The 121,896-nt window shown below is 41.7% G+C and overlaps 5 protein-coding genes and 3 non-coding genes across 11 annotated transcripts; 6 read left to right on the top strand and 2 right to left on the bottom strand.

The window, feature by feature from the left end:
- Positions 1-203: 203 nt before the first annotated feature.
- Positions 204-4,083, top strand: rps3a (ribosomal protein S3A). The gene is made up of 6 exons (XM_006796064.3): positions 204-332; positions 908-1,011; positions 1,364-1,551; positions 3,171-3,379; positions 3,522-3,631; positions 3,910-4,083. The coding sequence occupies exons 1-6, from the start codon at positions 271-273 to the stop codon at positions 4,035-4,037; spliced, it is 801 nt and encodes a 266-aa protein (XP_006796127.1). The 5' UTR covers positions 204-270; the 3' UTR covers positions 4,038-4,083.
- LOC118454600 (small nucleolar RNA SNORD73) lies at positions 1,208-1,281 on the top strand. Its single transcript, XR_004843806.1, has one exon. It is a non-coding gene; the product is annotated as a small nucleolar RNA SNORD73 (small nucleolar RNA).
- On the top strand, positions 3,682-3,748 carry LOC118454601 (small nucleolar RNA SNORD73). Its single transcript, XR_004843807.1, has one exon. It is a non-coding gene; the product is annotated as a small nucleolar RNA SNORD73 (small nucleolar RNA).
- A 436-nt stretch (positions 4,084-4,519) lies between the features above and the next one.
- sh3d19 (SH3 domain containing 19) lies at positions 4,520-20,394 on the bottom strand. Its single transcript, XM_087841690.1, has 21 exons — positions 20,199-20,394; positions 13,871-13,913; positions 12,101-12,141; positions 11,830-11,866; positions 11,484-11,589; positions 10,941-11,091; positions 9,820-10,857; positions 9,131-9,244; positions 8,847-8,953; positions 8,667-8,707; positions 8,367-8,577; positions 8,209-8,277; positions 7,975-8,112; positions 7,804-7,855; positions 6,712-6,842; positions 6,562-6,626; positions 6,252-6,475; positions 5,653-5,705; positions 5,309-5,495; positions 4,902-5,005; positions 4,520-4,818 (listed from the first exon to the last, which is right to left on the bottom strand). Exons 1-21 carry the CDS (start codon positions 20,260-20,262, stop codon positions 4,708-4,710), a joined length of 3,087 nt encoding a protein of 1,028 aa, XP_087697816.1. The 5' UTR covers positions 20,263-20,394; the 3' UTR covers positions 4,520-4,707.
- A 1,496-nt stretch (positions 20,395-21,890) lies between these two features.
- Positions 21,891-60,937, top strand: fhip1aa (FHF complex subunit HOOK interacting protein 1Aa). Of its 4 annotated transcripts, XM_087841689.1 has the most exons (14): positions 21,891-22,105; positions 29,260-29,364; positions 43,790-43,850; positions 45,672-45,892; positions 51,343-52,023; positions 53,580-53,738; positions 53,867-53,953; positions 54,528-54,695; positions 54,944-55,023; positions 55,211-55,413; positions 56,711-57,715; positions 57,811-57,989; positions 58,131-58,251; positions 58,937-60,937. In XM_087841689.1, exons 4-14 carry the CDS (start codon positions 45,788-45,790, stop codon positions 59,134-59,136), a joined length of 2,988 nt encoding a protein of 995 aa, XP_087697815.1. In that variant the 5' UTR covers positions 21,891-22,105; positions 29,260-29,364; positions 43,790-43,850; positions 45,672-45,787; the 3' UTR covers positions 59,137-60,937. The 4 variants fall into 4 exon arrangements, with proteins under 4 accessions (XP_087697815.1, XP_006796128.2, XP_087697814.1 ...); XM_006796065.3 differs by lacking the exon at positions 29,260-29,364; XM_087841688.1 differs by lacking the exons at positions 21,891-22,105; positions 29,260-29,364 and having other exon boundaries at positions 41,732-43,850.
- A 675-nt stretch (positions 60,938-61,612) lies between these two features.
- On the bottom strand, positions 61,613-84,898 carry gatb (glutamyl-tRNA(Gln) amidotransferase, subunit B). The gene is made up of 13 exons (XM_006796068.3): positions 84,717-84,898; positions 81,140-81,293; positions 80,941-81,054; positions 76,240-76,438; positions 75,552-75,674; positions 75,327-75,440; positions 72,348-72,432; positions 71,807-71,851; positions 71,331-71,523; positions 71,015-71,148; positions 62,278-62,356; positions 62,017-62,151; positions 61,613-61,932 (listed from the first exon to the last, which is right to left on the bottom strand). Exons 1-13 carry the CDS (start codon positions 84,860-84,862, stop codon positions 61,807-61,809), a joined length of 1,647 nt encoding a protein of 548 aa, XP_006796131.2. The 5' UTR covers positions 84,863-84,898; the 3' UTR covers positions 61,613-61,806.
- trnam-cau (transfer RNA methionine (anticodon CAU)) lies at positions 84,294-84,365 on the top strand. The gene has a single exon. It is a non-coding gene; the product is annotated as a tRNA-Met (tRNA).
- A 93-nt stretch (positions 84,899-84,991) lies between the features above and the next one.
- On the top strand, positions 84,992-86,278 carry dctpp1 (dCTP pyrophosphatase 1). The gene has a single exon (XM_006796069.3). The coding sequence runs from the start codon at positions 85,096-85,098 to the stop codon at positions 85,579-85,581; it is 486 nt and encodes a 161-aa protein (XP_006796132.1). The 5' UTR covers positions 84,992-85,095; the 3' UTR covers positions 85,582-86,278.
- The last annotated feature ends 35,618 nt before the right edge of the window (positions 86,279-121,896 follow it).

The following is a 121,896-nucleotide window of genomic DNA, read 5'->3' as shown; positions in this document are numbered from 1 at the left end:
GGAGAAGGGCACAGGGGATAAAAATGCTGCGCAGTGCCACATAAAGCGGAACGTCTGCTCACCTTATCGTTGCTGATTTCAAAACTCTATTTTTTAATGTAGTTTGTTAGTTTTTTCACGAGCGGGTTAGACTGTGCTTTCACCAACAGAGGGAGACAAATGAAACTGCAAAAACCCTCGCGAGATGAGACAAATCTCACGAACCCCGAGCCGTCTCTTTAATTCTCGCGGGATTTCCGAGTTCCTCCTCTTTCACTCCCTGTAGCCAACATGGCAGTCGGCAAGAATAAGAGGCTGACCAAAGGCGGCAAAAAGGGTGCCAAAAAGAAGATGTAAGTTGGACATTCAGACATTGTTGTGTGAACAACACTTCGCTTTTTTCGTTGGTGTCGTTTTGGTGTGAAATGGGTGAAGGATGAAGCCGATTTTAAGTGGATGTTAAGCGGCCAGTGCTAGTGTCGGCACCGCCGGCCCCAGTGGCGCTGAGCTGTAGCATGATGTCTCCTTTCATGCTCTTAGACTTTCTGTAGTTAAATTGGTTTTATTATGTGCGAGCAGCTCATTTGGAGTATCACTAGCACAGTAAGGGAAAGCTCAAGTAATTTGGTTGCCAGCTAGCGCCTGCAATCTTATATGCTAAAGGCTACTGAATGTTAGCTTAACTGTAGGCGAGCTTGTCTGGCAACATGGCAGTCGGATCCTACGGCTAAGAGTTAATGTATCTAACTTATAACACCATGTGGTGCAGACAATCAGTACGACCGAGCTAGTCCGTTAGGAAATAATGAAAGCGATTAAAGTAGTGGTTATTCCACGGTGTTTGCTAATCCGAGCAGTGTCCTTTCTCGTACTGGTATTCAAGCATGGCTGAGATGATTGTGAATTAATACTTTCTACTCTTCTGCAGTGTGGACCCTTTCTCCAAGAAGGACTGGTATGATGTCAAGGCACCAGCCATGTTCAACATCCGCAATCTTGGCAAGACCTTGGTCACCAGGACTCAGGGAACCAGTAAGTCTGCATTGTGTGAAGGCTGTTGTGTGTGTTGTATGCTAATGTTGCTTTCTGTAAAGTACAGAAGTGTCATTCTTTGATTCAGTGAAACTCTGGCAGTAGTAGTAAAGATCAGCTTTAGAGTTGTGTAGGTGATGCATAGTTTTCTAGTGCTGTCCATTATTATCTGAGAGTGTCCTTGGCTTACAGTGGGAATGTGTGATGACAAACTGTTTCGGTCCCAAATGATGGTCCTGATTACTTACGAGACCAACTGCCTTTCCCATTATCAGTACTTACTTCAGCTTCCAGAGACTTCTCGTTACTTTTCAACCATTTAACTTTTTTTCGTACCTCTTGTGTCACACAGGAATCGCCTCAGATGGTCTGAAGGGACGTGTGTTTGAAGTGAGCCTCGCCGATCTCCAGAATGATGAGGTGGCCTTCCGCAAGTTCAAGCTCATCACTGAGGATGTTCAGGGCAAGAACTGCCTCACCAACTTCCACGGCATGGACCTGACCCGTGACAAGATGTGCTCCATGGTCAAGAAGTGGCAGGTGATGGTCACATTTTTCACCAGTGGTGCCAGATAGCTGATGATGTCACTTATGCCAATGTGTTTGTTGAGATTTGAGATTCTACAGGGCTACACTATGTATGGTCTTGGTGTGAACATTCAGGTTTGTATATGGTATATTTACACTGGAGTGTAAATGTTGGGACTCAACACATTAGAAGGAAATGAAAGACTTATGAGAAATGTCTTCCATGACCAGTATAAAGGGGGAAGTAATCCAATGTAATTTGGTATGGTTTAAAGGTTTTTAGATATACTTCTTTAATATACTGTCTTAAAAAAACATAATTGCAAAACAGGAGCTTTGAGAAGTCAATATAATCACCAATGCTGCTTGGCGATGGAGAATTCTGAGTACTGGCATCCTCACAGGGCTTTTTGTCAGTGCCCCTCATTCTCTGCTGGGAGAGTGCACAGTTGATGTTTGTGCGAAGCTCTTTCACACATGCAATATGGGTTGCTGAGGATACTGGGAGCTTATTTTTGCAATAAGCCTCCACCTTTCCACAGCATTGTGTGTGCTGTTCGTGCTGTACTTGTGTCAGAAGTGAGTGAAGCTTGTGCTGATGGATCCCTTCATTGTTCGTTAATGACATGAAGTTAATTCTGGTCATTAGCTTAAATGTTGGGCCTGTGAAATGTGTCGGCAGTTAAAAGTATCTGAAGTGGTCAACCACTTCAGTAGTTGCCAACAGTAGTAAGCTGGTGAGTGCAAGCAATGGGCCATCGCTAGTTAAGTCCATTCACAAAACCCTGTTTGCGTAAACATAAATTCAGGTTCACAGCGGGGTTTCATACATTCCCAGAGGCAGAGTGCACTCTAGAACTCCAGTCTATCAAAGGACTAACATGTTGTTTGACTTTTGCTTGCAAGAATTTAAAATGATAAATCATGTTAAGACGCAAGTGCGTACAGTCATCTGATCTGTAAATTGTATTTATTTTTTGGCCCAAGACAGCGGTTATGAAAGTGTTAGGTCTTCTCAGCAGGCGCTGGTAAAATATTTTGGATTTGAGTGTGTTGGTCATATATTCATAATTTTGTAGTGTTGTTTACAGCAATGGTAGCAGCAAAGTCTGAGTGCATCAATGCTCTTTGAAACGCAAGCAACAAAGTGTCATTTCATGTTGGCTCTTCCCATTCAAAAATCAAAGGCCACTTTATTAGATATACCTGGGATATCTAGTGTGTTCAGCAGCTGTGCTATTCGTTATACTTTAAAGCTTGTCAATGTTGTATATTGGACTATTACATCTGAGATTTCTCAACATTACATGTGGACAGCGAGCAGTAGAATCATAAACTGTTGTAGAACAAAACTGGAAATATAGAAGCTTTCTAAATGCAGAGTATGTGGCAGAGTTGTTGCATTAGACTTCACAGCTATACCTAGTGCCCTGGGTGACAAGTGTACACCTCAAACCATTTACTAGTGACTCCAGATTAACAACACTTTCAAGTTGGGTTTTAATGCATTTTGGTTCTGAAAAGGAAACGTGAGCAGCACATTGAAGGAACACGAGCAGAAAAAGTTTGTTACAGACCGATGCGTTTTAAGGCGGCACTGTTAATGTAATAATCATTATTTTTCTGCTCAGACCATGATTGAGGCCCATGTGGATGTGAAGACCACCGATGGCTACCTTCTGCGTCTTTTCTGTGTGGGTTTCACAAAGAAGCGTGCTAATCAGATCAGAAAGACCTCCTACGCCCAGCACCAACAGGTCCGCCAAATCCGCAAGAAGATGATGGAGATCATGACACGTGAGGTTCAGACCAATGACCTGAAGGAAGTGGTCAACAAGTTGTAAGTCATATTTGTTTCTGACTAAAGCACAGATGGCATTATTAATTTAAGATTGAGCTAATTATGTCTCTGAGTGCACTCAGGTTTTTGTGTGTCGCAATTGATGGTTTTAAATGAATGCGTTTGCTTTTTCGTATTCCAGGATCCCTGACAGTGTTGGCAAGGACATCGAGAAGGCCTGCCAGTCCATTTACCCTCTGCACGATGTGTACGTTCGCAAGGTCAAGATGCTTAAGAAGCCCAAGTTTGAGTGTAAGTAATGCACGGTAGTATTTACAGAGAGTGTTTCTTTTGTTTGTGGGAACAAAAGATGACAATGTTTCGGTCCCATATGATCACCTGATTACCTTATTGAGATCAGCTGATGTTCCCTTGCAACATGCTAGTTGACAAGCAGACATTCTTGGTTTAATTGAATGAAATGTTACAACTGTAATATCTTTGTCATTTCATATGTATGACAAACTGTCATTTGCAAGTTGTCAGTAATGGTTTGATCAGTCAGTTAAATTCCCTGTCCTCCCTTGCAGTGGGCAAGCTGATGGAGCTCCATGGTGAGGGTGGTGCTGCTGGTGCTGCAAAGGCTTCTGGTGATGACACTGGAGCCAAGGTGGAGAGGGCTGATGGCTATGAGCCCCCCATTCAGGAGACAGTGTAAAAACACCCTGATTTGAATAAAAAAAAAAATGTAAATGACCAACAAACTGTTGTTTCTCTTTGTCAGTAAAGTAATGCAGTCATTCAGTCAGTGCATGTGAGGGGATAAAATGCTACAAAATCCAGCACCCTCGAAGGAACTAGTCACCAGATAAAAGGCGGATGCTGCAGAATTAGCAGTGCATTAGGTCTTGTTTGTATAAAAGGTAACTGACCTGAATTCTATTTATTCTTCAGTGTAGAAGATGCCTGTGTTCCCAGTATCTGTGGTAAAACTGGGTCTGCACAGGTCCTGCTAAATCACATTACTGAAGCTTACTAAAATTATAGCAGTAATCTTCCCCCCCCAAAACTGTGTGATTTAATTTAATCTCAGTAAAGAACATTTTTGAAAGTGAAATTCATTTGTAATGGGAAGAAAATAAAACCACTAGATGGTGCTAGTGTACATCTGGTTAAATCTAAAATGCTTACCAAAAAAAACAAACATTGTCCACCATCTGTAATATTTTTATTGATTCTGTAAACATTTTTCAAGTGGACTTAAAGTTGGATTACTTGTAGATAAAATACTGCATTCAACTTAAAGTCAGTTCACGCTTCTGCTGTAAACAGGGTCACTGGAGCTTCAGGTCATCCAGCTGTGCTTTGCACCAACAGTCCGTGTGGCTTTAATCCAGTACTTGCACGTAGTTTTTAGGAACCAAGGCCCGTTTGCCTCTCAGGTCCCCTAAAAACCATTCATCATCTATGGACTCGAGATTGGTTATAATATCCCCAACCTGTAAAAGAGGAGGAAATGTGGTTTTACATGTAATGAGGAATTTATTTTGTTTACTCGTGTAAGACTGAATCGCATCACTACCCGCAGGGAGAGCTCCTCATCACAGGTTGATGCGAAGCTGTACAGAGCCCTGGCTCTCCCGCCTCCAGCAGCTCCATTCTCCTGGTTATTAAACGGCTGCTGGCCTGTAAAGGGCAAGATTTGAAGGAACACTTGCAAATCATATCAGATCTCATTGAACATGATCCTATACTCTTGTGTTTCTTGAACTTTTAGAACAGTGTATTTAGTGCATGTATGTGATAAACCGTGAAGCTTTGGGGGCAAACTTTGCTTCTCACTGTCATGCTACAGAGCAGCAAGACAAAAGAGGGAGGTCTTTGTCCATCTTCTCACACCTGATTTTCTCTACCAAAAACGCACAGTATAAAGACACAGGCGTTTCAAAACAAAACTCTTCAGCTCAAATGTTAATGACATCATCACACCTGTGGTGCTTTCCACATAATTCCTGGGGAAGAGGCCCTCCCTGCCGTTGAGCCTGCCAGAGCTCCACTCAGCATCGATGTGCTTGGTGACGAGGATACAGTCGCCCTGTTGAAAGGACAGCTCTTCCTCCGTCCTCCCTGGATAATCATACAGAGCCACCACCCACTCCACGTCAGAGTGAGACGCCTACAAAAAACAAGGAGCAAAATACACAAATGTTCAGTGCACCTGCGGAAAACTTAACTATAACAAAACTATTATATATTTTGCTCAACACACAGGGTCAAATTGCATGACCAACATTGTCTGGATTTATTATCGTGCTTGTATCAGTGTTGGTTACCTGAGCAGGTTTGCCAGCCTCAGGGTGTATGCTGGGAGAAGCGGCAGCCATCCCTGTGTAAATATGAACAAAATTAAATCAAGGAACAAACAGAAAATTCTGTGGCCACATTTTGTGACAGTCCTCAATAATGTATTGGTGTGCTATTAATAATTCAATATTGCTGCCATTGAGGAGACTGGTGTCAGGCTTTTTGTATTATTTCTTTTACTGAGCAGGAGTTTGCATTATTCATGTGAATGCTTTAACTTTTTAAAGGCCAATTTCAACTTTTTTCCTCAATTTATAGTATTTAAAGAGTATTTGTAGGACAACAATGCACTACTCGTAACCTCTGATCTGTAATTCTAAACTCCTGCCTATGGCTGGGCTTTTGTAAACAATTATTTAATTAAAGTCAAACACAAGTGCAAATTCTTGACATGCCACAGAGAGTATGTACCAGCCAGCATAAAGTAAAGACGCTCATAAAGGCTCTTCAGTGAAAGATACAAAACATCTGCATGTTGTAGTGTGGATATTCACACAGATAAATGTATGTATGTACAGTTTAAAAGTCAGCACATAGTGAACGTCTGAGTGTCTTCAGAAAATCTTACCGGGCAGTGCGACCTTCTTACTGGGTTTCTGACTCGGGGGTGGAGGCAGATCTTCAATGACGTCTACAAAGTTAAGGGGGAAGATGCCAGTGTGGCCGCCGATCTGTCCTCGTGCCCAGTCCTGTCCCATATACTCCTTCAGCTGGATCACATCACCCTCAGAGAACGACAGCTCATCACTGTGCTCCCCTTCAAAGTCGAACCTCGCCATACACCTGGGACCACTTTAAGGGTATATTAAACAGCCAGTTAGCCCATCATGCTAGTTTGTAAAGGCTGATCCAAACATTTTAAGCTGCAAAGACAGTACCTGACTTTTGCGGGTGTTGGTGGCGGCTTTGGTTTCCTTTCTGGGAGGGGTTTTGGTGAATCCAACTAATCAAAAAGAAAACAAAAGTTAAAAGCATTTGCCTTGCTTTTTGATTGTCACTAAATAGGTGAAGGATGCACTGAAACCTACCAGGACTTTGACATGATTGATGGGAAAGAAACCAGTAGATCCCCTACAGGTGCCTCTGTACCACTCGCTGTCCACTTTCTCCACCATGGTCACAATATCTCCCGCTCTCAGACTCAGCTCTCCGGGGCCCTCTGAGAACCAAACACTTCACAATCAATCATTCAGTGCAAACAAACAAATACATCTACACTTACAGGCCACTTCATTAGGTACACCTGTTCAACTGTTTGTTAATGCTGATGGCTGACCAGCTGATCACATGGTGGTAACCCAGTGAATTTAAGTATATAGACATGGTCATGCTTAAGTTTAAAGCATGGCACATTGGCACACTTTGGGCACCTTAGTGCCATCAAAGATATTTGATGGTTTCTTGAATCTGAATTAGTTCACTGTACTCAAATGACCTCCACCTGTGATATGTGGTATAGCAGGAATTCTGCATCGTGGATGTGCAAATCTGCAGCCGTCTCTCAGGAATGTTTCTGGCACCGTGTTGAATCTATGCCATGAATAATTAATACAGGCCAAACTGGTACTAGCAAGGTATACCCAATAAAGTGGGTCTTTTCAGAAAATATGCATTTTATCAGCAGGAGAGGTTGCTGTTTAGTGTTCACTGTGGCACGGACACAAAGAGGCCAGCAGAAATAAGAAACTATTTGTTATTTAGGGAGCATTAGAGGTAGATCTAGGCATGGTTGTCAATTTTGGACTGACCTCCTTTCTATTGCATTTCTTTTCTGGAAAACAAGCTAGTCTTGGTCAAAGTTAACGCTAATTCTTACTAGTTAGGCCCCCATTATCTTGTGCCATATAAACCATCACCATGACTTCACCAGAAAGAGTTGTCTCCAAAGATTAAAAGAAAAAAAAAAAAAAAGCATATGGATTTCTAAATTTAGTGGGAGGCCCTTGGGTTAGTCCCCTGTCTACAGAGATTACACTATACTAACCTCCCTCCCCTCTTGACTGGAAACCTATAATTGTGTTTGTCCTCTAATTAAAATGCCACAACAAATCCAGACAAAGAACAGCCTGAAATGTCAAAAATATTCTATTAAACAGTTATTCAAGAAACCGATGTGTCACCTGGATCGAAGTCATGTACGACCTGCACCTTTAGCCCAGTTTGGTCAGAATCCTGCACAAAAAGGAACAAAGACTTTAAAGTGTAACACATCAGGACAGACTGGTAACAACAGCATCAACGGATCAGGTGGCAAAAAACATACACTGACTCATAATAAAAGGCTGAGTCACCTGTGGTGAAGATTCATCCGAGGAAAGGGGAGTTATAATCTTCATGCAGGACTTGTGGACTTTTCCTCTAGTTTGTCCAACTTGGCACTCCAATTCATTGTGATTAATTTCTCTGAGCAGCAGCAGCACTTCGTTTTTCTATCGAAAGGCCAACAGTACACAAAGGACTTAACTATGTGCTTAACAATGATGAGCTGCAGGCCACGTATGTGCTGGTAAAACTAGTTTGGTCACCTGGAATGACAGCTCTCTCGAACTACTCCCTTTGTAGTCAAAGCTTGCAATCCCATGGGGAAGCTGCAACTAGTAGGAGAAAGAAAAAAAATATTATCAAGCCCTCACTAAGCCGTTGTAGAAACAAGCCTGGAGTTTTAATGCGTGCAGTTTCTCACAGTGTATTTGTTGTAGAGGTGGTGGCCTGGGTTGGGCCTTGGGGGTAAGACGAGTTCTTTCCTCTGGGGCTTCTCTGGCTGGAGTTTAGGTGAAGCGTCCCATGACAGCGACTGAGAGCGACCTGTGGCTTTGAAGCTTTGGGGAGGCCTTCCCGGGGCTATTTTGGCAGCAGGTGGGCGAGGTGGGAGGCTTTTGTTCACACTTGGCTTCCTGAAGTGCAAAATTGTGCACAACTTGAGCGGGACATACTCAAAGTGTCCTACAGTTTGATATTTGATCGTTTTCCCCCCTGCACTTACCGAGGTGGCAGAGATGGCATTGGCATAGCACTGAAAGGCTCCTGGAAAAAGAATCAGGGCAAAAGATGTGAAGCACAACTAGCTGAAGCTCAACAGCAGGCAGCGGGTTTAGGAGGCAAGAGTTTCTTCAGAAGATGCACTTTAATGAGGTTTGAGCCTTTCTTGTGATCCAAATCATACCTGGAGGGACAAGCTGGACTGCAGGCTTTTTTTGTGGTTCATTGAGTTGTTTAGTGAGCCCACGGGGTTCTGAATTGGAAGAGGAGGAGGATCATCCCAGGAGGAATCTGACATTAAAAAAGGCATACTGAGCAGCTGTGCTTCATGTGTACAGGATAAATAAAGTGAAGGTAGGTAAGAGTTCAGTGCCCAGTTACCACATGCTGCATACATGTCAGATAAACACATCAGTGTTTTGACATAAATAAAACATCAGTCAATCGCTTAAGGCTTACTGAACCTACCTAAACTGGTTTTGCTGGGGACCCTGATGGTGGTTGGTCGTTTCGGCAGGCTTGGCACGGTGACGGAGCCTCCATTGATGTTAGAGTTACGCGGCGGTTTAAATGGCATTGGATCTGAGCAATGAGACACCTCATGAGTGTACAGCTTTGCGTTTGTGTTGCACCAACCTAACTCAGGACCTCCGGTGTACAATAATCTCACAAAAGTCAAGCAGAACGTTGTTGTTATTTGCAATCGAGAAGAGAAGAGCTTAAGGTTTACTTAAAGGGAGCATTTGGCATTGTAGGAAATAAGGCTGGGGGGAAACTGTGCATTCGCATTCCTTAGCCATTCCTCCAGCCACTACATAGTTTTGTGCAGCATCTCTGACCACGATGTAACCAAACAATATTCATTAGGTTTCTTTAAATGTCAAATATCTGCCAGTGACACCAATCAAAGATTCTGCTCTCTTTTCTCAGCTTCTTATGGTTGTCACTTAAACACCAGTAAGATCTTTGCAGGCAAGATAACCTTCTTAACCACAATTTATAGGATTTCTTCTTACATTAATAAAGTCAAATAAAGGATTTTTATATCAAAGCAGATTGAAAAACCCAAAACAAAACAGTAGGTTGATTAACAGAGAAGCTGGAGATGAAAAACGTAAACACGTGCTTTTGGAGCAGTGCCTTTTATTTGCACTTACTTATTGGAGTCTCCACATACTCATTCTCTCTGACCACGGAGGCCGAGTTGTGGTTGTTTATATTCAGATTGGGTTTGAGTGGTTCCTTCACCGGAGGTGTAGGTGGAAAAGGTGAATATTCAGGTGGAAAAGGTGAAGATTCTTCCTCATACGCCGGACTGATTCTGGTCAGCGGAGGGCGTGATATTTGTGACATGGCCCCCTTGCTGTGTAAAGCCTCCAGCTCCTCCTTTATTGATCGACCTGCGGGTTTCTCAGGAGGCTGAGGTCTGGGGGCTGTCGTAGGGTTTTTAAAGAGGTTTGCCCCCGATATGTTTTGACTGTCATCGTCTATACTCGGGGTAAACGGAGGTTTGAGAGCTACAAAAGGTTTAGCAGCAACCGGAGGTCTAATGGATGGCTTCCTGGCAGGAAGCTGCGGTTTGCTAGATTCATTCCCATTTCCGTCCTCGCCGGTAGCCTGGCTCTCAAAGGCCTGGATCTTGGCCCGGATGCTACGTTGATTGTTGCTGCCGCTCATCTCGTCAGGAGCATCTTCACTTTGCGAGGATTTGTCAGCTTGATCAGTGATGCCACCGCCCTGCTCGCACTCGTTATCTGCACCCAAAACCTCCAACAAGTCCTTTAAATACTTATTTGAGTGGAACTCCTGGTTATCAGATTGAATATCCTCAAAACTTTCACCGATTTCAACCAAAGTCTGAACTTTAGCCTCCTTTTCAGTTGCTTGCTTAAGGGATTTCGTGCGAGGGCGTGGAACGGGACGTTGGCTGCGATTGGAGTTTGAAGGTGAAAGAGTGGCGTCACCAGGTTCAGGGGCAACAGAAGGATGGTTTACGGGAATGTTCCAGTGGACAGTTACAGATCGGACGCACGTGCGCGTGGAGTCTTGCTGTCGAAGTTGCTTTCCATCAGAGTCAGGATCACTTTGGTCCTCAGTGTTCGTGAGCGCTGCAGTATTTGTCGCAACCTTCTCTGCTGCTGTTCTGTCTGCTTGTTTCGGCAGCGAGGGCCTGGGTGGCTTTTGTGGCTTTGTACCTGGAAACATGAAGAACCACGGTGTTTAGAGTCAAACCTGCTATGAATGCTCAGCGGACAGCAATGATCCTTTTATGCCTCACCAGCAGGTCTTTTCTCCGCTAACGGTGGAGTGTCACCACGCTGTGTGACGGCAGTGGCAGGGTGTGTGGCGCTTGTGGCTGTGCAGCTGCTCCGGCGGGGGGCTGCAGTGGGCTTTACAGTGTGTTCCTCCTCAGTCTTCTCTTTGATCACCTGGTCATTGGATGGTGGGAGTGGAGTCATTAAAAGAGAGATTTTCCCCACATTTTCTCAGTTACTATGACATTTCTGTGTTGTGTATCTAGAATAATAGAAATATTGAACTTTCTACTATTGTTATTATGACTCTTTTCATTAGGCATGCTTTCAAAGGTTGATCCAGGCATGTTTGGACCCAACATTTGAACCTTTCAGTCAAAGCATTTGAGTCTGCGTGCCTGTTTTTTTTTTTTAAATATATATTTTTTATTTATTTATTTTTTCACAGCACACACCCTTGGCTATGACACACTTTGATCATTTTAAAATACTTGTTGCTAGGATTGACAGTGATCAGTGATTATTAACAGGTAACACTGAGACACTGTGGCTCAGGTCAAACCTACCTGGGAAACAGAGCCCGGCTGAGGAGGAGGGGAAACCACTGAGGATCCTGTGAACCAGGTGTTACTTGTCAGAGGCTCTGCTGCTACAAAGGTGATCTGTGGTCGCCTGGAAGACAAACCACCATAGCACCATGAGGACCCCCCCGACAAAAACACATCTACACACCCACTTGTCATTTATCTTTAATGCAATTTATTTACTGATGATTACTTTTTAGATTTGTTAGCAAAAGCACAGTTCTCTGAATCACATGGCACAAATCAGATATTTGGTTTCATTAAGCTTTTAAGAAGCAAACAATACAGGCGAGATGTAGAGTAGGAGGATGGGAACATTTTACAGTACCTCCTGTCTCTGTTGTTGCTCTGAGAGTTTGTTCTCGCTAAAGGAAGAAAGAAAAAAAAAAGTAACATGAACTTTGTCCCCATTGCACTATAAGATGTCTGTTCAAGTTAATCATACTACAGATATATTTCTCTCTTAAAAAAAAAAAAAATCCTGCTGAAACCAAAGATTAGAAAGAAGACTCATTACACTTCCACATGAAAAACATGTGAAGAAACACACCGTAAAAGGCTCTAAACGTTTCTCAGAAGGCCGGTTTAGGTAAACTTACTTCGTTTGATAGCAGCTCGTATTGAGGAGAGAGGTCCTGGACTGAAAAGAGAGCAGAACAAGAGTCTTGTTTATCATCAACAGCAGGTTCATACTTTTGCGGTGACACCATGGTTAAACAGAAATCTTGTCACTCTTCATTTTAACAAGCCTTGCAGTGTAACTCCATGCAGCTCCTCCTTATTGTTGATGATCCAAAAATAGATTGACAATAAGGCAGAGATGAATTGCTTAAATATTTTATAGATATAAATGATAAAAATATAAGCGAAAAATGGCAGACTATATTGGATTATTAGGGTTAAGGGAAGAGTAAGGTGGTTTACATCAGGTAAAAAGACAAAAATATATAAAGCAGAAAAATACATTGAAATAAGTTCTTAGAAATTTCTTAGAGTCCAGAGTTTATTATGCAATTCACATTTCTTAGACTGGGCTGTCTGAAACGAGTCGTTTTATTTCCTTACTTCTGATTGGCTACCTCTCTCAAACGGACGGTTTAAGCAGCAGGTGGGCAGCAATTCTGCTTAAATACAGACTTATTTGCCTCAGACAGCAGCATTAAATGACATCATAGAGATCCAACAGTAGAAAAAAAAAACACTGCTGAATGCAAGTGCTACTTCTCAGCCTCCAATAGACACTACACATCATGGTATCAAAGTCAATGTCGCCTTGAGTTATTAGATTCAAAAGGTATTTGGAATACTTGACCTCTGACCTTGAGGTCAAGGCCACTGGGATTCAAACTTGTCTGAGATTTTTAGTAGATGAAAATCCAAGGTGACTTCCTTCTTGAGTTATCGCATTCACAAGATTTTCAAAAACTTGACCTCTGACTTTGACATCGTGATCAAAGTCACTGGGATTCAAAATTGTCCACTTATGATATCCTGCTGGTGTCTTACTCCATCAGTATTTTATGGCTGAGGGGTAAAAACTGTCTGAATCCAAATGTTCAGCACGGGTTGAAGCTTTTAAAAACACTGACCATATTTATGAAACTTTATATGCTTAAAAAATGCGTCCACTTTTATAACCACACACAAATAAAGGCAAAGAATGATAGGTTTCTGCTTTATAGGACAAGAGTAGTATCCCAACAAACACCGTTCATTAATCTGTTTGAAATCATCGGGCTTACAAAACCAGGAATCCCAATAAACAGGACAATTTCCTCTTTTGTAACTCTTTTACAAAATACAGGAGGCGAATGTATTGACATCTTCCGTTTGTTTCGCTTTCAAACATTCTTTCCTTTTGATCGCAGCACTCTTTGTGCTGGTTAAAAACTATAGAGGTTGAACTAACGTGACAGGGATTTTTTCCTGCTCGTTAAGACCCGAGTCCTGGATCTAAACTATCTGACAAAATCCCAACAATCCTCCTTTCCTTGTGCTGGGCGGATAATTTAATTGACTGCTTGAGTTGGAACCACGTGGACTTAATAGGTCACAAACAAATCCACGATGTATGAAAGCTTTAAATAACGTGACAGATTTTCAGCTCTACACACATTTGTCTTCTTAACATGTGTAAACACCAAGTGAAAAAAAGCAGCACGGTGTCCACTCATCATTGTGTTGACCTTCTGTCTGTCAGTGAGGATAGATCACCGCATTGTTTGGTCCATTCACAACCTCACCATCAGCAGATCTGGCTGTTAAAGGGGACAGAGCCCTGCTTCCAGCTACAGCTGAAGTTTTGTGAAACTGAACAGCTGCTGCTGGATTGAACATACAAAACTTCAGCTCGGCATGAAATCAAATACCTGGAATGCGAATGTTCTTGGTTCTTGGTTCTTTCAGCACCATCTGCAAAGGAAAACAGAGAGAAACGGGTTTTATAAGTGACAAGAGCAACAAAAACAACACACTTGTGAACATTAATGCAATGAAGATGTATGAGAAAAGTTAGATGTATCATGATTGATCATTTTTAGTGCAGTGACTGAGATACTACAGGTCAAGTAACCAGAAGCAATGGCTGCTTTCACTGAATCCAGAAACAAGCTATGTTAACGTGACCTTCTGATCGATCATGTCCAATTAACTTAAATCTTTCGGAAAAAACTTGTTATAATGATTGTTATGAAATTTCAACCTTATACGTCAGATTTGTTTTTCAAGAGATATTTTTGAAAAATGGTCCATTGGCTCACTACCAGCATGAGTCAGTGTTTGGACATGAATATTTCAAACATTATTAAAGATAAGATTCTGTCTTGGAAGGTGCTATATAAATAAAAATTTATTTATTTATTATTATTATAAAAGCCTGAGAATTTCACTGGCCTTTCTTATCATCAAAAGGAATCAGGATCTAAAATTTAGTACAGATACATCAAAAAATGTCTTAGTATTGGTCAGTTAAAATATTTAAAAAAAAAAAACCAAATAAATCAAGCAGTTGTGTAAAGTCACATTTGAGCGCTCACTTAGAAAAAAGCTTCACATATCAAAAGAAACCAGTGATAATTTCTGAATGGTACAAAGTTGAATTTTACAATAATGCAATTAAACCTGTAGAATACTTTAAGTTCAATTCATAGTCACAACTATGATAAAAATGTTATTTATCAGATAGGTCTTGAAAATGAAAAAATATGCATATAATTAACAAAATTAGTTTCTCATTTATAATTAGAGTACCATCTGGAAACTATCTACTGATATTTTTGTTTTTGTGGTGCAACTTGTTATACTTGCTCAATCCAACTTGAAGTTTGAATGAAAATTTTTGTTTTGTTTTTGTGACCAAAAATTTGACATTGAAAAGTATTCTGCACATTTTATTTTGTATTATTGCAAAATACAACTATATTCATTCAGAAATCTTTTACAATATCAGTTTGAAAACAACAACAACAAAAAAACATCCCAAACTTTTAGTGTGAGTTCAAATACAAGACGTCACAGGACTGCTTGATTATTTTTCTTCAAATTTTAGCTAGTCAATAATTGGACATTTTTAGACGTTGCTCTCCCAAGTTACAGATCCTTATTGACTCTGATGGCAAGGAAGGCCAGAGAAAATCTCATCTTTAATAGCCTTTGAGTTTCTTTTTTTTTTTCTTTCTTCCCCCCTTTCTCACCATCTCTTCTCCCCTCTGGTTTTCTTTCTCTCCCTCTCTTTCTTTCATTCTTTCTCCCTGTCCTATCCCCCAGTCATGTCTGTCCCGTTTGTAGCAACCGAAAATAAAATAAATTCATAATTATAATAAAGATCAATCAAATGGACCAATATGGCAAGGCCACTTGGTAAAATAAATCCGCTTGGCATCTTTCTTGGCCTTAAGACAACAATTCTGATGGCTAAAGATCCAAATGGGACACAAAAAAGAAAAAAAAAAAGCCTTTGAGTCATCCATATGTAAACATTGAAGTTTGGAAAAAAAAGTATTTGATAGATAAAATTTCACAGCAACGATTAAATGTCCAAACCATAAAATCTGTAAGCGAATCAGAGACGGTTGAGCTGTAGGTGCAGGTTTATTTGAGATAGAATGATCTTTCTAAAACATGAGCTGGTCCTACTGGTAAAGCAACTTACTGAGGATCAGAATGAGGATAAAAATGCACAAAAGAAGCAGCAGGTGAAGATAGTAGTTTTTAAAAAGGCAATTAAATATGACATCACGGTGCACGCCAAAGGTCTGAGCCATTGTTTTATAAGAAACAAACCCCAGACTCTCCCACAGTGCTGTGTGAACTAGAAATACAAGAACTGAAACCATACCAGCAGGGTGGACAGAAACATGTTGATGAACCAGTTTGGCTTAAATGAACTGGTTTCCTTCAGGAAACACCATAAACATACGTATAGTTATTTCCTGGACTAATGTGGTCCATGACCTGATCTCTAGGTTTTTACAAACCTAAAGCAGATTTCCAGCATTTATCAGCACAAGCTAAAGAGTAAATTCAGTCATTTAAACTGAAGTCATTTGTCCTTGAAGTTTAATGAAGGCAAGCAGGCAGAGACAGAGGAGGCATTGTTTTTAATGCCTCAAACCTGACGCCCTGACCTAGTTGTTCATGACATGCACCTGTCACACCTGTTACTTGTTATCTGCTTAAGCTATAGTGCTGCTTCCTCAATTTACACAGCATGTGAGAACACAGCTTCTGTACTTTCACTTGATGACACAGACATTTTTAAGTGGCTACATGATGAATTCCCAGGAGCTTTGACACTTTTACACTTAATAAAATGTCAACACTTCATAACAGAAGTCACATAAGTGACACAAAAGCACACCTGCCTGGTCATCTGTAATAGAAGTGATGACACCATGTGCTGACAGCCTTACCTGAGAGAAATTAAAGGAATAGACATCAAGCGTTCAGCATCAAAAAGGTTATTTCCAATCAATATTTCCCTCCTGGTCCACCGAGCGTCCCTCTGAACGTGCCAACGAAGCTGAAGCAAGCAGTCGCACACCCACAGGCAACAGCAAAAAAAGAGGGACGGCCGATAATGTCTCAGTGTTTACTCGGCCAATCTGATGAAGTGGAATGTGGTCAATCAGGAAGTGGAGGTTTTCAGTGTAACACTGCACCGTATTAATCTTTTACTTGTGAAGTCACAGAAATGTTCACGCGACTCTCTGTCATCCATACTGTAGCTGGCGCGGGTCTACAGTTGTTAAATAATGAACTTCAGCAGCTTTGAATTTACATTTACTCTGTCACGAGGTCAGCATTTATTTCAGGCTTAAACAGTTAACTGTTATATTTCCAGTGCAATATAGAACCTGGCTCTTGAGTATTTGCTTAAAATGTTGAATTAACTAAAGGATTTTAAAAAGAAAATTAAAAATATGATGATAAATGGAAGATCTATTTAAAAAAAAAAAAAGATTTCTCAGAGCACCTGAAGAGCACTCATTCAAAGCACTTCAAATATGAGTCATTGAGTAAATCCAAGTAAGCTAAACGGACTGGTACTTATATATTGCACCTTTCTACTCAGGTGAGCACTCAAAGCACTTTCTACTACTAATCTCATTCATCCAGTCATACGCACACACAAACACACTCATTCAGCACTTTTATCTAGGCCTAAGTACTTTCTAGCGTTCACACCCTCACACAGATTTATCATGTGGCAACTCAGGGCAGCTGGAGGAGTCAGGGATGAGTTCACTGGCCTTCTGATTGATAGACCTGCTGGTCTACTACCTGAGCTACCAAAAACCCATAGCTCTAATATAAAGATAAAGTAACCAGCAGTGCTGTGTGATACTGCACGATTTGGCATTGATCTGATATCAAGTCAATGCAGGGCCAGTGTTGCCAATACTGATATGAAAATTTCTTTATATATTTTAAAACTGGGCTTTTCTGGAGACCTGGAATGTAAATGTGCCTTTTCTCTAGAGCACAGTCAGCTTCTGTTGTTTAAATCTCTTATAGGCTATAAATAAAATAGACATGACAGTCAAAACTAAAAGATTCAGATATTTTCTGAGTTTGCAGGTTTGAGATGTGTTTTTTCATTTAATTTTTTTTTAATACAAATCATTGGGCTTTGTTTCTATCCTCTAAGATAGAAACAAAGTATCTGGTTACACTTTAAGTAACCATGTAAGCCAGCTGTTTGTGTTCACAGATTCAGGCTTATAGGAATGCAAACAGTACATGTTTTCAAGTTCTTTGAAAGAAAAAGTGAGTTTGAAATATCTGAAAAGTACCAAAGTGAATCCATTTCTCTGTCTGTTGGTGTGAAAAAGAAAGTGATGCAGGCTGATACATTTCACATGGTTTAAAGTATAAACTCTAAAGCTGAATGCACTTCTAAATGTACTGAATGTACTTCTGGTTTAATGGATGTCAAAAACCTCCCTATTAGTCATAATCGGCCTCTGCACCAATAACAGCACTGCAGTTTTGTCTTGGTTGTCTTGGCTCACCTGTGCGTGAGACGTTAGGCATGAATACCTCACACACACAGAGGTGTGACAAATTAACTGAAACTCTTGACTGATTATGCCTCCCCGTCGCACAGAGATGGACTGATTGTCTGAAAACAACGTGAATCACATGAGTCACCAGATCTCAGTCCAACAGAATGGCTGTGGGAAGTTTGAGACAGACAGAGCTCTCCACTATCATGTTCAAAACTTCAAATAAGGGAATGAATGAATTAGGTTTCATCCCTCTAGTAGAACTGCAGTGATATAGGGAATCAACAAGGCATAAATGAGATTTTTCCAGAGTCCTGTGGAAGTTTTGCAAAGTGAACACTGATTTTTGATCCCACTATAACCAGCAGCAAATGCCAGAAACGACAGATTATATCAGCTGATGAAGGCACACCACTTTGAATAAGCTTCAGTCAATCTTGTATCATACTTAAACATCATGAAGGTGACTTCAGGCCAAGAACTACCTCATTGTGGTAGGTGAGGAGGACAACAGCAATTAAGCTTATAAAGAGATAACATTTATTTTAAGCAGAATTGGGTTCAGTTTATTCTAAAGCAGTCCCTATTTCTCGTGTGGCACCCTGGGAAAATGGATTGACCACATATGCATCAGATGGCTGTTAAGGTATATTAATAAGGGCCAAAGTGGTAGAATAACCAACACACTGACCAATGAAGCAACAGGATCATCCCAAATAAAGAAACTGAAGCATGTGTTGCACCTGTATGTAACAATAGTGGCTCTCTTTAAGAGAATTATTTACCATTAGAGATTCACTGACATCAGAAAGCAGCTAAAGTCAGCAGGAAAGGTTTCCCCTTCACAGCCATACTCTCCCTCGAGCACATGCTGACGTTACTCAGCACAAGTGGCAGCAGTCACAGAGCAGCTGGTGAAACGAGCACCAAATGGAGAACAATCTGCCTTCAAGTGTCACGCTTCACCAGCATGAACTCCGTATGAGTTAAGAGAGCAGTCAATTCGATAAGCAAATTTGCTCCCTATCCTGTACAGGTCATCAAGAACATGCTGAAGCACCTTTGGGAGGGAAAAGATTCTAAAGTGTGACTCAGGTCAAAATCCAGGAAGTGCTGCTGCTAACTGTTGAAAACAGATTTGCCCTCACTCTAAAAACAAGACGGCTTAAAGCTGCCAAATGACGATGTCACGAGTGAATAACACAATGTCAGCAGCAGTGTCCGGGAAGATTAGATGGTGTCGATGCAAATGAGTGATTCACGGTGCAAACTGCCCGAAGTAGTATCTGAAGTGGGTCAGACGATTTTCTGTTATTATCACAAGTTCTATCAATTACATACCACAACGTGTTCATCACACAGCAGCCTGCCTGTTCAGACACTGACAGGAATTTCCATGCAAACAGCTGGTGGAGTCAGGTTGTGGTATGAGAGGGTGTGTTGGGGTCTGACACTGCTGGGCTTGACATGGGGTGGGGTTGCTTGCTAGGAAAAACAAAGATTATTTGGGGTAAAACTATCTTGGTACTTAACTGTTGTGGGCAAGCCGGGGCTAAAATGAAGAGCAGCAAATTATGAGTAGAGAAGCGGGTGGGAATTTTCTATAATCACAAACTGGATGATTAAAATCCACAGCTCTGTGTGATTATAAGAAACGGAGAAACTGATGTAAATGGCACTTCAGTCAGAGCGTTATTAAATAAAGTACTGGTTTGCTTCCACACAGAAAATCAGAACATCACAACAGCCTGTAACTGCTTTATACTGTGTTCAGATTTCTGAAGCAACTTCAAAACATAGTTATTAAAAATCCTTCTGCATTTGCCCAAATTAACCCTAACACCGGTCTCTCAATCCTGCCAGATGGCAAGATCCTGCAGGTCCACGAGAGGTTTGCGCACCTTTTATACATTTCTAGGATTTCTAGGGATCATTCCTCTCTCTCGGTTTCTGTGTTTATATTAGAATAAAACGCTGACTCCTGAATTGTGAGCTTTAAGCAACAGGTTTTATGAATGGAGCATCTTCCCCCGCTTAACAACGAATATTTTTCACATTATTTGCTGTTCACATTGCGTTTCTACACAAATTATTTCGTCAATGTTGCAAGTGTTCACACTTGAACCAAGATTTAGCTTTTTCCTAAAGTGCGCGCTCTGCAGATAAATCAAAGCCTGATACACCACCATACCCGATGCCTGGCTTGTGCGCTCCCCTTCGTTCTCCTCCTCCTCCTCACGCCTGGATTCTGCCATATTGGTATGAAACGATGTGGAAATTAAAAAAACAGATAAAAAAGAAAAAAAAAGTTAGATCTTGTGAGCAGCTGGCTCCTCAGTCATCTGCGAGCATAACACGACGACGCAGTCGGCTGTTGTCCTGTCCACTAGAAGTTTCACCGAGTCCTGCCCCGCTGTGGACAGACAGAGGTGACGACATCCAGTGACCGGACCCCCCGGCAGGAGTCGTTACTGTCGATGTTTGTATGCAGCTTTTTTTTTTTTTTTTTTAAACATTATAATTTTATGTCTAATATCTACGTTTATATTGATAAATACCAAGCCGTCAACAGTCATCTTTAGCCTATATTCTGACTTCATATCACTAATGATAGATATGTGTCACATTTATGGGTCAACAAGTCAACAATGTGATCAATTAGAAAAAGAAAAAAGAGAAAAAAAAGAAAAAACCCTGAAAAAACAAACAAACAGAACTTCAGATGATAAAATAGATACCACCACAACAACTTCATCCAAGGCTCTTGTTGATGGATCCATCCTCCTCGGATATTTTGTATTCCTGAGACAGATTTTTATTTTTTCGTTTCAAATTTGTATAAAACTTTATTTAGAAAATGTCACCGTCAACCAATGAGATTTATGTAAGCTGTAAGTTCCGGGTGTGTCGACAGTCACATGTATCCCGATCCTTTTCACATTCATCATTAATCTTCACCATTAATAAGCCTGTATTAATTTACATAGCTTTAATATTCATACGAACCTCCAGTAAGTCAGAACTAGACCTACGACCTGCTGCTATAATAACTCTTGACGGTCGTTGACACGTTTCCTTTGAAAGGCTACTCTGGGGAGATGTAATTCATCTGTCTTGCCACCAGATGCCGCTACAGGCTTGCTCATCTTTATAACCATAAACTAAAAAAAACAAAAACGTCTCTCACTGTCATGGCCAAATCTGTCAAAATATGCCCGATAAAAGACTCCGTGTAACTACCGGAAATGATGGACTATAGATACGTTTGCATCTAACTTCTTAAATTACGACTTAGGCTAAATATATCTTTCAATCAAGCATAAATGGAGGTTGTGTCTCTTCTATAACTCTACAGTATAATTTCATGCTGGAAATCACAATGATTATGATCCCGCTGGAGATATGGGTGGAGTTAGACATGCTGAGGCCCAGATTTATACACAACTTGGAAAGTCGGGGAAGAGTATAGGGCAAGCCGTTGTACAGCACCTATTCTTAGCCTGCTTGATCTCAAACCCACATTCTAATCTCGACTTCAGATCTAAATTCTCAAATATAAATAAGGCGAACTTTTCTCAGATCAGCTCGATTTGGCAGATCTTCTTATGCAGGACGAAAATGATCGAGAGGTTGTGTGGGTCCGGGTGGGACAGTTCAGAAAAAAGTAATAGTTAAAAAAGTATTTACATCTGACACCATTAATTTACAGACTATTATGGCTCCCTGCTTTACAGGGTTTACAGGGTGCTAAACGCCGCTAATCATATTGTCACGTGGTTATTTCCCAAAAGGTATTACAAAAAAAATGAGAAACACCTCTTCAGTGGACATGACCACTTGGTATTGTGGGAGGAGCGATCAGAAGAGGATCAGTGTGGGCTCACCTCCACTGCGTGCGCCGCGGACCAGGTTAAGGATCTGGGTTACGTTTAGGCTGTCTCCATGTACTATTTCTAAAGTGGGACGTTGTGAAGCTGTGGAAAACGCGGACATTTATTGCGGGGGCTCAGAGAGCGAGTGCGTGTCTGTGGTTGGAAACCTGCCGCTGATCGTCACTGTGCGCTCCTAACCAAGGTGGGGATCTTTACGAGTCCGACGGTAAGAAAAAAGACGGGAAAGGCCAGCTCGACAGGCAACACTTGGTCTAATTTGTAGCAGTGGTAGTTTGACTTGTATGTTAAGTTTTGCTTGTTTGTTTTTACAGCTCCAGACTCTGTGACTAACATGTGCGGGTGGAAGGGTTGGGTATCTCCAAACTGCGGGGTGTTTTCTGTTGGGTTTACCGGGGGTAGATACCCAGGATCACGGCGACAAGTTTGCATCCCTGTGATGTTAGAGAAGTGAAAACCTAAACTCTGTTTTGCCTCGTTTCCTCTTTGACTACTTCTGCCCGACCGTAGAAAACAAAGTAGACCCACCCTATGTCTAATCTTAGTTCAGTACACCAATAAAAAAAACAGCCAATGCTTCATAAAAATATTCGCGGATCTGGTTACATAATGACGCAGAATCTTCAGCACGAGACAAATATTGTATCCACGTGCTGCTGTTGTTATTGTCATTGTTATAAACTTTATGTTATGCTCTCTATCGCCTTTCAGCCTGCTCTTTTCTGAGCTTTGAACTCAGGTATCCACTCCCAGGCAGGACGCAGTGTGTGGGTGTTGAGTTACCTGCAAACATCATGAATTTTTCATGTGTGTCATTCCTGTGCAGGGGTCCTATTCTACCCGCTAAATCACTGTTTTGTTGGGGGGGGGGGGGGGTTCCACAATCACCTGATGCAAACTGAGCTTCTGAGCGTCGATTTAGGCAAAAACAGATGGCGGTCATGAGGTACTACAACCTCTGTAGTTTATTAGTTGACGTTTTATCTCAAGGTAGAGGTCACCATATTTTAGTGCTGCTTATCAAATCATTAATAAATATTTGAAACAACGTGACAGCGAGACTAGATCTCTTGATCTGAGCTGAGGGATTCACTACGACTTTCAACCAAAGTCATGGTTTTCTCACTTGTGTGTTGAAATGTTTTGGATCAGAGGTCGGCAGCCTTTAAGCTACTACCAAAGAAGACATTTTTTAAAGGAATTTATGACGGGACAAAATGCACGGAGCTGCAAAACAGCCGATTATGCATGTTTAATCCCATAAACCCTACTAATAGGTGTAAATGGAAAGCTGTGCAGGTTGCTTTAATTTGCTTGTGCAAATTAAAATGAGCCTAATTTTAATCAATAACACGTATAGCTGGCTGATACCTTTTAAAAAACGTATGTTAAAAATTTGGAAGCGGTAGGTACTCATTTATGTGTCCATATTCATGCAAGCGGTTCAGTAAAATGACGAAGAGAAGGCTATGATCCACATTTTAATGTTTTTCCTCCTTTTAAAAAAATCGGTGTATAGATTATATATAAGTACATATTTTACAACTAGCGAATAGAATGAGGATTACAAATAGTCCTCATAGTCTATGTTTGTCCTCTATCTCCTCCTAGATGAGTGAACTAATCTTGATGAAACTTTGCATAAACATTGCGTTGGGCACTGAGAGCGCCAGTATCTTTATATATTTTGCTCACAGTCACTGAAAACAATTAAACAGCTGTCAAAAAAATTGTAGATGAAAGACAAAATCATTTATTGTCAGAATGCGAACTGCTTAATTGACTTTGACTGCTACAGTATACAAGTAAATCTTCTCCCTGAGTGTTGCATGCGTGTGAACATAAGGCACTTAAAAGATATAAATGTGTTTGTGCACTTGGTGTTTTAGGCAATCCTGTTATCATTGGTTCACTTTTTATCACTTCAGATATGACAAATTGAGGTCACTCACGCGTCCCTCCCACAGTAAACCGTGTTATCACGTGACTGAAATGCCAGCTTGGGTTATGTGATTTCTGGCAAACTGCTTGATCTTTATTTTAGGACAAGTGACCTCTTCAGATGTCTGCATGTCATTGTCAGATGTGGCTACTGTGGTGGCTGAACTGGTCTTCAATGGATCCAGTTTAAAGGCATCCCAGCACACAAGCAGTGACCTAAAACCACACTCTGGTCACAGCTGGACTTCTGTGCATGGATGGCATTTAAGCATATCAGGGCTTCTCTGCAGAATCGCCTCTTTAGAGATATTCAGTGAGAACTGTTCATTTAAAAACAAAAACAAAAAATGGATGGAGCCACTGTGACGTCAGCTGGCGATGAAGCCTTGTGCTGAGCATTTTGGATGCTGCAATCTTGCCTTTTCGAAACCAGACATCATGAGTCGAGTGTGGATCTGAGTAGGAAACAGAGGAGCTCATACCATAGTGATTTGTCAATCACAAGATGGTCCCACTGGATGGTTTTGCAAATTTTGAAGGAGGGCATAGACTTTGTATTTTTAACAGTATTTTCCTATGTAATGTTGAAACTACACTTCTTTGTTCTTATATTAAGATACTTGAGGGACTCGATGCGTTGTTAAACTTCTTTACGCTGGCAGAAAGGGGAGTTTTACTGGTCCGGCACACATGCAGCCCACAGAGGTCAAAGTGGGCTGCACGTGTGACGTGATGTAAAATGAGTTTGACCTGGCTGGTCTGCAGTATTTGCTTGTTTTTAAAATGCCTCAACTGCAGAGGATGTAAAAATGTGAGGTTGTTATGGCGTCAGGTAATTTTAAAGTTTAGCAAAACTTCTGTAATTCGAGGCAGTTTTACAGACTCTCTTGTTTAACGCAGTCTACTGTCTGTTGTTTATAAGTGCTTATGAGCTGTGGTGGGCCTGCCTCCTACTTTCTCTCTCTCTCATCTCTCACATCCTTTTAAGCAGGAGTAGATTAAACATGCAGCAAGAGTGCGAGTGAAGTTTAAACCTTATGAAGAGTTGAGAGCAGTTTCTGAGGCATGAGAGGATTGTACAGTTAATCAGTCATCTGTACGATTATTGCTGATGTTCAGAGGGGGAGCTCAAGCAGTCCAACAATGTGTTTGGCTAAGATCAATGCTCAGACCTGCTTCAAGGGCCTTTACACACACAGGATCTACTGCAGCATGCTAGACACTGAAGGCTGGTCATGCTGATGTGATTTACATGCACAGCTTCAGGTCACAAGTTTTTGATTTGCTTTACCTTACTTATTTGTGCCTATCTGTTGTTACTCGCTCTGAAAATACTTGACAAGACATAAAGCTGTGAGAAATCTAAACACATCAGTAGGTGATTCTGTGTGTTTTCCCACTTTGCCCTCCATAAGCAAGCCAGCTCAGTTGTCCCGTGGTTGGGATTAGCTCGACCTTCCCCTCTTGTGTCTCGTGACCCTGAGAGGTGACAAATATGCTAAACAGACCAGCAATGGCAGCAGTTAATCTGAGCCTGTTTTTGTTTGGAAGTTGGGTCAGGGTGTTAGTTTGTCATGAATGGAAATGCAACATATAGAGTACAATAGAGAGCTAAATTAACGGATAAGCGCATGTAATAAGATGCTGGGCAGGAGGTTTAGGTCAGGATAACTTGGCTGCAAATGCTTCCTTAGGTTTTAAATTAAAATGACAGCATTTTCACTTTAGTTAAACATGCTTTTTACTGTAAAGTCGCCTATAATCAAGCAATAAGGCGAATTCAAACAACTGACTGAATTTTCCCATGTTTTGTGAAAGTATCTCAAATGATCGCAACAACAACTCATTCATCCGTTCTCTTCTGCTACATGAATTAGTTCCAATTTAATCCTTTTGAAACACTGAAGATGTTAATAACTAATTGATTAATTTTTTTTCTTAGTAACCTTTACAAATGACATATACTAGGTAATTGCTGGTGTTAATAATCACATAAATAAAACTGAACCCATACAAAACACATAAATCAGTTTTAAACATATAAGAATGAGGGTTGAGAAATATAAATTGAGTAAGTTTGTGCACCACATGTATAAATCATAAAAATCAAGACAACAGCAATTATTCATTTAATCCACCAGGATACAGTTTTTAAATGATATATCCAACAGGCATCCCTGTGAACAAGTTTACCACATCATCGCCACTTCTTTTTATTGATGGCTTCGCTTCAATTCCTATGAACCGTAGACCATGAATGCCATAAATGCCATGCCTGCCTAAACAGGATCTCTGATCTTTATTTCCAATATTATTCCTGTGTCCAGAAATTTTAATCCTCAGCTCCCTCTTAGTCTGATGTATCCTCATCACAAAACTGACTTCTATTACTTCAATTATGATCATTGTTGGTAACTTATGCAGTATGGTCCCGTTTGTTGGCTAGGCCTAATTCTACTGAGAGAACTCCAACAGACTCTGTAGTGTCGTGACTGTGCTGTGAAATGAATACACTGTCACTCAATCTGGTTGAACCACTTATGTTGTCCTACAATGAACTGGAAGAAGGTTGTTTTTTCTTTTTCTTTTTTTTCTATCAAGTCAGCAGTTTGTACTCTGATAACATGAAGATTTATTGTGCAGGTGTAGAGGCTAGTATTTACTACTCTGATAAACAGTTCCCAGGGTATACTGTCTTGTTTTGCATCTGTTTTGCTTTGAAAATTATGTACAAACAAAAAAAAAATTGTATAGGACCAGTGCTCGGGTGCTTTAAGGCCAATGTTTTTTTTTTCTTTGACTGAATGTGTTTGTAAGGAAAAGAAAAGTTAAGTGTACAAGACTGAAAATTAAAAAGAAAAGTTCTGCTGCTAGCTGTGAATTATTTATTTATTTGCATAAGCTCCTTTTTTTTTTTTTACAAGAACTTTTCATCTTCTTGGTTAATTATGTCAGTTTGGTGCTGTAGCTCTCTCTCGTCTATCTGATAAACATCTCTGAACTTCACAAGAAGCCTCGTATCTTCTTCCTTCTTCCATCCCACATGCAAACATGTCTGCTTTATCAGCAAGGGAGATGCGATGCAAACGAGCTCCAGAGGAAGCAGGAGGAGAGCAGAGATAGGATATACCCACACAAATTCCCTCTTATCGCTGGCAGTCGCCTATTGTAGCGTGAGGACAGGCTAAAGTCTCCCCTGCCGACATGAATGAAGGAATGATGTCACCGGCACACATGCAATGCTGTAATTTAACTTGTGAAGGTCAGAGGAAGGGGGGAAAAAAAGAAAAAAGGAAGGTAGAGAGGACATGTTTTCTGTACCATTTTTATAAATTTGGGACCTTTAATTACACAGGCTATATAAAAACTAGTCCATTTACCGTTCTGTGAAGAGAAGAATAGGCAAAAATTATCATAAGCAAAGCTTAAATAATTAAAGCTACACAATTAAACTGCTAATGTGAAACAAGAATACTGTTAGGAAACACTTCCAGAACCTCGTAAGTAAGCTAGCAAATGCTAACACTGAGATTTATAATTGCCATTTATGTGTTGGCTAAAAGTTACCGTTAGCATGCTAACATTAAACTAAGATTTTATTTAATTTTTTTCTACAGAGTCCGATACAATATTGTCAGACTTTTATCTGTGAGAGGTTTTGAGTGTAACTCATAGAATATGATACTATCAAGTCTACACGATTGTATCATATTGCTCTATTGTTATTGTTTCCTACAGTAACAATGGTATGGCAGTGTAGCAAGACTCTGTACATTGCATCATCGTCTACAACAAATCACAGTGTTTGTTCAAAAGAAGCAGAAATAAAATTCTCATTTAAAAAAAAAAAAGCAAAAAGCAGAATGAAATATCTACTGGCTGCCCTGTGGACTAGCTGAGTCCCATTATGTCATTTATAATATTTGTGTAAGTCTAATGAATTAGCACCCCAATTTTGAATTGTTAATTGGGATCATTAAAAAATCATTTGTTGGCATGTTTTGATAAACATTTTAAGATGTATTGAAGTTAGGTAAAGGATGACCGCATTCAAGGATGACTTCATGCTTCATATCAGCAGCAGGAACTTATCTACCTCTGATGTAAAAAGCTTTTTCAAGCTTTATTGCTTAAGAGTAGACTAAGAGAGTCACAAGACATTGGATAATGTTGATTAAAAGTTGGTTTCTGTGTGTTCTGGTCAGTCTCTCTTAGTTTTATCCCCTTTGTATAATGAACTTGGTTATTTTAAGTGGTATATATTTTTTTCTTTCAGGCTTTATGTATTGCCTCCTTTTGCTTCCTTCAAGCTAAACTGAGAATCTGCCTTTGGGCACGTTGATGAATCATTTAGCATATAATGGCAAATCAAGCCATTAGCCGTTGTGTGCATGTGAAAAAGATAGCTTTTTACAAAAGTGTTAGCATGCTATCTGTCTACTTTTCTCAATAGATTCTAAGCACTGTTCATTTTAGTCAAAGGAAGAGAAGTATTATTTGGATAGGGAACTCTTTTACTGCAATATAGTACTGCTACAAGTACTATATTATACTATATTAAATTAACATTTAGAAAAACTGTAGAGTGGAATGTTGCAGCTAAGCTAATTTAGCATTAGCAAATGCTAAATGAATCACATCTGGCCTGTAGTGTTTACATCTGACAGAATTCACACACATGTAATTTTAGGGGTGAAATATTTGTGCACTAATCACCTAATCATGTTGAAATTTCGTTTTGGCTGGTTAGATATTTTCACAGAAATGTCTTTGCTGCTCGTTAGATATTTTATACCTTTGTTATTGGTATGTGCTGATTTCAAAATGAGGTAGCCTATTATTGGGTGGTTTGAGATGCTACTTGTGCCTTAACCTCTGTTAAAGTTAAGCTAGTTACGGCTGCTGCTTTCACTTTTTATTTTTTATGTCTAACAACGACTGAAATGAACATAAAAAAAATGTAATAATATTATTAATAATATGTAATTTAAGCTTTACTTTAGTATGACACCTGTAAACATGATGAACTGGCACAGTGGTCGGCATCTGCATAAAAACAATGGCTTTTCTTCCTTCCTGCTGTGCTGCTGATTGGATTAGTGAGGAGTATAAACACTCTACATTACCCTTCAGCGGTTTCACCTATAGCTCTAAATATTTCAGCAGCTGCTATCACTTTAATGGGCCTGTTGGTCTCTGGGTTGCTATGGTTGCTGCGAGTTTCTTCTCTTTAGACAGCACCTTTAAGTTGATGGAAGCATTGAAACTCTCCTTTGAATGCTGCACCTTTTAATAAAAGGCAGGTTTAGAAAAGAAGCATAATAAGTTGTATTTTTTTTTTCCATGCTCAGCTGATCAAAGCTCCTGTTTAGCGAGAAATATGATCGTTACGCTGAGTTAAAGGTGTGTCCTGCCTTTCAGGTATTTGCACAGGACACACCTTTGTGTATGAAACCTTCTGGGACTGCAGTCGGCTGACAATGCCGAAACCAGATCAGAAAAGAAGAAATGACAAAAGGCCTAGAGGTGAACATTTCTTTCATTTTTACATCATGTTTGATCCCATCTGTTCCCATCAGTTCGTGTCTTTATTTCACTTTGATTCATCAGAAACTGATCTCTTTTTGGTGTTTACCTTTGGAGTGCTGCTCTTTAAGCTTTAGAAATTATGGATGTTTAGTGTGCCGCTGTGTCGTGATAATAAGTAATTACTTAAACTTGTGCAACCATTTGCAGCTGGCACTGTGACAGAGGTGTGATGCAATGCTGTTGCTAAAATGGGATCTTGAATGTTTTCTAATAACATGTTCGTAATGATGCACTGATTTTTATGTTGATGTAGAGGACATGAATTTGCAGGAGGCCCTAAATGCTGCCAGGACCATTTTTAGAAATGATGCACAGCAAGTGTAAAGTAACCACGCAGAGCTTTGAGTAATGGTGCACTGTATCTGTGAAATTAGTGGGGGGAAAAAACAGGGCCATTTATGTTGGCTTTGTCACAGCTTTGGATTTTATTTTTTCATTTTCAGTTTTTAATTGAGCGTTTTTAATTCAGTGTGGGTGTTAGTTTTCAGTGTGTTGAACATCTAGGATCTGCAGCAAGAAATACAGACGACCACTAGGATATGAAACTGAGCAAAAGTCTGGAACCACCACCCTCCATCCAACGTCCATCCTAGTGTCATAGAGCTAAGGTACAACCTGGACAGGGTGCCAGTCGGTCGCAGAGTTAACACAGACATGGACAACTACGTTCAATTTAGAATCACTAATTTACCAAACTGTGGGACGAAGGTGGAGTACCCAGAGAGAACCCACGCAGACATAGGGAGAACATACAAACACCATACAGAAAGACCAAGACAGTTTTTTTTTGATTAATCCAGATATGCTTTTACTCCACTGATGGTGTGTTTGGAATCTTTGCCTACTGAAAAATGAACCCTTTGCCAATTGAATGGTAGCACATGGTGGATCAAAATCTGATCCCCAGTACGGAGAACTGTTTTTTCTAGAGAACCGCTTTCCAGTAGTTCAAGTCCTTGGAATTGTTTGTCTGCTTGTTTATATCTGTCCTGCTTATTGATTCCAGTCGCACTTGCGCTACAATCAGCTGATTTCAGTTTTTGTGCTGGAAGAGGTAAATGGTGGCACAGTCTGCAGCGTGGATATGGACACAAAAGAATGAGAGCACTTTGGCAACGTGCAAACTGCATCTAGGACAGAAACAGTCTTATTATGCTGCTAACACAACTTCGGCTCTTTGCAAGCACCTGCGCAGATAGCATCCTAACGTTTAAGCTAGCCAAGAACTTAGAGTGATGATAAAACTGAGTGAATGCTGTTCTTAACCCAGCAGCCAAACCCTGAACTTCAGCTGGTGACAAAGTCAGTGTTGAGCAGTCAGGCTGCAGCCTCCATATCTGCCTGTTCATGTTTCTAAAATAGACTCACTGTGGCGATGGCTTGAAGTCTCTTTGTGTGTTTTTTCATCTTTGCTTTGTGCTGTTGGCTTTGTGTTCATACCTAAATACTGAGGGAAAAATCGTATGAATTACTTTTTCTTGGGAGTAATTAAGCAACGTATTGCATTACTTTAAATGTAATTAGTGGTTAAATAACTCCAAAAAGCACAAAGATTTGACCACGCAATTAAATTGCACGAATGTAATGTCTTTGATGTGCTGCTTAGCGATGGTAGGCACTCTCAAAGCCGAGCCAATGGGATTGGAATTGCTAATTATGCCTAAATAGTTCATAGATCAGTGTTAACTGGCATAAAAAGCAAAAAATAACAAAGAACATTCCTCTGTGGTGTGGTCAGGTACAGGGACTAGACTGAAATACAATCTTCGAAAGACCTTCAGAAAGCCCAGAGACCCATTTGTAACCCAGTTCTACATATACACGCACACTCACACGACTACAATCCTCTACTGTACAAGTAGTACGGTAGGACAGACAATCACACACACTCCTTGTCGGACAAATTCTATTGCCATACACCCGTTTGTCATGGGCCCCACCGGTATCATTTGGACTTAAAAACAAAAAAAAGACTAATTCTTTTATTTGTGCACAATTTTATTTTATTCTATTTTTTTGCTACTTTGGGGGAATTTTTTTTTATACTTGACATTCTGTTAAAACCTATTGAAATACTGTGTTGTTTACAAATTTATTTTACAAGGCTTAACGTCACTAAAGTACTTTTAAAGCCACACAACTGTGTTTGTCTGGTTTCTCTGCCATTCGTGTACCAGAGCTCTAAGAGTCGTTCTCAGTCTTCTGATACTAGCCCAAATTACTTATCACCTTGGTAATTATCCATTGGTACTTTATATAATTCTATGTAAGTGCTACAAAAGTGGCGAGCCAGCCAGGAGCTCTTTGGTGCATGAATATCAGCAGTGAAACCTCCTTAAAGTGTGTATTGTCATTGAAACATCTTTTGTTATTGCCACAAGATGGATTTTGTATTGAGCTCAGGTATCAAAGTCCCCAATGCAGTAATTGTTAGTGGTATACTCAATTCATCGGATGATGAAGAGGTTCTTGACTTTTTGAAGCAGTATGGTACCTTTAGAGCCATCCCAGTTGTAGATCCAAACTCAGAATTTTTCAAAAACCTGATCGTTGAGTACCGAAGTGGTAACTCCATTGATGCCTTAACTGATCTTTTGCCATACACATATGAAGTTGAAGGGAAGCCCGCTGTAAAATACCATGTAAGAGCTCTCTCCAGCGTTTACACTGCCAAGGTGGGAGGCAGTGCTACCAAATCCTACTTAGATGAAATAAAGCAGGTGGCAAAACTGAGTGGCAAAAGTTTTGAAGAGGTACTGAAGTCGATGATGACAGAGATCAGTGAAATCATTGGGAGTTCAGAGACCGATGATGAATGTATGCTCTCCTCCATGCAAGTTGATGATCCAAACAGGGAGAACCAGCTTCACCCCTCTCTTGAAACGTCTGAGATTGCATGCCAGCAGTTGTCTGAAGATCTACCACAGGTAGGATTGATTCAAGGTGGTACGGAGCCGCACCTACCTGTTGATTTCAAAAAGAGCCCATTTAGTGCGGCAAACAGTTTCAACCCACCTGAAATTCAGAAAGTCATTGTGGAACACATCGTGAAGAAAGATGACTTGATTGCACATTCATATTCTCCAATGAGACTCCGCTCATTCTCTGGCAGGATCCCCAGACCCAGCGGTGAGACGGATTATGACACATGGCGTTCACATGTTGAACTTCTCAGGAAAGACCCTGCCATGTCTGAACTTCAAAAATCTAGAAAGATCTTTGAGAGCTTGTTGTCCCCTGCAGCTGACATTGTCAACAGACTGAGCCCAGAAGCTACACCTGAAACTTACCTTCAGTTGTTGGATGCAGCTTTTGGAACAGTGGAAGATGGAGAGGAGCTTTTCGCTCAATTCATGAACACTCTTCAGGATCCTGGTGAAAAGGCCTCTGCATACCTCTGCCGTCTTCAGGGCGCATTGAACCTCACTCTGAAGAGGGGAGGAGTCTCTGCTGAGGATGCCGATAAACACATTCTCAAGCAGTTTTGTCGTGGATGTTGGGACCACACCTTGCTCTCAGATCTTAATCTTGAAAACAAGAAAAGCCAACCTCCAACATTCTCAGAACTTCTATTAATGCTCCGAACAGAAGAAGATAGACTGGCAGCTAAAGCCACACGGATGAAGAAACACCTTGGTTCAACCCGACAGCGGGTTGTGGCACACTGTCAAAAGACTTGCACCTGTAGTGAGCTACAGACAGTGACTCAATCTGATTCTGACCCGTTGACAGATCTGAGGAAGCAAGTTGCATCCCTACAGAGTCAGCTTACTAATTTGATGGCAAAGAAACAGAAGAAAAGCTCGAAGCCTAAGGACAGGGCTGAGTGTGATTTACGTGAGATGGCTATGGCAACACCTAGCATCAAGGTCACAAGTGCGAAGCCTGCCAACTTGCGGCAGAGCACCCAGCCAAGACCATGGTACTGCTTCAAGTGTGGTCAGGATGGCCACATCTCAGCAAGTTGCAGTAATGACCCAGACCCCACTCTTGTCGCTGATAAGAGGAAGCAATTGAGAGAGAAGCGTCGCATTTGGGAGATGCAAAACACTCCATCTGCTGACCAGGATTTTTAGACGCAGTCTCAGTTGTGGGGCAAACTGGGACTGAAGCAGGTCAACATCGTCCCGCTAAATCTGGAAGTCAAGCTAAACCAGGAGCACAGGCCACTTTGAGGCAATCCCATGTTGGAGAACAACCTTTCAGACTACCTAAGAGGCTCATAGGCACAAAGAGTACAGGTCAAGTCACGATCAAAGGTAAGGTGTGCAGTTGTCTCCTTGACACGGGTTCTCAAGTGACCACTGTCACCAAGTCCTACTATGACCAGTATTTGTCTGAGCAACAGATAGAGCCACTACATGACCTTCTGGAAGTTGAAGGGGCCAATGGGCAGCTTGTACCCTACCTGGGTTATGTTGAGATTGGAATCACCTTTCCTAAAGACTTTCTTGGTGCTGAACTAGAAGTCAAAACGCTAGCTCTAGTAGTCCCAGACACCTTGTGTATTGATTGGAACAAACACTCTTGATGTAGTGTATGAAATGTACACAGAGGCAAACCCAGAGGGCTACCAACCCATTCCTCATGGGTACAGAACCGTACTCAAAGTACTGGAGTTGCGGCAAAAGCAATGTTCAGATGAAAACGTTGGATTAGTGAGGATGCGTGGAAAGGATGAAGTGATCGTCCCAGCTGGGAAAACAGTCGTTCTTGAGGGGACAGTATCAATCAAGGAATTTTACACTGAGAGATCTGCCCTGTTGGAATATCCTTCAGTATCTTCCCTGCCTGGGGGGCTTTTAGTACAAACCTGTCTCCTTGACTTGCCGAGCAACCAGTCGTGCAAACTACCTGTAGTAGTTTCCAATGAGTCAGAGCATGACATTACTATCCCAGCTAAGAGCGTGATTGCAGAACTCAGTGCAATACAGACTGTCCTATCTCACAAACACATTGTGAGTGAGCCATCAGAGTGTGAACCATCCAAGACCTCTAGTGTGACATTTGACTTTGCCGACTCTCCTATCCCTTCTGACTGGAAAGACCGCATTACTCAAAAGCTGAGCAGTATGCCAGAGGTCTTCGCCCAGACTGATCTGGATTTTGGAAGGACGGACAAGGTCAAACACCACATTAAGCTATCAGATGAGACAGCATTCAAACACAGAGCCCGACCGATTCACCCGCACGACATAGAGGCTGTTCGAAAGCATCTGCAAGAGCTTCTCGCAACTGGAGTAATTCGCGAGAGCGAGTCCCCATTCTCCTCGCCAATTGTTGTGGTCAGGAAGAAGAACGGTCAGGTACGTCTGTGTGTTGACTACCGTAAGTTAAACTTACAAACAGTGAAAGACGCATACGCCCTCCCAAGACTGGATGACACCTTCACCGCACTTTCAGGTTCTAAGTGGTTCAGTACACTCGATCTTAAGTCCGGCTATTATCAGATCGAAGTTGCAGAGAGTGATAAGCCCAAGACTGCCTTTGTCTGTCCACTAGGTTTCTGGGAGTTCAACCGTATGCCACAGGGAGTGACAAACGCGCCAAGTACTTTTCAGAGGCTTATGGAGAGATGCATGGGAGACATAAATCTCAAGGAAGTTGTTGTTTTCCTGGATGATCTCATAGTTTTCTCGAAAACCCTTGAGGAGCATGAAGCCAGACTCATGAAAGTCCTGGAACACTTAAAGGAGTATGGGTTAAAGCTGTCTCCCGAAAAGTGCAAGTTCTTCCAGTCCTCAGTTCGGTACTTGGGGCATGTTGTTTCTCAGCACGGGGTGGAAACTGACCCAGAAAAGACGGCCACACTTAAAACTTGGCCAGTCCCTCAGAACCTCAAGGAGCTGAGATCCTTCCTTGGGTTCTGTGGGTATTACAGACGGTTTGTTAAAGGCTACTCAAGTATTGTGAAACCGCTGAACGATCTAACGTCCGGTTATCCACCACTGAGGAAACATTGCAAATCAAAAGGGAGGAGTAATCAGTATCATGATCCGAAAGAGCCGTTTTACGAACGGTGGACCCCTGCATGCCAGAAAGCATTTGAGGCTATCATTGACAAGCTAACGTCGCCTCCAGTCCTGGCCTTTGCTGACCCAAAGCTGCCTTACATCCTTCATACAGATGCGAGCACTACGGGCCTTGGAGCAGCCTTATACCAGGAGCAGGAGGGACAGCTGCGGGTTATCGCCTACGCAAGTAGAGGTTTGTCAAGTAGTGAGTCCCGCTATCCAGCACATAAGCTCGAGTTTTTGGCTTTAAAGTGGGCTGTAACAGAGAAGCTGAGTGACTACCTCTATGGCAATCAGTTCACCGTTGTCACAGACTCAAACCCTCTGACCTACATCCTCACCTCAGCAAAACTCGATGCAACCAGCTACAGGTGGTTGGCGGCCCTCTCTACCTTCAATTTCCGACTCCAGTATCGTTCTGGAAAACAAAACGGAGATGCCGATGGACTCTCACGTCGTCCTCATGGCAAGCTACCTGATGACCTTACATCTCAAAAAGAGAGAGACCGGATATGCCAGTTCGCAAAACAACATCTGTCAGATCCTGACCATATTGACTCAGTCGATCAGGATGTTGTTCATGCTATCTGTGAGAGACAGTTTGTTTATCATTCAACCACCTCTGAAGCTTTGGGTGATGATGCAGGTATATCCCTTGTCGAAAGTCTTGCCATTTCTGGAGATGCTGTACCTGACAGCTTTGAGCAGGAAGAGACGTTGGGAGGCCTAGACACCATTCCCAAACTCTCACAGGCAGATCTCAGAGACAGCCAGAGATCTGATCGGTGCATCAGACATGTTATTACTCAGATGGAGAGTGGGAAGAAACCCCCTCCCACATTGAGGAAAGAACTTCCAGACATAGTCCTGTTGCTGAGAGAGTTGAATAGGTTTGAGCTGTGCAATGACATTCTCTACAGAACACGAAGAGAAGGCAATAATAAACATTACCAGTTGGTCTTACCTGAAGACCTGCGAGAGTCTGTGTTGACAAGCCTACATGACAACATGGGTCATATGGGAATAGAGCGCACACTCGATCTGGTCAGAGCCAGGTTCTACTGGCCGAGAATGTCCTCAGATGTGGAGAAAAAGATAAAGACCTGCCACAGGTGTGTACGCAGGAAAACGTTACCTGAGAAGGCTGCACCTTTGGTGAATATCATGACGACAAGACCCCTCGAGTTAGTCTGCATGGATTTCCTATCCATTGAACCAGACAGCAGTAATGTGAAAGATGTTCTTGTCATCACAGATCATTTTACTAAATATGCAGTCGCTATCCCAACATCGAACCAAAAAGCTCAGACTGTTGCAAAGTGTCTGTGGGACCATTTCATAGTACACTATGGCATTCCTGAAAAATTACACAGCGATCAAGGGCCTGATTTTGAGTCTCAGCTGATCAAGGGGCTGTGTGAAGTAGCAGGCATACAGAAGATTCGGACTACGCCGTACCATCCCAGGGGCAACCCGGTGGAGCGTTTTAACCGAACACTCTTAAGTATGCTTGGAACTCTGGAGAACAAAGACAAGTCACATTGGAAGGATTTTGTAAAGCCTTTAGTTCATGCGTACAACTGTACCAAGAACGAGGTAACTGGATTCACACCGTATGAGCTGATGTTTGGGCGTCAGCCACGGTTGCCTGTCGATTTGGCTTTTGGTTTACCTGTGAGAGAACAACAAAACAAGTCACACTCCCAATATGTTAAGGACCTCAAATCCCATCTTGAGGAGAGCTATAGAATAACTACACGGAGTGCTGCAAAGGTAGCCGAAAGGAACAAAACCAGATTTGACAAACATGTGACCACATCTACCTTGGAAATCGGGGACCGAGTGCTGGTGAGGAACATACGCATTCGAGGAAAACACAAACTCGCCGATAAATGGGAGCAGACCGTCTATGTGGTGGTAAAACGAGCTGGAGACCTCCCCGTCTACACCGTTAAACCAGAGGGCGGGAATGGCCCCATACGCACCCTACACAGAGACCTCTTACTCCCTTGTGGGTTCCTCTCTGCAGCCAAGGAAGTGAAACCTGAACAACCAGAACCAAAGAAAAGACCCAGAACGCGACAGACCACTCACAAAGACAAGGAAAGAGCAGATCACCCCTCGGATGAGGATGATATTGTTTCAGTCCACTGGTTTGCAGATAGATCAGTGCCAAATGACTCGGTGTACATTGTCAAGCGAGATGTTCTGCTGACTCATAAATCAAGTGTTGGTCGGGATGATGTGATTGTAGATCAAGACAAGTTGGCTGGTAATACTTCAGCTTGTACAGACACCATATCCGATGTTGTTCCAGCCAGTCCTGCTGACCATAACCAACATTATGACAATCAGATCGCAAGTTATGGAGAAGCCTCGTATGAGGAAGACTTACCTGAAACGGAAAGAGACTTACCTGGAAATGACGAATCTGAAAAGGAAAGAGACTTGCCTGGAAATGACGAATCTGAAAAGGAAAGAGACTTACCTGGAAACGACGAATCTGAAAAGGAAAAAGACTTGCCTGGAAATGACGAATCTGAAAAGGAAAGAGACTTACCTGAAAACGACAAATCTGAAAAGGAAAAAGACTTACCTTCTATGGATCGCCCTGACATGAGGGATGAACAAATCCTACTTCTCTCAGACATGTTAGGGAGTGATGAGGAAGGAGAGGACTTGATATTTGACAGGGAAACAGTAAACAAAGAGAGAGATGAGCAAATAAACAAAGAAATTCCTGTCCGACGATCTGAAAGAAGTCGCCAGCCACCAAAAAGGCTAGACTATGCCGAATTGGGAAATCCCCTTGTCACTGTGGTCAAATCATTATTTCAGGGTTTAACCACAGCTTTCATTGACTCTTTAAATGCTAAAGCTGAATTATTGTTCTTAGATGATGCAGTTCGCAGTGGACATGCAAAGGGACTTGCATGAATTCAAGAGGGGAGGGTGTAACCCAGTTCCTAAAATCATCTCAAACAAAAGAGAAGAAAAATTAAAACATTTAATGTTCATTGTTCTGTTCTTACTGTCCCTGTTAATGAAAGAGAAACAAGATCAAAATATTTATTTAAACATAGAAAGGACGCAGATTATATATGATATGCTCTGGTCAAACAAGGGTTAAGTTTTTTCAGAGGGTTGATGAGCTCTGATGAGAGCCTATTGTTTTACTCCACTCCTCGCATGTCAGCCAATCGGTGAAGCTCTGGGCAGCTCTTGTCCCTCCTTAGTACCAGCTCCCAAGTTTTCAGTCTCTTGCTTCTACAGTCAAACAGAGCAGACGGACTAAAACTTTGTTATCGGTAAGCTGGAGAAATTAACATCTAACGAGTTAAAAAAAAATACCATCTAAACTGATATTTTTTCACAAATTATGGTTTTGCACTTGTTGTCGTCAAGGGCAGAGCGAAACCGGAAGGTTTACTGAGCTGTGGCTTCACGTAACGCTGAGCATCCACTCGACGGCGGTAAGCTAAATGTGGCTAATCAGACACGTGATGTGCGGAGTGTGGGTACAGTTGTTGGATGTCTCTGAAACGCACTGTTGTTATGCTAGTTAGTTAATAATCTAAGTTATTAACATGTGAAAAGCTGTAAATGGTTAAAGCAGCTAAAAATAACTTTATGAGAGATAATTGTAAGCAGACCTTATCCTGCTTCCTGTTTAATTTTTGATGTCAATCAGTTGTTTTACTATACTCAGTATTGAATACTTGGAGGTAATTTTTAGTGTATTTCCGCTTGTACTAGTAGGCCTATGGTACAAGTAGGATTAAGCACGTCTATTTAATACTCCTATTTGAGTCCTTGTGTTTACATGTTATTGAGATTGATTATTTGCACTTTGTTCAATTTCTGATAAGCATTTGCATATTATTCCATTTCTTAAAAGGGGTAATATACTTATTTATTTGTGATTATTTATATATATATATATATATATATATATATATATATATATATATATATATATATATATATATATATATGTACAGTGAGTATTTTGATGGATGTAATTAATGTTTACAATGAAAATGAATTATATGGTGACTATAATTCCTGAATGTTTAAAACCTTGTAGATAATCTTTAATGTTACTGCAGGTTACAAATAATTGAACCTTGATACTGTGAAATTTTGGATATTGACACTTTGAACTTTGAAACTTGATATTTTAATGTTGTACAACATGACTGAATTGAATTGATTGATGATTGAATTGATGATAGCTGATCTGAATAGTTGTTACTGCACTGTGACACTACTTTAGTTTAATTTGTGAGAGTTATCCTTAAAGGGGACGTGACATATATTTGGCCATTGTTTATAGGTCAGGTTTTTATATGGGACGAATCCAAAGACCAGGTCAGCGATTCCAGAACCCAGAGTGTTCCAGTGTTCATTGGATGGCGAGCCAACCCAAGATCCTAGGAGACGATATACATATACACGCACACTCACACGACTACAATCCTCTACTGTACAAGTAGTACGGTAGGACAGACAATCACACACACTCCTTGTCGGACAAATTCTATTGCCATACACCCGTTTGTCATGGGCCCCACCGGTATCATTTGGACTTAAAAACAAAAAAAAGACTAATTCTTTTATTTGTGCACAATTTTATTTTATTCTATTTTTTTGCTACTTTGGGGGAATTTTTTTTTATACTTGACATTCTGTTAAAACCTATTGAAATACTGTGTTGTTTACAAATTTATTTTACAAGGCTTAACGTCACTAAAGTACTTTTAAAGCCACACAACTGTGTTTGTCTGGTTTCTCTGCCATTCGTGTACCAGAGCTCTAAGAGTCGTTCTCAGTCTTCTGATACTAGCCCAAATTACTTATCACCTTGGTAATTATCCATTGGTACTTTATATAATTCTATGTAAGTGCTACACATTGCTCAAGAGCACTTTAAAAAGTGACCAAGATGTCTGGCTCTTTTTGAAGCAAAATATAAAAGAAAAATGAGGGGTGGCTCAAAACTTTTGCACAGGACTGTAGGAAAAAGAAGGTAGCATCCCAGTCTTTCCGTCTTATTATGTTTGTGACTCTGATGTGGAAGCAACAAATATGTGTAATTATCAAATTACTGTAATTGGATAGTTGCTGGAGAAACTCTTTCAGAAGCAGCTCACAGATTCACACAGACAAAAGATGTTTTCAGCAGCCTGTATTTTAAACCTTTTTATGACTCTACTGTATTTCAGGTTATTTTGACCAAGTAGAGCAGTGAGTTATGGGTAAGAGTGGTCTGTCTCTCTTTGTGCGACAGCAGGTACTGTAAATGTAGGTCATGATTTTCCATAACAGGCCTAGAACTGGATTTCTTCAAAAAGCACATTTAATTCTTAGAAATAAGTGGCTTTGTTCTCATGCTGTGTCGGACGCTCGTTGGATTGTTGGGGTATTAGTTGAGTAGAAAGTGCTGGGGCACAGTCTCCTTTCTGTTGCTGGACCCAAATCCTGACCTATTTGGCTATTAATAGGTCAAGAAACCTGCTGAACTGAATGGAGATTTGAGAGGTAGTTGTTGCAGGTGTATTGTTGTCTAGGAGCAGCTAATCACTGCTTGAGCTAATCTTGAAAATTGTACCCCCTGACAAAAGAACAAATGATTCTGAAACGGGAGCTTTTGATATTATCCTGTGTATCAAAAACTGATGGCTGTTTTGACGTGGGAACCCGGGGGAAATACAGCTGAAAATTCAGTTGAGAGGCATTAATGCTGACACACAAGTGAACCTGGCAGTGTGATGTGGACCAGACGGCATTGCAGGAAGGCGAGACGATAGACAGGGTGCAGAAAAAATGTAAACAAACTAATCCAGAAATCCTAACAAACAATGTATAATACAATACTTTAATCTCTAAAATAATCCCATACTCATACAGGTATTTTTGTATTTTTTTTCCCCTCTTGCAGGATCAGTTCGTTAACATAAATCTGCTCTTAGACTTAAACTCCAACAGTTAAGTTAGGTGATATATCTAAAGAGTCAGCTGTTACATGACTCATTTTTTCATATAAAAAGAGCTTGAGAGGGTTACTGATCTTATAGAGAATTTAAAAAAGTGAAGGAAATTACTTACTGGTTTACTTTCAGCTGTTTAGCTGATATCCACTTGTGAAACTGGATGGGATGAGAAAGGTGTGGATCTGACTGAGAGATTGAGTGGCAGTGCATATCCCTGATTTATCATCTTTAGATAGATAGTTACATTTATATGTCCCATGACGTGAGTATACTGCGTGCACGTGAGTATACACCACATGCAGTAAAACAATCAGTTCAAGATAAGACATTAGCACGCAACATACACACTTTCACTCTCCTTGCATAGTAACGTTGGTAAAAATAATTTGAATAGTAATTGTGTTGCTCATGTTCAGAAATTTGATGGTTTGAAGAATAAAAGATACTTTGGACCTGCTATTTCTTTTTCTTTTTGTGTACAAGGATGACTGCAGTGCAGATGGTTGTCGTTTAAGGGAGGAGGCAAGTGGATGCCTTACAACAGTCTCAAATTGAGAAAATGAACTTCATGCTGTATTAATGGAAACTTGATAGCAGAGTCGAGAACAAAACCTCTGCTGGAACATATTTATTGAGATCGCTGATGAGGGAGCCTCGGGTCAACCTGAGAAGCTGCCCCCTGCTGGTCATTTGAAAACAATGCCGGTTTGCCCATTGGCTTCACTTTTCAGGGCCACTTTTTATACAGTCTGTTGGATAGCCTGATGTTGCTTCACTATACTGTGTCCCGTGGTTATCTATTCTTGTCTATTTACCTCAAATTGTGGCCAGACTACTTTTACACTACCTCAAATATATTTCTAAATATATATTACTATGGACAAAGTGTGTTGACTATGGAGTTGCCAGGTAGAAGAAAAGGAGGAAGACCACGCAGAAGATTCATGGATGGCGTGAAGAAGGACATGCAGGTGGTGTGTGTTAAAGAGATGGAGGCATATGATCCGTTGTGTTGGCCCCTAAAAGGAGCAGCTGAAAGCAGAAGAATCGACTACACTGACATGTGTTATAAGTCAGAATCCACCATGTGTTGCCCAGCCCACTCAGCTGATTCACTTGTTTTAAATGAATCATTTTGTGTAACAAAGATTTATGCCCGCACCTTCACTTAAAATGGAATTAATCCCTCTTGATCTTTTCAGGAGGTGTGATTACGCAGCACTGTTATCACACCAGTTATAAATGATTAAATCATAGCAACCATTCTTGATTCAACTTCTACAGTCAGCACCTCGCGCCTGTTTGACCAAGCTGCCAACCCGCGTCCTAATATCTGCTGTCAGGCCATAAATAGGAAACCGAAGGCAAATTTGGAGCAGCTGTGAGCTGCATGTAGTTTAATAATTAATCACAAGGCTGGCAATTCAATTTGTAAGCACCTCCTGTCCACAGGTTGAAGAGCTCTGAACAAAACTGCTCCCCGTGTTATTCTCATGTAGACATGTTATGTGGCTTTAAACAGAGTGTGGACCGATGGACAGTTTGTATAAAGAACTGCTGGGATTGGGACTGAGCCAAAGATGAGTCAACAAACGCTTGGATTGGTGCTTTTCTAAGAACTCGTGCATGTACCACACACACACACACACACACACACCTGTCTCCGTCCGACTGTTGCTGTATACACGACGTCACGCTTTAGGAAAGTCTTGCACACTTTCCAAGAAAGACACATTTCTGAATTGCATCTGCTCAGAATTTCAACGTGGATTAAAGGCAGCGTGCAGCTTTTGTGGTTTGTGTTACAGTGTACACAACTATAAGTTGGACCCTGAGACTTTTAAGGCTGCTGTGTCAAGTGACACGTTTTACATGATGGGTCGTGCTGGTGCCAGAGAGGGCAGCTGGCCTCTCGCAGCTCAGGACGGCTGCTGTGCAGTGTCACATCACAAACTGGAAAGGACAATCGTGTTATTCTTCTGTGAATTATGAATTCTTATAGGAATATTAAGTGCTGCCATACAGTATACGTAATCTTAGTCTTCTTGCATGCACTGCTGGAATTTGTACTTGTATGTCCTCATTTTTCTGTAGACTTTCACTCAGCTTGTTTTTTTTTCCTTTTCACTCCCTCCCACTTCTGCTTTTCCTTCCCTTCTCTTCCCTCGCTCCCTCCCTGTAACCACCACCTCTTCATCTCCATCCAACTGGTGCTCGGAGCAGCTTACTCATGTCCAGTCACTTCCCACCATGCCTCGCCTCTCACACAGGCGCTTCCTGCTCCTCTCTTGACATATTTTCATATTTCTCTCTGTCTCTCTTTTTGTTTTTGTTTCTGTTTTTTTTGTGCAACAGGAGCAGAATGAGGTCCTTGTCTGCTTAGCGACCTGTGCCAGTTGAAGATGATTCACGTGAGGTAAGAAATCCTGCCAGCACGCTCGCTCCACGCTGCTTTCACATTCTTTCTTGAGAATCTAATCGGCCTGCAGTCACTCGTAACTGAAAGCAGATGGCTGAAAAGTTTTGCCTGACAAAGTGAGCCTAACGTGTATGGGTGGCGGAGATGTTTCTGTGTGGTATTGGGGCAAAGTGACGGGTGGGCGGGGGTGGTGAGCTGTGATTCGTCAGGAGATGTGTTTAGGGGCTGGAGACTAGAAGCCGTAAATTGGGGCCCCATGTTGTGCAGCTGCTGTGTGTTTTACAGTTGGTCCCCTGTGGTGACGGTTTCCATATCGCCCTCCGTATTGGGACTGCCTGACTTGGTCCCATCATTGTGTTAGTATTCACAGACAAACGCACTTTGTCATGTCATTGTGTAGTGTTGGAAAGTTTGCTTGTAGCCCGGCTAGTGGTTGGGTTGTAGGTGTGGCTCCGTCAGTCTGCTGGTTTGTATTGAAGTATCTTAACAACCTGTATGTTTTCCCAGTAATGAATCCTAAAGATCTCCCAACACAACTTGTCAACTCAAGTGGACACATATCAGCTCAACAGGTAAAACATCAAGCCTTAATAGTGGCTCATTGGCTTTGGGACTTTATCTTTAAAAACTAGAACAGTTTTAATGTTTTATATTAATGTTTAACAAAACATTAAGGCAGATCTACAGTTTTAAAAAACAAATCTGAGCTCCCATGAGCTGCTGGGCTTCTCATACACAGGTAAAAACCCTCTCGCATTTATGTTAATAGTTAAGTAATGCTATTGCTGTTGATATATATTAAGTATAATTAGTTTATCCAGGTTCATCCGGTAAAACTGATTTCTAGTTGAAAGTACTCTCCACGGCTTGGGCTGTGGACCTTTTGTTTGATTGTTGGTATCTGTCGGCACACACAGGAAAGGAATCCGTGTTACATCCTGATGTTCTTTCTTGTGAAGCAAAGGCCTGCACAGTACCTGGAAGCGTGTCACAGGGAACTGTGTAGCAGGGAACTCGTATTGTTTTGGTTATATGGCAGCACACGTGTTTCTGTTTCGAAAAGAGCTACTCTCATCCTGTTCAGTTTTGGCTGTATGAATCTTTCCATGAACATACTTTCCAAGGGAAACAACAAACTAGTTCCTTTCTTAGGGGGGGAAAAAGATTGAGCGTCTTCCAGATTTTTTATGGTGCCAGTGTGAGTGTTGGAACTGCTGTGCGAAGCTGCCCTCAGGCTATTTTTGGCTAAAATAATATATGTTCTTCATCCAAACAAGCGGTGTGAGCAGTGCTTTCATACATTTTGTAATATTTCTGATCCAGAAGTAAAAGCAGGACATGCAATTAATCACGTGTGATCTACAGAACTAACACTGGCCTGTATTTTATTTATTTATTTACCCTCCTTGATCCCCACACTCAGCCATAGCAGACACACCCAATTGCTGCTCGCCTTCTGATGTCACAAAATATTTCTGTAATGAGAGTGATGTCCAGGGGCCTGCAGGAATCCAATGGGGGCGTATGATATATTCCAAAAGCGATTTGACAGCTCGGTGTGAAGCGCAGAGTTGCTGCAGGAGACGAACTTGACGCAGCTTCTCTTTCTCTCCTCGACTGACTCCTCTGACTTGGCTTGTTATTGTTCTCTCTCCTGCATGCTTGTCATAGCTCCTAGCTGGCCATGCAGAAGCAAAGAGGGGTTGCAGTCTGCAGCAATTACCAGCCGTATCATTGTGCTGCTATCCTATGAAGCAAACTTTTTTTGGCTTTGTGCATGATGTCATTTTGTGTTTCCTCTTTTATTTGACTCCTCAGGTCTCCTGTGATCATCTCTCTTTCTCTGGTTTTGGTAACGCCCAGTGAGCAGCCAGGAAAGCCCTCCCTGTCCTGCCTATGACATGGTTTAACCCACATGCGATCCGGTCACCATAATGGCCTCAGTGGTTGCCAGTGGAAACCGTGATGGACAGTCTCTGGTCTTGAAAGGGGTGGACCCAGAGACCTGCATGATTGTGTTCAAGAACCACTGGGCTCAGGTAAAACACCAGCGCCAAGCTAACAGTCTCAGAACTGTGAAGTCTCCAGCCAGCTTAGTTTTTCACACTAGAAGCAAAGAATTTCTTGCCTGGATCTCTTAACTTCAGAAGTATGCACCTGATATCTTCTAAAAAGGTTAAACAAACATGTTCAAAAACAAAAATGTGGTTAAAAAGCACCCATTTTCCATTTTCCTTGCGGCATAAGACTTTTGTACAGTAAAATATAACGAAACCCTTGTGAAGTGAATACATTAAAATCTCGTAAATAAAGATGCACATTCTATTTTGTTCCTTCCTCAAAACCTGATGGCAAAAAATGACTCATGTAGACTCATGAATGACTCCTATAACAGTAAACTGCAGTGTGGGAAGGGCCAGTGGAATCTTGGCGGTAAAAGGCTGACGGTCTCAGACTCCTGGTTCTTTCCAGCAGCTTGTGTCCCTGTTCACTCCCCTGCAGGACACGGCAGCCTGTTAATCCCACTCCTCCCACACAGAGATGAACAAACTCTGCACACATTAACATGGGGCAGGGGGACACTGAATAATGAGGACATAGAGGAGCATAAGGGTAACTGCCATCTACATTTATGGTTGTCAATGTGATGACTGACCCGAATATATCAAAATCAAGCAGAATCCCACTTTTGGTTTCATTAGTGTTAAAACTATGCAAGTTTAAAGACACTGTGTTAAACTCTAATCTAAATACGTTGCAGATGGCTGCCCCTCCCTGAACATGGTTCTGGTTTCTTCCTGTTAAAAGGGAGTTTTTCCTTCCCACTGTCACCAAAGCGCTTGTTCACAGGGGTTTGTTGGGGTTTTCTGTTTTCTTTGTATTATTGTATGGGCTTGATCTTAGAATATAAAGTGCCCGAGGCAACTGTTGTTGTGATTTGGTACTATATCTATCTATCTATCTATCTAGGATGCAACAATACTCGTATCGATATTGAACCGTTCGATACAGTGCTTTCGGTTCAGTACGCATATGTATCGAACAATACAACATTTTTAATTTATTTTATCAACTTTTCTTCTGAAGATGCTGTCTGTGTTGAGCGCTCAGTGGATCTGCGTTCGACTACTCCGCCTAGGCTGCACTGTTGAGCACAGATCCACTGAGCACAGCGCAAGCTAGCAAGACAGAAGCTAAGCTAGTTACAACATGGCAACTTCCTCAACGCTACCCGAAATTGAACCTCCCCCACCCTCATTCAGATCTGGCGTTTGGAACTATTTTGTTTTTCATGTGAAGTATGACCCTGAAGGTAAGCGCGTCATGGACAAAAGTAAAACAGTATGTTGGATGTGCCAGGCAATGCTCAATTACATTGGTGGGAACTGGTAGTGATGGCGAGATGAAGCCTCATGATAACCTGAAGCTTTCCACCCAATTGGTCGACTCATGGTTCGAAGCATTGTGATGATTCATTTGCTCTACTGCGCCATCAAGTGGACAATTCAAGTGAAGCGGGCTCTGTGATTATAATGATGTGTAAACCTCTAAACTGAATAAATAAATTGTTTTCTTGGTTATTTATCCCGAATATTGTCTCAGTATGTGTGATACAAAAGAGAAAGTGGAAACTATCAGGACAGAGTTTTGGTATGATTGTGTAACTGTTAGCCTCAGACAGTCAGTCAATAGTATAATTCAGATCATAGATCAGTACATTTGCATATTTTTATAACTATAAAAAGAAAGCTGACACTTTCGAGACTTTATCTAATGTGTAAGCATCACAGCAGATGCCTTAGATTAGAATCAGTGAGCTGTCGGCTTTCAGCCCCTACCGTGTCAGTGCTGTCTGGTGAGAAAGGCGACATCTCCCTGATTCTGATGCGTCAGCGCTTTGTGTTTACGTCTTTGTGGAGAATCGATGTACCTGCTCTCATTTACTGTTTTAGCTGTTTGGTGGTGGTTGAAATGTAGTAATATTTATATTAAAAATCGATTCAGGATTTTAATGAATCGATATAGAATCGATTTTAATCGATAATCAAAACCCGCTAGTACCTGTGTAATCATGCTTATGTACATCTGGATAATGACACAAACTAGTATTTGGCGCTTCACTTTTTAATAAACTAAAAGACAGAAATCAGATTATAGGATCTGTAGTGTTGTTTATTTATATTATGGTGCTTATCATTTGTGATATTTATTACTGTGTGCATACTTTATTAGGAGAGATAAAATAAAAAATCTCTTCCTTCCTGGTTCCATCGAAGAAGAAATGCTCAAGTAACTATGTAACACGTAATCCAATTCCACAACGCAGTGTGATGGGAAATCAGCTGTGTTTTTCTGCCCATTTTATTTCGAATCTGGCGCGAACCGGTGAACCAGTCCTTGAATCAGTGACGTGGTACGGACTGCCCGCGAGGCCACGTCACTGCATACGTAATCAAAGCAAGCCTCGATACGCGCTTCACAGAAACGCCGCCGAGATTACCCGACACACGATTCGACGCTTCGACACACAGGACACATCACTAGGAACTAGTGCGTTAGCGCATTTAGCTCGTTAACGTGTTGACGTCGTCCAGCCCCACACACGGGGCGATCCATGGTAACTTGTTAACGGAGATTTGCAGCGTTAATGTCATTTTAACGAGATTAACGCTGACAGCACTAGTGGGGACACAATGAATATGACTGCACATTTACGCCGCCGACATCATCCTAGTGCGAACCTTCCCAAAGTGTGTGTGTGTGTGTGTGTGTGTGTGTGTGTGTGTGTGTGTGTGTGTGTGTAGGGGGGGGGAGCGGTATGAAATATGAATATGCCTCCAAACCAACTTCATTCTAAGCCAAAGACTAGAAAATATGGTGAAGCATATCTTCCCTTTGGTTTCACCTGCACAAGTGCTGAGGTAGGTCTCCCCTGTAGAATTGGTTTTCCCTTGGTCGGGAGCACCGCTGGGCTCTTCAAATCACGCACAAACAGTATCCCACATTCTTGATTTTTAGTTCACAAACACTTCTCATAATGACTAACTACTCCTGACATTTTGGAGATATTAGCTCTTTATACAGCTCTTTATTATGTGAGTGGTTGTATAACTAATGTGCCAATGTGAAACATCTGGGGATTTAGTGATGATAAACCGTTTAATGATGTACAAGACATTCAAAGCATTTAAAATTTTGCACAATTGTAGATTTTACACTTTTCAACTTGTCACACAAATGGGATATTTTTAATAACAACTGTAACTGTGAAGTAAACATGATCACTCTGTTGCAGCTAATACTAAGCAATGTCAACAGACACCTCATGAGTCATGTGGCCGTCTTTGCTAGCTGTCTGCTCAGCTTCATGTTTTTCATCCCCATCTTGACAGTAGCCGTAATCAAAAACTCTGAGCTCGGATTAAAGTTCGATTTCTTCAGGCAGCACAAATCCACCTCACACAGAGTTTTGTTTTCATTCTTAGTTAATCTCTAGCCTGATAAGAATGCTCTTGACTTGTTTCAGCTCAGAAAACAGTGAACACGCTGTAAGTAATGACCTTGTCTTTGTGTGACAAGCTCTGGCTTTTTCTGGCTGAAGATTAGCTTTAGGTTCATTTGCTGGCTCTTATCAGCTTCTCTCCAGGCGTCACGGAGCTCACTGTATGTGTTGCGTCACGCTAAGTGATCTGTCAGTTGCTGGCAACAGTCTTTAACTGTAGTCTGTGTAGTGTGGGCAGCGTGTTTATGGTGATTCTGTAAAGGTCTCTGATTCATTTTAGTCGTCAAGAAAATCTGGCAGTTTTGTCTGAATGTGCTATGACACTTGACTTTTCCTTCCTCACTGGCGTTTGCAGTCTTGATTTTTCATAATTGAGTACAGTGAAGATCTGTCTTTAAACCATGAATGTTATTCTGAATGATTCAATGTGTCCATTGCTCTGTGTGATGGTTAACTGAAGTTACTTTCACAGGCACAGTGAGGCACTGGGGGCTGGCAATATGATACTACTGTCATTTGAGGATCCTCCCATATCTATGGCACTATTATGCCAACATCCATATCATAACAATGACTGACTGCTCTTGGGAAATATTTGACATTGATCCAGCCTGAGCCTACTTCTTGGTCACATTTTAAAAGACCTCTGTATCGCTCATGTTTCAACTTAATATGTGAAATAATGCCACCAATAAGCATCGTTGGGCAAATCCTGAAAAACAACAACAAAAAACACTGTGAATACTGACCCCTTTTGGAACTGACCAGAACGTCACCAGTATAAGGTGGTCCATGATCATGGTTCCATTCTTCCGGATGTTCAGTTTGGGAAAATCTTATCCCCGGCCTCCTTCCTGTTACTTCAGAATTGGAAGGAGAGCCTGAGCTGGACTGATCCCTGTGGCTTGTTCCACTGAGCTCAGGCTGGGATTACAGACTCTGTTCTCTTGCTGCCATTAGCCATGCCCAGTTATCTCATACACAGACTGTTATTGTCATGGCAGCAGCGTCAGCTTGGGGACACTGGCTCCATTATTGTGACACTGGTTTCTACACAGCAGACACACACACGGGAGGGACTGGATACACAAAGGACTGTATTATTCTGTGCAACCAAAGTGAGTTTATTCATACAGTGCTGCTTGTCTCCAATCCACTTCTGTTGAAACGGAACCTGTCAGGAATAGGGAAGTGATTGTACCTATTTGTATTGCATACAGTCCCACTTCCAAAAAAGTTGGGACACTGTGTGAAGTGTAAATAAGAACAGAATGCAATGATTGGCAAATCTCACAAACCCATATTTTATTCCCATAAGAACATAGAAAACGTCTTAGAAGTTTAAACTGAGGCAATTTAGTATTTCATTTAAAAAAAAAATTACAGTTTCCCCCACAAAGTAGGGTCTGTTTGTCTGTTAGCAATCCAGCATGTGTGGTTTTCAAGGTATAATTTTTAAAATTTTGTGTAACAGTAGATACTTAATTTTGGTGAAAATCAGGTCAATGTTGCACCAAATGTGGATAATCAGTTAAACTTTATGTAACAAACATTTTCTTTTTCTTTAAACTTGGTGACATGAGTACCTAGGCTGGCTAAATGTTTGACCTTCATTTTTGGGACTCAAGGTGAAAGTTGATGTTGGAAATATTTGTTTTAGAAACCAAATGGAGTAATAGATCATCTGAAAGGGCATGGAGTAAGGTGTACAATACACCATTTATTTTTAGCAATATAACGCCCTACAACATCGCAATGATGCCTTAACGGGCTGGCATCATATTGTAATAAAAGCATCATAAAACGCCAACATTTCAGATCTAACCTCTTATACCACAGAGGTTAGATCAAATATAACAGGAGTTTATCTGTATGACAGACACTTTCTTGGGTGACTTAAAAGTCCAAGAACTCATATCATCTGTATTCTATTTCTGCATGAACAATTAAAAACTAGTGTGCTTTTCCTCTTCTCTTGTACTGTAGGTAGTGAAGATCCTTGAAAAGCATGATCCCCTGCGCAGCAGCTCCGCCCTGCCCTCCCTCAGTGTCATCAACCTCACCGCCGGCTCTAGCGGCAGCTCTCGTTTCGGCCCCATCCCTGGAGACGAGGCAAACGCGGTGCAGAATTATGTGGAGCACATGCTGTTCCTGCTGATGGAGGAGGAGAGCGGTCAGGCCGGAGCCATGGGCCCCATCCTGGAGTTTGTGGTGATGGAGAACGTGATGGAGCGTCTGTTTGTGTGGAGCCTCCGTCGAGAGTTCACGGACGACATGAAGCTGGAGCAGCTGAAAATGTACGAGATGCTGGTGGGCCAGGCGCGCCAGCCTCTGCTGCACCACAAGCCCATCCTGCGGCCTCTCATGATGCTGCTGTCCTCCTGTTCGAGCACCACTGCGCCTGCGGTCGAAGCCGAGCTGGTGTTGCTGCTCAACCAGCTGTGCTACGTCCTGGCGAAGGACCCTTCAATTCTGGAGCTGTTTTTCCACACGAGCGAGGATCAGGGAGCCACCAACTTCCTCATCTTCTCCCTGCTCATCCCTTTTATTCACAGAGAGGGCACGGTGGGCCAGCAAGCCAGAGATGCCTTACTGCTCATCATGTCTTTGTCTGCTGAGAATGAGCGAGTGGCCAAACACATCGCAGAGAACACCTTCTTCTGTCCGGTCAGTCCCAAATGGAAGCTCAGCTGCTCACTTTCCATAAAATTCAAAAGGAATCGTTTTGTCCTAAATATTAAATAATCCCACTCACGCACTAACATTGGCATCATTGTTCCCTGACATTTCTGTGTCTGGGTGTCATAATTAGTCAGAGAGCAGATGGTGATTAATTCATGGGCTCACTTAAAAAAAACCAAAACAAGGGTAAATAAAAATCTGGCACCAAATGTGTGGCATTTATAAGATTACAGCACGGCTGCAAGCTAATCCCATGTAAATAACGTCATTTATTCACGGCTGCAGACAGTGCTTTCAAAATGAGGTTTGAATGCAGACAGAATTTAATTGGTTCCACTGGCGTCTACAAGAAGGGCACAGCGGAATAATGCTGTAGAGGACCGTGTACAATACTACAATACTAATAATGCCACTCATCTTACACTTTAATTTGGCTGCGCTGGTATAGCCTGTGTTGCATTTGTAAAGCAGTTCTTGGTACTTACAATGCAGGCATGCCCAGATCATCAAGTTACAGACCCCTGGGCACAAAACGCGATGGGCACACGCCAACTTGATTTGATGATTATAAGCTTTTTGCTTCTTAAGTAATTAGACAGATCATATGGGAATGTGTGCCTGTGGAGAGCAGGGTACCTTACACTGCGCCCATGATATATGTTTTTATGATCAAAAAACGTTTAAGAGAATCAAAATCTGGTATTATTTTTTTCTTTTTTTTATTTGGTGCTTGGGTGGGCCGTCAACTGTGTCTGAGGCCTGTGGACATATGCCCAGAATGCCTGGATAATCTGGCCCAGAACACAAGGATTTCAAAATAAGATGGAATCTTATTTTGAAATTAAAGCATTAGTCACGTCGCATCTCAAATACTGCTAAAGGTCTCCGAGCTGAGCTGATCCATAGGAGGCATAAATCCATCTGTATGCTGTGCAAGAATAAAGCAGCAGGCTGATATGTAGACTGCTGCATCGCTTATATTTGCATTACAAGTTACAAAGCAGAGGCCAAGAAGTGATTTACACCAGTGTTTTAGCTTTGTAGTAAAACACAGTAATAAATCTGTTGAAGCTTAAGGTAAAACTGACAGCAGAGGAGGTGTGTGTGTGCGTGTGTGTGCGTGTGTGTGTGTGTGTGCGTGTGTGTGTGTGTGTGTGTGTGTGTCTGCATCTGCTATATGGTACACTACCTCATTAATGTTTAATGAAGTTTATAACATTCTCTCTGTAATCAATTTATGGCAGATGATTTTTTAATAGACTTCTTATATTACACGATGCATGTATGTGCAGCACAGTGTGCTTTTTCCTATGTTCAGGTAAATGGTCCATTATAATGTAGCTGTACTTACCTCATGCATGAGAGTAATGGGAATGTCATTATTTTAAACAATTTGTCTCAATGATTCAATTAAAGAAAATTAATTACTCAAAGTTAAAAGTAAATTCCACTTAGAACCACAAATTTGAATTATATTTTGGTTCTGGAGGAAACTTTAGATGAACAACGCATAGATTAAATCTAAAAACCTCGTTTGGCAGGTGCTGGCCACAGGGTTGAGCGGCCTGTATTCATCTCTGCCCACCAAGCTGGAGGTCCCCAATGAAGAGTGGCACTGCCTGCACAAAGAGGACTGGCTTCAGATGCCATCACTCATCCAGTTTCTCAACTCACTGGAATTCTGCAACGCTGTTATTCAGGTGAAGACGTGAGCCGCACGATAAAAGCTCTGCCTCATGAAAAATGTATTCACGTGTGATAAATGGCTGCAACCTCCTGCCTGGCTACACGCTTGACTGACATGCTCCTTGATATTGACTGTTCCCAGGTGGCCCACCCTGATATCAGAGACCAGCTGGTTAGTTACATCTACAATGGTTTCCTTGTGCCTGTCCTTGCACCAGCACTCCACAAGGTTAGCAGTAGCACAATCCTTTCTCTTCACCTGGGTAAAAGGAAGTACTTTCTGCTGTTTCATTTCCCAATTACAAAAAAGCGGTTATTCTGCAGGATGATGCAGTGTGTCAACAAAAACATACAAGCATAAATACTCCAAAAATGACTCATATTTCTTCCCCTCTACCCAAGAAATTAATTGAGCTGATAGATATCACTGTCACTGTCATCCATTAAATATGAGCTTGGCATCAGAAAATCCATTAACTGGGCTCTGTCTAAAGGTAAAAAGGACACTAGTTAGGTTAAACTATCAAGAGAGAGTTGGAAGAAAGTGTAAGAAGACCCATATTCTAGGCTATTTAATGTATAGTCAAGGACATATTTAATTCTATATAATGCAATGATTGGTTTAGTCCTTTTATAATGAGGCAATACCGCACGCAATAATTAAATTACCTAATTACCTAATTTCCCTCGCTTAAATGAATCCTTAATTCAGTACTGCTACAATACAGAATCAGGTTTTAATATTTGATCATTTCTTGTGGCACTCACACAATCTCTGCTGACTGATTCCTGTGTGTGTACAGGTGACCCTAGAGGAGGTGATGACCACCACAGCTTACCTGGACCTCTTCCTACGAAGTGTAACCGAGCCAGCACTGCTGCAGACCTTCCTCTCCTTCATCCTCCTCCACCGTCACGAGAACGTCCATATCTTGGATACTCTAGTCAGCCGCATCAACACGCCTTTCCAGGTAACCCAGCACACAGCTAAGGGAACGAGTTTTGCCATGCAGCACATAGAGCATGGCTCAGGTTTAATGAGCCAGGAACAAGTTTTACAAATGGTCCCAGATGCTCTTTCTGCTGTTACAGGAAACATATGTGATTGTTTAACCAGTTCTATATTGTGAAATTTATTGTGCAAATATCTTCAGGACTGAATACATTAGTGTTTAAAATTTGCTCTGTTGTGTCTCTCTGACTTGATTAAACTCTACAGTTGGGGATTGTGTCCTTGGCACTCTTCCGCACTCTCATTGGTTTATACTGTGAAGATGTGATGCTGCAGCTCGTATTAAGGTGAGCGGCCCACACGCTGACACGTCCCACTCGTGGTAACATGCTGCATCTAATTGCTTTACAGCACGATGAGCTTTTACTCGCAACCTCCCGCTGTTACCATCTGCCCGCTGTCCCCTCCTCACCATTCTCTGCCTACAGCCACACGTTGGCTTTCCTGACATCTCCCTCTCATATGTCTCCCCAGGTACCTGATCCCCTGTAATCACATGATGCTGAGTCAGAGACGTGTAGTGAGGGAGCGGGACTGCTATTCGGCCTCAGCAGCGAAAATCCTGGCGTTAACGCCATCCTGCTGCTCTCCCGATCGCAGCCCGCCGCCACTCCGGCAGCTGGACTCCATTCTGTTTTCCAAGGGCGGAGAGACTCCCGACAATTCGGGAAACACAGGTAACAAATAGAATAATCGAGTATTACTTTTGCAGGGTTTTTTTTGTGTTTTTAGAAAAATGTATGGCCACAGTGACTTTGGTATGATGAAGTCTTTCGTCCAGCATGTTTACCGCCTTCCTGAAGCCTAAATTATTAATTTTGCATTAACTACACTGCAGTTAATTCTGCGTTTACAGGCGGTTGAATAAGTTGGTTGTGTTGCTTTTTGGTACAGACACATATTTCCAAACATCAAATGATGATCTGCTTCAAGGGAGAAGCTCTTCGCCTCCTGCTGTGCCAGACATTTGATTGTTGTTTAGGTGGTCTGTTATCTGTTGTTGCTCCGTTTTATTTTAATTAATTATTTAATTTTTTATGTTTTTTTTACTGATCCAAGCTAAACCTAGGGAAGTTCATGCAGTGCACTGCAGGGAACATCTGTGATTGGCTCATGCAGGCAGATCATCACACAGCGATTTGCTTTTGCTTGCTGTTTAATATTAAGAAAATTCAATCAACAGCTCAGCCCTAACCTGATGGTGTAAAACAGTTCGTTTCTATATGAAAAGCTTGATTCTTTTTGCTTAATATGTTAAAATGCACACTGTTAACTGTATTTCACGTTACAGAACAAAAATAATAAATTAACTGTTAACACCTTTTCTTTTCCCAAGGAAAGATCAATAGATAGTGTCTGTTGTCATGGCAACAACAAACTTTAAAGACATGTAATACCTTAAAAATTATTCAACTTTCTACATATGTTATATTCCTGAGAGACATGGATAATAAGTATCCATATCTGCCAATACCCAAGTAAAAAAGCATGGTCAAGTGCTCCAGTTATTCCCGCTGTTGGTTAGTTAGTCTAACTGGCTGAATAATGGCCTCAAATCAACTCACTCAGTCAGGTAACTGAAACGTTGGCTATTATAACCTAATAACATGTCAAAAAATTTGGCATAAATGGTGAAAAACAAAAACCATCCTTTAATGTGGTGGTTGAGGAACTAAAATGAAAATGGGATAATTTATTAATGGAACGTTTCCCAAATCTGTTCAGACATATGGCGCACTGTAAGGTGTAGATCTGCATTTAATTGGGAAACCAACATGTAACGGGGCTGATTGTGAGTATTTTATCAAATAGCGAGATCTCCCGCTGTTTCGATGCATTACATCACTTTACCCCCTGTAGTTACATGTCAAACTCATTAGTTGTGCTCTGTGTGAGTGCTGTGCTGAGGCCCTGCACACCAGCTTTTATCAACAGTTCTTATCTTTTTTTTCTTTCTTTCTTTTTTTAAATCAGAGGAAGAAATGAGTTTCTCTGAAGAAAATGATGGCTCAGGAAACTCCTGTACCATCGGGTCAGAAATCTACCTGGATGTCAGTTATCTTCATTACCTCTACGACGCCCGTCTGAGCATCAGCAGCTGCATACGTGCCTGCCGGGTGTGGTCAGCCCTGTACGATGGTGAGGACCCACCTCCTGAGAAATACCAGCCGGGCGTCCTCGAAGAGCCGGGCCTAACGAGTCGGCACCCCCAGATCGCTCTCAAGAAAGCTCAACATCCCTTTGCATCGCAAGCAGGATCCTGCGTGCCGCCGGGTACAGACCCGCTTCCCGTCAACCAGCTGGAGCTGGAGTGGGACGACAGTTACGACGCGTGCCCCGTGCAGATCGCCGATGCTCCGGCAGAGAGCAGACCTCCCCAGCCGCCTCCTGCTGAGCCCCCGAAGCACATCCAGGAGATGAGGAGAACAGCACTAATGTTGGTTAAAGGCTCATACATTGAGGAGAACGACTTCCAGGATGACGTCATGGTGTACGATCTCATCGCAAAGAAAGACTCCGGCGATGTCGAACGCACCAGTAAACCCAGTAGCTCGCAAACGGAAGAAACCAAGCCAGGCTCAGCTGACGTTCCCCTCAAAAATGGGCTCAATCTAACACTTCCAAGCTCTGCGATGGTTGATAATAGCAGGAATAGCTTGGACGCAAAGGCTAATGGTCAGACGGATTGCAACGCCAACCTCCAAACCACGACTGCTGTAGCGTTGGGTGACGATCTCTTGGCTCAGTATGAGGAGCTCATTCGCACTTTGGACCGCGAAGCAGGTGGAAAACAGGTCAAAGCTGAAGGAGAGGTGAAGAAGCTCATCACACCTGTGGAGGTGGTGGAGGAGGACGAGATGGATTTCGCCTCCTTCTCTGCTGAAACGCCAGAGCCAGAGAAACTGCATTCACCATTTGGGACAATCAACAGGTTTCGCAGCGGGAGTGCGAATAAAAACCATTCACTACCTTTTACAGGTGAGCTGAGGAATATCTTAGCTCTGTAGGAGTCTCATCATTTGTTCAAAAATGAATTTGGAAAGAATTTTTATTTTGAACCTCCTTCCCTGCAGGTCCATTCATCAGCGTGCTTTTATCTCGTCTGGAGAACATGCTATCCAACTCGCTTCATGTCAACCTGTTGCTGACGGGTATCTTGGCCCAGTTAGCTGCTTACCCTCAGCCTCTGCTGCGCTCCTTCCTCCTCAACACCAACTTGGTTTTTCAGCCGACTGTTCGCTCTCTTTACCAGGTAACCCCTCAAGTTTTGAGGTCTTAGTTGGGGGATTTGGCACTTTTAGTTTTAAGTCGATTGTCTTTCTTTGAGCCTTAATCATATCACCTCTGTAAATGGTGCACATGCAAATCATGTTGTTTTTGCTTTGTGTTTTAGGTACTAGCCATTGTAAAGAACCAGATAGAGGAGCTGGCTGCCAGCAAGAAGGATTTTACAGAGCTGATCACTGCTGCCCAACACTGGCTAATGGCTCGGGAGCCCTCATTCATAGAAACAGGTGACAACAGCTAAGATTCTCCTTTTCTGTTTTAGCTAGTATTGAAATCTGCACATGGCTCTATAACAGTATGAAAAATCAAGTATCTATTTATATATCTATATGTCTATTTGATTGTACTGTGAGAACCCATAATCTACCCTGCTAGCCCTGCCAGGACTTCCTGTTCTGTGTGCCAGGAATAGTTTGTTTGTAAAAGCTTTCTGGGAAGTATTTTGGTAGATTCCAGATGGTTAGTAAGGCAGATTGCATTAGATTTACTGTTTATTATTCCTGAGCCTTACCAGCATGGTGTTAAATATGGTTCAAGGCAACATCGGCATTTCTGATTGGTTGTTTTTGGGCTCCTGTTTGGTACCAGAATAAATTTAACTGCCTGTGCTGAGTTCTTTAAGTCGTGTATCTTTGGAGTTGAGCTGCTTTCTCTTTCTAGCCCCGAAGCTTTAGCCGTGGTTTTGAACTATATTCCCTGTAGGTTCAGAGCTGAGCAGGCTTGAAAAAGTGTTGTCAGAAGAAAGGAATTTTAAAGGGAATTATTTAGACGAGCTGAGCGTAGTATTTAGAAATCAGGAAACGGAAATATGTTTAGAGAATATCTTTGAATCCAGACTTTTGCATGTACAGTATGTCAGCGTATTCACGTGGTTGTTAGTCGGTGCAACTCATTCAATCTTTATTCTCACAGACAAAAGCGGCGGCAGCAGCGGTTCCAACCACCACGAGGGGGGAAGGATCCTAAAGAATTCACCCCCACCAAAACCCAAAGCTATCTCCCTGGAGCGGACCGAGGTCTTCGCTACCGTCCTCTTCACCGAGTTCCTTAAAGAACTGGCTGCAATTGCACAAGAGCACTCCATCTTATCTTACATTCCTATGGAAGAGTAATTGTGTCCCATTAGGCCTCCATCAAGAGTCCAGCCTAACTAGGAAAGATTATAAAAAGAGTCTCTTTTGATATTCATGTCCTTTTTGGGCAGCGCTTGATAGAAACCTTTTTAGATCCAGTGATTTTTATACAACTACTTTTTAAAAATATAGAGTATTTATTTTCCAAGCAAAAGAAAAACTTCATGAACTTTTTAAATGTATTCATTCCACTTCTGGAAAGAATTTGGCAGCCAAGGAGGATTTCTAAACTTTGACCAGTTTGTTGAAGCCTTTCACCAGCCGAAATGTTCATGACTAAGGCTCCAGCTCCACCACTAACCAAAGACTGTAGACATTTAAAGAATTAAAGCAGTCATCAGCCCTTATTTGAACCGTCTGGGTCCTGACCTCAACCCGAATGTCTTCTACAACCAGCTCCATCCACAGTACGACATCCGCTGCTCAGTGTGGTACTCGATATTACTCAGGTGGCCTTTCAGAAGTGTTGCGTCTATGGATCACTGCAAGGTGCAGTGCTGGCAACTTCACAGAAACGCACCCAAACTTTGTTCTTATGCAACTGTTGTGACACTTAATCTTTTGGCGAAAATATGTCTTCACGAAGTGGCGTTTCCACAAAATCATCGTGTTAGATTTAGATTTTGTTTCCTTCCCTGTTGATTCATGACGGTACCTCAGGAGATTTTCTTAAACAGCTGTAGGTGAAACGATGCACTAGATTTCCACACTTGTGCGCCTTTCCATATCTGCGAAAAACCGACAAACCCGGTTCAGCAGTGACGTATTTAACTGTCTGCCTTACCTTTACGATGCCTCATAATGTACATATTGTATGTTCTGGTGACATAGCACACGATGCAAATCAAGAATAATTAAGTTCAGCATATTTCGTAATGGGATCGGGGTATTTAAGCTTTTTTTCTGTTGCCATTTTTTTTCTTGATGAGGTTAGTTGCTTTTTTTTGTTCGTTTTTAAGCGTGCGGTCCTTTGTCTGCTGAGGGTGTTGTGTTAGCTGTGATCAGTTTGAAATTTCAATCATAGTTCTGCATCTGTTGAAAATCAGTTTGGATTGTGTTGAAGGCAGCCTGCTTTGAATTGCCTTTAATTTAGTCTGCACGTGGTTATCAGTATAAGGAGATGCTATGAGATATACATATATATTTTGTTACAAAGCATGCTTCTTCTGAATGAACCTTCCAACTTAGACAACAATTTGCAAGTATTTCTAAGTTATGATTTCACTTCACAATGTTGCCTGATTTGTGAAGAGGAGCAATATGAAACTTTGCAGCATGAGCTGAAAATGTAGGTTTTTTTTGATTGAGCAGAAGAATGTGTGAACTACACCGAGTAGGTCAATGATCTTATCTAGAAGTTGAGCTGAGAAGGTTGGATTTTACTTTTAGGTTTAAATCTGAAACATGAAACTTTGTGTTTCTTTTTAAATTGTTTGATTCCTACTTGATACAAATACGTTTTTTTATTTTCTTTACAAAACGGCTCAAAATCTACAAGTCAAAGCCATTTTCAGGACTGCTGAATGGGTCTTTATGAATGTTGCAGAGCACTTTATCAGCCTTCTAATACCACAGTGCCACTCACTGTCTAACACCTCTGTGGCACGACTGCAGTTGATAAACCAATTTCAGTAGATTTACCTTCCAAAGACTCATCTGATATGACTCTTGATCTGTTTTGTGTTCAAGATTTAACCAGGCTGCTGTTCACGGTTGTCTCAGATACAATGGAATGCCTCTGTTAATAATAATAATAATAATTAAAAACCTTGAACTTGAAGTGTGTGTGTGCTGAGTAAACATTTTCCATATCCAAGCAGTGACTAAGACACGCAGCAAGCACAAGGAAAAACCAGCAGCTCATAAATATCTGGTTCATCACCGCTCGAATACACGAGATCAACATTGTTTTTATAAATGAGCTGCATCTTTTTTGCAAACCGGTCATTACAGGGGTGGGAACTCAGTAAAGACCAACTTAGAGGGAACTAAGTGTTAAACAGAAGGACCCCAAAATCAAGTAGGGTATGTTTGTCATATTATGACATGATTCAACCACCAGAGGGAGCTCTCAGACTGGGATCCTTCCTGGATTCTTGAGCTGGCAGGTTTTCTCAGCTCCTCTCAATAAGCCAGCGAATGTCATGTCAGCAGTTTCATCTTCTGCCTCACAAATGACCATAATGGCCAACATAGCAATAGCCAAATGACACATTAAGTTATATGGAACGAATTAAACTGAATTACACAGATTCGCTTTAAAGGAAAGAATACTTAAGATCAGCTTTTCAGCCATCCCTGATGGCCATGACTACTAGATTTAAATAAAAGAACTGCACATAAAAGCCACCTTGAATATCTTATCACCATGAGTGGACATCCAAAGAAGGATTCGAAATTCTTTTTGTTCACTGGCAAAACAAACTGAACGGCAATGCACCTCCGCTACAGACAGTCACAGTCTGAAAACTTTATTACTTCTCAAACATATAAATACAGACCAGAATAGATTTCAATATTTACAAAATGTCAAAGTCAAAAATAAGAATAGGGGCCTGATTTTTCCATTAGGCCGAAAATAGTTTTTATTTTTCTAACATGTCTTATTGTCAGACTGATGCAGTGGCGTCTCACACTACAGTGCGATCTTCACGAGGTCTTCTTCTGTAGAATCGCCCTCACCAGAACTGGATCAGCTCTTCCTTTGGTCTCTTTCTGAACCAGACCCATCAACTTGTTCAGAACTTTTTTGTTCCCACTTCTGATCGCGTGAACCTGCAGAGAGGCACACAGAAGGATTTTTGGACATGTTTTTGAGATGTTTCACTCGTGATTACACGCGACATTGTGAGCCCTGACCTCATCTGGATGCGAGTCCACCACCTTCTGGCAGATGATGTGCAGCTGTGCGGTGTCACTAACAAGCCCCAAGTCCTGCTCTTGGGTTATCTGCCGGGCTGTCTTGCCTGGTGACCTCCACATCTCCTGGAACACCTAAGAACACGGAGAAACCCGTGAAACGCAGGTGAGAAGCAGAATACAAACAAGCGGTAGCTGGGTTGCGTGTGTTAAATGACAGACTGAAAGGGGATAATTGCATTGTCTGTGTAGCTGACTGACCTGCTTGGCAACTGAAGAGGAGATGTGTCCTGTTTCCTGGAGCTCCAGCAGCTCCGCCAGGGCAGAAGGAGAGATTGGGCTAAAATCAAATTAAGGCGGTAATTTAATCACACTTTAATAGATGGACTTGAATTTGTGATATAAATGGTAGAAGAGATGGGGAGAGGATTGCACCAAAAGGACAAAAGAATCAATCAACATTTGTGATTTGCCTGCGATGTTTTGTCTTTTCCTTGCCTCCCTGTTTATTCCATAGGCCAGCCGTTCCCAAAGTGGGCTTCATGGAGCACCAGAGGTCTACGATCCATGACCGACACATCCGAAAAATAGTTTTCTGCATCAATAAAAATGTACCCTTATATTGTGTGCATTACTTGCACCAACAAAAACTCTGATATGTTTGTGACACATCATCTCCACCTGTCATGAGATCACCCATTTTTCCTCAGGGGGCAACGAACCGTTGCTGCTGTTGCTGCATATGCAGCTATGCGACTGACAAGCACGGCCAAATATTCGACTCAGTCCACGCTGCGAGCACAAACCAGTGACACTGAAATATATATGCAGGGTTTTCTGGAGCACAGCAATACTAAAATGTATGATCTGTTAGCAAAACAAAGTTGTGATGACAGCCATGGTGTGCAATTGATCTAAAATTATATACCTGATTTTTGCAATATTAACATAAATAGGTCTGAAATATTTAAGAAAAAGACAATTTTCAATCGTTTCAATAACATCCAAGAGTACAATGGTACTAAGGACACTGTTCAAAAAATTAAAGGACCACAAAAAATATCAGATCTCAATGGGGAAAAAAACATTGGCTATGTGTAGTGATATGTAATGTATTAGAAGCATCTTGTTGAAAATGATCAACCTACATAAGACTGAATTAAAAGACACGGAAATCAAAGTGAAAAAATGATGTGGCAGGCTAGTCCATTTTGCAGAAATTTTATGTTTAAGGATCTTCTACGGCTTCTTCCAGCTGTCCTAGATTAACTGTCCGTCACCTGGACTCTGCTCCATGCTCTTGAGGCTGTGCTGGGAGACACCATGAACCTTCTGGCAATCGCACATATTGATGTGTCATCCTGAAGGACTTGGTCTACCTGTGCAACTTCAGTAGTGTCCAGGTATCACCTCATGTTAACAGTAGTGACACTGACCCTAGCCAAATTCAATACTAGTGAAAAACATGAGGGGAGGGGATGTCAGTTGCCTCAATCTAGTCTTGAGCATTAAATATTCGAAGATGCATTTTCCTCTTGGCTACTAGATAAACATCACCAAAATGCCAGTTACAAACAATCAGTGTAGACTCTTCTCTGGTAAAACTCATCCAAAACACTCTAAGAGCAGCAGTATTCGTCGTTATAAACAAGGGCAGTGATTGTTAACCGCCACACGTTTTTGGTTTAATAGCAAAATAAAAAAGAAAGCTAAAATGGATTATGAAACTCCCAAGCTGTCCGTCAGCCTCGGCGACATCTGTAAGACAACTGCTGCACTGCAATCAACTGAATAAAAAGCATAGATTTTTAAATAGCTTGAAGTGATGAGATGAGATGAGATAGCCTTTATTTGTCAGTTGCAGGTCTTTTGCCCACAACCGAGATGACAGACCTTGCCAACCGTACATACAATACACAAACACCACATTGGGGAGACAGGTCAGGCTAGGTAGCGAGGAAAAAAACATCGAAATGTGTAACACAAAAGGATAATACAGGAATGCACAGATATCAACACACCATAGCACAATAAACACAGACAAGCAACATGGGAAAGTGTTCCAGTGTGTACATCTGATCTGGGACCGCTGCAATCTTCGACTGCGCCTCCAGCTGACCCGATGTCCACATCAGAGGGGAGGTAAGCGTTGGAGGTGGCGTTGCATCCGGGGTAGGGAGGGTGATGCATCAGTGAGTGCTTATCAGTATCAGTATATGTATGTGTGTGCGTGTCCATAGTTCAGCTGAGACAGTGTCCTTCGCCCTGCCAGGCTAAGTAAACAGTCTTCCAGCCAACCCAGGTGGCCTTGTAGGGAATGGGAAGGAACAGACTCAACACAGTCGTTATCAGGGAGTTTTTGTTCGGCTCCAGCCTTGAGCCCACAGCTGGCGCCGTAGGGGTAGCCGGATTATGATGGTAATTTTTCTTTTGCAACAACTCAATGAGAATTTCAAGCTGTTCTTTAACACTCCGACACTGGTCTCTCAATCTCCCGTTGGATATCCGCGAGTTTCTCCATGATGTTATTAACCTTCAGTTCCGTGGTCTCGTCATTCTTTTGCTCAAAGAGCCAATTCTGAGACCTCACGACCGCAGTCAGCTGTTCCAAGATGTAGTCCAACTTCCGCTCAGAGGTGTTATTCTGAGTATTCACTGCAGTCGTAAGCGCCTCCAAGCTCTTAACCATGCTGCACTCAGTGAGCCCTTTCTGACAAGTCGCGCCTCGTCCCATCGTTTCAATCCCAGAGGGCAGCCTTTGGGGGTTTGAACAGCCAGTTCCGCTTTCTTAATTCTCCGATAAGCCAGGGCCAAGCCAGCTCCGATCAGTAAGAACCCTGTTATCATGGTTCCGAATAGGTAGATATCTTCAGCGTCCTCAATCGACAGTCCCGCCAGGCTCACAATCCAATCCTCCATGTCTGCCACCCGTCCATTGTGTATCCGGCAGGGAAAGTCCCTCCAGGGCACTCGGGCTCTCCCGAGCCCAGACTTCTCGTTGAGAAAAGGGTGTCAATAGCATTCAGAGAACAGTTGATCAAATCCATAATTCTCTTTAGGTTTTAGAAACAGACTGTGAGAGAGTGTTCCAGGGAAAGTAATACAAAAACACGAGACTAGACAAGGGCATAAGAACTAAGCAGGGAAGATAAGGGAGAGGAGAGGAGAAAAAATGCGTCCGCCTCCTCCGAGAGCCAAAAAAAATAAAAAATAAAAATCTTGCACAAATGGTCAAAATAATTAAAGTAATGAATACATCTCTGAAAATGTTACAGGCAATATTATAGTGAATTAGTTAAAGTTAAGATTCAACACCTGTGGCAACCCCTCATGTTTTTTAGTAACAAAAATTATGAATAACTGTTTAAAAATGCAGTGAAGTGATTAACACATTCACTTTACACACCAATCAGGGAGAGAAAGCACAAACCTAGCCTCAGGGCATCTCAAGCTAGTCTGCTCCAAGTGCTGATCTCAAGCCTGGAGGGTTGCATCAGGAAGGGCATCATGGGTAAAACCTATGGCAGATCAAATACGTGGATCCGTCTGCTGTGGGAAGAGATTGGGCTAAGATGCTACATGGAGCAAAATGAGCTGTGCCTTCTAGGTCTCTCATTCCACGAGAAAGCACAGGTGACTGGTGCCACCTATGCTGGAGCCTTGACTCTGTTTACTACCCATGTCATTTATGAAATGCAATAATCCTGGAGTGGATTTTATATATATTTTTCACTGTAGACAGATTAATACTTCTGTAGTATCAGGTAGTGTTATCATTTCATATATCCAGCAGGGCAAAGCAGGCCACTGTTAAGTAACTTACCCTAATATTCACATCATCGCCTCATCTTGTAATATTTCTTTTCGGCTTGTGAGGACAACTGATCAGGATATAAATATACATGAGCGCACTGAACGTATCGGCAAGATCAAATACTCAGGAAGGCACTAAGCTTTTGTGTCTCCTGTCGCTGTTTCCCCATCACCCAAGGCAGGGCCAAGACAAACTACAAAGAGAACGTGAAAAGGACAGCAGCAGGTTTTTGACAAGCATTCGAGTTAGGAATAAGAAAACAGCCGAGTCCAGTGGACTGAAGATGAAAAAGAAAACATCTGATAATAGACCGCCTGTGAGCAAGAAAACTCTCCTTGTGAGCAATGAAGTCGGTTTTTCAGAATCCAGAAAATGATGTTAAACTAGATGATAATTCAGAGGATGAAGGGTGAGAGTGGTAGCACAGCTGAAAAGTTAACAGAAATCAAAGAATGAACAGATGAGATGAAAAGAATAATAAGTGGTGAATATTCTGTTAAAATAGAGAGCTAAAGGTAATGCAATAAATAGTTGATACATCCAGAGTCTGCCACTTCGAGCTGCTTCTTCTTCTCTTTTTTGATAGAATTATGTAAACTTAATGAAAGAAACCTGAATATTTCACGACAACTCAATTGAAAAACCTTTTTGTAACAACAGAAGCTTCAGCTTCAGATTTAAGTTCAGCAATAATCTCCCCATATGAATTAGGTGGTTCAGATAAAGGGATACTTTTGCTCATCCAGCTGTTGGGGACAAAACCCCCCCAAAAAGGAAGCTGGGATCGAAATAGGGGACCCTCATTATATTTTTTTCACATCTTCATATTTTTAACATTACCATCATGTGGGCCTGGTGAGACATTTCACAATTCTGTCATCATGCTGTCGCCATCCTGCCACAAATATGCCACTTAGTTTCACTCACAGGCAGCCCCCAGCAGTTTCCCTGGTGGGTGGGAGGGGGGGTTCTGGGAGAGCGACATGTCTGAGCTGGATGAGCTCTTAATGACATGTCTGGAGTTTCACTTCTCTAGCTGTCCCACCAATATGCTTCCCAATTTCTCATTTCATTAATCCAAGTCAATGGCTTAGAGCCAGAGGAGCCAGAGGAAATGCGGGCAGGCCTGACAGGGCAGCAGAGGTCATGCATCAGACATTACTGTAACACTTGGAGAACTTTATTTGCTAACCAACTTCCGGTTATTTCCTCCCTAGCTCCGAATACTCAAAATATTCCTCCAAGTACTTATATGACTCAGTTTCTAAACCGCTTGCCACTCTTTGTTTTTCTTCAACCCTCCTCCTTTCAACCAAAGCCAGTGCAACGTTACGCATAAATAAACACGAGCTTCTTTGGAGTTCATTCGCACACAAATGCTTCACAACAGTCTGGCAACGGCAGATAAAGCAAAGCTCACACAGCATCTGTGCTGACGTCAGTCCATTACTTAAACTTCATGTGTTGTGTAATGACTCCGGCCTTTAATGAGTTCAAAGAAATTATCATTGTGCTCCATTGCTAATCTCAGTTGGACCAACAGCTCAGACGCCTTTGACCGCTCTCATTTTTCTTTTAGCTGCAGTAATTATTGAACTGCCACTGAAGGAAAATTGCTAGACTGAAAGCGCTGAAATTAGTGTCGGACATTTAGCGTCACACAGTGCCATAAACAGAAACGGTGGGAGACAACAGGTGTTATTTATTCATAGCTGGTGGCCTGAAATGTACCTTTGTGTGTGTGTGCGTGGGTTTTTTTTCTTTAATGTTTTAAGTGTAAAAGGTACCATGGCAACTCTTTTCATACCAAATCAAAATCTCTTTAATGTCAAGAGTGTTTTAGAACATCTTCAAGCTAACAGGCTTTCTTATTTAGGGAGAGATCAAGCCTTCAAAAAGCAATTCTCCAAAAAGCTTTCTCACTGACAGAATTAATGAATATCCCAGCTTGCTGTTGTATAGTTATGGATGAGAGTTATTTATGTAACTAAAGCTGTAGTGCTCTCCCTTTCAGATAAACATAAAAAAGCCATCATTCAGAACACTCCACCACAAAGATAACATCTTTTTTGGGGGGCTGAAAGGTCATTAATCCAGTGCAAATCATCTAGGGTGTAACTAGTTCAATAGTTCAATAACTTTGGCTTTAGTGGCATCAGTCAAAAGTCTGCATCAGCAGTTCGTTTGTTTTTTTCTGAACAACTGCACTGCTGTTAGGATCAGCTGTTTGACTTGGCCTTACAATGATCAGCTTATTCAAAGTAGAGATGGCACGATACCACTTTTTTATGTCCGATACCGATATCATAAATTTGGATATCTGCCGATACCAATATGAATCCGATATAGTGTGTTTTTTAATCAATAAAGCGTTTTTTTAATATCTTGCTGCATTTTGTACAAGTTTATACTCAAGTTTAAATAAATAACAACACTAAAGCTATTCTGTTATACCTGTATGTAAAAAATACACTGCGCCCAAAATATTTCATAGTTCAGCAACACTGATCAATCTAATAAACTTAAACCTACTCAATCCTTCCTATTCTGGTATTTTAAAGAGTACTTAGCAGAAATATTAAGCAACCTAACTAATAGGGTTGCAAACTCCCAGAAAAAAACCCCAAACAAACCACCCTCCACCTCATGATGCTTAATCGATGTAATCAACTTTAATTTGATGCAGGGGGAAAAATGCATAGAAATAAATTATTTTTCAAGAATAATTAAATAGATTCAACATCTTTCTTCAACAGAATTGCAGACTGCACAGATGGTATCTTCCCAAAGGAAAAAGTACTATAGCTTACTAGGGTATATTAGACTTAACAGTTACTATATACAGTAATGGACTTCTATAGATTTTACATCAGATTAAAACTTTGGGTGTAAGAGTCAAATAATTATTTATTAAAAGCTAGACATTTTAAATGAGAATAAGAAAGAAAAGTATGTCTTTGTGCCCCCTTTTCCCTGTTCATGCCCTATCGGCCCCCCTGGCTAAACTTTGCTAGATCCGCCCCTGCACAGTTACCAGCTGTCAGCTGCGTAGAAAAGGATCCTGGTGTACAAAGTAATATTAAATAAATTCTAACAACAGCTTATCAAGCTTAATAGTGCTGCTGTTGTTCAGCCGCTGGTTTCTTCTTTCTGGTGAGAAGTGGGCCAAAAACTAAGAAGAGAGACGGACTCGCGACAGAAAAGCCGATCAGCTAAGCATTAGCATTATCATTAAGCAGTTTCATGATTGAAGTAGCAACAGGAGAGAGAGAGAGAGAGAGGCAGTCGCTCCTAATATCTGTTGTTAAGCTTAACATGGGAATGCTTTACAGACATTCAGAGATGAACTTACACACTTGCTTTACTTCTCTCTGGGATAACTTCCTCGGAGATGAAATGCTGGTTTGCTAGCAAGGCTACAAATACACACAGCCTCTCTATCAGGTGATGCATATTGCTGCAACGTGCTACGGTTATGAGCCGAGTTACGCCGTGTAGCAAGTTTTGTGAGGTGCTTTTTTGATATTTAATGGATCGGATTACATTTTTTATTTCTCACCGATATCCGATCCAGTAATTTGGGTCAGTATCGGACCGATACCGATATGTAATATCGGATCGGTCCATCTCTAATTCAAAGCTATGCGTTTATCAGCTGATGAGTTACTTCCTATCATACACACACACACACACACACACACACACACACATTTTCCTAGCCGCTAACCATAACCATCAAAAATGAATCAGAATCAGAATTGTGTTTATTGGCCAAGTATATGTGCAGACACATACAAGGAATTTGGTTCCGGTAGATGGAGGCTCTCAAGCACAGCAATGTAAATGGTAAATGGACTTGTTCTTATATAGCGCTTTTCTACTCTGTCTGAGCACTCAAAGCGCTTTATACAACTAATTCATTCACCCAATTCACACAAGCACTTTTTTCTGACCTAAGTGCTAAGTAGTCTACCATTCATACACATTCACACTCCGATGGATGCATCGGAGAGCAACACGGGGTTAGTATCTTGCCCAAGGATATTTGGCATGCAGACTGGAGCAGCCTGGGATCGAACCACCGACCTTCTGGTTAGTGGCTGACCTGCTCTGCCACCTGAGCTACAGCCACCCACGTGCTAAATCTCACACACACACACACGTCTATATATACATCACACATGCATACACATACATACACAAAGCTGTGTAAACCAACTATAAATAACTAATCTAAACTTATATACATAAAATACAGAAATTAAGTGAGGTGGAATGAATACTACAGAATGTACATAAGGTGCAGTTGCAGTCTGGCAGTGGGAGCCAGACTACAACTAACTAGCCAGATGCCTAACCTAATTGTAACCCTGACACTAAAACCACATTTTCAGTCTCAAAAATGCCTTCAAACTTGTGAGGACAGGCACTTTTGTCCTGCTAAGTGACTGCTGGTCCCCACAAATATAGTAACGTTCCAATTTCAGGTCCCCACAAAGATGTCTAGTGGGATTTTTTTGTAACAAAGAATCAATTTCTTTGTTACAAAAAAAAAATCCCACTACAGTGGAGTTTAACTTGTCAGACCAACTTATCAGAATTTTAACTTCTGAATGATGATGCTGTGAATGATGGTAAAGGTAAGGTTGATCTTTACACTGTGGCTGCTCCTCTCTTTCAGTCCATCATAACAGCTACACAATCGCCTCCAAGCCAAAAAACTGTGTGCATAATGTTTTCCAGCAACATAATGTTTAGACAGCAGCCCCGGTGTGTAGCTGCAATTTAACAACTTGAAAGAAACAGCTGTAGGTCCCACCTTTGTTGGGATTTCTGATTAATGAGACAAATGCACTGCACACATTCGGAATATTCTTATTTTTTCTTTACATGAGTTTCCTGACACTCGAAATCCAGTTCATTTCTTTTATTTAGTAGTTTTCAGTCTGAAACAGACTGGGTGCTTCAGGGTCTAATGAAAAGGTGGAACAGAAAGGACTGGTTCACTCATTCAGTCACAGGAAGAATGTGGAAATCCCAAACAGCCAACTAGGAGGTTGTGAGGCAACAGTGCTAACCACTGCACCACCATGCCACCCATGAGACCCCAAGTCTTTACCTGGCGGTTAGATAAATGCTCATCCTGGAACTTGGAGTATGTTTATGTGTCAGTCTGTGTCTCACCTTTGGCACACACTCATGTCTTGCTGTTTGAGGTGACCCAGCAGCTCATTTGTTACCCAGCCAATCACCTTCCTTGGCTCCTTCTTGGTTGCCTTTAACACAGCCTCAAAGTAGTCCACCAACCCATCTTCATTCTACATTGACATAAAAAAGAGATTCCTTTACAAACATATTATCTAATTAGACAAACAAGCAGAGCTCATCAGTATACAACTACATCCTGTTAAAGTCTAGCAAGCTACACGAGTAAGACCTGATCAACCACCTTTTCTCCCACTGGCTGGTTTCACCCAGTTTCTCCCACTCAGAAACTCACCACCAGAGTGAAGCTGTGCTCAGGTAGGATTTCGTACGTTTGCACCAGCCTGTCTCTTTTGACACTTGGTAGCTCTGGCAGCCCTTCCTTTATCTTCTGCACCACTACCACCTGGCACGCATCAATGCCAGTGGGCAGTGATGCATTATCCTCATACAGAATCAGAGGGGGCAGGTTGGGCTCTGGCATAAACCTGAAAAAGGCAGGAGGGGTGAGTGAAAACAGGGAACAATGTTTTATCAGCAGTACGGGTAAGTTTGGGGAAAAAAGGTCGTCTTGTGCTGTCACTTGGCCGCCTGATCATTCGACTCCATCAGCCTTGAACCTGTCAATCATTCCCCTACCTAAACCACAACACATTCAACGTCGGTTCACACTTTAGGTGAGGTCTGTTTAGCTACCTGTCAATCTCCAGACCCCAGTAAGAGGATCTTCCTCTGATTTTATAAACACTTACAATATGAACTTACACTCACCTGTAATCCTGAAGACCCTCTTTGTCCCTCATAGGTAGAGTCTCCCTAGAAGACAAGGTGGCAGTATCAGAAATGATAACTCAATATGAGAAGATCAAACAAACATGAAAATACTCAAAACAAAGAATGAACATATGTGTGGGGATCCCTTTCAGTGAGCCTGCTTTTCTTCAAACTAGTGGCGTCAGATCTGTGACCACTTTCACAGGAATGAGAAGAAAGACCCACAGATCATCACCCCACACTGTTTAGCATGCTTCACCATGTACCTCGGATATACAAGACCTCATGGGAGGGAGGTACCAGAGGATGATCAAGGCCTCAGCTGCCTTATTTTGTGAGCTCATAAGCTTGTGAGTAGCACATAGCTCACAGATAACACAGAACGACGGCAGCATCCAAATGGCTCTATTCATCATCATTACCATGATGGTTCGTCCTCAGCAAAGCTCACGACTAATGAAGCAGGCAGAGATCCCAGTCACAGGGTGCTGTAGCGGTTACATCTTGGCATGAAGACGCTGCTTTTTCATCCTCTTACCCTGATTTGGAATCATACGCCCGGGTCTCGTTTTGCACCGTGCCTCCTCTCTGCAGGACATCAATCTGTCTCTGGATCTCATAGTCTGATGAATATCAAGGAGAACATGAACACAAATACAGAACCGCAAATATAATTTGGTGCTAAATGCCAAACACCTGCTGTTATACGCCGGTGATCGTTGACTCTCTGAGTGCTGCCACATTGTAACTCTGATAAACAGCCTTTTGTTTTCCCTGTGACTTTTAAATACCAGTTCAGCAGCAGAGTAAATGTGAAACAACTTAATTGATAAATAACTGAAGCACAGCGCTGCTATATGCCAAAACACACTTCCAAAACCTGCATCTCAAGTACTGAAATTTTCTGAGACTACTAGCTTGTTTGAAGTGAAGCTCAGTTAAAAATCAGCAAAGTTATAGCTGACACAAAATCTATGAACAGCTGCAAGAAGTCAGTTAATCATCACATGCTGCTATCACGCAGCTAATTGTTTGTGAATAGCTGTCAGTCCAAAAAACTTACGCTTCACAAGTTACTGTCAGTTTCAACTATGCTTCCTGTCTTAATGCCTCTTCATGAATCCAGCAATTTTGCTTTTACTTAACTGGGTCTATTTCTAGGCACTGACATAGTAAAAATATGATGATTATGTCACACTACGCATGCTTTTTCTTTGCTTTTCTATAGCTATCAAATGAAAAAGAGGAATATATAAAGCCACATGAAAGGGAAATATTGGAGTAAAAGTAACATGAGATTTATTCCTTCCAAGGCAACCAGACTGATTGGAGACTTCGGGAAGTTAGGGGTTCAACCAAGTAATAATCTGGTACAAGTATTTAGTTCATGGATTTAATTAATAAATGCAGCATGACAATTATGTTTTCATAGAGATGCTAGTCAGATTAAAAATGACAAAAGTTAAAACTTTTTATCCCAACTTTGCTTCTTTCAGCGGCTCCATTTAGGGGTCAGCAGAGGGAACTATCTGCCTCCATCTCACTCTCTTTCTGGCAGCTTCCTCTGACACACCAACCCTATGCATGTCATCCTTCATGACCTCAATGAATCTTCTGTGGTCCTCCTCTTTCCCTCTTGCCTGGCAGCTCTGTCTTCAACATCCCCTATCCATTATATCCACTTTCTCAACCTTGCCTCTCTAACCTTGTCTCCAGACTGATCAACCTGATGTACTCATGTCTAATCCCGGCCACTTTGGTCACTCCTAATGACAAATAAACATCTTCAACTCTGCCATCTCCAGCTCAGCCTCCTGTCTTTTTGTCAGTGCCACCATCTCCCTCTCACTGCCATTTCAGAAACTTTGCCTTTCACTCTTGCTGCTATCCTTGGGTCCAAAATCACCTCTCATGTGTACCGTCCTTTGCTTTGGATGGTTGACCCAACATATTTAAACTCTTCTACCTTTACTCCTTGCAGCTTTGTGTTACCTTTGCCCCCTTCTCACTCACACGCACATGTATTCTCTTTTGCTTCTACTGACTTTCATTGCTCTGCTCCCCAGAGCACACCTCCACCTCTCCAGCCTCTCTTCCACCTGCAATGTTGTCTGCAAACATCATAGTCCACAGAGTCTCCTGCCTGATCTCATCTGCCAACCTTTCCATCAACACACTGCAAACAAGAAGGGGCTCAGAGTAGACTTACCTCAACCTTGAACCCATCTGTCACTCCTACTGCACACCTCACCACTCTGCACTCATAAATGTCCTGTACCACCCTCACATAGTTTTCTGCCATTCCTGAGTTCCTCGTGCACTTCCACAGCTCCTGTCTTGGCATCCTATCATATGCTTTCTCTAGGTCCACAAAGACCTCAGTGCAACTCCTTCTGACCTTCTCCATCCTTCTCCATCGACCTGCTCAAAGCAAACATCTCATCTGTAGAGCCCTTTCTCTGCATGAAGCCATACTGCTGCTCACTGATCGTCACCTCACTTCTTAGCCTTGCTTCAATAACTCTTTCCTATAACTTCATGGTATGGCTCATCAAGTTATCCCTTTTCAGTGACTACAGCTCTGCAAATCACCCTTGTTCTTGAAAATTGGTATCAGTGTGCTTCTTCCTCATTCCTCAAGCATCCTCTCGTTCTCCAGCACTGTGTTAATCAGTCTGAATAAAAAGTGCATTGTTCTCTCTCCTAGACATCTCTGTACCTCCAAAACTATCTGTACAAAGTTCTTGGATGCTGCCTCTTAATTCTCTTATTCATCTTTGGCAAATGAAAAACTGTCTAGATTGTATTCCTCCACCAACCATGGGTGAAGTTTGCACCCATGCTATTTTATTATGATCAAGGGAACATTCAGCAAATGTTTAATATTTGCGACACAGGGATGTAAAAATAGAAGTGATTTTACTTGATTGATTGATTGTAAAGGAAATGTAAGTGTAAAAATTTGAGAGTCAGCTTCCAAGTTTTGGATTTTTGGCTAATAAAGCCAATCTATAGAACATCTGCTACATATGTCATGTCAATAGTTCAGCAACTTAATAACTGTCCTAAAAAGCCGTTCATGCAATGTGAAGAAGAAAACACTGACAGCTTGTTCATTTTACCTCCGCTTTTAATACAAGAGCCATAACCAAAGTACAGCAGCACTGTGGAGAGCATAGTAACCAAATGTGAAGTATTGCAATATAATAGCTGCACTACAGCGTGTGTCAAAATCAGCTCAACATATCCTAGGCACAAGACATCTTGACCTGGACAATATTACCACAAGCTGGTAGATGCAGCTACCACAAAACACAAAACTCTATTTCTAAACACTATTTCATCCTGAACATGACCTGTTTAAATGTCAACTAAAAAAGGACTAAAATGTGTGAGCAATCATGCGTGCAGTTAAGACCCTTTCAGATAAAGTAAATTCAAAAAATAAATGATTAAATGCCTGAGGCGCTTTCTGCTATTCTTGCTACTGAGTCTCAAACTTTTTATCGGTGCTTACCTATAGCTCTGGCAAGGTATCGAATGCTGTTGATGTTCTTCACCTCTGTCCTGACGCCCAGTGGCTCTCCGGGTCTGTGCACCGAGACGTTGGCATCCACTCTCAGCTGCCCCTCTGAGCAAAAAGAGGTGAAAAGATGCACGCGGAGAGAGTTAAGTTTAGGTTTAGAAGTGTGGCAGCTTGGAAGCACAAGAGAAGGAGAGAGACAAAGAGTGATTTCCATACCAGACATATTGCCTTGACAGGTGCCTAGAGCTTGCAGGATGAGCTGCAGCTCTCTGACAGCTGCAGCAGCCTCCTCTCCACAGCTCATATCTGGCTCCATCACCAGCTCCATCAGACCTACACCTGAAGACAGCAACGTTTCACATCTCAAGGGTCTGGAGCTCAGTGACAAACCCTTGCTTTGTTGATTAACCTAATATTAGTTTTTAAAAAGCAAAACATTATCACTGGAATTCTATGACTTTTCCAGCTGCTGCTGCTGTCTGTCAATCATAAAAACATCTTCTTAAAAATAGTTTAATTTCTTAATCAAAAGATGGTTTAGGAAAGTCAACTGCCAAACACCTGCTGCTACACGCTGGCAGCCCTCAGGCCTCTGACACATTATAACTCTGAGGTTTTTCTTCCAGTGACTGTTAAATACCAGTTCAGTGGCAGAGTAAACAGCTAATCAATGAGTAGTAAATATGCAGTAAATACACTATTTGCCGGTGTCCAATTGTTTTTAGCTGTAGTTCTTGATAAAAATAAATCAAGCAAAGACCAGTTTAGCTCAGTGACGGCTTTTAAATGGCATCAGGACAATCACAGGAATAAGCTGCCACTATTGGATGTACAAGACAGATGAGCAGGACTGATTTATCATTGATTTTTTTTCATTGAGCAGACTCTTCCTCTGTATTGCTACCTGCTCTGTTGAGGTCTATGAGTGTCTGGCTGCGGACGTCATCGTGGAGACTCTTGCCGCTGTCCTGTTCCAGCTGAATCTGTTTGATGGTCACATTTTTTCTCATCACCTGGTTCCTCTTTTTCCCTCCAAGGAGGCTGTAAGTAAGCACGCCATCTACTGCGATTGGCAAACGTTGTTGAGTGATCTGGTATCCAGCCTACAACAAGAAAATACAATACAAAAAAATTCAATAAAACAAAAAATAGAACCTGAAAACATGCCCCAACTTACTGTGTGATTAAAAGACATGTCCTATAATTATTATGTTAGCTGCTATGTGAATTAAAGTATAGTGAAATATATGAGTGCTGGATAGCTGGTTGGTTGAAGACTGGTTTGTTAAATGCCAATATGGACCACATATCTCTGAGGAATGGTTCCGGCACCTTGTTGAACTCGTGCCATGAAGAATTAAAGCAGCTCTAAAGGCAAAAAAGGGTCCAATCCAGTACTAGCAAGGCATACCTAATAAATTGTCAGTGAGTGTATATGTGTTTAAAATAGGAATTGCATCTCCTCTTTAACTGAATGAAGAAATGATCCTTCACTTTGTTTAACCAATACATCCTTTTAATTATAGAAGAAAGACTGTTTCGTGAAGTCTTGCAGTAGAGTTTTTGCAGCGTCATGGGTGCATGTAAAGGTCTGGCGCGGAGCGTCAGTTAGACACGGCGATTGGCTCGGCTGTCATAATGCAGAAGGAGCTGGCATTTCACTCAAGGTTTCTGCTCACAAAAGCACAATATTTCATGAGCTCCTCTATTCCTAGAAGAACCTGCTGCCCCGAGCATTAATTTCGACGTTACCACGGCAACCACATCACAAGACCTAAACATTAATCACACTTATGCTAAGGAGACTGAGGACGTGGGAGAAGAGATTTGGGGGGGGGGGGGGGGGGGGGCTGTTAGTCACCGGCTTTTTGTACAATGCGCCTGATCGACACAATCAATCACCTCCACAACTCCTCCTTTTAAAAGAAACAGGAAGAAAACAACACAAGATTCCTGGGGATGTTCCTTTTCAACTTCTGCTCCTCTTGGTGGATTTGATCTGTAAATCTGCAAGATTTTGTGACTACTGTTGCAGCTCATCAGAAATCCCCCCTTTCCCACTTAATCCTTTCACGAGCTTTGTCTCTGGTCATTGAAAACGACAATTTCTGCAGGTGAAAGTGAAACCAACTACTGACATTAGGGAGCATCTGAACAAGTGGAGACAATTTACATTTCCTGCATAATAAATCAGCTGCTTTTTGGATGAGCCCTGTTTGCTGTTAACAGCATCCTTGTACCCACATTAAGCTTTCGCAATTACTCTGTGACAGCACACGGAGCCCTAATGAGCACTTCCTGAGACTCGTACAGATGCATGTCTGCTCACACGCCGTTTCAAGCAGGATCAAACGCGCACACACACACTTTCAACTCTTTTCCACATTGTGAGCCCCTGAGTCATTTTCTGACTCATTCCAAAGTCTAAACAAACAAGACTCAGTCGGTCGTCTAATTCCTCGCCCCTGCACACCGATGTTTTTCCCCGCCGAGGTCACAAAGACATTTCATTTCTCTCATTAAACACAAGTCAAAGCTTCAATGGCCAGGCCATGTCTGTTTATTTGGAAACTTAATATCTCAAGGAAATTGCAATTATTTAGATGAGCGTGGAGCTGCTGAGGCATGTTATTAAAGGGCTGTTAAAAACTTTATATATGTGCCTTGCCTGCCATTTCAATTCAATGAAGGAATGCTGCTCGGACAGCGGCATTAATCATTTAATGAGCAACTGTGGTGTTTTACAAAATGCAATCAGGGATTTCTACTGGAACATATCAATAATGTACAATGCAATTTACAAATGTATTTTTCAAGGGCGGGATAATTTCTCCCTCGATCCTGTTCCACGTTTGGTTTTTACGAGCACAGACTGCACTCAAACTTTTGGTGGAATGTGAAGAATATTCCATCATCTGCATAATTAAAGCCACTCTGACTCTGAGATTATCAAGCTGCTTCACTGAGACAGACCACCCTCTTTAAGCAGCTGTGAGAGTAATGGAAACTAAGTGATTATAAAGCAGACTACACTAGGTATTTAAAACATCAATAAGGCTTTGGGATAAAACCTACTGGCACGAGTTCTCAAAAGAAAAATAATAATCTTAATCCTGCTGTGTGTGTTGAGGATGAATCCAAAGGAGATGATGTAAAGTTCTGCAAACATGCAAGAAAGCGAGAGGAGCCCAACAATAATCCCCGCGCTTCTGGAGGGGATTTTGCTGGAAGATTGATGAACTTTGAGAGGAGACAGTGTATCATTTACAACAGTGAAAATGTGCACTGCTGCCACAAAATCAGTAATTCCCCTAAAATTAAACGGGAGAACGTCAATCTGTAAAGATCTGCATATAATGGATGTTCTTCATCATGCTTATGCAGTCACATCTGCACACAATAAAGTCAAGTTAGATGAGAAAGTAAATAAATAAAACCACCAGCTAAAGTTTTTTGTTTTTTGCTTGCTACTCTCCATAATCAACTTCTTTGAGCAGTTTCACTGAAATATGGTACACTCCAAAGAAAATGAAACTTTTATTTAGTCCATAATTACCCTCCTCATTACTTTGCCCAAAGCTCTGTTAGCAAAATGTCTTACCAGGGCTGGCTACACTTTGAAAACAAACTTGAAAAGTAAAATTCTCTTACACCTTTCTTTTGAGAAATTTCTAGATTTATTAGCAGGAGGTCTCTGTTGGGTAAGTCACTGTAGAGCTCCCATGACATTTTGTCTGTTCCATCCAAGCCTTAAAATGTCATTTATAATGGCAGTAAAATTACCCCAGGGCTACTGAAGGGTTGAGAAACCTTTCCATGCAAGCACTCCATTACAGAAAGCAAAGTGAATATGACTTGGGCAAGACAGTTTAATGGAAATATCACCGTTAAAGAGGGTTTTTTGGGAGGTTGGGGTATCTCTTCCAGTATTGCTACTATTCAGCTTATACATCCTGCCGTTAGATATTTAAATACTGCATGCCCTGGCCCCCTGTGACCTACTCCTGTGGGGGCCATGCCTGCTGGGGACGTTTAGCAATCCTCCTAACCTTCTTTCATGTTCTCTCTTACATGTCCTGTTTTTTTTTTTTTTTAATTTTAAATAATATGTTTAATTTAACATTCACTTATTAATTTTTTTTCTCTCACTTCAAGATAAACAGTTTTTTTCTCTGTTTTTCTATTTATGCATGACTTTGCATGTTGATACACACCACAGCATATAGACATTCAGCAGCCAACTATAACATTAGAACCTGCAGTCACAAAGGCCTTGTCACTTTTGTTTCCTTCTTTTCCCATTCAGTGCATTTTTCTTTTCTTTTTTTAAAGCCAATCCCCAGTGATTTAAAAAAGTGCAGAGGAGATGAGAATTAGCACATCCAAGTCTGAGTGCGTATTCCAGGTCATGGAGCAATTACTGCACCAAGTGAAGGGAGTTTAAGCATCTTGGGGTCTTAAAAGCTAAATTAGGAGTGTGTTTGCTTTGCAGCGGGATGCTGTTTGGCAACACTTTTGAAAGTTGGATCTCTTGGCTGCATTTGTGGTGTTGATCTCTACTGGCATGTTTTAAATGCAATTTTCTGACCACCAGTTTTGGTGTGTCAAAATCTAGTAACTTTTGTATTATGCTTAGCAGGTATCTGTGGGTCTGTTTGTGAGATGCTTAGCACTCTACTCTCTCCTTCGAATATGGGCTTCAAACCAGCAACATGATATGATGCTAACAAAATCTCCAAGCAGAGCTTCAGAAACCTATGGTTGACATCACGATGGCTTTGTCCATTTTTTTTTCTTTACATACAGTCTATGAGTTTAGCACACACTCGAACTTTACACTGCTACAAGTTTTGGTTTGGCTGGATCCGTTCTGCTGCTTTAAGAGGGGGTATTCAACAGTAACCATATGGATAGTTTCAATTAAGAGTGCAATAGCCAACATTACAAAACACAAACATCCACTTTAAGAAAATGGCCGGCAGCCAATATCCAAATAGAGCCCATTATTGGTTAATGACTGGAGATCATTCAGCCTCCGCTCACCCAACTATTTTACTTTCACTATTTAATTTACAATTTATAATATTAGCTCACAGTTAATATGATAAGTTGTGAATCTGTGCAGTTCCATCCAGTTACTTTATGTATGGTTTTTCCAATTCTGATAACGACTGAAATTAAGTAAATAAATTAAGAGAGCAAGCACCAAATTAACAGCATGGAGGAGGCAATGACCTGTGGATAATAAAAAAATAGAAGTGAACTGAAGGAAATGAGCTGGCAAGTTAAAAGCACTGGTCATTTTCAGTGTTATTTTTCTGTGTATGTGGGGAAAACACTGCCTTTTTGCTTCTTCTGCAAGACTTGCTCACCATTTAAATTAGAGCTCACGGCTGGGAGAGTTCACCGGAACAGTTGTGATGGAAAGGCGGGAAGCAGACGAGCACAGCTTGCATAAAAGTCAAAGCAAGGAAGCAGCGTGGAGGATGATAATGAGTCCTGTCTCTTAGATAACCCCTGTCTCCTGTGCTATCACTCTCCTTCCCACCGATCCCTAGATGCTGCACAGAAAGTGACAACTGAGGACAGGAAAACGAGAACTTACAGGGAGGTCAGCGTAAAAGTAGTGTTTCCTGTCAAAAAGCGACTTCCTATTTACGGCGCAGTTGAGAGCCAGTCCTGTCATCACCGCTGCTTCGACGCAGCGCTTGTTCAGGACCTGGGGACACACGGGGACATTATGGGGACAGATGATCTAAGAATGACAGGTTACGTTTATTCTAATCACACGAAGCATAACTTACAGGTAATGTGCCAGGTAAGGATGCATCAAAGAATGACACCAGGGAATTCGGAGGAGCCGAGAAGCGAACCGGAGCACCGGAAAACAGCTTGGTACTGGAGTTAATCTGAGCATGAATTTCCAAACCCACCACACCGACCAGCTGCTGGGGAGCACTGAGACACGCGGTACAGAAACAAAAAACATGAAAGAAAATTCAACTACACAGGTGGGCTGTATTTGTGTACTATGGCAAAGGAAAATACAATCTGGCTTTGAGGTGTTAAGGAAATGAGCAAATTTCGTGCGGGTTAGGGGTTTGAAGTGTGTTTAGATGCCTACAATTACACTTTATAATTGGCAGTGCTTTTGATGTACACTGTTTTCTCACAAAGGAAGCAAAAGCACAAAAGAAGTTTAAGAAGAAGAAAAAGAAGAAGACGTTTTGTCCTTTTCCAAAGAGTTTGCAAGGACATCTTCCCATATGGCTCTGAAACTACGTTCAGACACTGGGACCTTTCACCTTGAAAGGCCTTATTCTGTCAGTTCATATTCTGCTTTAATAAATTCTGCATTCAATAATGTATGCAGAAACCTGTGTTTTGTTTTGTTTACAGCTGTTGTCAAATAAGCCAGAAGCTGGGCTTGGAGACTATAACTTAACTTAAGCCCTAAAAACTTTATTCAGACCTACTATGTGGCCCACAGGAACAAATGGGGTAGGCTGCAAATGACACAACCTTATGAAACTACACTTTCTCAGTTCATTAATAAAAACTTGAAAAACGCCATAACAGACTCAAAGATGAATGAACGGCACAGCACGAGTCAAAACAGCTGTTCAGTTTCTGGCTTTGCTTTTGAAAAGTTAGTGTTTCCACTTCTGGTCCCACTTACAGTTTCTTGGTAGTGTCCTGACAATATGAAAGTTAAGCTCACTTTCAGGCACTGAGGATTTTTTATCAGTCATCTGAATAAAATATATTACTAACAGAGACAATAAATAATAATCGTCTTTAGGGCTGTTCGATATAACGATATCGGATGACGATATAAAAACATCTATCGTTTCATTTTACGCTATCGTTTGTTTGGTGGTGTCGCAAAATAAACTGTTTACAGCAATATTTTTTCATCGTTCTGATGGTCACTGTAGTGGCCTTATTAATTTCTTAAAGTTCTCTCTTTCTCTTATATGTAATATAACCACACTACTGATGGATAAGCGCCTGTTTTTATACGTTGTGGTTAGCAACAACGAAGGTAACACCTTCGCGTGTCCGCTTGTTTATGTTCCACACAAACCTTTCACAATAAAGCTCAAGATCCTGTTGAGACTTTTCAAAATAAACTGAATCACGTGAAAGAGCAGATTATTTACGGATGAGAAGTAAAAAAAAAGAGCCGCAGTTATCTTTTGCAGCCACAGTTATATCTGTGACCACTGAGAAAAACTAGTAGGAAAGCTTAGTGTCTGCGCCACAACACATGTTCTACTCAGGTGGCACTTTGATGTTCAATTCAATTCAATTCAGTTTTGCTTATGTAGTGCCAAACCACAACCACAATTGCCTTAAGGTGCTTATACTGTAAAGTAAAGATCCTATAATAATACAGTAGTTATTTAAATTGCATTATGTTGTAGCCTTGATTTAATATCCTAAAGGAGTGTGACTGGTACATAGTGGACTGATATTGTGTAGTTTCTCTCAGCTGAAACATGCACCCAATCCTAAAGCACTCTTCAGAGATGAAAAGCTTTAAATGTCTGTCTGCATTAATCTGTTTAACTCGTAGCATCCTGTTATTCAGACACAGACTGCATTTGATGTATGATACACTGCACGACAGTAACACGATTTCTGCCACAGATGTAAGAGGCTTGGTGAGCATCCTGAATGAAAGGCTCCATATTGTCTTATTCTGTCTCTGTGTAATCTTTCACATTGTACCACATGTTGACGTCATCTGTTATCACAGTGTTCTAACAGCATCCTGTGACCATGGCAGATGGATAACTTGTCTCTTCGAGTGACTCTATGGACAAAAGCACAGAGACTGCTGTCTGTACTGTTGCCTTAACCCTTTGAAAAGCTAAATAAAACTGATAAAGACAACATCGCCTATGCTTAGCAAAAGGCACCCCCTGGTATCACCAGGTCTCTAAATGTCCTTCTTCATTACACCCATGAATTTTCTCTGTAGTCTCCCTCTTTTTCCTCCTGCCTGACAGCTCCATATTCAACATCTTTTATCTAATATAGACACACAATGTGTGTTTTTTTCCTTAGCTGCTCTATAGCTTTCACATAAAACAGAGTAAAAAGAAAAATAACTAATTTTAAATTGGGCTAGAAGCATAAAGCCACATGAAACTGAACTATTTAAGTAGAATAAAAGTAACATGACATTTTTTTTGCTCCAAGGCAGTCGGTTGAGTCTCCAGGAAGTAGTAAAAATCTGGTACATAACCATACCTAAACTGAAACTATGATGGTAGTTTTTTAACAAACTTTTTAACAAATTCACAACAACCCTCAGCATGTCCTCCTCTACCTCCATGAATCTTCTCTGTTGCCGTGCCTGGCAGCTCCATCTTTAACATCCTTTGTCCATTGTATCCACCATCTTGGCCACTCTGTACACATCTAAACCACCTCGACCTTGACTCTGAACTTAGTCTCCAAAATGGTAAAACTTGACCTGTCACTCTAATGAACTTATTTCTAATACGGTCCGTTCTGGTCACTCACAAAGGAACTCTAAACACCTCCAGCTCAGCTTCCTGTCTTTTTATTAATGATACCATCTCCAAACCATACATCATACATCCCACTACCATCTCGTAAACCTTCCCTTCAATCTTGCTGCTATCCTTGTGTCATAAATCCCTTCCTGACACTAATCTCCGCTCCTCCACCCTGCCTGCACTTTTTTCTTCACCTCTTTTGAGCGTTGTCCTTTGCTCTGGTTGACCCCAACTTCTTTACCTCTGCTTCCTGCAGCTTTACTGTTGCACCTGCTGTACCTCTCTTCCATGCACACGTTCTATCTTGCTTCTACTGATTTTCATCCATTTTCTCCCCTTTATTACTCATCTGTCTTAGGTCAAGCCCTAAGAAGATCTTTGCACCGTTAGCTCAGCCCCTAGATTTGTATCACCTTCAAAACTACACAGCAGAGTGGCGCAGCGGAAGCGTGCTGGGCCCATAACCCAGAGGTCGATGGATCGAAACCATCCTCTGCTAACTGTTTTTAACCGAGCCACAAGATAAAGCTTATACTCCAAATGTAATTTAAAAGACTAATAAACGTATATTAAGCTGTTTGACCACATGAATGCACAATGTTCAGGGCGTATTTTGTTGATGAAATCGCGAACCATGTCGCATACGCAGTAATGTTCTTTTGTCTGCAGTGTTTTTCACCAGGCTGACAAGTGAAGGCTGCCGTTAATGACTTTTCTCACCCGGCTGCTGTTAATAAGAAGACCCTAAAGAGGTATTATTATAGCTCAACACCAGGGCAACATGCAGGTTAACCTGCAGGTCAGAGACGATTAACACACGCACACACAATAACCCAGCACCCTTTCTTACCTTCGTGCCCTCTGCGGGAGTTGAGCGTGGCACTGTGGGCTTGTGGTGCTCACGGCCCTAACTACGTACGAAGCCTTTGGACCCAAGGCTGATATTTGTTTTATATTATTGAGAAGCTCACTTGCTGCAACACAGGAGGCAGCCATGTTGGTGTCGCTGCTCTGACAAACACGGGAATTGTAGTTTTTTAAAGTAGCAATTAGTATATAGGCCTACGCCGCTAGCTGAGGTTTAAAACTACAAGCCCCAGCATTGTGTATTTTCCATCTTCCGAGTAAAGAGGCATCATTTCCGGTTTGAGAACTGGCGGGACTTCTTCACTAGATAGGAGAGCGGCGGGTTGTTTACAAGCCTCGGAGGTTGTTTAAACACACAGAAAATGATGGCAACAAACGGAAAAGACGCGTGTGGGGTCAGCGAAGAGGCGCACACAGCTGCGGTAAACGGAGATGGTGCAGAGGCGTCGCCGCAGTCGAAGCGGCCGCAGAGGTTCACCTTCAGCTCCGAGCCCTCCATCGAGGATATTAGGCGCATGCAGGCCGATTTTACGGACGAGCGGGACTGGAACCAGTTTCACCAGCCCCGCAACCTTCTGCTGGCCATGGTCGGGGAGGTGGGCGAGGTGGCAGAGCTCTTCCAGTGGAAGGGAGAGGTAGCCGAGGGTCTGCCGGACTGGACCGAGACCGAGCGGGAGCAGCTGGCGCACGAGCTCAGCGACGTGTTGATTTACCTCGTGGAGCTGGCCGAGAAGTGTCGCGTGGACCTCCCACAAGCGGTGCTCCGTAAAATGGCTCTAAACCGTCTGAAATACCCCGCCAGCAAAGTGCAGGGGTCGGCCAAGAAGTACACGGAGTATAAAGACTGATGGACGAGGGTGAGAGCACTGGGGGAGTGTGTTTGCTGGACCTGCTGCTGTTTAATAAAGACCCACAAACGCTGCACAATCACAGCTCGGTTTACATGTTAGGAAACCACGAAAACCTTCAACTGTTGTGTTATCTGGGAGTTATCCGAACTCAAGGAATATGTTGGCTTTTACTGAAGTTCACTTTTAAGTCCTGAGTTTTAGTCTGACCTTCGCTGTGCTTCTGTTAGTTTAAGGTGGGACTGTTGTGCATCGCCTTTCGGGGGTTTATTCGTCACTAAACATTTTAAGTTATTTAGATTGGCTCCAGTGTCAGCACGGAGTGGAGTGTTGATCAGTGCCAAACAGACAGTATTGTCTCTTTTTTTCCATCCAAATGTATCAGTATATTTTTCAAATTTGGATGTTTTTATCACATTTTGTCATAAGTAAAAGTTGAGTGAGTCATGTTTTCACTCTTTTGTCAGCAGTTTTGTGTTTTAAAGGATGAAACTGGATTAGTAATCTGTTAACCAATCTGCAGTTGATTAAGCAGTCTTGTACCTTAATCGATGTTTTGATTTCAGTCACATGTCAGGTCATCTTGCTGTCCACTTTATTTGCTGATTCAATAATGTCTTATTATTTATGAAAAGACAAGTTACGTCCATAAACCAGGACATTTGTATTTGGGCTGTAATAAAGTGCAGTTACAATCCATCCTTTTTTCTTTCTTTTTCTTTTACAAGTTCTTTCTAAGACACTATAATCACGTGGAAGTGTCCCACACTCACATGAAAACGAAAAGGTTAAGTGAAGTAAGGATGAAAGGATCCTGTATTTGAAATTTTTTATATATATCGCACTGTGCAAAAGTCTTGAGCCACATTTAATTTTAAAAAATTCTGTTAAAACATAAATGTATATGGAAATTCAGCATATAAGACATAAGCAGTTTGTATAATTCTGCCAATCTTAACGTCCATGTTTGGTATGATCGTCTATTTTTCAGCACAGTCTGAACTTTTTTAGGCAGCTTTCTTGTCATTTCTTTAAGTAGTCTTCAGAAATAGTTCTCCAGGTTTCTTTAGGGACATTTAAAGCTCTTCTTTGAATGTTGTCTGCCTTTTGTTCTGTTCTCTGTCAGGATGATCCTACACTGCTTCAGTAATGTTGAGGCCTGGGTAAGACCTTTCCATGTGATATGTGTGTTTTTCTATCCAGATATGCTTTTACTACACTGACATTGTGTTTGGGATCATTTTTATGCTAAAAAATGAAGCTGTTGCCAATCAGATCCAGGTGTATCACATACAAGGCTTGCAAAATTTCAAAATCTCTGGTAGCCCTTTGGGCAGGTTTTTGGTAGCCCAATATAAATTTAAGTAGCCCGAATAAAAAAGAAAGCTATTTTTTTATGTTTTGTTTCCTTTACAATATTATACATTAAAGTATAATATTGTAATACTTTACATACTTTAATGTATTATACATTAAAGTATAATATTGTAACGGAAACAAAAGTTAATCAAAAAAATTGTTAAAATACAAATCACAACAACTGTATAAAAATTACAACCATCAACTCAAATACTTGGTTCAAATTGAACAGAAATTTCTATGAACTTGTAAGAACTGTGTAGAACATGAATCAGTCTGTGTCAGATCCTGAATCTGAAATTTCCACTGAAGTCACAGGTAAGAGGCAAGTGGAACCAAGATCTAGGCCATTTGCTTTTTGAAGTTTGCAAAGACTGATAAATTTTGCCAAAGGTAGTTCACTCTTTGCAATATAGCACGCTGTTCTAAACAGCTTTTTCAGTTCTTGTTGTGTTTGGTTTATTTTTAGTATGTTTTTTTTTTTGCAATTGCTTTGTTCTGGGAAAGATACTGCAGACTGGGCAATAATGCATTTCTCATGGGTTCTGATGGGGTCTTTCTTAAAATTACTGGTCCCACTAACAAAGATGCTTGTCGACTCAGAAATCAAATGAAACTCACAACACACCTGGCAGAACATCATGTTATTTAGCTTGTCATATTCCAGCCACAGAAATTCTTTTGTCCATGAAATCAAAAAAGCTGCGCTTTCTTTTTGCCTCATAGTCTGATTTGTCATAACTTTTCCGTTTTGCGGTAGGCTTTTCTTTGGCTGCCCCTTCTTCACCCTGACCTGTCTTATTTGGCTGAGCAGAACTAAAATACCAGCTTAAATACCGCTGCTTTTACACATAACGGTCAGCGATTCTTTGCGCACTCAACCTCTCACATGTTTAAGCTTGCTGCGGGAGATTTCACTTGTCGCGTTTGAATAGTAAGCTAACGATTGATAAGACGATGTCAGAGGAATTGGTGCGCAATCAATCGTCACTCACCAATCAGTGCTGCTGCTCTCTACACACCGTTCGCGCGATCGCAAAATGAAAGTGAAAGCAAAAAGCAAGCGCAAATTCAAACACGATTTCAATATGTCACATATTGACAGTGGCTCATCGATGCCAATGACATAATTACTCAGCTACATTGGCGAAAGAATGCAAAAGCATAGACATATATTTTCCTTCCTACGATAGCCCGACGGGCAGGGCTGAGTTAGATTTTGGTAGCCCGACTGGAAAAATCGCTAGCCTCGGGACGTCGGGCTAGCGATTTTGCGAGCCCTGACATAGTAAATCAAAATCTTATGATACTTTTCTGCGCTCATACTTACATCAATTTTGACAACATCCTCTACACCACTGGCTGCAACCCCAAACCATGACAGCCTAAACTGTGTTTTACAGATGGCTTTTTTTGGTAAACAATGTTGTTAAAGGCTAAACCTACTAAATTTAAACCAAATGAAAGACTAAAAATTGCAAAAATTATAACAGCAATAAATCACCACTTCCCTTTTTGTTTGCAGAGACTGAGTGCTTTTTTTTATTTAGTGTACATTTGGCTAAATGGATTTACAGTTTTACCTCTTGTTCATCTATTCATGCTTCTCTATGCAGGTAGTTTAGTTGTTTTGTCTAATTTAAATCAGTATTTTTAAAGAATGAAATGAAAAGTGAATCTCTTGCTATATTTCTGCATGCAAAGATTTTAAAAGTAAAATGCATTTGGATGCTCAAGTGAGGCATTTAGCGAAACGCTGAAGCGAACGTCTGATTTTCTTCGTTTGATGTGCTCCGAGATGCAAACATTGCCATCAGCTGTGTATACTGGCGTTCAGCCGGAAGAATGAGTCATCCACAGGCTGCAAAGGAGAACAGCCATGCATCAATAAGATGCTGCTGTATGCGAGCTGAGCCTCACTTCAAAGTAAACAGCTTTATTTGCAGCGTCTACGATATAGCTTTCCACTTTTAAAAATAGGCAGTTGCCCATATCTGGTGGTATGCATTTGATATGAAAACTCCTCTCTTCTTCATGTTATTTGCGCATACAACTTCTTTATTTGAAGTGAAGGATTATATAGAAGAAAAAGAAGCAAGTGTTGTGTTTGTTTCTGCGTTAATCAAATGAAGCGCAGCGTTACCCTAATTTGTTGTACATCATCCATAACTCCCACACTAGTGCGAGTTTTGTTCCTCGGCTGAAAGTGAAATCCTTTTCGTGTCATCCAAAACAACAGGGAGAGCAGACAGCAGACGTATGTGCTGCACAGGGAACATCATTGCACAACAGCAGTTTGCTCTTAAATGGCTGATCGTGACACTTTGTAGGTGCTATCACAATATTCACCATCTAGATGAATGCCAGGCAGGTAGCAAGCTGCAATTACAGCTGTCTCAGGAGGGTTAAATGTAACCATTTTAAGCCCACCCCCTGTTCTACCTGCAGGCTTCTGGTGTGCTGTTTCTCTGAGACCACCTCAGGACAGATTTAGTAAGAAATCTTTACTTTAAGAAGCCTTGTTGGCTGTGAGTTGAACAGAATGTGAGCCTTCCCACATTAGTGTTCACCATCAAATTATGGTATACATGAGAGTAAGACTTTCTATGCCTGTTTCTGAATATCCTGATCAAAGAGCTATTCTTAAATTAACATTCACTTGTTTTTCTAATCTTGTGGGAATCACTCACACTTTCTTATTAAATCTCTTAAATAAGTCAATGTCTGTAAAATACAAGGAATAGCATGTATAACACTCGTCTTTATGTTTCTACCCCTTAGGACTTAATCTTCTTCCAGCATGTATTCACTGCAGTGTGTAGTGGCCAATATTAGCAAACTCTATGGACTGACATTATTAAGTTAATTTACTTGCAGCCACAGTGCCTACTGCTTGGCAGAAAACTATGCACACACTGGCTTTAGGATTTTACAGTTGGGTGGTGGCTTTTGATACTTTCCAGGAAGCAGAAGGTCTTTTATTTTAGAGCCATGTGTACCCACACAGAAAAGTAACAGGAAAAAAACAGCCTAAATGTATTGTGTAGGATCTCTAGTGAGACTTATACAGTATTTCTTATACTATAGTATAAGATATACTGTTTATATACTGTAAGTTTCCTGTTCTTAGATGACAGGAGTGACACCTGGTGTGATCTTCTGCTGCCATAGTCCATCTGCTTCAGGGTCCTATTCATTGTATGCTCAGTAATGTTCTCCTGTGTACCTTGATTATAAGTGTGAACCACTTAGAAGGAAAGAACACATGCACAACTAGAATACACTGCATAGATACATCCATGTTCCTTCATCGTTCATCCACTTGCCAGGCAGAACACTGAACCGAGCCACTGGCTGAATACCAGTCGGCACTGTGTTATAGTTCACACCTCATAATTTTGGAGAAAAATATCTGTCTGTGTAAAATATTTAACATAATTCGCTTATGAAAGCCTGCTGTGCCGCATATGGACTGTAATCTTCCAGAGCTTTCTGCATGTTAAATATTTGTTGGAACACAAAACAAATGAGCACCATAGCAAATTAAAATACTAACGTTTCTTCATAAGTTGTCATATATAAATGTTTTATAAGGTTTTTTTTTAGCATCCATGCTTTAAAGGCTGCAGTAATTGGAATAGCCTAGAAATCCCAAACATCCTTGTAAGTCCTTAAGACCTTAAGTACACTTAAGAACTAATATGTAATGGTGGATTCCATTCACTGTTGATAAGCGTACTTCATGTACCCTCTACCTGCTGTTTGATGGAAGCTGTATTTTTAAAGCCAAAGTGGGCAAATGGCTTGGAAATGCTACAAATACATCAAAGTTCTCCGGGAGCACAAACCATCTCACAAGTGTCACAGTAAATTACACGCTTGCAGGCAGGGTTTGTATGCTTGGACTGCTCCGAACCACACAACAATAGCAGGCCGACAAACTGTATCGACGTCTCTGTTTGTTGCTGCATTTGTCAATATGTTGCATTTCTTTGACTTAAAAGTGGGAAATGAATGTACACCTGTTATCTTGCGGTGCAGACTCGTGTCCTTCTGTGTGCTTATACGCCACTCTTTAAAAACTTTATAATTGTTGCTTGAAAGCGAGCTGGGGGGAGGCTTTTTGTACCCTTGTGTCTTCGTATTTTTTAGAAAGAAATCAGATGGTTCCTATGGTGCTGTGCCTTGTTTGAAGACAGCACTGGGGGCATAATTACATTTAAGACTTTTGATGACTTAAATCTTAGATTTTCTTCGTCTTGTTAACAGCTCAGCAGATACCATTGGGCCTGCAGTCGCTTGTTGTGAGTTTCAAAGAAGTGTGGGACATCTAGTTGTTCATGCTCAAACAGATAAGCTTTCAAAGAGACATTTACTTGAGTGAACATATTTATTTTTTTGTGTGAAAAGGCTTTGGTTTCTCGCTTTCTTTGTGGCCACTTCCTCCTCCTTTTCACTATCTGAGTCTCTCACACACACAGGCGCTCTTTTATCCTGTCATAGAGACAGCAGTGGGAGCTGTCAGATCTCACACAGTGAGGTTATCCAGCAGCAGGGGTTCACATCACATCCCATACGCATGTACACACAGATGCACACGTACAGAAGCACACAGAGACTCTTTCTGTAACCATCGCTAATGGATAGCCACGATTTCTTCTTTTTTGTGTGCTTTAGCCACAGACAATCATGTCCTGAATACCCCAAACGGATCCATTCTGAGCATTGACTCCTTGGCACTTTCCTTCCTTTTCATCCAGACCAAGCAGCTGAGCCAATGCAGCAATGGAACAAGTCAAATTTCCTGCCAACAATTAAACATTTATATGAGCGCCTTCGTGGTTTTACGGTCAAATCTATCTTTATTGTCTGCATGGGGGCATTTGGTTCCAGGCTGTCGCTTATTGTAGACTGCTAAAATATTGCACTGCCTCTTTCTAATTTATACATACATACATACATGCATATATGCTGCACAATTTACCTACCTTAATACCTGTCATTTCAGACCAGCTTTGAGATCAAGAGAAGAGAAAACCCTTTAGGCAGCCTTTTCAAATATGCCTCCTTTTAGTGGTTGATGATTACTTTATTATTAATTAAGTTTGTTATATTATTACTGCCTTGGCTTACTTAGACACTTCGGGAACAGTGCAGTCTTTATTGTTATTAGTGACATTTGTGCTTTTCCTCATATGACTAGTCCAAATATCTTACTTTACCTTATGATAAAGTTTCTTTGAAAGTAAGCCAAAGCATTCAGGTGCAGCCATCAAGTCTGAGTAAAACTGTGACTGAAGATCAAAGTTCTCTGGACACCTATAAAATACATAATTTGATTTTGATTTGATTTGTTTTGATATACCTTTATTAGTCCCACAAGGGGAAATTTCATAAGGCTGCCGACCTATTGCACGCAATGGCGGCGCCATCTTACCCTCCGACCATACATACATTACACAAAACATCACATGGGGAAGACAGGTCAGAGAGGTATAACAATGGAAAAATGCACCACATGAGGAAAGATGAGAAAAAAATAACTCCCCCCAGACTGAGCTCCAACAGGGAGATCAGTTTGAGAACAGAAAAAAAAAACCCTCTGCACATAGCACATGAAAAAACTCTTAATACACCAAAGAAACACATGACAAGCAACAGGGGTGGGTAAAGGGTGAGAGACAGCCGATTTAGACAGTACATCCGGGCCTGCGTGCGCTGGTCTCCTTGATCCACCGTCAGCATCGGAAGGGAATAAGCGCCGAAGGTGTTTGGAAAGGGAGGGGGGATGAGTGTGTGCATATCAGTGTATATGTATGTGTGTGCGTGTCCAGAGTTCAGCTGAGACAGTGTCCTTCGCCCTGCCAGGCTAAGTAAACAGTCTTCCAGCCAACCCAGGTGGCCTTGCATGGAATGGGAAGGAACAGACTAAACATAGTCGTTATCAGGGTGTTGTTGTTCAGCTCCAGCCTTGAGACCGTAGCTGGCACCAAAGGGGTATCCGCATGAAGTGATGGTGGTTTTTACTTTAGTGCGAACAGCTAATATGAATTTCAAAGCAGTTCTACAGTCCAACACTGGTCTCTCAATCTCCTGTTGGAGAGCCGCGAGCTTCGCCATACTTGCGTTCTGTGATGTTGTCATTTCTTGTGCTCAAGGAGCCGATTCTGAGAACAGTTTGCCTCCCCGACATGTCATCCAATTTGCGCTCAGAGATGTTATTCCGAGCTAGCCCTTCCGAGATGTATCCAGTCTGCACTCAGATATCTTATTCTGAGTATTCACAGCAGCCGTAGCCTTCCAAGATCTTATCCGTGCTGCACTCAATGAGTCCATTTTGAGAAACTCACGCCTCTTCCCATCGTTTCAATCCCAGCGGGCAGCCTTGTGGGGGTTTGAACAGCCGGTTCCGCTTTCTTAATTCTTGGATAAGTCAGGGCCAAGCCAGCTCCGATCAGCCAGAACCCTGTTACCATGAATTTGTCTATATTCATCAGTTTTTAAGAAGGAAAAGCACACTGAATGGGGAAGAAAGATCACAGTGTATGGAGATACGTGTTAAAAGGGAGTAATTCACATTTATTTCCCTGCAACATAGGCCTGAATGGACACTTACCTTGACTTTTGACACAGAGAGGTGGTGATTTACATGATTTTTTCTCTCCACACGCCACACATTTAACCAAATCCAGCAGGTAAACATGGCATGTCTGTGTGCTTGCATGGCATGAAGGTGGAGTGGTTTGCATGTTCTCCTTCAGACTGTGTGGGCTCCGTCTGGTTAGTCTGGCTCCCTCCCACAGTCCAAAGACATGCACATCAGTTTAACTAATGGATTCAGTGGAATCTGAATGTGACTCGCTAAAATGTGACTTGAGGGGTTAGTATGACTAGAAAAGCACCATATACATGCAAGTACATTAAATTGACAGTTTTTCATATTACATTTGGAGAAACAGCACAGTTCCCGTTCCAGAGTTTATACTAGAGCCCAGTCTGGCTGGCCAGTCTTTGTATATGGTGTCCTGTATTTGCTGATATAAACATTATTTTTAAAATATACGATCATAAGGCAAATAAAGATACATGGGCCGGCTAGCGCTCAGCCTGAAATGCAGACACCACTTCTACCCTCCCTCTGCTCTTTCAGTATTTTATAAGCCCGGCCTCCACCTGTAGGCTCTGATTCTCCTGTGGTGGAGTTTATCACTGTCACTCGCCAGTCTCCTCTGTGCTGAGCTCGGCGTTTGCTTGCAGGGAGTGTCTGTCTCAGACACCAAATAAACTCATTACTACTCCGCATCCATTTAACAACACATCAATTCCAGATGCAGGTGGCTGACTGAATTCCCTTTGCTTATTTGCTGCGGACTACTGTATCATACTTATGTATTTAACTGCATTCAGTTGTTCAGTCGAAACACTGACTCCACTCCAGGCCTCCCATGACCCGTGGTGATCTGCTTTATTGTTTCGCAGTAGACACTCTGGCTCATTTCTATGGTCTGTTGTCTTGTATGGTTCAATGTAGTTCATATGCATAAACAAATTGCCTTCTTGAGGCAAAATATAATGCAAAATGGGCTGCACTGAGCTCAACTAGAACTAATAAACAAATGAATGAACTTTATTTACAGGGCAGTTTCTGACTATGGCATTTAGAGATGTGATGCAGATGATGCCTGCTTTTTCCTTTGGTAATGAGTCTCAGTGTAAAGTGAGGAAACTGTCCTGTCTAGCAGTGAGTGGTAACTGAAATGATGGTGACGGTGGGAGACGGTTTCGTGGTAGGTTTTGTTAAAACCTCCTGTTTATTTAAATCGAGTTCTCCAAAGCTCGGAAAATGGGACGACTAGCGAAGTGTGAAACTGATGAGCTAATGCTGGTTGATTTTAATGTGCGATTGTGCAAACCCGTTGCGAGAAGTGCTGCCGCCAGCACGCAGGTTTTAACAGACTTGATTGTCACTATCAACCCAGACAAGTGCAGCCCGACAAGCTGTTCAGCGTTCCTCGACAGTGTGGTGATGAGCTACCGCCACAAAATAAAGCAGTTTCTCTGCTTGACAGTTCTCCATCCTCACAGCTCTTTTCCATCAGAATTGATTAAAAAAAATGCTTTAATGATTAACTACATACCTCGGCTCTCTGCATGAGGCTCAAGTCTGAAGACCAATCTGGTGCTCACAGTAGGTAATGGTTAATCTGTTATGCTAATATTATTGCAGAATTTATGCCGAGTACACCAGAGAGACCCTTCTTGGATTTACATTCATCTTTCAAAAATGAAAAAATGAAAGAGAGAGAGAATGGATGAAGCAACCAGATGGTCTGTGGTTCTATGAAAACGTCTATTTTTGTCTACAGCTGGGTCATGAAATCCCAGAGAGCTCACCAAGGTGGTGAAGCTACATTTCTACTGACAGAGACATTGGGATCTCTGCTCCTTTTGTCATCTTCTCATCTTTGGCTGTGTCAGGTAGACATGGATCCAAAAAAAAAAAAAAAAAAAGAATATCAATGCATCACTTTATCTGTATGTAGTACAAATAAAACAGGCCGACTAAGTACAGGGATTCGTGAAACTAAGGCCTAAGAATTTAACACATCTGAAACTTAAACAGCGAATAAAAGTGAAGCGTTGTCCTCACAAAGATTTAAAGGTTTTGTTACAGAGCTACAGCACCGGATTGCATTAGGTTGCGCAGGTATTGCTGGTATTATGGCAAACCCCTGTAGATAGTTGACATTGTGATTTGCAGCAGGTGCCTGATGGTATGAAACCATAACTGTAAAACATCTGACAGATGTATCTGGTGAGTGGTTAATAACAGGAATGATCAAAGAGCGACAGAACAGGCACAGACTCCATTCACATAATGGCCACGGGGAGCCAAGTGCAACAAGGCTAATGTGTGACAGTGAGAGGCAGGAAGATTGTCTTTTGATTGAGCCGCGAGGCCTTAAAAAACACTCAGGCCTAGCTCACATGCAGCGCTATTCAAACTATACAGTTTTTTATGTGGAGTAAAGGATGTAAAAGAGCATGAATGTGACACACACGCACACGCACACGCACACACACACAATGAAAAATATATCAATCACTTCAATGCGTTTATTGTAATATGAAGAGTAAAATAATATCGTTCTTCTTTTGCCTTTAACCTTGAGTTACATTAACAAGGACACACAAGATATAAAAATTTTAGTACAGTACCGTGCATAAGTCTTGAGCCACACCTAATTTCTTTGTTTTGCTAGGGAAATGGGAAACAGATGCAGTGTAATTTGACATACGTCAGCCTTTCCTTCTTGTTTCCTTTCCTTAAGGGTGGCTGTCCAGAAGCCACTTTAATATGACAAGAAGCAAAACACAAAGAATCAAGGGGTGGTTCAAGACTTTTGCACAACATTGTGTCTAAAAATCATCTGTCTCTTGGTAATTTCTTTTATCTTTGTTACTTTGCCCGTGGCTTTCAGAGCAGTCGATGTCTTCCTGCTGAGAATTGAAGTTTATGTGTAAGTTCAATAATGAAGATCTGTAATCGCTCATCTACCAGTTTTCTGGGTGTTTAGCCATCCAACTTATAATTTCCCATGCTGTCAAACTCAATACTGACATCATTACTCTGGTCCAGTCATTTTCTGGCCTGCCCTCTCCAACCCAATCAGTCTATGGCCTCTGTGCTTTGAATCTCACCTCACCGTGTTCACTCAGTCAAGCCTCCATCTTTATCTTCACCACCACTATTGCTTCTAGAGTCTGGGAGGGTGGGGGCTTCAGTTCTAATGCTTTAATGTTCAGGTTTTTCAAATGAATTCTCCTTTTTGAACTTTCATTTGAAATTTCGGCTCAAACAGACCGACATTGTGGTTTAAAGTAAATGATACATAAGGTGATGTGATTGGTGTATTTACTGGAGACTGCTTTTATTTACTGGTTTGGTAATCTTGTTAGATCAACATCACCAGTGCAAATTACTTTTTGTGGGACTGACTTCAAATAGCGCTAATATTCAAAATAATGCTAAACAACATGGGGGTTTGTGGATATACGCTGTCGACAGGTTTTGGTAAACAGCAGAGGGTTGACCTACAGTGTAGTACTTCAGGCTTTCGCTACAAAGATAAATCTTAATAGAGTTTTGCCAATTTACTTTTAGAATTTGCTGACAAAAAGTAAAATACAGACAAAGAGAGGTGGTGCCAGGGCAAATCTGGCTTGACATGCATCTTCGATTTACATCCGGTCTGCCATCTGTCACCCTATTCCTGATTTCCTGGCATGTCCCAACCCCGGCATTCTCAGCTCGACTGCTCCTAGAGGCCCTGCGTAGGAGTGATAGACAGTTACTGGTGACACCCTAAATCAACCATAAAGTCTGATCAAAGTGCCGCATTGTTGGGCTGAAATTGGAGTTGGGCTGGCTGCTGCAAGCTCAGTATGAGGGAAGTTTCTGTCCCTGTCTGGTCTCATTTCGAGCCCGGGATTTTGAATGATTCATCATAAGGACTGTGGAAAAGACGAGGAAAAAGTTCAAATAAGGAGTGACAAATTCTTGGTTGAGACGTTTCTACCAGAGGGCGCTGAGAGGTGTTGTTATTCAAATGCAGAGCTTAAGTCTTTGAACGCTCGATGGCAGTCATTTCTGTTCTGCCTAGATTTTCCAGTTCCTGCTTTTCAGTTTTCTTTTCCTTGCCCAGCATGAATCAGAAATAAGCACCTGACTTTTTATTTCACAGCCTGCAGTTTGAAAAAGAAAAAAAAAAAACCCCCTCACACTTCTGAAGTCGCATACAGTCACTTCCATAAACCAAAGGAGAAAAGTGACAGTGAAATTAAAGCTAAGCAGCCTGCATTATGATCCTGCGCTCCTTACAATGTCCTCTGTTTCTAAGGACTGAGTGAAGATACACGATACTCTCTGAATGGCATCCAAAGCTATCTCGGCTGTTGCTATGTTGGACTGTTGCTATGGAGTAGGGAGTCTTCCACCCTCTCCTTGAGATGGACAGCTTAAGCCTCACCACAGGGAGGAGCCCTTTCTCTCTCTTCCTCCTCTGTGATCTTTCCAGAGAAGTCCAGTCTGAGGTAGTAAGGGGGGGGGGGGTTCCTTCAAGGCGATAAAAATAAAACGGTGACTCACACATACAAAGACAGGAGGAAACTGACCAAGTTCAAGAAGCGACTCATGTATGCAAGTTTTGTAGTAATGCAGCAGATATTCACGGCAGCTCCCGACAGGTCGAGGCTGTTAATGAAGCACGGCTGGATCTTTATTCCTCAGCTTTGTGAATGTTAAACTCTCCCCACGCCTTAGTTTATACATTTTAAATTGCTTCAAGCCACAGAGAGAATATCATTAAGCTTTTAATTTTATGCAGATGTTTGAAGTACTGAAGGAACAACAACAAAAGTTTGGTTGGATGGGTGCTCAGGAGCTCGTACTGTCAAACATAAGGCAGCTGAAGCTTTTTACAATAATATATTAACAAGACTTCCTTTACTGGATGTTAAAAGAAAGAGTTAAATTAATATTCAGTTTCTACTGGACAGCTGTTTTTAAAGAGAATTATTCTTTTAATGATCTTGAGTGTGATATATTGAAAATTGCATATAAATATCAGTTAAGGTGTTGGGGTCACACAGTGTGAAATGGAAGTCGCAGCAACAATGTGCAGACTGACTTATGGAAGCTGCCTTTTTACGATACCAGGCTGGTGTCTCTAAGGGACATTCATCAAGTGGGTAGTGTGCAGTTTGTGAAATTGTCCCAAAATGTAATCTTTTGATTCATGTTTTTTACTTTTGTGTGCACGGATATAAAAAACCCCATTACATACAGTACTGTGACAAGTCCACAAGTCCACTTACGGAACCTTCTGTTAGCACCGGCATGCCACAGGTCATTCGCAAAAGAGAGGCATTAGATTCCATCATGGGAGCGTAATTTAGGCGTTCATACGTTTTATTTCTACACTTAAGTTTTGTCACTCACAAACAGCTTTGCAATACTGCATGAATGCCACTCTTTGTGTGTCATTCCAAGCCACAAATTAAACAAAGTATTGCATCAATTTTGCCTTTTAAAATCACATAAATAGCAAACACATGACAAGCAAAATGTGCTTGAAAGTGGTATAATGTGTTTTCCCCCTTCAGTGATCATATTGTTTTGCCTATTTTGCACACCCTCTTTGTAGGTGTTACAGCAAAACAACAAACTGTAGGAGTATACATTTTATAATCATCTTTAACTTGTACTACAGCATAATGCAAAAGTCTTGAGCCACTGCTTATTTTATATTTTATTAAGAAAATGGGAAATAATTGTAGGCATTTATTTAAACATATGCTAATATATGTGGAAATACAGTATATAAAGCAAAAACAGAATTCTTACAATTGTAACAACCTTGAAAATGAAAATTTGGTATGAACAGCGTTATTCTTATCTCTTAGCTTTCTGCTAATTTCTTTGAGTAGTCTTCAGGAATGGTTCTCCAGGCTTTTTGGTCAAAGCTCTTCTTTGGATGTTCACTGTCTTTTGTTCTGTTCTCTGTCAAGATGATTCCACACTATCAATAATGTTGACGTCCGGGCTCTGATCCATGACTGATGGTGTTCTATTGTGTGTTTTTCTATCCAGGTATGTTTTTACTGCACTGGCAGTGTGTTTGGGATCACTGTCATACTGAAGAATTAATCTGTTTTGTGTGTGCGCGCGTGTGTGTGTGTTTTTCTGCATTGGTAAATTCACAAATTTTGACCAGATTTCCAACACCTATGGATGAGATGCAGCCCTAAACCATGACAGAGCCTCCACTGTGTTTTCCAGACGACTGTAGACTCACCGTTGTACCTCTCTCCTGATCTCTCCCATGCTGCGATCTTCACAGTGCAGTTTTTATGTAATTTGGGATACCATAACCGCTTCTCCTCCTGTCTCCCTTCCTTAAGAATTACTCCTTGATACTTCTTCCACTGAGACCATTTCTGATGAAGCTTCGGTGAACAGCAGCTGGATTAACTGAAGGGTCTCAGGTCCTGTGTCAGTTCTTTGCTGGATGTTTTCCATTTCTTAAGGACATTTGTTGTGTTTCCTGAAGTTTTTTCTAAAGACACTCTGCGCACTGTGCTGAAAGATGTCCGATTTTTAGCTCTTTGGGAAACACCTCGTTGGTGAAACAAATACATTTTCATGACTGACAAATTTTCTCATCTTTGACTTTTTAAATAAATTTAGCTAAAGAAATGGTAACAAATGATGTATACGTCCTAGGCAACACTGTATCATACGGAACCTCAGTGCAGTACAGGTGTAGCCACAAACTGCGTATCATACTTAAAGGAGTACAGTACCAACTTATGCTCTAAACCTTTCGTACACTGTCAGACTCTATGGATGGCAAAAATTAAATCGGATTTAAAAATCACATTTTTCCTTGTTCCACACTGAAGCCCTGAATGATTTTGTGTAAGCTGCGGCCTACATAACCTCCAACCACTAGCCTAAAGCAAAGGTTGGGCGAAGGCGAGAGGTCAGTGAGCTCACCTCTGTCCAACTCCACATCACAGATTGATTTTTAAATTTCCCATACATAAATGAGTTGAACAGCTATCTCTCAAAGGTAATGCTGCATACTTCCAAAATGTTATACATAACTGTTTCTCAGCCTAAAGAGCAACTCAGTTCGACGTGCAAGACACCAGACAGGTTGCATCCTGAGTCGTGCCTGCAGTTCAGTAAACGCATAAGAAGCTGTATAATGTTCCAGGAAAAGATTGTGGATTTGATTAAATAATTTAAGCGTGTTCATCTTACTTAAAGGCCCTTTTGACTTTTTCACTACTTCACCAAGATTATAATGTTTTTCCGTGCTCAGAGAACCTACAAAGAGCCATGGAGAGCCTTAGTATTGCTTTAGTTTCCACAAGCAAAGCCTGGAGACAAACTAATTAAAACCAGGCTGTCAGAATCATAGTCATTAAAGATGTTTCCTAATGATATTATAAATATATAATCCAGGTGCTCTCAAAGGTAATCTGAGTTTGTAGGACTGTGTAGAATAAATGATTAATCAAAAAGATTAGACCAAAATTCAAGATGCAGATTATATTTTACCCACCTGCTTCGTTGAAGGCCTTCTGAATCCCAGAAGAGCTTCTATATACGTAAGCTAATATCCCAAACGATTTCAGTATATGTTTAAACAGGAAAAACAGCATATCACTGAATTAAGCAGGTGTTCTTTTTAGCGTCGTCCCTCCACGGAGATGTGAAATCAGAGAACCCACTGAGAGGAAGCTGCTGCTGCGCTCAAAGATCAGGCCTGTAGGGACACATTCAGCATTCCGACGTTCCTACCTGGGGCAGCTGTTTTTGACTGAGACCAGTCCTATAAGCCGCGCCAGCTGCTGCGGTATCCTTCTGGAGCGAAACCAGCATCATCATGGCAGCCCTCCACGCTTCACGTGAAATCGGCGGAAACTATCCACACCTGATTTCACTGTTGCTCTGCTGCCAATCCTCACAACGAAAACTGGCACCAGCAGTGGATGCGGGTCTCCAAAGATTCCCCAACACCAACTGTTGTTTTTAGCCCAAATTGCTGCTTACTCAAAGAGAAAATTTAAGATCAAACCTGAGCAAGTTTGGTGAATTTAGTTTGAGCTCCTGTTTTAGGTCCTCGCACAACACCTGGCATCCCCAAGTAGCAGAGTTTGCTCTTAACCCCTGCTGCGTGGGTGTTTGAATTCTTGATCACTCTCAGAGCAGCAGCTGTGGCTGATGCTCTTTGTATGAATACCACCCGCTTGTGTTCCACGAAGCAGGGCCAGAATACAGATGAGCCCTACTTAGATCCGCAAACACCTCCCTGTTAGTCCCCCCATGATAATGTGCGCTTCCCCGTAGCAAAAGACACACCTGCTAATCTGTGTTTACACACACAAATACAGGCTCAGTATTACCGATACCGATACCGATAAATGTAACTTATAAAGGCAGTGTGAAATTACTTCTAAGATCAATTTGCAAATTCTAAACAGATTTTAATGACCAGTAGATCACAAAACACACCTTTCAGCTTTTTAGGTATTTTGAAACTGGGTTTTATTTAGACCTGGAGTGTAAAAGTTTAAATGTGCTATAGGCTGTAAATAAAATAGATTTGACAATCAACACAAAAAGGTTCAGGTATGTTTTTATAGTGCATGTATATATTTTCATTTCCAAAAAAATAATTAATTAAACACAATTCAGTGGGCTGCATACTGAACATAGAGGACATAAAGTGTTGAGGCTATTGTGCTAATATCGATCAAATACCAATACCAGCGTTGGTATCGATACTTTTACTCTCTTTTACTTGTTTTTCTTCTCTGGTCACTGCCTCTCTGCCCTCCCTTCTCTCCATGGTTCCCTGGTGGTCTCTCTGTCTCTTACCCCCCACCACTCACGCAGCGACAGGCTAAATCTTGGAGCAGCTTCCTCAAGTTGGACTTTAGAAGGGGTCATCAGATCTATCACTGCGCTTTCACTGGCAGGCCATCGCTCAGTTGCACCGCAGGGAAAACCGGCAACTGCAAATGCCTCACACCGACACAACACCTCCCCCCCTTCAACCCACCACAGCTGCTCCAAGTTTTATTTGAAAAGTGAACTTTAAATAGAGAGCGAGATGACTGAAACAAAGTTATTGTACTGTACTTGGAGAGGGAACCACAAAACCCTTTATGGCTCAGTTGTACCGTACTCCAGAGTAAACTTCCAGCTAGCTCACTGCATCACCCACAAGTGCACATTATCTCTGCCAGAGTGAGGTTGGTATTGTTGCCCACTCGATGTTGTAACATTTTATTTTAACCACGCCATAACAGCTCACAAGTGGTGTATTAACAGACCATAAATACGCAAGACGAGGCAAGGCAGCTTTATTTATACAGGCAATTCACAGAGCTACATATTCAACTATAAAAAAAGAAGTACAGCAAGAACAGTTTAAAAGCAGTAAGATAGAAAGTGATTTTAAACTCGTTGAATTAAAATGAGGTAAAACACAACAGCAAGCACATAAATGTATATATATATGGAGCCTGTGCAGAAGGCAGCTTGGTCACTAGAAGCTGATTGTGTGCTTTGTGTCAGCCCCAGCCTCCCTGATTATCTGAGGTCCAGCAGAATTTAAGAGTTCAGAAATGTAATTGTGGTTTGATTTGAAGACAAATCGAAGCATTTGAAAACTAACTGGATGCCAGGGTTTTAAGAATGTCTCGCTACATCATTATGGATGAGCTGTAATTGCAAAAGTATCAAGAAAAGAGTTGTAGTCCAGCTGGCTAAAAAAGAAAGCAAGAAACAAATTTTCCAAGTTCCACATGTTTCATTCAGGTAATATTAAAATCTGATTTCACAGCTGATATTACATGAATGCTAAAACTATGGTCTGAAAGTTCACAATAGAACTGACATTATAAGACAAGCAGACACTTTGAAAAAAGATCCAATCAATGACTCGTGTTGAACCCCGCAACAGTGGTCAGTTTTAAGGTGGGGTAATTAAGGCAGGACAAAATATGTTGCACTGGTTAGGAATGTCGCCTCACAGCAACACTGGCTCCACTGGCTGGTTCAGGATTTTCTGTGTGGTATGTGGATGTTCTCCCTGTATCTGTGTTGGTTCTCTCCAGGCCCTCCAGCTTCCTCCCACAGTCAAACACTTCATGTTTGGTTAATTGGTGTTTCTAAATTGACAGGTGTGAATGCTAGCGTGCATGGTCGTCTGTCTTGTTGTATCGGCCTCACGATGGACTGACGACCTGTCTAAAGTGTGTCCTGCCTCTCACCCTATGACAATTGGATTAGTGTCATTTTTAGCCTCCCTGTGACCCTGAATTGGATAAGTAGATGAAAATGGATGGATGGATTGATGGAACTGCAGTTTTGAGCTCCTCTTTATATTGTTTCCCATAAATGTACGGTTCCCATTATTAAAGAAATAAAAGTACAGAAAAACATGTATGTGCACACGTGCATTCAAATGCATTTCAGAGCTTTGACATTTTAACATTTCTTTTTAAATTAGCAGACAGTAAATCTTGCAGAAGCTACCTTCCACTGGCCCGTGAAATTCTGCATTGACACGGTTGTCCTGAAGTGCCAGCCACAGAGTCTGGCAGAGCAGCCGAGCAGCCTGTTCATCTGTTTTTACAGCCAAACATGGCGCCTCATATATTATACATGTTTCATGTGGTATGGGGCAATGCACTGCCACAGATAATGGGGAGGCATGGTGCTCAACACACACGTGGAACCTGTAGTGTACATAAAGCCCAGTCATTATTAATGCCCCCGGATAGCTATGATAGGTGCATGCAGCACATCACACCTCCCGGTGAGCAGAGCTGAATGGATTGTAGGGCCTGGCAGAGGCTATATTGGGCGTGATTACCTAGAGCTAAATCATGTTCTCCACAAGACTCTGATGAAAATTTCCTCTGCTGCAAATTGGTGCATGATATTTCCATGCAATGTAACACAGTTTTGGCTTTCACTTTTCCAAAAAGTAAAGTATTGTAGTAAATTTAAACCAAGAGTGAAAATACACTGTCTCTGGACACTGAGTTGTGTTCCCATGCCTTCATTTTCATTATATTCCTGATTTCTCCATATATTATGAGACGTGAGTGTATTTTCAGGATGTGCTGGGGCTTCGTAACTGTTTATTTGTCTATTTATTCATTCCCTTTAGAGCCCTCTGGCTCATTAGTGATGTTTTAAAGGGGAGCTTTTCAAAAATAAAAACCATGTCTCAGCTCTGAAAAAGAGTATTTTAAGGCAGTAGTGGGGTTTTTTTTGTTTCTTTTTTCATTTCGATCTGGCTTCATTACGTCTCCAAATGGGTTTTCATACTGTATTAGACAATAAAACATTTGAAGTTGCAATCAGCGATTTGATTATTGTGCAATGGGACTGAGGGAACAGATTTGACAGAGAAGCTTGTAGGCATAGCTGCACACAAACATATCTCTGCAAATCTCTTTCTGTTGTGCAATCTTCTTCTTCTTTGGGAAACCAAAAATACATTTTACAGACCTTTTACCAATGCATTACCAAAATGCTGGGCAGTCTTTTGTTTATTAATGGGTGCTGCCAAAGCCACTGCTTTTCTGTTCTCCACCCTCCCTCTTCAACCCACTCAAGACTCTTATGGCAGGGGGTGGTATGTTGGCCAAAGCAGACGGCCCTGCATCTATAGGTGGGGATAAATCAAGCCTCCGCAGGCTCTTAAATCACCCTAGTTCAATATACTTTGTCTGTTTTACTGTGTTTCGGAGCAGGCCTGGTAAGCCCACTGAGGAAAGAGAAGAAAGGAATGTGGGTCTGGTTTAGCTTGGACTAGCTCCAAGTGACCAAGTCCAACCCTCCACAACACAGCTCAGCCTCCGGGATGGCTTCTCTGGAGAGCTGCTTATGAGATGTCTAATTACTACACATAATCATTGTCACTTCTTTGTCTTTTACCTCCTGTCCTAATAATTTCTCAAAGGGCAGAGGACAGAGCAGAGGAAGGGAGCACTGAGACAAAGGTGACTACAAAAGAAGTGGGCAGAAAGATGAATGTACTTTTAAAGAATGGCTGTGACAAGTGTGTGTGCAACAGAATAAAATAACCAGATGAGAGTAAAGAACAAAGAAGGAAATGGTCCAAAGCCTGTTTGCTGGCTGATCCACTTACATAGCACTAAAAGAGGCGAAGGCCCCCTATTCAGGACATGCCACCAAGTGGGCTGTTCCCACAGCTGAACACAAGCACAGCCGGGGGTACCACAGAGGCAGAAGTGGGGAGTCTTTTCTCTCCCTGAAAAGGAAATTTCCCTGAGACTAAGAGTACCTGTACATTTTTAAATCAGTGTTTCCGACCATTTTTCAGTGCCACCTTTTAATGACTTACAAGCGTTTCTTTGATATGATAAAATGGTGCTTGTCCAGCTTTCTTAGAAAACAGAGTTTAAACACACCATTCTCACTGGCTCTTTCATCTTTTGCAGGGAATAAAAACTACTGCATGCAGTTACGCTCATGGCTACTTTATTGGGTATACAATGTTGGTTAACAAATATCGAATCAGCCAATCACATGGGAGCAACTTAATGCATTTAGCCATGTAGACAAGTTCAAACTGAGCATCAGAATGAGGAAGAAAGGGGATTTAAGTGACTGCAAATGTGGCGTGGGCTGAGTATCTCAGAACTGCTGATCAGCTGGGATTTTAATATACAACCATCTTTAGTGTTCATAGAGAATGGTCCTAAAACAAGGTGACATGCAGTGAGCAGCATTTCAAAGGTTAAAGGAAAACTGCTGGACTGCTTTGAGCTGGTAGAAAGACAATAGTAACTTAAACAACCACTTGCAGAAGAGCATCTCTGAATGCACATCATGCTGAACCTTGAAGCGGATGGGCTACAGCAGCAGAAGACCACACCAGGTCCCACTGCTGTCAGCTAAGACCTGGAAACCGAGGCCACAGTTTGCACAGGCTCACCGAAATGTGGACAACAGAAGACTGGAAAAAACCAGAAGACTGGTCTGAACTGAAGAAGCTTCTCGGATGAGAGGTGAAACGTCTTCAAGCAACTTAAAGAAGTCCAGACACTTTTCTTTCCAAGCTCCTTAGGTCTAATGAGTCGACTTTTTCTGCATAATGACTTTAAACAACAACAATAAGCATAAATACAGCCTCCCTGGCTGCTGCTGCTGGCGTAAAGGTGTGGGAGATATTTTCATTCACCTTAACAAACACATATAATAGTGGACTAACGATGACTACTTTTAAACTTTATCTAGAGTACATTTAAAAATACATATTTTTTTTAGCATTTTTTCAGTGGTCATTCCTTGCTACACACACACTGATATGATGTATCACCAGTAAATGAATGCAGAGGGATTCATAGATCTCCATTGTGTTATTACTTTTTTCTGTCTGTCAAGCTGTACCTGATTCACTAAGATGTTATTGTGTTTATTAATCAAAATATGGACGTGAAGTTTTCTGTGTCACTCTTACCAGATTTCAGGCATTTCAAGCAAAAGGAGAGTATTTCATAGGTCTTTTACTAAAGTTAAAGATCTATGTAGCTCCTCTGGAATTAATTTAGTTCATTTTAGTTATGCAATAAATAATATAGTTGAGAGTATAACTGTGTGAATGAGAAGTCAGGGATAGAGAACACTCGTCTGAGAAAAGGAAATTAGATGTAAAATACTATAAAGTGGCAAAAATGAGAGAATCTTTAGTTTCTTGAAGTGTCATATTTCCTTTCTGTCTGTCAGGGTAGCGAGACGGAGTGGAACTGCAATTTCACAGGACTCCTTTTTGAACTCACTGGGGCCAAATATTAATTCTCTGTTATATGTTGTTCAAAAACTCCTCAGGAAGTCACAGTGCTTTCTGAAAGGCCACAGTCCTCTTTATCTAGTTTGATAAATGTCGCCTGGGCCGATGTACAGTATGTTGCTCATATCAGACACTGGATCAGTATCAAGGAATCAAGGAAAATATTAATGTTAATCTAGACATTGTGAATATTGTGACACTTGTTGTTTTAACGTGATTGATAGGACCACGTTGATCACAGTCTTCGCTAGGTGATGTTTGCATTTGGAGCATTTGGCATTATCAAGCTTAACAGACTTTAGATTGTTAAGCTTTTCAGTAATTTGCTGCATCAGTTCATATCAACATCAGCTCTACCCAGTACATCAAAATGATTTAGGCACCCATGACCCTCTTTGCATTCCTTGGATCACTTTTGGTATGTACTGATCACTGCATACATAAAACAACTTGAATTCCAGTCGGGTATTTGAAATGGATCTGAACTGTGGACATAATGAATGTTATTTACTTCACCTGTCGGTGGTTTTAACATTGTGTCTGATTGCCGATCAGTGGAAAGCCTCTTTTGCATTTTTCCAACACTACAGGCATCTGTAAGAGGAAAACAATACTAGAGGATAAAGCAGATTTCATATTATTTCTGCAGTGTTGATTTTATTCTAGCTTATGTGGACTCTACAGCTGTAACAAAGCTCCACGTTGAGGAACAAATGCTGTTTCCTCCCCGCCGCTAGAGAGGTAAATGAATGTCACAGACAGAGCAGTGGAAGCCAGACACCTTTGGCTCTCAAACTGACTAAAAGGATTCCTCAAGGGATTTGAGAGGATTCTGATTTGATAAGCAGGTTAAGAACCAGAAAACTTTGTATAATTAGCACGAGATGGACCAAAGGTGCCTTGAAAACGAGTTAGTAGGACTTAGCACTATACATGCGTGGTTATTTTTGTCAGTATTTTCCAGTGTCCTATATTTTTTGTGCCCCAAATAATGTGCAGAGTTAAGTTTGTGAGTTCTGACACTGCAGCATTTCCACAGCGTGTGTGGATGTTTTTTATCACCATCTATAATGCGATCTGTGAGAGAGTCGCCGTCACTAACAAGGCCATAACATTTCGATTTACTAGAGATAGGAGGAGCTTGACCTTGGTACTTTCTCCGAGGTGCTCTTGGGTGGTTTTTTGATGAGAAGCAGGTGATTGTGACCCACAGGTTAGCCGCTATGAGAGATTCGACTTGTATTCTGATACCGACTGCCAGTGTTTAAGATGTCATGCTGGGATTCATGTTTTCCAAAGGGAGTTGGGGGAATGAAACGAGATGAAAACAGCAGGGAGAGGTGAGGAGTGTCCTGAAGTGGTCGTTACCGAACTACTGCATGGTTGGAATTTTGGGGGACCTACATGAGATTTCTTACACAGTATTTCAGCTGTATAAAGCACATCCAGTCCCTCAGCAACTTCTAGATTGCATGATACAAAGAAGTTTGGGACAAACACTCCTAAGGTTTCTATATCACTATTGACTAGTAATTTTGGGTCATTGCTAGTATTGCAGGCATTCAGCTAAAGTGACCTACTATGAAAAGACACGAGTACATTCAAAAACACACAACATGAGTGTATGGGAGCAACATTTGCTTCACAAAATGAGTTTTTTCCACAAACATTGTTTGTTTGCAACATCCACTTCCAGTAAAACTGGCACTCCCCCATCAACATTCACTGATCATAATGACAGAGTGAAATTTAGGTCCTATATCTATTTTTTTTTTATATTTCCTACAAATAAAAGCCCGCAATCTCTCTGTTAACGAAAAAACACGATTTTACCTAGCCACTGACATGGGTAGACTCCAGCTGGTGTTCAGTTGGCAAGTATAAAGGTTTTCAGATAGTTTAGAAAGGCACACTCCTGTGTAGAGTCTCATGGTGAGCCACAAATAACCCCAAACTCTCATTAGATGTCCATCCATCCATCCTTCCATTTGCTTCTGCTTATCCTTTTTCAGGGTCGCGGGGGGCGCTGAAGCCTATCCCAGCTGTCATAGGGCGAGAGGCGGGGTACACCCTGGACAGGTCGCCAGTCTGCCGCAGGGCTAACACACAGAGACAGACAACCATTCGCACTCACATTCACTCCCGCATTCACACCTATGGGTAATTTAGACTTTTCAATTAACCTATCCCCACAAAGTCTCATTAGTCTCCTTAGATGTCTATAATGAAAGTATTCCACAAACACTGTTACTGAACTATGGCATGATATAGCAATTTGTGAGGTTTCTAGTGTGCTCAGAAGCACACGAGCCTCCAAAATTGTGTGATAGAGCTCATTTGGAACCACCAGAGCGCTTCCTAGAGATCCCTGTGTCGTCAAACTCCAGAAAAGAACTAGGAGTGCCTTGGTGGAAGTGGTGACAAGAGGCCCATCAAGCTTTCTAAAATAGCTTCAGAGGCTGGTTGTCTATAGAGACTGGAGAACATTTCTTAGTCAGGACTTTAAAGGCCCCAGGCTGCCGCAAGTTGGTTCACTCGCCCCCGCAGAATTGTCTCATGGTTGTTTTAGACTTCTGCTGGAAATTTACGTCAATTTACGCAGTAGCCAGAAACTTCTTTTATCCCTACTGCTCAGCAACCTTCCACACCATTCAAGTCGTTGTTGTATCAGCCTGACGTTTCATTACATTTCTCGGTGAGGTGCTCGTCAGGTTTAGTAGAAGGTTGCGGTTAGAGTTAAAATGGGGTTATGGCACAAGTTACAATGTAGATCTGAGGCAGAAGTATAATGACTCAGTATTCTCCTGAACGACAGGTGTTGCCACCTAGACAACAGAAGTCCTGATATAGGAAGAGAAAAATGTCTCTGAGCTTCTGTACTGGAACATCATTAAAACTGTGGAAAAAACCAACATAATTGTACACTTGTGTTTTCAACTTGCTGATGTGCAACAAAGATTGCGACACGTGATGTGATGTCAAAATCAGCACACAACACCCGTGATAGGCGGCGCACGGTGAGCATAAAAACACCCTGAGGATGACCAGAAAGAAAGTTTTGTAAGTTAATGATACATCACAGCTTGTTTTGGTGTTTTCTTTAAGATTTTAGAGAACTGAGAGAACTCTGAAGAGTTCTGCTCCTCACCCACGACTTCCAATCCTACGTCACATGGTGGTGGTAGTATCTGGGTTTGAGATGGGACATCCGTCCGGTTGGACGTGAAGGAAGGATGAATGCTGCAAAAGCGCAACAATCAGCTGAAACAAGAAGCATAGACAGCACTGAAGTGGCTTCAGGACAAGTGTTTGACTGTAGTTGAGTCGGGCAGCCAACGCCCAGCGTTAAATCAGATCTCCAAGGAAGAATAAAAGCGCCCAAATCCAGTTGTGCAACGCCTTTGGAGATTTAAGAAGACAAAGTTGTACCTTGTGCCTAAGGGACAAAACATTGAATACATGATTTGAACACCTTTGAAAATAGTGAAAATGAGACTTTTTTTTCTTCTTCTGTGGCTCTCGTGTGTATTTGATGAATAAATTGATTCACCTCCCAAGTCGTGCTTCTTTGTGGAACTAGCGCTTCCTTTTTCTGTGTTTTCCAGCAGCCTTTTTCTTTTTTGCACTTAAGGTTTAAGTGTACCCTTAAATTGGAGTAAATTGTGTTATATTAGAGAGACTTTTATGTAGATTCTTCATAGAAAATAACAACTGCGTGAGGTGCAGCACAAAGTGTTAGAGATCATTTACCTTACTTGACATAAAATTATCGGACCTCTTATGTGCACAGTGTAAAAACCAGTGGTTAAACGATATATTGTGTAGCCTTTAGCTAAACCTTTCATATATGTCTGTGCAGTCGCTTGGTGAAAGGATCACTTAAATGTCAAACGTTTGTACGTGAAAAAAAGAAAGAAAAAACTGTGGCACCTAAAGAGCAGAGACATTTTTTGTCCTGTGCTCAAATTAGCAGAAAAAATAAAAAGCCACCGGTGTAACGCATAAGCTAGCTGAAGTTTATGCCATGAGAATAGTTTGTGTTAAAGGGGAAACACTGAAGACATCAGCAAGGCAGGGAGCACAGGCCCTGGGATGGGAAAAAACAAAACGGATCTATTCTAACTTTGCCGCACGCACATGTACACACTTCTATTCCCACACCTCGCCTCTTCTTTTTTTCCTCATGTTCCAAAATAGTAATTAGTACAAAATCAAACTGGCGCCCGAACACAAAACCACAGAAACATGGAATCCGAGGCTTTTGGGGGCAGCTGCCTTTTCAACAGCAAGCATATGGCAGACACCCCTTTTTGTCATGCTACACACTCGGCTGAGGATTGCTCCTGCCCACCCTCCTTTCCCATCCCCTCGCTTCCTCTGCTTTTCATCAAATTAGCTTAGAATAGTTTCCCGTTGTAACTTTTCACTTGGACCAAATGTGTCAAAATCAGTCAGCGGTGAGTATGTAGTGGGAGTGTGTTAGCAGAAGATGGGCAGGTATCGGTTTTATTGACGTGTTGCACCCGGTAAGACTGCTGAGCCGACACCGTTTTGGAGATCGAGAAAGATGCTCCTGCTCTCTCTCTCTTTCTCTCTCTATAACACACACACACACACACACACACACACACACACACACACACACACACACACTGTCTTTATTTTTTTCATTCCCCTTGGCCTCTACGATCGGGGAATGTTAATGAGTGGAGCCAGCCTTCAAACTGAGCTCTGTGCCATATGGACTGGCTGCAGGAGTGGCACTAATCCTACTGACGAATTTGACTCAGAAACACATGCACGTGCCACACACACACGCACGCACGCACACACACACACACACACACACACACACATTTGCAGCAGTTAGATCTAAAACCAAAAAAAGTATTGGACTACTTGTTGTGACGTTTGTCCAAATACCAATAAGGGTTTGTTAGCATTAAACACTGGTTTACAGTAAGGTTTTCTTACAATAGCCAGCATACAGTCTGCAGTATATGTGATCTGTGTTTTGTGCTTTCAGTTTGAAACTTGTGCACACATCAATAATCAAGAGAAAAGTTTGCAATGTAAACTCACGTAACTTTTTAGGGTTAGTGAACTTTGAATCAAAGTGAATGTGGGCTTTTTCATGAAAGGCAGAAAGCATGTCCTGTATAAATAATAGAAATTTGCGCACAACATTCGAATTTTGCATTTCCTCCTCGTCTTTCTTCTCCTTCCCAGTTTCTCTGTCAAAGACTTTACGGCTTGGCGGGAGGTAGGTTTCGCCTTTAGCGGAAGCCAAACGCACACACTCCAAACACTTGTTCACACTGAGCCTTTGTGTGACTCACTCGGCATGACGTCTGCAGACCTTAATGTGTTGTTTCCATTGTGATCTAGCTCTCATGTATAGTCAAGAGGTTCTTTAGTAGAAATCTCAAATTGCTGCTTAAAAAAGACTGCGGGGAGAAGACGTATATTTTATCATTGTATGTAGGGATGGGTACCGGTATCCGGTTCTGACATAAACGGTAGTAACCAGACCGAAAAGCAGCGCACATTTTGGTGCTTTATTTCGGTGCTTTTTTTTCCTGAGCTGTGATACACTTTAGATTCCAGCCAATCATTTTACGTTTCCGAGGATAGTAGGCGGGCCCAGGTATGTATGTTCTTTTAGAGCAGAGCTACAGATTAAAAATGCCCAAGGCGAAGCGGTCAAAAGTCTGGCTGTACTTCACAGCAAAATATGCAAACTCAGCAGCCTGCAACAAGTGCTTTAAGCTGATACTGTGCAAAGGAGGTAACTCCTCGAATCTGATGAATCACCTGGCGACGCATAGCGTTTTTTTAAAAGCCGAGAAATGTGCCGTATTTGATAGCTTGCTGCGAGACCTCACACCGAGCACATCTACTGAGGGTGGGTTGCCTGTTATCAGACCCGGAGTTAGCAACATCCCCCAAAAACAAGAAGAGTAGAGTCCTGGCCCCTAGCCCTGTCAGTGTAGCAGAAATGATGACGGATGATGATGGCAGCAGCAGCCGTTCTTCTCTGCGTGAGTAGCTTAATGTTGTTCGTGTATAATTTACGTTGAGTACGCTAACCACGTTATTACCTTAATGCATGTAAGGTGAACTAGCAAACACTGTCGTAGTTACATGCGGCTGTCTTCTTGTTTGATGGCAGATACTCCCTTCACCCTGGCCAAAAAAGGCTAAAATGACCAAAGAAAAAGTGGAAAACAGTTAAACATGAGAGGTTTTTGGACAAAGTTTGGTTTTTTCCATTGTTTAAGCACTGCTTCCAGCCAAGAGTGATACCATATATGCCCCATAGCTGCAGAAAAGGCTAACATTGTTATCTTTTTACAAAAAAACAGCTGAACATGAAGGTTTTTGGACCAATTTTGTGTTCTCCATTCTTTAAGCACCGGTTTGAGCACCGTTTAAGCACCGGCACCGTTTCAAAAGTACCGGTTTGGCACCGGTATCGGATAAAACCAAGGGTGTAGATTTGGTTGTGGCATTGGTGGGGACGGATGATTCAACCATTGAACCCTGCCCTGTTTCTTATTTTTTCCTTTTTGTTTTTGCTTCTTGATAAAAGGAGAAATATACTTGCCTACATATGCTATTCTACCTGCTTTTAAACCGTTTAAAATTACAATTCATAGTTTTATATGTGAATTATATAATGTTAAATTACTATTAAACAAATGACTGACTAAGTATTTTAGACTTTAGTTTACTTCAGCCATATTCCATATAAATCAGGTATCATACAAAAGTAAAAGTAGCTTCAAATACATTCATGACTAGGGCTGCCACGATTAGTTGACTAGTCACGATTACGTCGACTATCAAAATCAAAAGCGTCGTTTGAAGCTTTGTAAGATCACAAAAGACGCAGGAACAAGTAGTAGAATTTAAGAGTGTAATAACGGACTGAAACAGAAGATGGCAGCACTGCATGTACAAGGATGCCAGCTGCCGTTAAACCCCGAAGAAGAAGAAGCTCTGTCCCAGAATTCACAGCGCGGCCCTGTTCAGTTTCCAACAATGGCGGCAGCTAGTTAGTTTTAAAATTACTCTTATTATTCTTTCTGGGTCACAAAATAAACGTTTAACATATTTTCAAGCGAGAATGTAGCTGTGTAAACCTCAAATATCTGCTCAGTTTATCAAGACACCACATTTTTTCAAAAGCGCTCCGACGTTTTCGGAGACGTCTGTTACCCACTAGCTTGATAGCTAGCCGGGGGCAAGGCTCACTAGAGCCCGTGAGAACACCGGACTCCGGAAAATCGTTTTCAAACCCACTGCGGTCTTTCGCTACTCAGGTTAAACATGATATATAAGTCACTTAGATAACTTAAAAATGTTATTGTTTGGCTTTTTTCAGTATTTTATTTGTTCCTGAGTAAATCGGTTAGGCTGAGATTAAAGTTATAGTTTTTACACAGCTGAATAAACGTCAAGCAGACAACTGATTATCAGAAGTGTGAGATGCTCGAGAATATACCCCGATGTCCTATTATTTTTTAGATAGCAAGGAGCACATGGCTTAGTTTATTAAACTTCACCGAAACAATCTGCAAATTTCATTTAAATTCAATAAACTATCATCTTATCTTTATTTTTAGTTATCACATACCTTAAACACTTAAAGCTGTAAGCTAATGATAGTTATATAAGAGCAGATGCATGCTGGTGCAATAAGCTGTACGTTTTACATCCAATGGATGCATGATCTGATTAGTCGACTAATTGCAAAAATAATCGGTGGCTAGTCGACTATCAAAATAATCGTTTGTGGCAGCCCTATTCATGACAATAAAAGAATATGACTTTAAGGACTTAACAGCATTACTTCAGTTATAGTACACCAACATCTCTGACACATTAGTTTTAAGGGAACACTGAATGATCTGGTGGGTTTTGTCCATAAAACTACTCATCTAAGATTACCACAAAGTAAAAGATCTCTCAGCAACATTATGCAACATTTTAGGCACTACTGCCCCGATCAGATCAGTGAGCTGAGATGTTTTATTCTAAACATGAACTACTGTTACAGCAACAGACATGGACTACATGCCCACACAACAAACACATGCCTGCTCCTCTCGTTAGCTGAAATGAACTGCTGGATCTATACTGTCCAGTCTCTACTGGTGGACATGGCATCACATTATTCATGGTTACATACAATTTTAGACTGATGTGGGCCAAGCCTAGCACCTACTTGCCAACCTTGAGACCTCAGAATTAGGGAGACATTCAAAGGGGCTGGGGGGGGGGGATATACATGTACATATATATACAAAAAACTTGAATTTTACAGTGTTTATTTATCGGATAAAATAAGTTAAATGTCACTGTTATTATTGTCCGGCCGGAAACAGACCGGGGGTGTCCAAATTCAGAAGCTGCGTCCACCTGAGGACCCGGCCTTTATGGTCTAAGTGGGCCAGGTCGCCGGTTCAGCGACTGTGAAATTGGACGGTCTAGCCTTCAGAATTATGTCACCTGCTGTCTGCTCCTGGCTGTCTAAAATGTAACCGGACGCTGGCGTAGATGGTCGAATAAACTGCTGTTTTCACACAGCAGTTTATTCAGCTGTGTGAGAACCCGGAGGAATCCTCCTGAGGGATTAATAAAGTTTTATTTAATCTAATTTAATCTAATAACTTTAATCTCAGCCAAAACGATTTACTCACCAACAAATAAAACACAGAAAAAGGCCAAACAATAACATGTTTAAGTTATTTGGTGTTTACACAGCTACATTCTCGCCTGAAAATGTGTTAAAAGTTTATTTTGCGACCCAGAAAGAGTAATAAGAGTAATATTAAAACTAAGTAGCTGCAGTAATAGTAGCCATTGTTGGAAACTGGAATTGGCTGGGCCAGTCTGGGATATGGTTTTAGGTTTTGTTGTCCGGGTGGAAAATCGGGAGAAATTGGGGAGAATGGTCGTCCCGGGAGATTTTCGGGAGGGGCACTGAAATTCAGGATTCCCCGGAAAAATCGGGAGTGTTGGCATGTATGTCCTAGCACAGCCTGTAACGTTATTGTGACGGACACATTTTGTGAGTGAACTTGACTTTAAGTGACTTTCAATTTCAATTAACAATTTCTTATATCCAGGTTCTTCCCTTTTGCTGCCATCCTCCTCGCAGTGCAGGTTTGCCGCTGCTGAAACTAAACAGATCTCCCTGAAAGGCACAGCCAATCACATTGGCCATATTTGTCACATGAGGTAGGACTCCAGTAGAGAACGTAATTTAACTCTTTCTGCACCGCTCGCTGAATGAGACGCTGACAGATCGTTTTTTTTCTTACTATCGGGTTTGTTTTTCTTTACTCGAAGAGATCAAATTATTGGTGGGGACAATTTAATAATCGCTGGATATTGGTGGGGACACGTCCCCTCCATCCATGCCAAATCTACGCCCTTGGATAAAACCTAAACAATACCCATCCCTAATTGTATGTATCATATATTTTTATTCCCTATGTTTGCTTGGATTGCACTTGTGTGCTTGTATAAATCCATGTTTTCTTAACAGATTTGACACACTAGATCTTGTATGCTAGATACTCAAATTTTAAAACACTGCAACAGCTGATGTCAAGAACAGCTTTTTCATGTTAACAGTTCCCCCGAGACCACTGAAAATTCATGAAAGCTTGAGGCTTATTCATCTATCTGAGAAACCTGCATGCGGTTTGTCTAATTAATTCAGTAGACCTGGAAAAAAAATGTTTAAAAGAAGTATAATTAGGAATTTCACCCCAAATAACTGAACATTACAATATATTTACAAAGGTAAGGCAGGCATAGCTGCACAAAAACTGTGGGGTGTAGCTATGCCAAGACTTCATAACATCAAAACATGGAGTACATTCAGCTATCACTGCTAAAAAGCCAATGTTCTGTCACCATGTAACCGTGTTCTGTTTTAAATAGATTTTCCCTGAGAAAGTTACTCTTTAGTGCCCCCTTTTGGCATGACCTGGTGTAACATGCGCAAATCTGTCTCTGTTCTATGATGTCATCAGAAAGTGCATGCTATTGTTTGGGGAAAAGACTTCTCCTGTTCTCCTGTTCTCTGCTGTAGTGGCAATTGTCTCCCTTAAGATGGTCTTTAAGGGCATTGTCGGTATGTAATTCTGTTCCATCCTTACTAATGAACAAATCTACTTGAAGAAATGTGATTGCAGTGTTTACTTAATAGAAATGTTTGTAAAGAGAGGATTCGCTAACGTTTTTGGCTAAACAAGTCATTTGTACTGTTTTTGTGTATTTGTCCTCATCTATGATTTCTAAGAGCATTTTATGTTATTTCTCAGTTTTACCCTACTTCAACTGGCCTAAGTAAAGGGAGTGAAGTCAAACCCTCTTGTCTGCGTGGTCATTTTGAAGAGGAGTTTAGTCTGAATGTCGACTCTAGCAAGGCGTTAGAGGCAGAGGACATTACAGTAAAACGACAGCCTCTCAAAGACCAGTCTTGTGAGGAACTGGACAGCAAATAGAGCTATCCTCCAGAAACAGCTCAGCTCTAAGATTCAGCTGCAGATGTTGGAAAAATCCAATTGACAGCAACATGTCACAGAGAACCAGCGCATCAATGAAAACCAGATCTAATATATCTGGCTCCTCCAGGCATTCCAGGAGTTCAGCTGCAAGTAAGGCAGCCGCCGCACAAGCACGTGCAGAAGCTGAGGCAGCTAAGGCTGAAGCAGCATTTGTGGATAAGGAGAATGATCTGAAGTTGCAGCAAGCAGAACTGGAAGCTTCTACGCAGCTTCGAAAAATGCGTCTTGAAGCGTCATTGGATAAAGTACGCATGGAAAAAAAGGCTGCAGCTGCAGAAGCAAAGGCAGAAGTTTTGGAGGCTGCAGTGATTCAAGGTAATAGCGAGGGTCTTAGTGAGATAGATGTTCCTGCTGATGACCCAGTAACACGCACAAGGGAATATGTGAAGGGTGCCACACATGGCAGCCAAACCACGCCTATTCTAGAAACCTCCAATGATAACACGGAGATGAAACTCTCTCAGCATTCACCGACCATAGACTCCTACCCCAAAATCTTTACGCCAGGATCTGATGTACATTTTCGACCAAGCCTCAAGCCAGTTGTGGCACCACACATCCAAACACAAACCACACCCAGAGTAGCAAATCTAAAGGATCACTTCCCAGGCAAAGCAGAGCAAAGTGACACTTACACCCCTAAACAAGAACCAACAGTCAGTTATGCTCAACAGCCTCTAGACAGTGGATACACCGGCACCGCCTATATTACAACCACAGACAACTTCAGTCACCCACATGAGACCACATGCCAGGAAAGGGGTCCACTGTACACTCCACTAGAAATGGAGCAGAACATGTCAGACCTTGTTAGATTTATGGCTCGACGTGAACTGGTGTCTACAGGGCTCCTTCACTTCAATGACCGTCCCGAATGCTACAGAGCCTGGAAAGCATCGTTCATAAATACCACCAGAGGCCTCAACCTCTCACCAAGTGAACAGCTTGACCTTCTTGTGAAATGGCTAGGTAAGGATTCAGCTGAACATGCCAGACGAATACGATCCGTGTATGCGAACCAACCAGCAAACGGACTCAGAGCTATGTGGGATAGGCTTAATGAATGCTATGGTGCACCAGAGGTCATCGAGGGTGCCTTTTTGAAAAGATTAGATAACTTTCCCAAGATTCCAAACAGAGACGGTCGTAAGCTAAGAGAGCTGGGAGACTTGCTGTCGGAAATACAGGCTGCCAAAGAAGATGGTGACCTGCTTGGGCTTAGTTATCTGGATACTCCTCGTGGTGTTACCCCTGTGGTGCAGAAGCTGCCATTTTATCTCCAGGAAAAATGGCTTTCTCTAGGCTTTAAGTACAAAGAAGATCGCGGGGCTCCCTATCCCCCATTCGGCTTCTTTGTGGACTTTGTGTGTCGGGAAGCACGGATGCGCAACGACCCTGGCCTCACACAGACCGCATTCAGCAGTGAGTTATCAGGCGCTAAGCAATCGTCTAAAGACGAAGGTCACAAGGCTGTGGCAGTTTTTAAAACGAGAGTCTCTCGAGATCCTCTGCCCCCTTCCAGCGGTACAAGGACTGTATCGCTTGGCACCCGATTTGGAAGTGAGTCATCCACTAGAGAGGATCCAGTAGAGCGCTGCCCGCTACACAATAAACCCCACTCCTTACCAAGGTGTCGTGGGTTTAGAGAGAAGCCAATAGAAGAAAGGAAAGCACTCTTAAAAAGGCACGGAATATGTTACAGGTGCTGCAGAGCCACACATTTGGCAAGGAATTGCGAAGATGACATCTCCTGCTCAGAGTGTGGGAGCAAGAGCCACATTGCAGCCCTGCACCCTGGATTTGTTCAATGGTCCACCAACACAGCACATTCCGCACCAGATCAGGGCGGGGAGGGAAACTCCAATCCGATTGAGACTGATGTTTCCACAGCATGCACTGAGGTCTGCGGGAACTATTCCGCAGGACGTTCCTGCTCAAAAATATGTCTAACCAAGGTCTACCCGACTGGCTGCCCTGACGCTGCAGTTACATTATACGCAATATTAGATGATCAGAGTAACAGATCACTTGCGCGTACTGAGTTTTTCGACTTATTCAACATTTCAGGTTCTCCTTCACCATACACTTTGAAGACATGTGCCGGAACACAAGAGACAGAAGGCAGGCAAGCACATGGCTTTGTGATCGAACCCATCAACGGCAGTGTCACACTTTCTTTGCCAACACTGATTGAATGCAATGAGATCCCAAATAACCGTGCAGAAATACCAACACCAGAGGTAGCATTAAACCACAGTCATTTGAAGGCCCTTGCAAAACACATTCCAAAGCTGGACTCCCAAGCTTCCATTCTGCTCTTGTTAGGCAGAGATATCATTAGGGTTCATAAGGTCAGAAGACAAGTGAATGGCCCACAAAATGCTCCCTATGCCCAGAAGTTGGACCTGGGTTGGGTTATTGTGGGAGATGTTTGCATTGGAGATGTCCACAGACCTACTGTTATCAGCTCTTGCTATACTAACGTACTGAAAAATGGACGCCCTTCTCTCTTTCAGCCATGCCCAAACAAGTACTCTGTAAAAGAGAAATACAGTAGTGGTGGGTCCCCTTCATTTCCCCTGACATGCAAACATCCCCTTGCCAGCGAGAAACGGGCCACTTTAGACTGTAATGTGTTCCAGACAACAAAGGACGATGACAAAGAAGCTCCTTCAATCGAGGACGGACAGTTCATCCACATCATGGAACAAGAAGTTTACAAGGACCAAGAAAACAGGTGGGTGGCTCCCCTGCCTTTCAGATCTCCACGACCAAGGCTCCCTCATAACCACGAGCAAGTACTTGAACGTCTCAAATCTTTACAGCGGTCTTTCAGAAGGAAGCCTAAAATGAAAGAAGAGTTTGTCTCGTTCATGGCAAAGATCTTTCAGAATGGGCACGCTGAAGAAGCCCCACCTCTGAAGCCTAATGAGGAGCATTGGTACCTGCCTTGTTTTGGGGTTTACCATCCCAAGAAGCCCTCTCAAATAAGAGTCGTCTTCGACTCCAGTGCCCAGCACAAAGGTTTGTCTCTGAACCAAGTACTCCTAACGGGACCAGACCTCAACAACACACTGGTAGGAGTCCTCCTTCGGTTCCGGAAAGAACAGATCGCTTTCACTGTTGATGTACAACAGATGTTTCATTGTTTCATGGTGCGACCTGAAGACCGGAACTTCCTCAGGTTCCTCTGGTTTAAAGAGAACAACCCAGAGAAAGAGATTATGGAGTTCCGTATGAACGTGCACGTCTTTGGAAATAGTCCTTCACCGGCTGTGGCTATTTACTGTCTTAGACGTGCAGCACAGGAAGGCCGGAAGGAGTATGGGGAGGATGCAGAACAGTTCGTCACTCGTGACTTTTACGTAGATGACGGGTTAAAGTCCTTGCCCACAGCAGATGCAGCTATTGACCTGCTCAGAAGAACTCAAAAAATGCTGGCTTGCTCTAACCTTAGGCTGCATAAGCTGGCTTCGAACAGCAAGGAGGTCATGAAGGCCTTTCCCAGTGAAGATCATGCCACAGACCTGAAGGATTTGGACCTTACTGCTGACACTCTACCAATGCAGCGTAGCCTTGGACTGTACTGGGACTTGAATTCAGACTGTTTTACTTACCGTGTACAGGACGAGAGAAAGTCATTCACTCAACGTGGAGTGCTCTCAACGGTGAACAGCCTGTACGATCCTCTAGGATTTGTTTCCCCTGTGACAATTCAAGGAAAACTGCTGCTTCGAGAACTAGCCTCACAGTCTTCGGACTGGGACACTCCATTGCCAGCAGAAAAGGAAAAGGTGTGGGAAAGTTGGAGAGATTCTCTGCAGGAGTTAAGACATCTGAGGATCCCCCGACCGTACTCAAACATGTCACCATCTACTGTCAAGTTAACAGAACTCTGTGTTTTTTCAGATGCTTCAGAGAAAGCAGTAGCTGCTGTTGCCTACTTGAAGACTGTGGATGCA

This window comes from Neolamprologus brichardi, chromosome 6 (genome assembly GCF_056152115.1).
Source record: "Neolamprologus brichardi isolate AB-2024 chromosome 6, ASM5615211v1, whole genome shotgun sequence".
Lineage (NCBI taxonomy): Eukaryota > Metazoa > Chordata > Actinopteri > Cichliformes > Cichlidae > Neolamprologus > Neolamprologus brichardi.
The sequence above is the reverse complement of the archived record's forward strand: the minus strand, read 5'-3'. Positions and strand labels throughout refer to the sequence as shown.

What these genes read in the sequence shown, in the direction of transcription:
- rps3a (XM_006796064.3), top strand. Translation starts at nt 271, where the DNA reads ATGGCAGTCGGCAAGAATAAGAGGCTGACCAAAGGCGGCAAAAAGGGT. An exon ending in CCATGGTCAAGAAGTGGCAG is followed by an intron (nt 1,552 to 3,170) that starts GTGATGGTCACA and finishes TTTTCTGCTCAG; the next exon opens with ACCATGATTGAGGCCCATGT. An exon ending in AAGGAAGTGGTCAACAAGTT is followed by an intron (nt 3,380 to 3,521) that starts GTAAGTCATATT and finishes TTCGTATTCCAG; the next exon opens with GATCCCTGACAGTGTTGGCA.
- sh3d19 (XM_087841690.1), bottom strand. Translation starts at nt 20,262, where the DNA reads ATGGCAGAATCCAGGCGTGAGGAGGAGGAGGAGAACGAAGGGGAGCGC. An exon ending in AGCAACAACAGAGACAGGAG is followed by an intron (nt 11,590 to 11,829) that starts GTACTGTAAAAT and finishes TTTGTCTTCCAG; the next exon opens with GCGACCACAGATCACCTTTG. An exon ending in AGCCGGGCTCTGTTTCCCAG is followed by an intron (nt 11,092 to 11,483) that starts GTAGGTTTGACC and finishes TCCAATGACCAG; the next exon opens with GTGATCAAAGAGAAGACTGA.
- fhip1aa (XM_006796065.3), top strand. Translation starts at nt 45,788, where the DNA reads ATGGCCTCAGTGGTTGCCAGTGGAAACCGTGATGGACAGTCTCTGGTC. An exon ending in TTGCACCAGCACTCCACAAG is followed by an intron (nt 53,954 to 54,527) that starts GTTAGCAGTAGC and finishes GTGTGTGTACAG; the next exon opens with GTGACCCTAGAGGAGGTGAT. An exon ending in CGACAATTCGGGAAACACAG is followed by an intron (nt 55,414 to 56,710) that starts GTAACAAATAGA and finishes TTTTTAAATCAG; the next exon opens with AGGAAGAAATGAGTTTCTCT.
- gatb (XM_006796068.3), bottom strand. Translation starts at nt 84,862, where the DNA reads ATGGCTGCCTCCTGTGTTGCAGCAAGTGAGCTTCTCAATAATATAAAA. An exon ending in CCTTACCTGGCACATTACCT is followed by an intron (nt 81,055 to 81,139) that starts GTAAGTTATGCT and finishes GTGTGTCCCCAG; the next exon opens with GTCCTGAACAAGCGCTGCGT. An exon ending in GCGTATGATTCCAAATCAGG is followed by an intron (nt 71,852 to 72,347) that starts GTAAGAGGATGA and finishes CTTGTCTTCTAG; the next exon opens with GGAGACTCTACCTATGAGGG.
- dctpp1 (XM_006796069.3), top strand. Translation starts at nt 85,096, where the DNA reads ATGATGGCAACAAACGGAAAAGACGCGTGTGGGGTCAGCGAAGAGGCG.